The 139,010-nt window shown below is 44.9% G+C and overlaps 2 protein-coding genes and 1 long non-coding RNA gene across 3 annotated transcripts; all 3 read left to right on the top strand.

Moving 5' to 3' along the window:
- Nucleotides 1-6,699: 6,699 nt before the first annotated feature.
- FUT4 (fucosyltransferase 4) lies at nt 6,700-11,312 on the top strand. Its single transcript, XM_077173977.1, has one exon. It carries the CDS (start codon nt 6,734-6,736, stop codon nt 7,940-7,942), a length of 1,209 nt encoding a protein of 402 aa, XP_077030092.1. The 5' UTR covers nt 6,700-6,733; the 3' UTR covers nt 7,943-11,312.
- An 11,594-nt stretch (nt 11,313-22,906) lies between these two features.
- On the top strand, nt 22,907-28,470 carry LOC143693373 (uncharacterized). The gene is made up of 3 exons (XR_013180980.1): nt 22,907-23,298; nt 23,478-23,638; nt 24,862-28,470. It is a non-coding gene; the product is annotated as an uncharacterized LOC143693373 (long non-coding RNA).
- Nucleotides 28,471-73,823: 45,353 nt separating this feature from the next.
- On the top strand, nt 73,824-128,399 carry AMOTL1 (angiomotin like 1). The gene is made up of 13 exons (XM_077173976.1): nt 73,824-73,952; nt 84,906-85,052; nt 87,512-88,400; nt 98,615-98,891; nt 102,953-103,097; nt 104,189-104,278; nt 110,916-111,061; nt 116,880-117,029; nt 120,473-120,663; nt 121,971-122,096; nt 123,333-123,559; nt 124,256-124,525; nt 125,451-128,399. The coding sequence occupies exons 1-13, from the start codon at nt 73,910-73,912 to the stop codon at nt 125,552-125,554; spliced, it is 2,805 nt and encodes a 934-aa protein (XP_077030091.1). The 5' UTR covers nt 73,824-73,909; the 3' UTR covers nt 125,555-128,399.
- Nucleotides 128,400-139,010: the final 10,611 nt, after the last annotated feature.

Genomic DNA, 139,010 nt, shown 5'->3' with positions numbered 1-139,010 from the left:
CTGAATATTGTACCTGAGACACTAGAGGGGTAGTTCCTTTTGAAAATACTGTTCTCGATTTCTAGATGCAAATTTGATCATGAATCACATAATAATGTTTGAAAAGCACTGAATTTTCGGACAGAGACTTTGATTAGGCTTGTTGCATCTTGCTTCTGCTTTGTTTCATTTTTACCCTACTTTCCTCTCCTTGCCTTCCCATTCTGTTTCATAATCTTGTTTTAAAATTTTCCAAATGAGAAGACTTCCTGGCTCTATCCTGGATTCCTGCACTAACTCAGTTTTGGTGCAGCATTTGGTGCTCATCTTCTCCCTCTTCCTTTTTGTGTGACCTTCTACAACAGAGAAATCCCTGTTAGATCTTTTCTTCTGAATATATTACCTCACTTATGAGGCTGTGGTAATTCTTACCTAGTCTGATATATTCATGTTTGTGACCTTTTTATGTGTCTCCTCTTTTATTTGAATAAAACAAAGCAATTTGTTAAAATATAATATTGCATAATAATAATGCTATTAATATTACTGTGATTTTATAATATCTTTATAATATTTTATTAAATAGGTTGTTGGGTAATTTAAATTAACTGTGCTCATATTTTATCATAGTGACTTTTTACTGTCTAACTGTTTGGCTCTCCTTTTCTCTTTTTTTATTTTATTATTTCATTGCCAAATTCAACACTACTGTTTTGAAAGACAATTGTTATCATTGCTTATATCATTACATTATTGCCTGTATTAGTACCAGTGATTAAACACTTATATTTTTCCAAGGCTACATCTACATTATTAAGTAATGAAGCACAACAGGAGAGGGTCAAGTTATTAAAGCAGTTGGTATTGAGAGCCCCATAACTAGATTATGTATGGTTTAGAAGATTTGCTTCAAATTAGGGCTAGTTTTGTCTCCAGGACTGAGAAACGACCCCAACCCCTGATGTTCAAAGACGTCCAAAGAGAAATTTTGTCACAAATCCTTGCTCTCTGTCCTGGGAGATGCTCACTGGGTAAAATGAGAGCATCAGTGTGGTTGCACATCACTCTTGCCACTATGGCTGCATAAGGTGAAGGCCAGTGCTGAAAACACCCAAGGAAGATTGCAATTATTGATAACTGCTTACAAATATCCACAGAGTCAAATTCTGGCTTGCTGGCACCCACACATGTGTCAAAGTGTCTGAGGATCGTGTGGGACTGCTAGGAAAATTTTTCTGCTCTGATTTCTGCTCTGGTCTACACTGGTGAACAACAAAGCTGTGTGCTTTAGTGGAAAACTGAAGAGTGTCCTGGACAGGATCTTTCATTCACAGTGTGCACAGCACATTTGTTCATGCCTGTGCCTTGACCTGGAAATATTAACTTCTCATGGTTTTTAATCCAGCATTGCTCACAGTCACAAGTGAAACTTGTAGCCAGGCAGAATATGTAAACACTGCCTTTGCTGCATATGCAGAAACATGAGTTTGTCTGTCCAGAAACCGTTCAGGCATCAGCTTTCAACTGGATCTTCTCATCATATTTCCAAATTTTAAATTTCCAAACAGAAAGATGATAATCCTACATGTGAAACAGAAGGTAATCAAATAACAGGCATTTAAACTTCATGCTGAAATACAAAGTGTAACACTTATACAGAACAAAACTTTTATCACACCTTTTCATATAGAATTTAGGTTCTTACTTGGCAAAACTTGCATTGAAACCATGGGGACTATTTATGTAGAGACTGCAACATCATTCTTAGTGTCATTTTGGTACCAGACAGCATCCTCCTACACTTTGAAGTTGATCACATTTTCTTATGATGAAAAATTTCACAAGGTTTCCCCGCCTGACAGAATGTCTGGGTTGATAGCTGTGGCTGAAAACACAACCATGTCTTACAGTGCCTTTTAAACTGCCTTTGTAAAACAGTTGACAAATAGCTTCAAACACTTTTCTAGGCTTAAATATTTCTGAAGTATGACAAAACAGAGTGAGTCAGAGTAGAGGAGGAAGCCAGTTGGGAAGTTCCAGGCAGAAATATTTACTGTGTTAGTGATGTCATCTATTCAGCCTTCGAATAAGCAAAATATTTTTTATTTTGCAGCAGCTTCATTACTAACACACAGCATATTATTTTAAATTCCTGACTATCAGCAACATGAGAACTTGCTGTGATTTCCATGGAGCAGTTAAAGCACTCCCAAGCTGCATATACAGTGCCAAGAAGCCTGGGTGGTCCTCAGTCCATGGAGCTATCTCCTGGACTGGTTTATCTCCAAAGCACACAAAACCAGATGTGTTCCCTGTGGGAGGTCTTCAGGCATTTGGCAACACTACTCAGCCTTCATCATGTTGTATTTCTCAGTGATGTCCATGGAGTTTTTCCTGAGTCAGAGTGAATAAAACTGCTTGACAAAACCCACAAAGTAGCTGATGTGATTGTGTCATGGATGTGCTGTGTATGATGGCAGAAATGAGGCAAACGGAAGTTGACATGGATTTCCATGTTACATTGCTATGAAACATTTAATAAATGCTGAATTAAGGTAAACATTTTGTTGACTGCCAGGCTGGTATTTATTTCTATAGATAAGAAATGAGACATTAAGAAGGGGAGAGAAACATCTGACCTACACACAGAACCAAGGACACCTGACTTCCAGCCTTGGTCCTGACGGTGAGGACCTGCATCACTGTCAGCTGGGTCATCACTGTCACTGCCTGCATCCCTCACTCTACACAGCCCATCCCATCTGGCTGTTAAACTTACAAGATTTCTAGGAATCTGCTGGACTTCTAGATGAAGGCACAACTATCTTTACTTTCAGCAGTGACAATAATGAATACCCAATTAAAATGTATTTCTGCTATTACCCATACTGGGAGGGTTTGAAGACAGCAGCAACAAAACAGTCAGATCTGTGATTTGTAAAAATTCTAAAATATATCTCAAATATACATTTCATCTTACTATAGATATAAATTGTATAAAGATTTTTGAACTAGTGGACTACATACAACACGTAAATGTAAACATATATGTAGCTTCCACAGCAGCAGGTGTAACAGGAAAATTAATTTAAGGTGACAATAATACTCATAGAAATGATTTAGGCTACTGTTCTCTCATGTTGAAATGATTAAATTCTAATTTGCCACAATAAACCAAATATTATGATAGTTCTGAATATCTGTGTTTTATATACAACCACAACTTACTGTGGATTTCAGTAATAGCTTTTTTTAAGATACAGAGAGATGTAGAGCTTTAGCTGATGTTGTGTTGAGGAATACAAAAAGCCATGTTTTGATTTCATGCTAAATAATTCAACAGATTTGTCTCGGTATAACAATCATCTTAATACGGACGCCACTGAAGTTCAGATGAAAGTCACACTGAAGTTTCACTGTGAGACTGCAAAAAATCAAAAGTAACTAGGCAACTCTTGCTGTGAATCATCACAAGGGAATTTTTTTGGGGGGGGTGGTTTGTCTTTCAAATTTGTCACTATTTGGCTTATAAAGATTTCCATGTTACATTGCTATGAAACATTTCATAAATGCTGAATTAAGGTAAACATTTTTGTTGACTTACCATAGGCAGGATCAAGCCTTGCATCATGAATGTAACTGGTCAGGCTTTGAATTTGGAATGCTTAGCAGTGAATGCTTAGCAGCAATGGAAATGAAAGCATGACTAGAAAAAACTCCTCCAAAGTCACGTATCAATGCTGAAAGCTCCTGAAGAAAAATAGGAACTGTCATTGCAGTTGATATGATCAAATTTATTGAGTGAATCAGAATTCCAGAAGACAATTGAGTTCTCCCACTCACTTTCACAAGTCCCAGATTTCTCATATTATCGGAAAAATGTTTGAATAAACAAAATAACTAACAGCTGTGGGTTTCAACCATTTTGAATCCTTGATTAATGCAGACTAGGGATTGTGTTCATTTTATGTAGTGTTCATTGTATCAGATGGGCTCTGGATTGAATCTATGTACAGTTTAAGGCTTCACAGGATTCTGCTCTTCCTTAGAAGGATGAGCATTTCTGTATTTTTTTTTTTTTCAGTTTTCTTCTATAGCTTTCCCATAGTCCCATTTTGTGACTAAAATCAGTTATTTATCAGGACAATCAGACATTGCTAGTGCCGGCAATGATTCACCTCATCCACTAGGGAGGACTAGTGTTCCCTGGAGATCCCTTCCAGCCAACTCTGTATGTTGAAACAGGCAGCCAGCTACTAACTCCAACCACAGCTGTTGGCATTTCTTATATTTTATGAGTGCTTGCAGCATGGACTATGGACATACTGTGTACACAGTATGGAATGACTATGTGCAATAGGTTTATGGATGTACATGACTTAGTTTCTAACCTAACACCACCCTCATACACAACTGTGCTTTGTTTTTATGAGACCTGGATCACTTTTCTTACTTCTTACTTCTTGACTTACTAGAGTTAAGTCACAGGGCCTTGACATATGTATTATGTAAAATCTGAAATCCAAACAGTCAGTGAGAATTTATGCCTGATGTAACTCTGCTGCCTTCAGTAGATACAGATGAGAGGACCTTGGATTGACAGCTGTTGGATACAAGCTTGTGAAATGTCAGAGTTGGAAACTTGTTCAGTTCTGTACTAACACTGTCTGAACTGTGTGAGTCAACAACCTTGCAGTTCACTGAAGCAAATTGCTTAGGAAAAAAGTTTTGAGCCTATGTGAGGCAGTTTTTCACAGCAACTCTGTGAAGCAGAGCTGGAAAAAGTAATTTTCTGGTAATCATGAGGTTTTGTAGTTTTTAAATAACTGTGAGATTTTAAAGTAAGCATGTATGATTCTAAGAAAGGTGTAAAGGAGCAAAAAGAACCCTCTTTTAAAATTTATGTTCCTTTAGTTTTCCAAATTGTTACTCCTCATAGAGGTGCTTGAAACAGATTGAATTTAAAAGGAATTCAAAGCTATTGTGGCAGCTGCCACTTTTTTTTTTTCCTAAATAAGTGACTTATTCAAACTTGCTCTCAGCTTCGCTCTCTAAATTACACCTGTTCTTAAAAAAATTCCCTGCATCTTCCAAAGTACTTTCCTGTGAGGCCATATGATACAGCATGTAAATCATAGCTCAGCTGGTGTGGGAAAACCCTTTTGCCAGAGTTTAAAACCTCTGTCTGTTTCAGGTGTGGACTGGAAGAAATAAATGAGAATGCACATGGGAAGCAGCAGAGCAGTCCTGCTTTCTCATGGGCAGTAGGCAGGGGAGACCTGAGACTGTGCCAGCCTTTGTGATGTGAGTGGGCAGGGTTCTCCTCCCTGTGTGGCCCTCTGCCCCGTGCTCCTACATGTGCTCATGTATGGGGTTTGTGTGGCAAGGTTCTGCTAGTGATGGGGTGACAGGCCTGGCTTCTCTGAGAAGGTGTTAGAAACTTCCCCCCATGTCTGGTGGAGCCAATTCCAGCCAGCTCCAAAACAGACCCATGCTGGCCACGGCTGACCCCATCCATGATAGCAATAGCACCTTTGGGATAATGTATCTAGGAAGGAAAAAAGTTACTGCACAGAAGCAATTGCATCCGGAGAAGAGAGGAATGAAAATATGTGAGAGCAGACACCACAGTCAGTGCAGAAGAAAGGGATGGAGGTGCTGCAGGGGCTGGAGCAGAGATTCCCCTGCAGCCTGTGGTCCATGGTGAGGCAGGATGTTCCTGGATGGAGGACCTTATGCCAGAGCAGGTGGATGCCCATAGACCGCTCTGCTGCTGGGCAGGTTCCTGGCAGGATCTGTGGCCCCGTGGAGAAAGGAAGCCCACGCTGGGTTTGCTGGCAGGACTTGTGACCCCACTGGGGACTGGCGCTGGAGCAGCCTGTTCCTGAAGGGCTGCACCCTGTGGAAGGGACCCTCACTGGAGCAGTTCATGAAGAACTGCAGGCCCTGAGAGGGACTCACGTTGGAGAAGTTCAAAGGACTGTCTCCCGTGGGAGGACCCACACTGGAGCAGGGGAAGGGTGTGAGGAGTCCGTCCCCTGAGGAGGAAGGAGCAGGAGAGACACCATGTGATGAACTGACTGCAGCCTCCATTCCCCAACCTCCTGCGCTGCTGTTGGGGAGGAGGCAGAGTGATTGCGAGTAGCATTGAGCCTAGGAAGAAGGGAGGGGTGGGGAGAAGGTGTCTTTCAATTTTGGTTTCATTTCCCATTACCCTAGTCAGATTTTATTGGCAAGAAATTAAGTTAATTTCCCCAAATCGGTTTTGTTTTGGTCGTGACTGTAACTGCTGAGTGATCTCTCCCTGGCCTTAGGTCGATCAGAGAGCCTTTCGTTGTATTTTCTCTCCTTTGCCCTGCTGATGAAGGCGGAGACAAAGCGGCTGTGATTAACCCCCGGCACCAAGCCGGGGTCAACCCACCAGCGTGCCAGGCTGCGGGCACCCCGAGACCCCTTGTGAGCGTCCCTACAACCTTTCCCGTGCGTGCTGGGGCCTGGGCTCTCACCGGGGATGCCTCCTGAGTGCGGAGACACAGATTCCCTCTGCGGCCCCGACCGGGCATGAGCAGCCGAGCGGCCCGGGGCCGCAGCTCCCTGGCTGCCGCACGGGGGAGGCGGGGAGGCCGCGAAACCCCGCCAGGGGCCCGAGTACCGCTGTCCCCGAAGGCGGAGAGGCAGGGCCGCGGCGGGCGGGGCAAGGCGGCACCAGGGGCAGGGGGCGGCACCGGGGCCTGGAGGCGGAGGCCGGGCGGGCATGGCCGGGAGAGGCGGTGGCACCGACACCTCCCCGCTACCGGGGCCGGGGGTGGGAGCAGAGCGGCGGCGGCGGCAGCAGCCCCAGCCCCAGGATGCGCTGCCCGGCGCCGGTGCCCTGCGGGGGGCAGAGCTCGGGCAGCGGGCGGCGGGGATGGAGGCGGCCCTGCGGCGCTGCTGCTGCTGCTGGCGGCGGCGGCTGGGCGGGCGGCGGTGCGCGCTGGCGGCCGGGCTGCTGGGAGCCGCCGCCGCCGCGCTCGCCCTCTACTCGGCGCTGCCCGAGCCGGCCCGGGCGGAGGGCGAGGTGGTGACCGTGCTTCTGTGGTGGGAGCCCTTCGGCCGCCCGCGGCGCCTGCCCGACTGCCGGCGGCGCTACAACATCAGCGGCTGCCGCCTCAGCGCCGACCGCAGCCGGTTCGGCGAGGCGCAGGCGGTGCTGTTCCACCACCGCGACCTGGCGCGGCACGGCGCCGAGGGGCTGCCCCGAGGGTCCCCGCCGCGGCCCCCGCGCCAGCGCTGGGTGTGGATGAACTTCGAGTCGCCGTCTCACTCGCCCGGGCTGCGGGGGCTCGCCGGGGTCTTCAACTGGACCATGTCCTACCGCCGCGACTCCGACGTGTTCGTGCCCTACGGGTACCTCTACGTCCCGCCGGCGCCCCGAGCCTTCATCCTGCCCCGCAAGACGCGGCTGGTGGCCTGGGTCATCAGCAACTGGAACGAGGAGCACGCCCGGGTGCGCTACTACCGCCAGCTGAAGGAGCACCTGCCCATCGACGTGTACGGGGCGCGGGGGCTGGCGCTGGCCGAAGGCGGCCTGGTGGAGACCGTCTCAGCCTACAAGTTCTACCTGGCCTTCGAGAACTCCCAGCACACCGACTACATCACCGAGAAGCTCTGGAGGAACGCTTTCTCCGCCAGCGCCGTGCCCGTCGTCCTGGGACCCCGCAGGGCCAACTATGAGCGCTTCATTCCCCCCGATTCCTTCATCCACGTGGACGACTTCCCCAGCCCCCGGCTGCTCGCCACCTACCTGAAATTCCTCGATAAAAACAAACCCAACTACAGGCGGTACTTTGCCTGGAGGAAGAAGTACGAAGTCCACGTCACCTCGTTCTGGGATGAGCATTTCTGCAAGGTCTGCGAGGCTGTTAGGACAGCTGGGAATCAAATCAAGACTGTTCAGAATCTGGCCAGCTGGTTTGAAAGCTGATGCTCCGGGCCGGGTGAGGCTTGCCTGGACAGCCTGGGCCAAGTGTCAAGATGTCAGGAAGGATGATTCTCACAGGGATCATTAGCCCAGGTAGTCGGCATTAGCCACAGGAGACTGGCATCAGTTGGAGAAGCGTACAGATACAGGAAAACAAGCTGTGAAAAGCCTATGAAAGGAAGACTTTTATTAAAGAGAAAATGATGAAGGTACAAAGAGACATTATGCCAGATGATTTTCCTAAAGAGCAAAGTTAAATTTCCAGAAGTTGTACAGTTACAGAACTTTTAAATTTCTGCACAGCTCAACATAAATATCTGATGCCAAATTCCTCAGCTGTACAGCTGAAACCAATTTTCATGGCTATGACAACTTCCTGGACCGTGAAACTTTGCTCACAGAAGACACATGATCAGTGCTGGTTTTCTGTAATACTAAGACAAAAATGAATGTTTTAAACTGTTTTTTATGCGTGTAGAAGCTATTTACAGGCAAATTCTGAGCCGCAAGTGTTGAATGTAAGAATCTGATGATACAGTAACACCTTTTAGCTTGAAATTGCAGCAACTAGTTAATAATGCTTTGAACCAAATAATTGTTCTGTTTAGGAAACAGTGTATGGGGGGGACTGAATCTGAGTGGACAAACAGCTCAGATGATGTAAAGTATTTCTCCTACTACCTGCTGAAACCATAGGCATGTTTATCCTGTATGACAGTAGATTGGAACTTTAAGTACAGGAAAACAAAGACTGTAAGGAAGAAAGTTGGAACACTTCCACCCTCCCTTTATTCAGGAATTAGAAAATGTTTACAGATACCTGCATGTTTTTCTCTGCAAAATTATTGCCATACAGGAAAATTCAGGGAAAAGCTCAGAATTGCAGGGGTTTTATTGCTGTATTGAATATATATACAGAAAGGCTATCTTTTTTCTCAAGTATCAGTAGACAGTGCTGTTGTGTAGCAACTCTTTCAATTTTTGGCATGCATTTAAAAAAAATTCTGCTGGAGGGCAGACTAGTCAGAATGTTGTTTTGTTGTTTTTAAAATCATAATTACCAAAAAAATCCCCAAACTCCCAAATCGCTTCCATTCAGAAAGAAAATTACTGTAGAGAATAAGATCTACATTGTTGGTAAAGTACGGCTTGTGTGAGGAAAGAATACGAAAAGGGAAGGATTTATTGTTTTCCTTTGGTTTTGAGGTCTTTTTGTGGCTCAGTTTTTTAATCAATACATAGGTTCTTAAGGTAGAACTCCCTTTGCTCAGTGCCTGTCAAGCAATATTTACAGGAGTCATTCCCTTTTAGACTTCCACATTTTGCTGGAGCCATCCTAGCAGTGGATGTAACATGTAATCTTGCTCTGCCAAAGCCAGATCTTTTGGTTACATGTAATCTTGCTCTGCCAAAGCCGGAAAGAAACTTTAGTTACAATTGCACATCCTTGCCAAGCTCAGCCTCCCTGTCTTTTGCAGCTATGAAGTTTGGTGACAAAAAAAAATGGCAACCTACAGGAGAGAGACTTGCCCATGTGAATAAGATATTCATTCTGCTGCTTTTTAGTCCATGGAGTTACTCAGAGACTTAATTCAGAATGAAATCATGAGCACAGAACATGTGGGAAAAGAAGACAGTCAGTTGCAAATAAAAGATGGGCATCAGAACAGGCAACCTTGCTGGCATTTGTGAGTCATATTTAGGTTAGGAAAGGATTAGATTTGATTTAAGCTCTACGGGATGTTGGACGAATGCTTTTAAGATGTATGAACTGGCAGTCTACTGTAATTTATTTCTAGTTAGATGTTCCCCATGATTAGGTAAGCATGGAACCAAGGATTATTGGGAAAAAACTAATAATAATGAAGTTCATTAATAATTTGCACATTTTTACCAGTTCAGATCTTGCAGGCTTCTCCAATTATTCCCTTCTGCTTTTGTCAAGGAGGGGGTTGGCTGAAAGTACTTGATGAACCTTTCTGTTGTCAATGCCAGAGTTGCTGTAGAATATTTATTGGGAAGGGAGTGAAAACAATCTATGCAATGTGGGATGTAGTAGGGATGATTCCTAATGCTGCACTTTCACTCCAAGAAGTATAAAGTGATCGTTTAAAGTAAAAGAGTGTTCTTCATGACATGGTCATCTGTTTCTTTATCAGTAGTTACTACTGCCATAATACTGGGTTTGATATTTTTAAAACTCCAATATAGGTATAGTATTAACAGTAATACCCAAGTGTCAGGATGATAGGTTCCCTCTTTTCCTTTGAATGTATAGTATTTTTTTTCTGTTCAGTTTTTACCAGAGTTTGCAGAACTGTATACAAAAGCCTAATCTTAAAAGTAAAGAAATTATATTTAAGATTGCAATACTTTTTATCAGTCTGCTGAAACCAGTGCATTTTTTTCAGTCCTCCTAAATTTTGCATTTTGTGAAAGTTTCCAGGCACACAGTTCTTCTGTATAATCACTAGTAATGCCACATGCAGAAGATCAGGCTGCAGGAGCATGGGAATTTCCAGAGATTGCAAACATTAATTTTCTTCTCCACCTCTCTAAAAAAAGAGTTGAAATCTTTGAGGGAATATTTTTGTAAAATTCAGAAAAGAGCTACAAAGCAATTAAAGCATAGTTTAGGTAAAGTGGTCAAAATTGCACAGTATTTGTAAATTGTACATTGAGGGTTTTCAAGAACTGTATAGTGAAAACTGCAGATTTGTAGTAATTGCTGCAGAGCACTTGCATTGGGAGAAGAGAAGCCTTTTCTAATTTCATCATTCTTACACGGGTGTTGCAAATTTGTGGCATCCCATTTGGGAGGAAAGTCAGTCCAGGCCTATAGCTGCTGAAGTCAGTATTACAGAATTTCTCTGGTTTTTGGTCATCCACACCATGAGCTAAGAGTGTATTGTTACAGGCAAAGGACTGGCTTTTGTAATGCACTTTGTAGAGCTCTAGTTCAATGATAAATTTAAAGTTTGCCTGATTGAACTGGTTTGTACATTGAGTACCAAGGCATTGCAGATGATGTATACAATCCAGTTATAAAAATTGGGGAAAGCTATTTTCTTTTTTTAGTAGAAAAATTTCCTTGAATACATTTTGGAAATTTTTTTATTCCATGCCTTAAAATATTGGAGTGGAGGGAGAGAAAGGAAGATCATTATCTTCTGAGCTTTATAAGAAGACGAATTACCATTACTTTTTGGTTATGATGTAAATGGAATAGAGAATTATGTGATCCCTCAAATTGCATATTGTATCTCAGGGAATTTTATACTGTAAGGTGTCTTGATCTTCATAGAATGAAGTAACTTTATATTAATGATATATATTGACACTCAATAAAATTAAAAGAAGTAGTGCAAAATGACCCTATTTTTTATTCTGTTGTCTGTGTTATGAAAGCTGAAGAAAACTGCTTTTTAAAGAGAATGAATGTCTTCTCATGTTGGTTTAATAAATAAAAGTGGCTGATTGTTCTCAGAGCAGTCAGACTGTCTGAGGTTAGGCATGAAACCTGGTTCTGCCAGGAGAAAAATATTTTCATAGGAAACGCTGTGCTGAGTTATTTTCTATATGAAAAGGTGCATTTATTGAAGTTGGGTGTTGGAAAAACATCATTTCAAACAAAATAAAAAAAAAAAACAAACTTTCTCTTGACCTACAGAGAATTTGAATGTGGTTGGATTCTTTTTGCCCCCCCTAAATTTCAGAAAGAGACTATGTTTGTTTTGGTATTCAGCATGTAGTGCTTTATCTTCCTTTTTAGCTACAGCTTTTTTTCCACGGTTGTTCATGGTTGTTTTCAACTGAACAACAAAAGACCAAGAGCCAAAAGCTGTTTTCCCTAAGCTTCTGTTAACACTGATTGCTGCACAAGTGATGGCTTACCCCTCTCTTTACTCATCTTCTGTACAGCTTAGTGCACACTATTGAGAAAGCATTTCTGGAAATTCCTGCCCAGCCAGGAAGGGGGCAGAGCTACAGACATTGCTTTTCCTTGTATCTTTCTCACATTTAACTTTTCTAAGTAGAGCTTAAACTGACTGCTTGCTTAGTTCTGCCTGAGGGGGGAAACATTTTTTTAGCTCATTTTCCAGATGGCTCTGAACACTGGGTTTGGGAAACTGGTTAAATATTTTTCTGACAAATATTAGGTACCATTTGTTCAAGCTTGTTTGGTGAGTGAGTGAGTTATGCCTGATTAAACTCACACAGCTCTCTATCCAACAGCCATATAAAATGGTGTTTAAGAGAGTAAATAACTCTTTGTAGGGTGCACAGACCTGACTCAATCTAAAATCTGTTGACGAGAACACAGTGACTTAATGTGGATTTAAGTGGTGTTTAACTAAAGATAGCTCAGGATCCAAGTATAACAGCCCGTTTTTAATCAGTAAAAAAACCCCAAGTCATTATTTGAATAACTTGCCTGTAACCCGCTTGGTTTATGTAACCAACTCAGTTTAACAATTTGCATAATTATGTCTTTTCTTCTGTGTGGTCATTTAAAAAACAATACCCCAGGGCAGAATTTCTGTGTCTTCTTTGCATTCTGAAGATTTATGTTTTTTTAATGGCCTTGAGCTAAATACTTAAGCCTAATTTTCACACAATGGCAGCTGTTCCTGAGAGTCTCACCCTGAAATTATCTGAGTTAAAAAAGTTAAACCTGTTTTTGAGGAGTGCTTTGAGAGCTGCAGGGATTTCTCACTGCTGGCACTACAGGTGCTCAATGTGTTCAAGAAGCATCAAGAAGCTGTGACCCCCTTTTAATTGAAAAATTTTTCTTAAGGAGTATATACTTTTCTGAATTCCTTCAATGATTTTAGGTCCTTATAATTGCATGGGTTTAATTTTTGCAACAGATTTAAAACTGGATTTATTTCAGGAATACTCTATTTTAATAATATTCTTTTAATAACTATGAAAAATGGTCCCAAATTTGGAACTTGAATTTTTCTCTATTTATCAAAACATCTTTTGAAATTTATCAACCCATAGGTTGGCTGTACACATTATGGAAGAAAATTCTGCATTTGCATCCTTGAATTTGTCATTGATGTAAAAGATGCTGTAGATATTTTGGATTATGAGAAGCTCATAAAACAGGAAAACAGAGCATTAGGAATGCCCAAGCTGTGGCCTATGATGGCTCTGAGATCCTGATCACATGAATGCTTATGACTGGAAATTGGCCATCTTGCTTTTAAGCAGAAGGCAGAAAGATGATTGCAAATAAAAAGCATAGATTATCAGATTGTGAATATATTTTGGTGCATTTGTAATGCTGCCAAATATCTTTGTATAGTATAAACATGATTAATTTATTTGAAGCAAGCACAACATGACTACGTGAAATACAGCAAAATAATTGTCCTAAAGGCAAAGCTGGATTCAAAATGGAAAAATGATACTGGAAAAAAACCCAAACTCATGCAATTGTGGGAAAGCATGGGTGGACATTTTAAATTGTTAAGTGGAAACAAACAGAGAATGTCCTTGGAACTGCTGACTCTAGCCCAAACTGAAACCAGAAAACATAGGTTCAGAATCATGCTGGTACTCATGCTTACATCTACTTCTGAATAGGAATGGCCTCCTGAAATTAAGGCAGAGCTCTGAACATTTTTATTCCCCTTCCAGTCCCAAGTGTATGTTTTGTTTGCCTTATTGTTGGTTTCCCTTCTCTGTCATCCACGTTTTCTTCAAATGTGCACAGACCTGAGGATGTCTTCTTTAATGTCTTATTACTTTACAGAAGGAGAGCTAAGAGGAGATAAGTAATATATGGATGGTTGCTGAAAATTTTGGTTGTATTTTGCAAGAGTCCTGGGGTAAGATCAAGTAAGCAATACAAGCTGAATACAAAACAGAGAAGCATGTTTTAGGGCAGCATCTTGTTGGACACCCCAGCTTGGTCTGAAACATCTCATCAGGTTTTAAGACTGAGACTTTATGCTGTGAGTTTTCTATTTAGTGGTGAAAATTATTGTATCCCCAGATTGTCCCATTGATGTATTATCTCAGAATCAAAGAGTCAAAAGATGGACTATGAACAGAGATAGTAAGCGTGCTGTGAAAAAATTTGTCAGGTAAATTAGAGCAGAATTTGTCCTGAGTTCAGGCTCTGATAAAGCTTATTAATGAGAATCCTTAATGAAAAAACCCAGGTTCACCACGCTGTCTGTTATGGTGTCTGTGGTGAGGAATGTTTTCTGTACTGTCTTTACAGTTGAGTCATTTTTGTTGCTACTACTGAGGTATTTATTAAAGTGAGGATTAATCCAAAGGAATTACTGAGTTTTTAGTAAAGAATTTTTTATGGGACTGCTGATAGAGAGGAGATGAAATCTGGTCTCCTGCTCAGAGTCAAAGAGAGAAGCATTCTGGAGCAGCCCAGAAGCACCATCACTGCAGGTAGTATGAGTGAGTAGCAGACCTGGGCTTGCCTCCTTGTGGGAGATGGAGAAGATAAAGAAATGTCACCAAAATAGTGGTGGTATAGTGGTATAATAGTGGTATCTTTTTTTAAAGATACTGAAGTACTTTGAACCCCATTGCCTAAAGCATTTGAGAAATGCAAGGCACTTCAAAACAGAACACAAAAGGAGACTCTTTTGGTCACAGGCACGGACTTTGCCATAGTCTGAACATGTTCCCATGGCTAAAAGCTGCAGAAACAAGCCTGAAAGGCCCCATAAGCTTTTCCCAGGTAAGCAGCCAGAAAAGAGCAGAAGAAGAAAGCAAGGACATCACCAAGGAATGGTGATGTAAAAGAATTGTTAGTTGAAGTTTGCAGCAGTCTCACTGGCAGCCCCAGTGACCTAACACCAGGACAGGGGCTAAGGGAGGATTCCTCTTGGATTTCACATCTGGGAATAATTTTACCCTGAGCATAGAAGCAAGATACATGATCCTTTCAGCTGGGTTGAGTATCATCAACAGGGCACTGAGGAACAAGTTAAGGTATATCTCCAGTGTTTCAGAAGAAAGATGAATCTCACTCCTCCTCTTGTAGGTGTGTGAGGCAGAGCCATAAGCTGCATTCCTTGCACTGGTTAGTGGCTTGTGACATACTGTGGGAAAAATCTTTTCCGAACATTGCCTCAAGGGCAGAAGTGGTTTTAGCCAACCTTTTTTTAAAACCAATGGTCTTAGAACTTGACAAGCTCTCACAACCATCCAACCTCTCCAGCTGGCTGAACTATGAACTCTTTAAACAGTGTCTGCTGGTTGTGGACAGCTACCCATGCTATTTAGACATCTGAATAGGCTTTTTACAGTTTAAAATGCTCAATTTCTTCCTTTTGCTCTGGTGGTTGATGTGTCTACCTGTCACATTTCTGCTATGGATCAACCTCCACATCTTGCTCTCATTTCCCTCTCGATGGACTGCTGGCCAGCTCAGCTGCTTGGGCAGGTTAACCTGGACTGGTGGGTTTGGATACTTAACAGAAAAGTAGCATCATGAAACAAAAGGTATGTACGTGGTTTTCTCTTTTGCTGGCCTTTTGGGATTGTGGGTAGTCAGGCTGGAGTTGAGCAGAGAAGGAAATGAAATGTAGAACTGAATGATGTATCTTCTTGCTTTACCTAAAGCTAATTATACCCAAAGAATGTAAGAGCTTCTAGAGGATAAATGCCTCTAAAAGCCAAATTGAAGAAATTCTCTCTATTTGCCCTGTAATGTTCCCCATGACAATGGTAGAAACTGGGATGGAGAAATCTTCATTTCTAATTTTCTAAACAGCTGCTTCTCTGCAAATTCAGATTTGATCCTTGATGGGCTCAGAGCACTCCCTCATCTTGTGCCATGGCTTGTTCACCTGCTTGACCCTGCTGAGGTGCAAGGGGATCTGGACTGTTTTAACCTGCCCTTTAGGCCATCTGCTTTCCTCTGGCAGATGTGTAGGGCCTGGAGCGGACAGTGAGCTCTGTGTGTGAGGGCTGGCATCTCAGATCCCATGCTCATATCTACCTGGGGGATCCAGAGACAAACCTGACCATACTGTTCAGCTCCTCCCACGTCTCCCTATGCCCCTGCATCTTGTAAATTGTCTTAATACTTGAGCAGTGTTACTTGCAGGCTATGCTGGCTCTGCACAGAAAAGCCATGAGAGAACAGCAGATCATATCTTGGCCCCACATCCTCAATCCACAAGCCAAACCCACAAAGTAGCCCAAATATCTCTAAGTATGCCTTCTATGAGACATGGGATACTTCAGAAAGTCTGATATCTAGGCCACATCCTGTATGTTTTGTCATTAATAACTTCATTTATTTTGCAAGTGCTGCTTTAAAAAGACAGAGTGTTATACTGGCCAAAGAGAAAGTAGTCTGCTTTATTTTCCTCCCTGATGTTAACTACTGGACTATGTGCAGGCTGCCAAAAATTTCTGGTTGCTTGGGATATTGTTCAGCCACATGGTGCTTGTAATGTTCTGTCCACATCCATATATCCTGTGGATTTCACAAGTGGTTTTGGAGTATATAGTGTCATCAGCTCTTATGCAAATTTCTGCTTCTTATCAGTCTAGACCACAGTGTGTGCTATGAAGCCAGCAGCTGGAGCAAGACTTTTAAAAATAGATAACTTTATCTCTGTCATGTCCATCTCTCTTGCTCTAGATTGGGAATCTGTATTTTAAATCATGCTGGGACAGTACACTTCCTGCACTGGTGTACTATGCCCTACTGCTTTTGCAAATCTGGCACAGTCTAGCAGCTTTAATGCTGCCACAAAAATATATGCAAATGAGCAAAGAAATAGAATAGATTTCACAAGTTCAGATGAAACTGTCACTTTATGACCCTTAGGTTTAAACTTAAGAATGCAGGGGGTAATTTCAAATGGTTTATCTGAAGTTACATAAATAAAAGGCAACTTAGGGACTGGGAACCTGTTGTCTTGTGTTAGAGTGAGTCTACTGTCACTTCCACGTAACAGTCTGAATCTGGCCCTTTCAGCTTCAAGACAGACTGGATAAGAGCCCATATATTAAGTCAGGATTGGTTTGGCAGAACACAAATGAGACCTGGGCAACAGATTTTGTCACTTGCTCATTTTTGCATCTCTTCAGATGAAACCAGAGATCCTAACCAGTGCTTATTTATTTTCAGCTCTGATGTGTCATACTGATCCATTTGTGGATTCCTTATAGGTTAATTACAGACTTCAGTTTGAAGTGTGATATGAAAGAGTAACGGGGATATAATTTTTATGTTTTACAATGTGTGTGTGTGTTGCAAGATGCTTCACCAGCAGAGATCCTACAGGCAAAGCAGACTGCTGTACCATTAAGGTTTGGACCCAGAAGGACTCAGGCATTTCACTTGATACTGAAATGAAACCTGATTTGTGCATCTGTAGGATTCTGTGTTTAGAATAGAAGCATCCGCTTTGACTCCTGTTTCTGTCCATCCCTACTGCATTCAGCAGGGTGCTCTCAGGAATACTGAAGTATTCTCTTGGACTTGCAGTCGAGATTTACCTGTGCACACATAAATGATGAAGGAATGTGGCCTGGGTGACTGAAAGGTGTGTGAGAGAACAAAAAGATGCCACTGCAAGGGAATGCTGGCTTTGTTCTCACAATCTCATGATGTTTGCAGCACATTAAAGTCTTCTATATTGAGCCTTCTGAAATGCTGCTTCTGCATCAAAGAGAAAGTATCCATTTGTTTCTGTGACATAGCATCTGTCTGGTTTTACCAGAGGGTTGCCAATCATCTGATTTTACAGGTACTTCTCCATTGTTTTAAAATAAAGTGATTTCACTCACATCCCAGGTTACTTAGTTTATATGATGAAAACTCAGCATTCTAATTAAGCTAAATGCAAGTCTGGCTTCAGTGAAAATGTCACAACATTTTATCTTTGTTTCAGCCTCCACAAAGTCTGATATAAAACAAGAGAGAGGTATTTGAGGGGTCCTAAGTCCTGTGATCAGAATCTTTCCTGATCTTTGCTCGTAGGACAATATTCTATATATTTTATGATTCTATGTCCTCTGTAAGAGGTAGTCCAGGAGGCACAAGTAGATTTTATTCTTTTCTGAAGCCTTGCATATTCCTAATGCATTGGAAGTAATTTTAGCCTGACCTTCCTGGACATAGCAGTGCTGGTCTCTAGGATGATACATTCCCCAGCATTTACCTCCTCCTTCAGTAGGTGACTCAATGTGTGAGTTGTGAAGGTGAGAGTCCTCACTCACCTTAATATCTTCGGTCCATGTGTGTGCTTACAGCTGTCCTTCACACAAAACAGTGCTCAAAATAGGTAGATGTAGCTCATGATCAGTTCTTATCTGAGCCCAGGGATGGCAGTAATTAATGGTGGTGGGATGCTGACATGTTTGGTACAGCCTGATTCTTTGCCCTAGGAACACCTCAGTGGAGTAAGACAGGACCTGCCCAAACCATTCCTTGTTCTTATTTCTCTTTCACTTTGGTTACAGTAGGCAAAGAACCCCTCTGTTTGTAAATGCACCTAATATTATCCTTATTTCCTAGGGGATTGTGAGGTATTTTCCTCCCTCAATAAAGTACTTTGGGATCTATAAACACAAAAGCTGCTACAGTGGTATGAAGGAGCTGATGCTAGAGACTAAAGGAGTGCACGGCAGTCAATAAGATGAGAGGACTCTTGTATGAAAGCAGCCTGGATCTGTGACCTCTATGGGATAAGTCACTTTCATCTTTGCTAAGCTGAGTCTCTAATAGGAGTTGTCACTTTGGCTCTGAGAAGGCAGAGCAACCTCGATCCCATCCCCATTCCCACCCCATTCCCATCCCCATCCTCTGCACATTGTCTTTGAGAGGAGCACTGTAAACACGATGGAGTTTGAATGTCTCCTTCATGTCAGCACTCCCCTGAAAGTTTGCCCTGGTTCTGTGAAAAATGTTCACTCATGTCCCACCAAAGCATAAGGGAAATATCTCCAGTGGCTTTCTTGGTCTATCACCCTACGTGTCAGTGCTGTATTTGCCTACAGAAATATCGCAGGAGACACAACAAAAGGGCTGCTCCAACACCAACCAGAGTTACCATGCTGATGTGATGTTTATTCTGAAAGCAGAAGAAAGTGAAATAAGGTGAAACTGTTCTGTCCACGTGCACTGTTTGCATTGCATTAGTGTAGTAATATTTTTATATACCCCTGGTGTTTTGCGTCTCTTTGATCTTTGCAATCTCACGCACTGCAGCACAAACAGAACATGGTCTGCAGGAAGCAACAGTGCATTGTGTGCCTTTGTTTGCAGTGAGCATGACCTCATGGGTTGTGTTCAAAGTTCCAGAGAAGCCCATAGCCCAGAGCAAAAGAGATGTTTCTATTCTTCACCACTTGTATACACCTCTTTAATATAAAGGAGAGATGTCAGATGGTCATGGTCATGTCTTATTGTGTTTTGATTTTCAGGGGACACACCATGACTTTCAATAACCTGATACTCTACCCATCATGTGCTATGTTTGTTTGCCCCCCCTGGGCACGCACACAGGCAATGGGGGATGCATTTGTGTCTGCACACAGCAAAGCGTGTACAGTCTCGGGAGCCACGGGAAGAGGAGGTGCTGTATCAGAGCAATGGGCATTGCCTCTTGGAGCAAACAGCAACAGGGATGGTGGCAGGCACCAACATCCATCCTTGGCCAGGCTGCTACGTATTTTGGGTAAAATGAGGTGATTTTCCTTATCTTTGAAGGTGGCGTTCCCTATTCTCTTCAAAGGCTAATAGAAAATTAGTTTGCTCTTACATGCATGGTATCCAGAGCAGAACCTCTAAACAATGGGCTAAATTGAACAGAAGAAACATGACCTACCATGTAAAGAACAACTTTCCTTGATCCTCAGCCCAGCTTTGGAGATAAAAGTGCCCTGAAGGGTAATACATATACCAGCTAATGGTGCTCACTGCAGGCAAAGTCCTTTAATAGTGAAGGTGGGCTTCTAGTTCAAAAGCTGCTGCCAATTTAAAATAAAACTGCATTGAGCAAAAAGAATCACAGGCTCTTTGGTAGCCCACCAGGTCCCAAAGACCATTCCAGATGTTTTGAGTAAAAATTAGTGTCTTGGATTTTATCTGAGACTTGGAGTGTGTCCTAGGACAGAGGGGTGAAAGACACAGCTGTAATTCAATTCCAGAAGTGGAATTCAGGCCCGTGGGGTCACCTTGGGAAAAGTTTGGAGGCCAGCCTGGATTGCAGTTGAGCAGGTTCTCATACCACAGCCTGAGGGCAATTTTCTAGCCTTCCGTTACTGTGATCCAGTCCTAAAGTAAGATAAGCACACGTAACTGAGACAAAGCCTACATAGAAAAAGGCCTGGTTGGAAAAATGCCCAGGTACACAGAGAACTCCTCCTTCTCCAGGAGCAGGTCAGGCTACCACAGTGCTTCTGTTTTGTTCTGTACTTGTATTACAAGTGGCAGCTGATTCCCATCAGTCGGGTACATGGATATGATTGTCACTTCTGCTTCTGGTTCCTTTCCAGAAAAGAGTTAGGCTGTCTCAGTCCTTGCAGAAGCATTGCCAGGTGACTCTCACCTGAGGCCAGGACTCACCTGAACACTGAATCCTTTGTTACACTGCCCTTCCTTGGTCAGACAAGAAGCAAATAATCAGATTACTGTTTACTGGCAACCTGTTTTCCTTAGAACATAGGCAAAGAGAATGAGATCAAAAGGTTTATCACCTGGGACCTTTACTTTGTCAAATTTTCATCTAGTAACAAACATTTTGATATAATTAAAGTGCTAAATGGGGATAACTGTACATGCATGAGTGTTTAAATACAATGTGTGTGCATGGAGAAATATTCAGAAATATCAATTTTCTTTTTCTTTTCATTGTTACCAGTGAGGACAGCTGGAGTGTGCATGCTCCTGCAAAAAGAATGGTTTCTGTTAAAAGATACAGCTTCCCTCTGCTGTGTTATTGATAAATGCACTTCACTTACTTATCAGTTTTCTAGCAGTGTAGTTGTGCAGTGATTTAACTGGGCAGGCAGCTAAACACCTCCCAGCCTTTTGGAAAAAGGTAAAACTAGTGGGTTGAGATATAGTTTAAAAGGACAGAAAAGGAAGGGTAAAAAATGATGAAAGAACATGCAAAACAAGTGATGCTTACTGTAATTGCTCATCACTCACTGAATGCTGCCCAGCCACCTCTGAGCAGAGATTGGTCTCTCCTGGCCAGCTTCCCCAGTTTTATTATTCAGCATGATGCCATATGGTATGGAATATCCCTTTGGCCAGTTGGGGTCAGCTGTCCTGGCTGCATCCCCTCCCATCTTCTTGTACACCCCCAGCCTCCTCCCGCTGGCAGGGCAGAGCGAGCAGCTGGAAAGTCCTTGGCACAGAGTAAGCACTACTTAGCAACAACTAAAGCATCAGGGTGTTATCTCAGCATTATTCTCATCCTCAATCCAGAGCATAGCACTGTACCAGCTACTAGGAAGAAAATTAATTCTATCCCAGCTGAAACCAGGACAAGCTTTGTACTTTGTACTTCTTGTGCTTTGAAGCCCTCTGCTACCTGTGTGCATTAAGACTTATAAAAAGAGTGACGGATTCCTCTAGGACTGTCTCTGTTTGACCTCTGTTAACAACATAAGGATTGCATGTATCAAACAAGAAAACATACAGACTTCCTGAAACCTAAAATAAGAAAAAAGAAATCATAATTACAGCAGCCTTTCATTTATGAGCTCAGCTCAATGGAGATAAGCATGACAGCAGGCTCTGGATGTTACAAGATTCAAGTCAAGATTTTGAGAGGTGAGGAACGCTTCCAATGTTAGATTGCAAAATCCACTCCACTAGCACCTGCCAGAGCTGCTCCAGGAGCATGTTCTCTGCTGTAACTCTTCCAAGATGGCTCAGAGATCTCAGATTTCACGTATTTCAGATTCAGTAGAAAACAGCTCAAACTCCATCTCCTAATCTGCATGCCATTAGTACAGAGTATGGGATCTGGGGTTTCCTGCAGCACAATGATGCTACAAATTCCTGCGATCCAGCCTGGTGTCCTGTGTGCTTACAGATGTATCTATAGAACCCTGTAGAGTAACACCCTGCAGGTAGCAGGGTGTTAAAATTGCATCTCATAAAGGAGTAAGTGTTCTCCTGGGTACAAAGAGTGGGTGGGACTGGATCAGGGCATTGGGTTCAATAGGTTTTGCAAGTGCAGGAGGTAGAGTGCAACAGCTTGGCATCCTGCAAGTAGTAATTCATGTCTGCATGCAGCTGAGGACAGGCAGGAGAGGAGTTTTAAACCACTTTCCTCTTGCTATTGATTTCTCCTCTTTGGGCTTGCTGGTTTGGCTGAAGTGTGGTGTATTGAACGTCTGCTTTGTCATGCCTCTGTCATGATGCTGCTTTTAGACTGTCTTGCTTTTGGAGCCTTAAAGCTTTCAGTGAAGAGCCAGGTAAAGCTGGAGTTTGATGGTTTCCTTGCTCATTGCTTCTTTAGTGTCCCTTATCTCTAGCTAGAGTGTGGGAGTCTGGGTGGGAGCTGGAATCCATTGCTCATGTGTATTGGCAGAAGGTGACAGCAGAGCCAGCTCTGCTCCCCCAGTTCTCCCTGCTAAGCAGAAGCCAGATCCAGATAGATAAAGCAAGAACAATATGAATTAGGATGGTGTAAATACATAGAAATGATAGTCCTAATTAATTTAATCTTTTTACACTGACATTATGAAAATGTCCACTCTATATTCCTCTAACTGGAAAAAAAATGGGGAAGATTTGTTTTTCTTGTAACTCTTGAAAAACATTACTATACTGAATATACAATGAGCACTGTGTTTTTTCTGTGCTGCATAAAAATGTATATGAAGAATGGTTATTTTTCATCATTTAGCATCATTTATCCATGCCTCTCTAGCCAGTTATATTTAGGATGAGATGATTCATGGACTGTTGCTGCCCAGTGACTATAAAAGGAATCTTAAATGACCATCTCAGATGCAGATGTCTTTTGTAACAATTTTTGTTATACTACTCTTCCTTAATTTACTTTCACAGCTTGGATAGAAAAATCTGTTTGCAAACCAGACATCAGATCGCTTATGCCAAAGCTAAATGCAAAATTAATTGATTTTATATAATAGAATCTGATCTAGAGGTTATAAAAAATTGTAGGTGATGAAGTAACCCCCACAAATATCTCCAGAGTCACGGCTTGCTGAGGTGGGTGCTTTGGCATCTCTTGTGTGCAGTGGGTGGTGTGTACGTACCATGGCTCTACCTGCCCATCACCTTGCCAGCAGCAAGCCTTCCCATCCCCAGCAGAAGACACAGTGTTTTCCAAACTCTCTTCTTCTGGCCTGCTTTAGACATGTGTGCTGAGGTAAGCTGAAGTTGCTTGGAGGGTTTGTTTCCCTGCCTGGGCAGGGGTGAGGTGGGCTGGTCAGGGTGCTGTGATGCAGGGAAGGAGCTCAAAGGGGAACCATGAGGAGCAGCCTCTGGGGTGGTGCTGTGGGCATGGTACAGCATGGATGTGGCCAGTTGTTGTTTGTGGTTTCACAGATGGATTACCAGTGTCTGCAGACGTGCTGAACCTGTGACTGCTCGGGTCCTGAAGCCTGAGAAAGGAGCTTCCACCTGGTCTGGCCACAGGGGAGCATCAAACCTGCCTCCAGAATGGGAACGTGCAACCAGCTGCCCTGCTTTGCCTAAGCAAACGAATGGTAAACAAAATTAGAAACTCATTAGGGCAGGGAACATCTCTCTTTTTCTCTCTCTCATTCTTGGCTGTATTTCCTGTATTGTCATAGTAGAGATACTAATGCTGTTATTAAATATCTAACCGGATTGCTGAAACATAGCATTTTTTGACCAAAGGTATTGGTATCTATGAGCTTTAGGCAAAGAGTACCATAAATAAATTCATTTTAATGTTTTTGAAATTTCGCTTTTTGTTTTGTAAAATAATTTAACTTTGTTAATAAAATAATTTATTGTTGTTTATTATGCCAAAAAACTTCGCAGTGTTTTGCAAAGTATTCTGTCTTTTGCATTTTTGAAAAAAGAATTACTATATTTTAATGCCATATTAGTCATTAAACTGATTGGGACAAGTTTAGTAAAATTAATTTTGCATTCTGTTGCTGAGTAATAAAAACCAATTAACTACAACAAACCTTCAGACTTGCTATTCATTTTGCAAACCCAGGAGAAGCAGAAGACAGCAATGCTAGCTGTATCTAAACGTCATCAATCCCACTGCACCCATTAAAAGGAATAGTTTCAGGTTTTTCTCCATATTTCCATTTCCCCCATGCACTTTTTCCATGCTGCAGGAGGGAGGAGTTTCCCACTGGCAGAGAGAGGGGGAGGAAGGCTCACTGTAAGGGTCAGGTTTGAGCAATAAGTACTGGGAAGACAGTGTCAGATGACAGAGGTCATAAACCAGGTAAAATAAAGACGTTTTTATTAACCTTCCCTGCATTTGTGGGATGGGGTTTGGATAGTGGCTGAGCACTGGAAGGAGGTAACTTTGCTGTTTTGCTGTCAGTGACTCATAAGTGACTCAATCAGCTCTTGAAAACACAAAAGCACTCTTGTGCAAAGTTCTCATCTCCGGTTATAGGTAGTCATTACCTCTGAGAGGGTGCTGAGAACATGTGTAGGAGTTTCTCTCTGCCAAGAGAGTATTTTGAGGTGTCTGGTTTTTGACAACCCAATTTTCTTTCCACGCTTCAACTCCTTCCTGACAAGACAGTTGTATGGAGCATTTGCAATTTTTCTGGTTCAAGGTTTTTAGTAAGTCTAGCGAGAGCAAAATCCTTTTTAAAAAGTAGCAGAGAAAGCTTTCTATTTTTTTTCTGAGCAAACATTATTTGTATTTTTAAAATACAGATATTAAATACAAATTTAAATATATATTTTTTTTTTAAATTTACATTTACAGCTGCTTGTCATCTGGGCTGTCTGCTAGCATTGCTCAGAATCAGAGTGAAATACCAGGATTCCTCAGACACACAGCATCAAGGTGATGGATCCCCTGTGTGTAACCCACCTTTCAATGGCAAGCACCAAGCACGTCCCAAGTTGGCACCCTGATATGTTTGCCCATTAGCAGCCTCTCTGCTCCTCAAAAACAGATGCTTGTTGTGTTCTGTTCACTATGGACATCATTTTGTTTGTCTCTTGTAATGGGATTTAAATCTGCTCAAATTATGTGGTAATCTTTAGAAAGGCTATTGGTTGGCTTTTTTCACACTGGTATGGCACAGAGGGAAGATGCAGGGCCCATCAGCAGTCACCTGGAGGACATTTTGGGTTAGATCTTTGCAGGGAGATATGGCTGCAAATCACGGCGGGGTGCGATGGGATGCTGTAAGGGAGCTGGGCAGGCTGCCTTCTGTGCTGACTTTCCAGCGGGAGCTGTTTGGATGGGGCGGCCCCTCTGCGCCTCTCCTAATCCCTCCTGAAGGGATTAGGGCACTGTGCTTCCTGAGGGCCATCAGTGGATGTAATCTGCTGCCAGTGAGAGCTTTGAGGATGCTGCTGCAATGCAAAGCAGGATTTTTACTCGAGGATGCTGCTCTGCTGCAGCAAGCCCATTGTGCTGGAAGCTACGAGAGATCCATAGTGGTGTGGGCTTGTTACAATGCCTGTCAGTGGGAATCTGGGCTCTGTGCTGAGCTCTTCAGCCCAGCCCCAGTTCTCTGCTATATTCTCACAACATTGAAAATAAGTGTTTTACAGGCATCTGCCTTCTCTGAGTTTGCTTTCTTGTTTCCACAGTCGTTCAGAAGACCTCTGAATGCTAACTCAGTGTCAATTTACATATTTAATTGTGGGTTTACAGTTAATTTTTTATTATTTTCTCTTATTTTTACTGTCTTCATAATTTCCATAAAGTAGTACAAATTGATAGTGGAAAAATAATTTTTTTATTCTCACCGCAGGCTGAGAATAAAAATTAAATTTTAAATTTAATTAAATTTTCTTGTGTTTCACAGGGAAGATACTGTTATCATGAACCAACAAGAGCTAAGGTATTTCTACCAACAATGTCTTAAAACAATCTTTTTCATTTAAGACTGATTTCTGTAATGGAACTGAAGGGAAAGCAGACACAAGTCTCCACAGTGTAAGGTTTGGCAAGGAGGCTGCAATTGTATTAATACTACATAATGATAGACTCAAAACTGCCTTCAGAGTGCCTGCTACTTGCTTGGCTTTACAGCCTGAAAGGATTTCATAGGAAAGCAGGAACACCTGGTGGTGCTGTCACAAAACCTAGAAGCTTTTAACCCTGCTGAGACAGATCAATAGGCATGCAATTGTGCATGTGTGTATGGCAAGAGAAAAAATAAAAAATTATTACTGACTTGCTTTGTGAGCACCTTAAATGTTACACTTTCTGGGCCTGAGTGCCCCTTCCAAGAAAAACCATTCTATAATTCTACCTTTTTCAGAAAAAGTGGGACCCACAGCGCTCATGCATCTAAAACTGAGGACTCAGTAATGTCTAGGATGAACAGAAAGATCAGGGAGATGCACTGTACTCCTTGCTGCTAATTTTGATGTGAACAGAAGCAGAATGTTTAATTTTCAAAGTCACATTTGATTTGGCTTTTTCTTATTGTAGCAAATTCATAGGTTTACTGGCTTTTTAAAAATAATGTTTGTTTCAATCCTGTTTATCCTGTCTAATCCCTCATAAAGCATTTGATTTTGTAAAGCACATACTTAGGTTTATATATAATCAGTACTTATTGGGGGCAACAAGCAGGGAAAATAAAGGCTAGGGTAGCACAACGTGTGGGGAAACTAAATGAAAACTGAAAACAAAGAGTGGGACGTGGTGCATGTATAAGAGGGTTTAAGAGCTGTGTGACAAATGAGATCCATGGAAAAGGCGGGGGAAGTGGGGCTTTGGGGCTGGAACAGTGCTTTTTTATTCAAAAGCCGTGCCCTTCTCAGCTAGCCCTGGGCTGGCAGCTGGCTCTGCAGGAGCTGAGCCGAGGCTCAGTCCCTAGATGGGGTTAGAGCGCTGTGATTCTCAGCCACCTCCTGCCGCTCCATCTGCGCCCCGAAGGGACCAGCTGATAAAACAGGCAGGGCGCTGAGAGGGTCTTCGGAGAGGTCACATCACGTTGGCAGCTGCCACCCAATGTAATCAGCCAATATTGGGTTGCTGCTCTGAAGTAATTGTGTGAAATACAACCAGATCCTTTGAAAACTAAAGCTTGCTTATTTGATAGCTGTTTCTCAATTATGTTAGCGTGCCCTTAAGTTCCTGTCTTTTATATCAAATAAAATCCTTCGGCAGAAACAGAGGCTTCTCTGATGCTGCAGATTGTGTGCCAATTTTGTTTGAGTGAACAAGCTCTCACAGATGACAAATCTTGGAAGAGCAGGGAGTAAGTTCACAAACTTAATTTGCACCATAAATATTCTATTTCTGTCTCCACAGTCTGGAACTGCCCATCAAGTGTTCTTTATAATAACACACCTGGGCTTTCAAAACATGGGGAGAAAAGTCTGCTACTGGAGAAAGGACAGCTATGTGCTTGTATCAGTGATAAAGAACAATAAAGATGGTCTTTGATTTAATGTAGGGGGTTGCTATTCAGCGTTACACAGTTTATATCTGAGGTGTATGCTTCCAGAATAGAAGTTCCTTGGCTGCAGGGATTGCTTGAACCGCTGCTCTGTAGGGAATGACACTGAATTGCCTCTTTATCGAGGTGCAGGAGCTCTCAGGAATGGCAGCTCCTGTCTGCTGCTGGAGGAGGCTGTGCAGAGACCCTGTGCTCATTGTGGAAGGGTGGGGAGGCAAATGGGTTCAGCTCCTGCTAGAGCCAGCCTTACTTGGGGTAACTGCTTTGGACCACAGAATCACCAAGTGGTATGGATTGGTTAAAGACCATCTAGTTCCAACCCCCTCTACAGTGGGGAGGGACATCTTCCACTGGACCAGATTGCTCAAATCCCCATCCAGTCTGGCCTTGAAGACTTCCAGGAATGGGGCATCCACAACTTCTCTGGGTAGCTTGTGCCAGTGCCTCACTCCCCTCATGGTAAAGAAATTCTTTCTATTATCTGATCCAAACCTACACTGCCAGTTTAAAGCCATTCTGCCTTGCCCTATCACTTCACAGCCTTGCAAAAAATCTCTCTCCAGCTCTTCTGTAAGCCTCCTTATGGTACTGGGAGGTGCTGTAATATCTCATCAGAGCCTTCTCTACTCCAGAGTGAACAATCCTAGCTCTTCCAGCCTGTACTGATAGCAGAGGTGTGTCACTATCATATTTTCTGAAAAATCCCTTTGTCAAGATCTTTTCTCCTGGGAAGCTGAGAAGCTTCAGAGAATTATCTGAATGCTTCTCCTGTGTTTTTCTGCTTTGGAATGTGGTATGGAGATTGTTTATCCAACATGTGAATTGTTTTTACCTAATGACCAATCATTGTCCAGCTGTGCCAGGATGCTGGAAGCAGTCACAAGTTTTCACTATCATTCTTTGTAACCTTCTGTCTGTATCCTTTCTCTATTCTTTAGTATAGTTTTAGTATAGCATTCTTAAATGTAATATAAGTACATAAAATAATAAATTAGCCTTCTAAGAACATGTAGTCAGATTCTTAATTCCTCCTTTGTCCTGGGGAGCCCAGCAATACCCCAGACGTGTTCTCTCCTCTGCACTCACTTTGGCACGTACATGTTTGAACAAGGCATGTATGTATGCAGACAGTCATTTTCCAGGGTCACAGTGGCCAATGTGTCTGCTGCCACCTGAAGAAGCTGCTGCTGAGCATGCTACACTATGCAGAAATTATTGCAGCATCCTTTATAGACTCATTTTGGAAGTAATTGAACTAGTTATCCCAAAAATCCAGATTTTACAAGAAAAACCCCCAAAAAACAAAACAAAACAAAAAACCAACAACAACAACAACAAAACAAACAAACAAACAAAAAAACAACAAAAAAACAAACCAAAAAACCCAACCACAAAACAGGCTTTCTGAGAATTATATTTGGTAGATGTGGTATCACACTGGTGACTGGTCCTCATCTTGGAAGATGAGCAGCAGACTGGTATTTGCAAATTTAGGGCTTGCTGGATGTGTTCACTGCATGTGGTCCAAGTGTAGGGTGGCATTCCTGGGGCAAGGCAGAAACACTCAAATTTGAGGCACAGCTGGGACTACTGCCTTTTGTTTACTCAGGCACCAGTTTGTTTTGCACTTGAAGAAAATGCATCCTGACTTCTTGCCCTTAGGGAGGAGAGTCAGAGGAGGAAGCGAGTGTTGAGAGTGCAGAGATCAGAAAACTTAGAGCAGTTATTTTGGATACTGGTAACAGCATGACTGCAAGGGAGAGGGGCTACGTGCTGCCCTGCAACCTGCTCTGGAGCTTTGCTGGGCTGGGATTGGTTTTAGAGTGGCTGATTGAAAGCTGTATAAGGCATATTTGTGCACAGGACAGTCACTTTGTTTTTTAGGACAGATGTGAAGAGGCTGAGGAGGGAGCAGGATGGAAGTGTGGTAGGTGCAGGGTCAGCAGCTACAGGGACACTCTGTCCTGCTGCACCCCTAATGAAGTACATTTCCTTTATTTCCCCCCCAGAAAAGGGCAAGAGTGAGCATGCTGCATTTTCTCTCTGGTCTGGAAGCATTGTCACCACAGAGGTCTCCCTTCCAGTGCTTTCAGCTTGTTTGGTCCTGACAGGATTCTGTGTGGAGCTGTCACCGGTTTGTTCAGCACAGTCCATTAGGGCAGATATCTTCAGCTCTGCTACATGGATCTTATTTTCCAGCTGTCATCTGGTATGAAAATGAAATTTCTGTGGTAACCAGATCAGTCAGAATTGATAAATTCTTCCTACTTCATGAGAAAACCTGTATGTATTTAAAACAGTGGAAAAACCTTTCCATAGGGAGGTGTGTGGAAGCAGAGCCCTGCATCACCTCCTCCATGTCTCCTGGGAAGGGGACCCATGTCTCCATGGGTTCTGTGAAATTTACATCAAGATCTAATTATAATAAATAATAAACACAAAGGCATCTGCCTGTGTGGGGTCTTTCAGCCAGATTATGTAGCTGACACGAGGGAATACTGTAAAACTATTTAGCTCTTTCTGTTCACCAATAGATCATAAGTTAATTCCATCTCCTTTTCTAATTGGTCACTTGAGGTAAGATTAGGCCTATACTAAAATGTTTCTTGATCTTCAAAAGTAAGTAGGTGGTTTAGTTATATAATTAGACAGTTATTTAGACAATATTATACTTTTTATCAGTGTATCAGTAACAGAAAAAGTTTGCCCCTATGTTGTTGACACATCAGCAGGAAAACTGTCTTTCTTTACTGTTTTTCTCCCCCATATTAATTATTTCAGAAAGGTTTGTCAGCACTTTAGAAGTCCAACCACCAGTATAACTGGGTCACACACTTTGATTTGAAGTGACCCCTCACTATGAGTATTGGCCTTATTATTGAAATCTGCCCATTTGGTTTGACTTCTGTGCATAACATGTCAGGGGCCAACTCCAGTACTGGCAAGATTCCCACCTCAGTTACAGACATAAACCAAATTATTTCCTTCAGAGCCTGTATCAGCACTCAGGGGCTGTACAAGGTGCAGGAAGTGGCACGAGGCATTATAAAAATTGTAATGTAGAAAATGTAATAATGCATTAGCAGCTCATCAAAATCAGTTTATCACTAAGTCACTCCAAATTTAAAAATGTTGTTTCACAGTTCACATCACTCCTAGTGATGGATGCTGGTAAAGATCCCACCAGTGCAGAAGGCTGGGTAATGGGCTTGGTGACCCACCCTAATTCCAGCATTGTGAGGTAAGGCTTTGCTAACACTGCTGCTATTATTGCTGTGTCTGCCTTCCTTATTAAGGAAGTCTGAGGTTTAATTTCTCCTTGGACTGCCTCACACAGATCAGATCATCACTGAACTGGAAGATGGCAAAATAACCATAACACTTGCAGCTAACCATAACAACCTTATGCCTTGCAACCTTCCATAACACTTGCAGCTGACCCAAACTTCAGGAAACGGGTAAAAGAAGAGGGAGCATAACCTGCAGATGCCAAAATTACCTCCAGCCACAGCTGAATTCTTGCAGAATAGCAGGAGCTATTCTGGTCAGCCTGATTATACAGCATGGGGCTTTGGTCCTGCCCAAAGATGGGATGGAGCCAAGGGTTTTGGGATGGAGCCAAGGGCACCTCCAGAGCTGGCAGGGAGGAGATAGAGAAGCTTAATTCAAGCTCTGCATGGTGGTGAAAGGCAAGAGGATGAGAGGCAATGGGTAAAAGCTAAAATGTGAGAGGTTTGGATGAGCATAAAGAGAAATCCTTTCTCTATGAGCACACCCACCCCACCAACCAGAAAGGCTCTGCAGCCTCCCTCCTTGGAGGCTGTCAAGACCCAAGTGAAGTACTGAGCCCCTGAGGCAGATCTTGGAGTTGACCTCCCAAGGTCCCTTTTAGCCTGATTTTTTCTCTCAAATTATGGAAAAACCCAGTGCTACCAAGGGAGATGTGGGCAGACATTTATATGTGCAGGAAAATATCCAGTAGATGAGCTAATGCACCTTCTCATTTGGCAGTCTTGAGGTGTCATCTAACACTGGGACAGTTTAGGGGTGAGTCACAGATTTAATGAAGTATTGGGAAAACTGCCTTTGTTGTGAGACTCTTAATGAGCTCATCTACTTAGCTTAATGAAGTGAGGATTGAGAGTCAGCTTTGATCCCTGTAACTGTTTATTTGAGGAACAAATTGGATTGTGGAGTTTGCAGTGTATCAGATAAAGTCACAGCAAAATCCAATGGCTGAAATCAAATTTAGATGGATTCAGGAGAGAGGTCAATAATAATCACTAATAAATCTTTTTAATAAGATTTCTAAGTTTTGGAAAAAAATGTTGCCAGTGTTTATGATCAGTCCTCTGCTGTATTTAAATCAAATACATTTATTTGACAGATCTGATCCACCTTAAAGGAGAGTGCATTCAGGTGAGTCCCTTGCCCCTCCTGGTGCCAGCTGTGGTAGCTGAGTGGGTGACCCTGAGCAGTGGTGCTGGCCTCATTCCCTGGTCTAGTACAGGCCAGGGAAGGCAGACAGAGCTGCATTCAAGAGCCTGGCACAAAACCACAGCTTTGTTTCCAATTATCTATTTCATTACTTGGACAGATATTCAGCAAAATACTTAGTCTTGTCGTAAAATACTTCCATCCTCAAGAAGCAGCTTAAATTACACTTAGTTCCCGTGTCTTGGTCATATGGACAGTCACACTGCACTTTTTGCAACTGTCAGATACAGACAATGATTCACTAAAATTTCATTTCATTACTTATTAAATTAATATTACTTATAAAATTCATTTCATTACTTATCTCTCTGTAATTCACAAAATGTGAAGCACTTTTGATGAAAGCCACATACAAGCATTGCAGTGTTGCAACTAATTGACAGTCAGAGGCTTAACCTTTATTTCAAATAACGCAAAATTAATGTGAGCTCACAGTAGAAAATACACATCCTTGGTCCTCAGCATGTTTAGCCAGCACTTGAGATGTACTCCACTCTAGAGCAGTTTTCATCAAGAGGTTTAAATACATTTAAATGTTAAGTCATTGACTGTCCAGCATTTTTATGAGAAAAAAGGATGAAGTAATGGTTTGATTATAAGATCATATGCTGAGGACCAGCAGTACACTGAGCATAATTCCTCATGGTAACACTGGTCTTTGCAGCCCTAGGCACGATTTTTCCAGAATTTTTTTATTTAGAAAAGTGTATTTACATTTTAATCTGCTCAGTGTGATGGTCCTCTTGCAATCCACCAATTTTTACAATCCAGCTATTGGAATTAATCTTGCATTGTTGAAGAATTTACTGCCACACCATGACCTGCATCAACTACTAGAACACATTCCTGTGTAAATCATTCTAGATTGATTCTTAACTGATTATTCTTTGTGTGCTTCACCTGTACAGCAAGTAATACAGTGAATCTTGCCCCTGAACTTTGTTCCACTTTCACAAATTTATATTAAAATTCTTGTGCTAATACCTTTGGCAGTGACTGAGTGGTTGTAAATCTTTGTGACTTTGGTCAGAGCAGGGTGCTGATAATGGCAATGTCATGGGTTAAATCCCTGTATGGCCCATTCACTTCAGAGCGGGACTTGATGGCCCTTGTGGGTCCCTTTCAACTCAGAGTGTTCTGTGGTTCTGTGATTCTGTGAATACAGTCAGTTGTCAGAGTGCTGCCAGCTGAGGTGCGAATGGTATTGAGAAGCACAGATGGATAAGCAGAATCACAAGAAATGACTCATCTAGAAGTGGTGGGATGCAGAAATACAGCCCTAACCGGAATCAGACATCCCAGGCCACTCAGGACTTCTAATAAATGGAGAGCATGCCATCATCTTCAACGATGAGAATATCTTAAATAGCATGTATAACAGTGAATAAATTCACATACCTTACACACCCATTCTATTCTTTATCCTGCTAGTAAATCAGACAGAGATGGCCATAGGTGTTGAAGTTCCCCTGCTGCTAAACATCACCACAGGATACATGAGATTTCTTGGGGTTTTTTTCACACCCTAGGAGCCTGAGCAGGTTCAACATTTACCTGCTGTGTGAGAGTTTGGGGTTTTTTCCCAAAAAACATACATACAAATATTTTTAAATCTTAATGTTTCTTACCTCTCTAAGGAAATCAGATGTAGAGGGACACTGCCTAGTTTTATATCACCACGTCTTTCCTCTTCCATGCCCAGCAAATTTCTGGATTAACAGTGAAGATGTGTGGTTGCTGTAGGGTACACTGCTAGACAGTGAAGAAGGCCAGGAAGCTCCTGGAAGGAAACCAGACCTTACAAGGACTGAGCCCATCCTCAGTGGTGATCAGCACATCAGGGATCTTAGGCCAGGGCAGGATCCTGGGACTTAGCTGCTTCAAGTGCATTTGAGATAAACCTGAGCTTAAATTCACTTATAATTAGAAAATATATATATGTGAGTGCCTGGATATGAGGCCTTTGATTTCTCTGTTGTTTCAAGACCCAAATTGTCACAGCTGTGGTCTGGGACAAATGCATGCCTTGGTTCCTTGCATGCACCCTGAATGCCAAGGACACATTTACCCTGCTGAGCAAATGTTTGGCATCTGCATACAGATGCCAAACAGTAGAGAGAGCCAAGCCAAGTAGGTCCACAGTAGAGAGAGCCAAGCTAAGGGGGAACATGTGGCTCAGAGGGTATCTGCCATCACTCCTTCTGAGAAAATATTAAATTCCAAACCAGACCATGAACCTGAACTGAATAAAGCTGTATATGGCTATTTTCAGCATTTCTTCATCTGATAAACCTTGCCTTCTCTTTTATTATTTATATATTATTTTACAGAAATTCTCATATTTTTAAAACTACAGGTATAAATTAAAATTCCAGTATGAACTTGCTGATGGAGTCATTAGTTGCATTGCAAAGGGTGCGTAGCAATCCATATTAACTTTTTTTTATTGCTTTAGGATATCACAGCTCATTAAAATAGAATAAATTCCATATAGAACAAATTTACACGTGTAGTCTTAGGTTTTAAAGGTAATTCCTAATATATGTTCCTCCTGGAAGAGAAAAACACAACTGCAGAATTTCTCTTTAACTGATTCACATAAATCTGATTCCACAGTTTCTCACAGCAGTTCTGCATTGCTGCCAGTGCAATTTTAGAGTGAAGTGTAATAATAACCTTAATGGCCAAGAAACTGTATTAAATTGCTATGGTAACAGGCAATATATTGTGAAACCATGCAAGGAAGAAGCATGCATTTGAGTATTTCATAATACCCAAATGCTCCTCCACCTCCTGCAGCACAGGTTCTGTGGGCACAAGCAGTGCTGCTGCTGCTGCTGAAGCTCCTTTCAGGTGTCCAAGGGCGTGGCATTTGCTGGGTCCCCAGGACAAAGGAGGAATTGAGAATCTGACTCCATGTTCTTAGAAGGCGAATTTATTATTTTATGGTATTATATATTATATTATATTATATTATATTATATTATATTATATTATATTATATTATATTATATTATATTATATTATATTATATACTAAAACTTTACTAAAGAATAGAGAAAGGATGCAGACAGAAGGTTACAAAGAGTGATAATGACAACTCGTGACTGCTTCCAGAGCCCCGACACAGCTGGACAGTGATTGGTCACTAAGTCAAAACAATTCACATGAAACCAATCAAACAACCACCTGTTGGATAAACAATCTCCAACCACATTCCAAAGCAACAAAACACAGGAGAAGCAAGCAGATCATTATTATTCTCATTTTTCTCTGAGGGTTCTCAGCTTCCCAGGAGAAGGATCCTGGGCAAGGGGATTTTTCCAGAAAATATGACAGTGACACAAGGGGAGCCTGGGGGGAGCTGAGCAAGACAGCTTTCTCCATGAGGTCCTGGTGAATCACCTGGGGTATGGGACAGGCTGCTCTGTCCAGGCTGGCAGTGGGCATGGGGAAGACTGCAAAGTCTTCCCAGAAAGTCTGCAACTGCTGAAAAATTGTGGAATGTGCCTCTCTCTGAACCTGTTCTTAGTGTCCCTATGAAGGGCTGCTGGCTGTGAAGAGCATCACTGGTAGTTGCAGGGAAGAATCTAAGATATCTAATCTAATCTAAGAAAATCTATGTGGCTTTTCTTTCTCTGCTAATGTTCAGGGGAGACTAAGGGCCATGGAGAGGGCTGGCTGGGAGCATGGCTGTGGAGCCTGAACCATTTGGGACCATTCCTTCCAGAACAAGACAGAGCCTGTAAACACAAAAATTTAAATGCTTTTGCTTATCTACACAGAGCACACACTCTGTGCACTGTGGTGAAGGAAAAAAATTTACAACTATTTAGATATTTGGTCTCACTTATCTTGAAAGATGGCTAAATGTAGAAGGCATCCCAGCAGGCATCCCACCAAGGTGCCTCAGTGTGCATCAGAGCTGACATCCCACCAGGCACCACCCCAGTGGCACTGCAGGCATCACTGCAGGCATCCCAGCAGTCCATGCCAGCAGGCAGGAGAGCAGGAGATTCAGCAGACATCTCTGCACAGCATCTCATCAGGACATTGCAGGAGGAACCACACAGGGTGGTGCTTTGCTGCCAGCCCTGCTTTTGAGCCTGATGGGGGCCGTGGCTGAGGAAGGCAGGGCTGTTCTGTGGGCAGACACAGCCAGTGCAGGTGAATGACCACCACAGGCTAGCCCAGGTGGGGTAAGGAAGAGCTCAGGAATGGAGAAGCAGCAGCCTCAGAGAGCATCCAACAATTGTTGGTGGGAAGAGGAATCCTGAAGTTGTTGTGATGGCTCCTCAGCCAAGTTTTAAGGAGCTTTTAGGCATGTTTAGTCCAAAAATAGTAAAAACCAGCTTTCCTTCCACCTATATATATATATATATATATATATATATAGCAGCTATATATATATATGTAATGTCCAAAAATACAGTTTTCAATGTGAAATTGAGCCTCTGGCTGAACATGCAGAATGTGACCTTGGGTGGTCTATGGCCACCACTGATGGGGAGAGCAATTCCATAGCAGCCCTGTGTACAGGGAAAAAATAAAAGGAAGAAGCACTGGTGCAGATAAGAAATGATCATTTACTTTCTCAAATACTTTTTTCACAGGGTTTGGTTGGCCTGTGAGCACCCCATGCACACGAACAGGGAGACAGAGCAGCCACGGGGAGCCAAGCCTAGCACTGCCTGACTGGCTTCTCTGCCCAGTGAAGTGGATAACATCATACTGTAAAAGTGATTTTCTGAAATCTCACTGGAATCTCAAGGCTGCTAGTAAAGTCTTGTTCCACATCTCTCACTTCCCCTCTCATTAGTGAGGGAAAAACCTCTGGGTTTATGTTTAAAATGAGGAATAATATGTTCTCTAAATTAGGACAGCTGAGGACTTTGTGTGCCCAGGGTAGCAGAGCATCAGGAATGATGACATTTAAATACACATTCTGGTGTCCAGGGCAAACCCCCTACTAGTGCCCCGAGATGTGGGGCATAAATAGACCACATCTTACTCTGCAGGCACATACATTTGACTTCTGTGTTTCTTTTCAAGGTCACTTTTCCATTTACAGAATTTATTTACGGTCTGCTTACATGAAATTTCAAACAGTTCTTAAGAAATAAAGTTTCATTGCATCATAAGAATATTTTTGATGCACATGAACATTGGATTACAAAAATATATTATGTCGAAACTTTTGCTGAACTCATTCTGTTTTTAATCTGAATACCAAGGTAAGGAAACAGGCCCTGGCACAGATATTTTGGGAAATGAACCCTGATTCAATGCCGTGTGGTGCAGGAACAGATGAACACATAAAACCCACTGACATGTGGGCTGGAAATGGAGGAAGTGCTCCAGGTCTTGCTCTGGTCTCAGTCTGTGAAACTCAAATGTTGTTTCTATTCTTGCTGTGCCCCCACCAGTGACTTGAAGGAGGGCTGTGCTCAGCAGGCCTGCAGTGCAGTTTTGGCTCCCAAAACACGTGGCTTGCAAAGACAGACTCAGACTAAGCCTTTTCTGCAGTAAGTTTACATATTTTCCATCCAGCCTTGATGGACACAACTGAGTGTCTGTCCAAAATGTTTCCCCATCTGAAGCACAGCCTTTGGCCATACAAATGTGGCACTGAAGAACGCTCCTACTGTGGTTTGGATTTTCTGTACTATCAGCATTGATGTTCAGAATGATGAAGCCAAGGGGATGAAAAGATGATGTCACACATTTCAAATGGAAGTATTTTGTGTATTTCCGGCTTATATTTCAAATATTAAGAAGGTAACAAATTGGTAATTTCATTTAGAGGTGGTTTGGTGATAGTGGCATCCACATTTGCCCACCTCTGCTGTTCCCTGTGTTTGTCAACCTCCCTGTGTTTTGTCCACATGCTGGTCCAAGGTCTTTCCCCAGTTACTTTCCACAAGGTGGAAGGTTACAGGATACCTGAGCCATATATGACTATGAGTTTAAATACTGGCACATGAACAGCTGATACACTCTTAAATGGTAAGACAACTTTCTGGAAATTATTTTCAAGAAGGAGTGGAGGGGAAGGGATTGCATGAGTTTACTGAGAACTGTCAAGGCCAAGGGGTACCTGTCCTTAGTAATATATCAGTAAAAGATCTCTCAAAATCCAAGTTTAGTTAAGTCCTTGCTATCTTGCCATACCCAGTTGGATTAGACTTTCTTTAAATCAGTGGTGCTATTTAACACGTACGAGTATATTACACTTCCTGCCAAGGCAGTATGTGCACTTGTGTACTTCCTTTTAAAATTCTTTTCAAGTAAGTCCATTAATTTCAAAATAGGAGTGGGAGTTTTAACATCATAAAAGTGGTTTTGAGTCAATGTTTTATTGCCTGATAACATTGCAGCAGAGTAATTTGTGGGTCAAGGAAAACTATGGGAACTTCATGCATCAGTATCCAATTTACATTTTTTTTCTACTTTATGTTTTTATTGAAATAGCTTAACTTTTCAGCAAACAGCTAACTAGCAGAGGTGGTGAGGACCAGGAAATGAACATCACCTTGCACTATCTCACCTTGCATTTTATCCATGACCTGATCCAGACTTTGTCCTGGCAGTCCCAGGACAAGAGCTGGGTCTAGAAGGATCTGATTCTGGGGAACCCTACTCCTGCCAGGATCAAGCCCTTGAGCACTTTGGCTATTGGAGCTGCATATGGGCATGGGAACAGCAGCCACTTGGCTTCTGACAGCTGGTTTCCCCATGCACTAAACTGGCTAACAACAGAAAAATTTCAGAAGTCTTTCAGTTAACCATAGGGAATAAAAAAAGCCAAGAAATGAATGTGAGAATGGTTTTATTCAGGACAGGTTTGAATCCAGCATCTAATTTAGTTGATATGCTTTGAATTATATATAGATTTAGCATTTACTCTTCAGAAGTTTAAGGGTTCTTAAAAGGTCATACTTCATTTTGTATTAGAACATGGCGTGTTGGCTTTCTGCACATATGAGTGCTTAAGGTAAAATGCTTTTTATTTCCAAAAGCAGCAAGTGTGCAGACACTTAATAAAAATATAATTTCTTCATGCCCATTTCTAGTCAGTAGGAATTTTTCCTCTATCACACAGCAAAATAGAGGAATTCAGGCTGATTTCTTCAGGTTTCTATCTCAGATCTTCCAGAAAGTGATGAATATTATAGTGATACAAAATTGCTCTTCACATTCAGCACCATTCCCAGATGTTTTGTTTTTCAAACTCATCATAGAATCACAGAATCACTGGGTTGGAAGAGACCTTCAAGATCATTGAGTCCAACCCATGCCCTAACACCTCAACTAAATCATGGCACATGAGTGCCACATCCGGTCTTTTATTAAACACATCCAGGGATGGTGACTCTACCACCTCCCTGAGCAAACCATTCCAATACTTTATCACTCTTTCAATAAAAAAACTTTTTCCTAATATCCAACCTACATATCCCTTGGCCCAGCTTGAGGTTGTATCTTCTCATTCTGTCATTTGCTGCCTGGTGAAAGAGACCAACCCCACCTGGCTACAGCCTCCTTTCAGGCAGTTGTAGAGAGTGACAAGGTCACTCCTGAGCCTCCTTTTCTCCAGGCTAAACACCCCCAGCTCCCTCAGTCGTTCCTCACAGGGTTTGTGTTCCCAGCCCCTCCCCAGCCTCGTTGCCTCCTCTGGATGTGCTCGAGTGTCTCAAGGTCCTTCCCAAACTGAGGGCCCAGAACTGGACGCAGCACTCAAGGTGCTGGGTACAGGGGAAGGGTGCCCTCCCTGCTCCTGCTGGCCACACTGTTCCTGACACAGGCCAGGATGCCCTTGGCCTTCTTGGCCACCAGGGCACTCTGCTGGCTCATGTTCAGCCGGCTGTCACCAGTGCCCCCAGGTCCCTTTCTGCCTGGGCACTGTCCAGCCACACTGTCCCCAGCCTGTAACGCTGGAGGGGGTTATTGTGGCCAAAATGCAGGACTCAGTACTTGGATTTATTAAACTTCATCCTATTGGACAGACCCATTCCAGTTCTGTCTGCAGAGCCCTCCTACCTTCCAACAGATTGACACACGCTCCCAGCTTAGTGTTGTCTGCAAATTTACTGATGAAAGACTCAATACCTTCATCTATGTCATTAACAAAAATATTGACCAGAACTGACCCCAGCACAGACCCCTGAGGGGCACCACTGGTGACTGGATCACGCTAATATCATCTGCCTGGTTTGTTTTTATGTGTTCTGGGAGATCAAAACGGAAACCAATTTTGCTTTAGCAATTGTAACTTCAACCAGACAAGATACAAAGCATGTGTGAGCCCTCCTCCCTCCCTCCGCAGGCTTAGAAGCACAGCTGAAGTTAATGGTGTAACTACTGTGATATGAATAACAGAATAAAACAGAGGCGAACAAGGCCCATGGTATTTACTCTAAATATTACAAGAGTTTGGTCTTTGGAAGCCTGTTTTTGACTCCATTAAACTGAGTGTGGAGCCTGCTGTGTCATGCCAAATGTCCTGTGCTAAATTGAAAGGTGTATCTGCTTAAACATGCAGAATTACACTGGTTTAATTACAGCAGCACCACCCTAGGTGTGCCCACCACTGACAAGAGTGGCTGTCATAGAATTTGTGAGTCAAATAGTAAAACTTTGACAATCTGACCTGGTTTGGTTCAAGTGGCCAAGGGCATCTGCCTCCTGTCTGCAGATGCAGAAGGCTGAGGTCAAAGCGGGGAATTCACCCATGTTGTTCCTCCAGAGGAGGTAATCTTTTGCAGATGAGCTACAAAACTGCAGCTCCTGTGTTTGAAGCAACCCTCTATGAAGCTTCATAGTAAAGTGTCAGGGAAAACTGGTATGGTCCCTGCAGTCACGGAACTGTAAAGCAAAAATAACTTTGAAGCAGAGAAAGTGTGAATTGTCTTTGAACTGAAGCCACTGGCATAGTGTGAAAACAAGAATTGGAGAACAGAGAAAGATAAGAAAATGCATGTGTGTGAGAGAGAGACAGATACAGAGACACATCCATGCTATGGAAAGAAATTGTGTTTTCCACCTAATCCATCAGCACGAGATCACTTTTTACATGGGCAGATACTGATAGGACAAAGGGGCATGGCTTTAAACTGACTGAGAGCAGGTTTAGATTAAATGTAAGGAAGAAATTTTTTATGTTGTGTTTGGTGAGGCACTGGCACAGGTTTCCCAGAGAAACTGAGGATTGCTCATCTCTGGAAGTGTTCAAGGCCAGGTTGGATGGGGCCCTGAGAAGTCTGGTCTAGTGGAAGGTGTCCCTGCCCGTGGTGTGGTGGGTTGTAACTAGATGGTATTTAAGGTTTCTTTAAATCCAAAATATTCTGTGATTCTATGCTTCAGTGACTTCAGGTTCATTAAAATCACCTGCTAATTGCAGCCCAGAGAATAGTCACAGTGTCCTGCTTGTTTCTCTAGAGTTTTGTGAATGACTCACTGTGATATTTTTGTTAAACAGCAGGCAGAGGAACATTTTTCTATCACACCAGTCTGTAGGGAAGCGTTTCTCTCTAGAGCTGGCTGTTGCTTTGTGCAGATGCAGCTCCGCATGCAGCATCCCTCTGCCATGCTCACTGACACTTCAGTCTGCTTGAGCATGCCAGCAGCACAAACAGATGAGAAAATGCCCAAAGGGAAACCACAGAGCATCTAAAAATGCCAGGAGAAAACACAGTTGGCAGAACACCATCTCTTCCTGAGCAAACCTTCCTAGCCCATCAGCACGCCTCACCTAGCACGCACAGGAGGGACGTGAGCCTGCCTAATTTAGCTTTGCAACTCTGTCACTGGGCACTGCCATGGAAATCTGCCTGAAGTTTAAGACATCATAAGACTTTAAAAGATCACAGCCTTTGAACACAAGAAAGACAAACCAAAGCTGACCAAGGTGCCCCAGCTCCAGCTCTCTTGGGGCACAGGGACTGCAGGTGGTGGCCAGCTTCTCCCAGCTCTGGCTCATCTTGACTGTCCATCTCCTGGTGTCAGTGAGATGAGAGAGGGATGCAGCTTTTGAGGGTGAATCAAATCATCCCAAGTCAGGAATTTTGTGTCATTAATTTCATCCTGAAAGTACACTCCTCCATTCTCCTGGGATGAATTTTAGAGCTTTAAACAGGTAAAGCTAACCCCATTTGTGGACCCTTTCCTGGTTAGAAAATTTTGAAAGTAGCCTGCTGTTGTAAATCCATTTTTGGGGGGGAAAGAAACAATTTTTGTCCCTGCTTTAGGACATTCAGAAATAATGTATTCAAGTCTAAAGTACTTGCTTTAGGCTCTCTTTTTAATCAGTGGAGGAGAATGGGCACCTCTGGCAGGATAGTCATCTGTTTTGGGAGAGCTGGTGGGCTGCTTGGCTGAATCATCCTTAGGAAATGCTCATGCCTTCTGATAAGGCAGGTCACTGTTCACAAAAACTGCTTGAACATAAGAAAAAAGTCTTTTTGGGAATATGGAGACTGTTTTATGAGCTAGAAATGCAGGGGTTTGCTAGCAGGGGGAGTCTGGGGCTTGGTAGTTGCACTGCTGAAAGCGCTGGACAGAAGTGCAGGAGAAGTGAGCCCTAAGCTGACTTACACATGTGCCAGACAAATAAAATCCCATAAGTTCTCTGATCTGGGATAAAATAAGGAGTGTGACTCCCAGAGAAGCCCTTGAGGATGGGACTTCAAACACTGTTTGATCAGGGTATTCATGCAGCAGTGGACATTGGATGCAGCTTCACAGGGCTGACACCTGAGCCGAGGTGTTTACCTGTGAGCCAGCTGTCTAACCCTGGGCCAGGGGAAAGAGAGAATGGGACAATGAGAAAAGATTTCTGTCTATCCCTACACACAGGGAGAAATCAAATGAACTGACATGGAAGGAGCTGCTGAAGCTCACTTTATGCTCCAGCACACAGGTTAGAAGAGGAAAGAGCTTGATATGGTTGCACAAGACAAACTGATTTTCTGCACTGAAACATCATATTGCCAGTTACTACGAGCTGAGGTTGTGCTTGTGCACTCAGAGTTAGGAATTCATCTTGGTAAAAACAGCACAGCAGTTTTATCTGAAATAGGTATTTCTGTATCAGAAGTTCACTATAATGCAGAATAATAATTCAGTTTTGTGCCCAGGTACTGTGTAGGTGCAGCTGGTGGGAGATTTTTGTTGCTCTATCACTCAATAAGTACATTTTTGTTAGCTACAGGCTAACCCATATGTAGGTAAAACCAACACATATTCTTCTTTTATGGGTGGTGTGGTGTTGACTTGGCCACAGTTTTCTTAGCTTTTCATTATTAAATTGCATACAAAATCCATATTTAGCCATCAGAAATGACAGAGGGCTGCACACTGAGCAAGAAGGAACTTTTATCATTAAAGATGCAGATTCTTTTCTGTCTTGGCATCTTGCTGGATGAAGGGTTTTTCTGGATAAAGGGGTTTGGTTTTGCTTTTGTATAACTTAACACAATATTAGTGTAAAAGCACTTCAGCTTCAGATATGCTTGTGACATCTTTTAAACCTTAGTAATTGTATTAATTTGTTGTAGTGCTCTGTAATTTCATAATGAAAGAAGTGAAATCAAAGGATATTCATTTCTCTTAACAGAAAATACATGTTATGATACTTTTGAAAAGAAGAGCATACTTTTTATATGCAGAATACACATAGATGCAGCTAATTACACAACCAATTTTCTTGCAAAGTTATGTTTCATTGGTTTCCAAGTAGTCTCTTTAATTTTGATAGACCTACATGCTAGAATAGAATTAAGCAGATGAATGTTTACATGTCAGAGCCTTAGGGCATACCAGCCAAAATGAATAAAACAGTTTAGTGCTGTATGTACTGGTTGCAATTGCTCTTTCAAAAATAGATTCCTGGGTTAGAAAAGGGAATGGGACCAAACTATTTAAACTAGAAGAGAACATAGGTTTTAGAACAAATGGATATAAACTGCCCATGAATGTATTTAGAGTGGAAATGAGAAAAATGTCCTTAACCATCAGAAGATGAAAACGTCCTTCTGCGAGTAAAAATGGATATAGAGGATTAAACTAGCTGTGAGATCTACCTCAGCTGGTTCAGCACAATCCCCTGATGTGATTCCTTGTGGCAGACAGCTGTGGACTATGATGGCACAGAAGCTCTGCTCTGGCATTATCTGGTTCTAGTGTAATGTAATGGGTACCTTTTATGTTAATAACCACCATGGCTCTTCACAAGGCGTGCTTGGATCTACACTAATCACCATCAAGTTCATTATGTTCAAAGGTTTGGACATGAAAGCTGTGAGGTAGAACCAGGTGTCCTTTGGCAGAGGTAATTGCCCTGGTGGAAATGGCTGGTGAGCTCAGGGGCTGCAGGGGGAGGTGGGAAGATGAAGGTGCTTGTAACGTGTCCCTGAGCAGCATCAAAGAGAGCACATTAATCAAAGTGGGAACAACAAAGGGCAGGGGGATGACTGATCTGAGAACAACGCCGTGTCTTGTTAGCTGGAGAGTCAAATTGCAGCATATGTCCTCAGTGGTCACAGACTTTGAAGGCCTAATGATGCACAATGAAGTGGTTATGAAACCGTAAATTAATGTCTGGATGCACAAGAGCAATGCTGGAAAGAAAATGAAAGTGATGGTACCTGATCCTTGAAGATGTCAGGTGTTTGTATCCCAAGAGTGAAACTTTTGGACTTTACTCTGAAAAGTATTCGATTTTTGCAACTATTTGAGAATTACTAGAATCACCTAATCTCTGATGCAGTGGGCATATTATTCCACTGCACAGTGCTGATAAGGGCCTGTTTGCTCTCTGCTGTGGAGGGAATACCTTGGACTTGAACCTTCCATATCCCATAGGCATGGCACAGTTTTACAGGCTGAAGATATGGGGATGATTTTCCTCAAGACAGAGAAATTTGGAAACACTCTCAGCAGCCCTCCCACATATCCAATAAATCTGATTAAGATCTGAAAAAGGTTTCCCTACAGTAACAGTAAGCTCTACAGATTGTATTAACATATTCTTAGGCAGCATTAATGCCAAAACCAGGAGGCTGGACTTGAGGGCCATCAGCCTGCTTGGCTCCACTGCCTTTTGCAATTAGCACAGGCTAGCGATGCGTACTGAGAAAGCTGTTAAGGGTTCTCTTGTTTCTCACAGCCTGCCTTGGAATCAGGCGCTTCCTTGGCTGCAGTTTCACCGTCTGTTTGGTGGCTGCAGAGCTTCTCCTTCGGGAAAACAAACAGATGTTCTTTCCTCACACCCAAAATACTCCAGTCTCCATTGCTCAGGTGCCACAAGACTTCAGCAAAGCAGGGCAGCTGCTGGTGCAAGATGGTACGCTCAGAAAGAGAGAGCTGCTGCTTCTGGTCTTGTTGAATTGGGTGTCTCACAACCTCCACGCAGAAGGCATGTGAAAATTCAAAGCTATTATTGCAATAGTTTTCTGGGATGTGCTTCACACAGAGATTAGAGAGGCCTTTGCAAGAATCAGCAAAGAATCAAGAGAAAAGTAGATGTATATGGAAGACACCACAAACTGCAGAAGCCATCTTCTGGCAGGACTGAGCTTGCCGAAACCAACCTGAACTGCAATTACATAGTTACAGCTTCAACCCAGCTCTACAAACATCAGACAGATTTGGGGTTCAGAGACTCCTCTTGGGTTTTAGAATTTCCTCTTCATCTTTTGGGGGAGGCTGCCTCTCTTGTGACTTTTTCCCATTCCTTTTCTTTGGAGGTCCTCTTCTGTTGTGGCTGCTCTAGTTAGAGAGAGCTGCAGCATCCTCTGGGGCAGGGATTCCCAGCTGCACGAGGTGATGGGGGAGTCCATGGGCTGGGACTTTCCCAGCTTTACCTCCCCTGCCATATCCCCACCATGTGAGGACACCTCTGTCACTCCACAACCATCCATTCTGACCAGCAGAGCAAGGACCAGCAGCTCCATGGGGCTGTGGGATTTCAGGAGGAGTCCCTTTGTCCATGTCCTGGGCAAGCCTGAGGAGGCTGTCTGCTTTTGTGCTGCAGCAGAGCTGAGTGCACCTTGATGGGGGGTTATTTTTGAATGGATGATACAGCATGGCAGTGGGGCTGGCATAGAAATTCCTGGCTCCATCCCCTGCCCTGTGCTTGGGTGGCAGGTGGTTGCAGGGTGCAACCTTGTCAGCCTGGCTGTAGCTTCCCTCCGGAGCATTTCAGGACTGTGCTAATTCCCTAAATTTAACCAGTGATGTCAAAGGCTCATGTTAGCTCCCTGCACGGAGTCCTGTGCCCACACACACTGATGTAAACCAGGAATAACTCCACCACCACATAAATTTGAATCCTGTCCCAAGCAGTGGCACCCAATGCCCAGTTTTGTAACAGAGACCCCTAAACCTTCTCTGTGCAGGTGGGTCAGCCACACAGCTGGGTGGAAGGAGACTCTGGGGCTGGGAAAACTCACAACAGGAGAGCTGGATACAGCTGGCACTGCAAGGAGAGACCTCTCAAGGTAAGCTGGAAATGGAGCACTGTTATTTACTGGGGCAGTGATGGCCAGAGAGCAGGCAGAGGGATGGCTGTGTTTGGTTTGGCTGCTGAACTGACAAATTGGAAGAGGAAAGGAAACACACTCGGGTGTGTATCCAAATCAATGTTACTTTCTGTTGTTGGTTTTGTCAGTAAAACGGCAAAGTAAAGAAGATAAAGTTCTCTTCAAAACAAAATGTTGGATGGTGCTGGAGATACCTGTCTGACTTTGGGTGCTGGCTAAAGGAAAACAAAGAAAACAAAGGGCTCATTTTACAAAAATCCTGGATAGGTGGCAGCTCCCCACCAGCTTCCCATCCACTTCACTCCTTCCCTTCCTGAACCCAAGAGGCAGTGGTGCAGCACCCCACCAGTGTTCAGGAGATGGACTAGCTCCCACTCAGATCCTCCCTGAGAAGTGAGGGCCAGAAAGACTTTCTTAGGAAAAAGTGTCTGTTTTCAGACAGAATTAGGCAGCCACAGAATTTCTCATCCCATTGCCTGGTGCAAATCTCTCTCTCCATTTGCCTGCTTTTTCAGAGGAGTGCAATGCTTACAGCTGGGCAGATGTTTGGCAGATGTTTAGCACAAGACCTTTCCCCCACCAGTTCAGAAGAACTGGTGATCAGGATGAGATGTGAGGAACAGGAGTTTTGCCATGCAGATGTTTTGGTGGGGCATGGTTTTTTATGAGGATGGACTCATTTGGTGCTGGTAGGGAAAAGCAGTCCCAGCCATATGTGATGTTTTGCTGCCTGGGCAGGACACGGATGGGTGGAAGGGCTGAGCCAAGTTAGCACAGAACATCCATCACCTCTGCATTTCAGTCTGGCTGCAGGCTGCTAAATGCCCCCTGGAGCCTGGAGCCCTTCTCATCCAGAGCTGCAGAGGGTGCAAATAGTGGGATCTTGGCTTGGGACAGGCAGCATCACAGGAAACATGTGGAGAACTCTACCCTGAGAGTAAAATAGGCTGAGCTAAGGCTAGGAAGAAACACTTTTGAGCTTTATATAGCTTCCCCCCCTGCCCCTCCCCCCCCCCCCCCCCCAGCTTAACAGGAGGATCAGATCTCATCTACATATTGTTTGATTTATTAGTTTTGTTGGAAAAAGATTTAGAGCCCAAGATTGTAACCAAGGGGTTAAGGATGTAGGAAGCCCAGGTCAGAGACCTGCATTGAAACAGGCCAGCTGAGGTCCCACCATCGTCCTGCCATGACTGCTGATTGCTGCTGCCTCCCAGGTGGTTTTTCCACACATGGACTAAAAGTTCCAACCTAAGAAACTTTTCCTGGCAGAAGTTTTGTTGAAAGTGGTACATTCCTGAAATGAAGGGAGAAAAAGAAAAAAAAAAGCATTAGTTAATATTTTCCAGGGAAATATTGATTTCTCTGGCAATTGGGAGGCAGTGGGGTGAGCACAGGGGCCACAGGAGCTGCTGCTTTTGCTCATGAGTCCAAGTGTTGAGGGGACAAGGCTCTTCCACAGGTAAGGAGCATCCCTGAGGTCTCTGTGCATCCTGGCCACTGCAGACACAAATGGCAGTCCTTTGGAAAACTCCAGAGACTGGTGGGCAAGCTCCAGTGCCTGGGACAAAAACCAGCAATGGAAAACCCACTGGCACAGCCCAAGGCACAGACAGCCAAGAACGGGATGTTACAGCTTGCTCATGGGGGGAAAAGGGGGAGATTTGGTCTCCTTTGGGCCCCATCCATGGAACATATGCAATGTTTCATCCATCATGAAAAAATCTTGAAGGAAAAGCCTAAATCTCGGTGTTGCAGATAATCCATTCTTACATTCAATGTGGTTCAGTGTTCCCATAGGGGAGTTCAAGAAGATGGGTTTGCAAGGGACCATGTCTGTTTTTGTGGAGAGACACGACTCAGATATGGAGGCAATCAAAGACTGCCATATTTTTTGGAGGAAGCCTAAATGTAGTGGCTTACACGTATGGAATGTAGTGGAAGGAAAGAAAAGGGAAAGTGCAGCCTCTGTCCTGCCATCTTTTTGGGAAGAGACATGGAATTGCTCCACATCCTACAAGAAGGTGCCCACAATTTGCTCAGATCTACTAAGAATGCTTCCATCATAAGAACAGAAAAAGGCCTGAGAGCAGTTGCTTTTTGGGGGAGAAGGAGTCTATTAATATATTTAATAGAATTGAAAGCTTATTCTTTGTTTATTCATGGTAGGAAAAACCTCCTAAGCAACCCCTAAAAGAGTTCATAGCCATGATACTTCTGATTAGAGAATCAAAATGGCCAACGGGGTAGGACTGACTGTTACAATGAAGTGAGTGGTAAAGCCACAGGAAGGTTTTTTAGTTTATTTGCACCATCACAAACATATCAGTATTACTGGAGGTATCTTCCTGGCTATTAGGAAGTGTAGGACAGTTATTTGGTAACATAATAAAAAAAAAGAGCTATCACCATCCATTTACTTTGCTGCAAATGGGGGGTCAGCTCCATCATTCCTTGAAGTCAGGGAAAATATTATTGACTGGATTAGGTTTCTCTTTGCCCCACACCTGGAGCTGTTTCCATTTGAGAAGTGCTACCACCAATGTTGGATTGCTGATGAATTTTTCAGTAATGTGCATATGAAAGTAATACCACCTCAAGGGATGATTAAATCACCAGTGTCTCAGTCTGCAGGATGCAGCTGGACACATCCTGTCAGACGCTGCTCTTCCATAATTGACCTGAGCAGACACTTTTTTTATGGCTGTTCCTCACCGATAGCTCATGCTGGCTGCATGGCATCAGCGTTCGTCAGAGTCTCTTGTGAATCAGCAAACCAGGGGGTGGATAATTGTTACTTTGGTTCCTTGCTGAGAGTTTAAATAACATGCACAAATTGAAACCCCCTTATTGATACAAAATAAAAGTCTAACAAATACTTAGGAGTATTGAAAGGAGTTACTGAAAGAAAAGGAGATGACCTGCTTCAAATTCCAGCTGGAACAAATGCCCCTGCAATGCTGATGTTTTTTTGGTGGAGTCAGGTTTTTTTCTTAAGTAGCAAATAGACCTGGCTGGAAAATGGCATTTCTCTTTACTGAGATATTTAGAAGTTTCAGCTTTTGGGTTTGTTCTCATGCGAATCATCAGGTCCTCTCTAGTTTTTCATGAGAACCAAAGAGAAAGAGGCAGGGGCTTGTTGACAGGGACTCACCCACCACCATGCCTTAGATAAGACTGGTGGCCAAAATCTTGCTCCGTGTCATTAATGGTGGGGTTATAATTGCACCATCCTCATACCCTGGGAGCAGCCCTGGCTCCCCTGTGCCAGTGGGTAGATGGAGTCCAGGGCTCCAGGGCTGTGTCAGGCGGGGCTCTGCCCTGGATGCATCCAGATCCTCCTGCAACTAGAGAAGAGAACTGCAGAGAAAGTGAAGTAGGAAGTGACCACAGCATGCGACCACACAGTTCACAGGGAAGAGCAGGCAGCCAGGAGAAGGTCAGCAGAAAGCAGCTGTTGGCTGCACTTCTGTGATCCCAGTGGCAAGACTTGTGTGTTATGGTGTCTGTGTTATGGCTAACTCCAGAGGCAGAGATCACCACACCCTCATAAACTGGCACCAGACTGCTGGATGTAAGGAGACATCCTTACACCCAACAGGAATTTGCCATCAATTCCTTCCGTAGCCACCGACATCACCACCACCTTACCAACCTCTTTTCTGCTCTTGTTTGATCCTGAGGAAAGTAATTCAGTGAGAGGCTGGTTGGATTCCCTCTGTTTTCAGAGTTCCGATTTTGTTCAGCACAGAAAGATTGTCCCAAAAGCAGATTTCTCTGAAGAGGGAGCTGTAAATATTTCATGTCTAAGTCAATCCTATGGAAAATAGTACCAAAAAAGTGTTTCCTACCTGCCAGTAGAGATCCTGCCTGAGCCTCAATTGCATTGAAAGATGTATGTGAATACTTGAGCAAAGAAGATTCCTCAGCCTGTCCCATCCTTCACCAGGGAGAAAATTATGGTGATTATGGCTGTGCTGTCCGTCAGGGTCTCAGTGAGACAGAACTCTTCTTCTCTGACTCCCATCACTGAATAACCCAGGCACTGCTGCCCATCTCTGCCTGCCCCACAAGTAACCTGAGACTCCCCACTGCCTGCACCTGCCCTGAGACTTATCTCCTTCCCATCACCAGTCCCACTTTCCTCCTCTCCCTGGAAAAGGCAACCCAGCACTATCTGTGTATAAAACGGCGTTACAGGCATGGCATGGTCTAGGTGTGGGGACTGGGACCAACCAGCCCTCAGCCAGGAAACTCCACTGCTTCTCATGAGTGGCTGTGCAGGACCCCACCAGTGTTCATGATAGGGACAATCTCCCCCCAGCCTCACTCATGCCTGAGCTGCCCTGCAAGGTGAGGCCCAGAAAGGCTTTCCTGGGAAAGAATGTCTGTCTTCAGACAATTTTCCAACAACAGTGAGATGACCCCTCTCATCCTGTTGACTGGTATGATCTTCTGTCTCTATTTCCTCCACTCTTTTGGGGGAATGCAGTGTTTACATCTGGGCAGATGTGTAGCAGACAACAGGCCCCATTGTGAAGACTTCTCCCAGCAGTTCAGAAGAACTGGTGAGCAGGATAAGGAGCAAGGGAGGGAGTTTTTGCATGGGCACCCAGGGGCACGCCTCAGGTGATGTGGCTGGGGAAAGGGCAGGAGGCTGGTGATATCCAGCACCATCCCGTGTCCTCAGTACAGGGTAGGAAGAGAGGAAAGAGTGGATGCAGCAGATGCACTGCAGTGCAATGACTGCTCATCTCTGCCTCGCCCAGACTCACCTGGGAGCTTGGCTTGGACTGAAACCATCCATTCCATTTGATTCAAGGCAGATGGGTGCCTCTGGCTGTAAATCTGCTGGGAAGCTCATGACTCACAGCACAAGAGCGGTGGGGCACCGTGAATTACGCAGCACCGGATTCTCATCCTCCTGAAGGCGGTTTGGCTCCCCAGGATGTTTGTGCAGCAGTGGATGAGCCTGTGCCACGGTGGGGCGACCACAGCCCTGCACAGACATGTCGGTAAGAGCGTGCCCCAAGCCAACAGGCCTGGAAAAGCCATCAGGACTTGCTATCCCTGCAATTATAAGCCTACTATGTAGTATTTTTTTTAAAAAATAAGCTTAACCCAAAGACTCCATCACACAAATGGCCATTAGTTGACTTCTATCCAACCTGTGATTTCTCCAAGTTTTTCTCACTACAGAGTTGAAGCCTGGTGGCATCCCCATCCTCCAGGATGGATTCTGGTGCATCAGCACATTGGGGGTGTGGTATTTTCAGGGGCTTCTGTGGTAGGAAGGAAATGATGAATCTGACTCCATGTTCTTAGAAGGCGAATTTATTATTTTATTATATATATTACATTAAAGAATGTTATACTAAACTATACTAAAGAATAGAGAAAGGATACTTACAGAAGGCTTAACAAGATACTAATGAAAAACCCATGACTCTCTCTAGAGTCCCGACACAGCTGGACCATGATTGGTCATTAAGTAAAAACAATTCACATGTTGGATAAACAGTCTACAAACAACATTCCAAAGCAGCAAAACACAGGAGAAGCAAATGAGATAGTACTGTTTTCTTTTTTCTCTGAGGCTTCTCAGCTTCCCCAGAGAAGAATCCTGGGCAAGGGGATTTTTCCAGAAAATATGACAGTGACACAGAGTCTTGGTGGGAGAGCTTTGACACTGCTGGTTCTGCTCTTGCTGCTCTACAGCTGTGGTGAGTGAGCCTGGGTGTGAGGAGGGCCTTGGAACTTACCAGCACAGCCAGGGCTCTCTCAGCTCCTCCCCTGTGCATAGGTGGTGGCACAGCCAGAATCTTTCACTGCTCCAGACAATGGCTGCAAGACAGCCAGCACCAGTTGGCACCATGCTGGCAGTCACCAAAATGTCTCTTGGTAAGAGTTTGAATGCCCTTTCCTTTGTGGCCAGAGCTATGCCATTGGAGAAAGAATGGGAGGGCAAGGTATCTGAGAGTCTTTTTTCCCTGGCTGACATCTGCTGCTCCTGGACCTGTCGCAGACATCTTTTTATGAAAAATCCTTTCCTTAGGATTTTTCCTCCTGGGGGGCTGGGAGGCCTCAGGAACAAAGTGTGGACAGTGATTGTCTGCTGCTGTAGAGTGCAGCAGGTGGATCTGTGATTGGTCTCATGTGCTTGTTTGTAATTGATGGCCAATCACAGCATGGCTGGCTCAGGCAGAGAGCTGTGACACAAACCTTTGTTATCATTCTTTCCTATTCTATTCTTAGCTTAGCTAGCCTTCTGATGAAACCTTTTCTTCTATTCTTTTAGTATAGTTTTAATGTAATATATATCATAAAATAATAAATCAAGCCTTCTGTAACATGGAGTCAGATCCTTGTCTCTTCCCTCAACATAAGACCCCTGTGAACACCATCACACTGGACCTGCTGGCTTCCTGAATACACAGGCAACAACCCACCTCGTGCCTGGCAACAGTCTGCAACCAACCTTGTGCTGGCAGCATCCCAGCCTGCTTGCACTGCAGGGAGGTGCCAAGCACAGCCAAATACTGACAGATGTCTTAGGCAATGCTAGCCAATGGAATGGGGTGAGGAAGCCAAGCCTCAGAGTTGGCTCGAATGCTGCAAGGCACATTTCTCTTTGTCATCCAGACCACAGGGGTGCTTGAAGCCCTCTTGGTCCTAGGAATGGGGGCTGTTTCCCTCCCAGGTGTGAGGTTTTTCTGTCCAATCTGGGAGCTGGAAGCACTTAACAACCAAGCTCAAAATTTTATATAATCTCCTGAGTACCATAAGCTGTCAAGAGACATGATGGATGGTGATGATCTTTCAGGAGATGGAGCAGAAACCAAGATCTGTTCACATCTGCTGCAGTTGTGTGGGCTGCCTATGCTCAAATGAGCTTTTGGATGTCATGTAGGATTTGGAGATTCACTTCTGGGATGTCCTTGTTGGAAATCATATGGGAAAACTCTGGAAAAAGATTGCAGAGTGTGAGCATCTCCTGGAGCCATTCTCACCATGCTAGGACCATATTTTTCCTTGCAAGAAGGTAGAGTATTTTCCTTCACTCTTTGCTCTTCATTGTCACCCTTATTTTCTCCCATCTGCTTGGTACAAGTGGCTTCTCTGGAAAGTTAACTTACAAGGTAACATTCTCTCATGTTATTTATTCCTCTTCTGAGGCTGCCTGAGGTGGCATTTGATCATGGCAGATATCTCTTTCCAGGTATCACTTTCCCCAGGTGCTTCTGACTCAAGGGAAAACCCAGGAAGACATCCACCTTCCTTATCAAGATGTAACTAGCCCAGACACCGCTGCATCACACCATTTTTTCATTTCGTGTCACTGATGACTCAGCCTTCATTAGCAGCAGTCATCAGGGACTATTTCACCCTACATTTCCTCCTGGCTAGAGGCCATCCCATAACCTGTGCAACCCAATGAGCTTCAGATTGTCTCTTACAGTGCTGTGGTTGCTTTTGAGGCTGGGTTGCTCCTTCTGCTTGGCACTTCCCACGTGTGGTGCCACAGACTGCTGAGGAAGGTGGCAAGCAGACAGCTCAACATCTCTGCTAGCTTTGGCATTCTGGATGTGGGAATTAGCAAAGCCTCTTTGGGAAGATCTCCTTTCAGGGCTACTTCTGGCTGTTGAGGGATTTAGGCAGTCACTTGGGGTGTTTTTTCCCCCTTCTGCTGGGTTTCTACGGGTTACTTTCCCATAGATAATTGCGTGACTCAGGAAGACAGACACATACCTGGCATTCTTGTGGGAACCATAATGCGAGAGGTGGTGTAGAGCAGTTCGAAGCTCTTTGAACACACAAGAGCAGCTGAATTCCCCCGACTCACCTACCCAAACTAAAGCAAGTCCAGGCAATGGCTACATAGTTTTTGTGGAGCTCTTACCCAACAGAGGACAAACATTTCCCAGGAAAGCTTTGGTCTTGCACCACCTAGGCACAGAGGCTTTTTGTCACCAGAGAAATCACAGGTGTTTTTTCAGGTAAGATTTACCATTTCTATGTTACCATTTTTTTTAGGATGTTGTCTGAACTGGGGCTGGAACAGGAACATTTCCTCCTATGACTGCAAAAAAAAAAAAAAAAAAAGAAAAAAAAAGGCAGTAGTGTGTTTTCTGAGAGGTCAGGGAAACAGCACAGAGAAATTATCATCTCTTAAGTAGATAAGTGATTATTATGGCTAAAATATCCTGTATCCTGGCAGCTGATTGCCTCTGAAGATAACTGGCAGAGCTGAGGTGTGGTGGAATTTGGTGCTGCTAGTTTAATACAGACAGCTCTGCGACAGACACAAAAAGAGACGAGAGCTTTGCTTCAAGGAGTTGCAATTCAATTTTCTGACTTTGGAAGAGAACCAGAGAAGTAAGAAAGAGAAATTGTATTCCACATGGTGACTTGGAGGACCTTACAGATCTTAAATTCACCCCAAATCTATATTGATATGCACACCCAGCATCTCTTGTACAGTGTCACCAGAGCAGTGGTCCTGGAGCACTGCGAAGTGGATCTTGATGTCCTGCCATACCTGTGAGATGGCTGGGACAGGTTTGTGAGCAGCTCCTTTGGGACCATTTTGGGGGGTACCCTTGCTCAAGAGCGAGAGTAAGAGTTTGGCTGAAACTAAGGATATTATTCTCAAAGGTTTCCAAGATTTTCTCTGGTTATCTGTGTAGATGGTTGTCCCCAGTTAGAGGTGAGCAATTTAAATGAAGTAATGACATGTCAATAGGAATTTATTTATTGGTTTGCCTCCTACCTTTACATCTAAAGGGATGTAGAGGATAGATAGGAGCTTCTAGTGCCAGTTATCTTCACAGGCAATTGGCTTCCAGGACATTTTAGCTATAACAATCACTTCTAGTGCCCATCCCTATTAGTGCAGGTGACCTGAAACCACCTGTCCCCTGAGACCAGACTGGGATAGATCCTCCAAAAGGGTTTTGTCCTACAGAAAGCTTATCAAAAATGCCTTAGGGTTCCTGAGCAATGCTGGGATCCTGACCCTGAGCCTCTTCCCTCTCTGATTATCTTTGCAGCCCTGAGTTGAGTCAGGGGGATGGTGGCTGTGTTTCAGGGAAGGTTCCCTTTGGAGGAGATGGTGTGTTTCCTGACTTGCGAATGTTTTTGTTTGTCAGGCTAAGGGAGCAATACAACTTGCAGCTTGCCCTGACATGTGCCTGCTGTGTGTAAACCTGCAGCTTTTATAAAAAGGGCTCCTGTCTTGAGTGTTCAAGTGCTTCTTGGCTCTGGGCTTCTCCTTTAGCTGTCATAAGATCAGATTAATGATGTATTAGTTTGAGATAACTGCCATGAGATCATGTAATTAGTTTGTGATCATGCTCCGTGCCAGTTGGCTGAAACTCGACGCTTTTTAAAAAAGCCTCTTTCAGACCAGCTACAAAAAGAGCTTTTTGATTGATGACATTAACAAATAGCTCATTAGTCACCTTTTGGGCTAATTAAAGGAGAGCACATCCAAGGCAGTAAAGAACAGCTGTGGGTGATTAAAGGCAGCCGTCAGGCTGAGCTCTGGGGTACAGTGGAAGTACTTTATCACCTTGTGCCTTTCACTGTGCCCATGCTGCTCCAGGTTAAACAAATTTGTAATGTCCCCCTCAAAGTCCTGATCATGCCCTTCTCAGCTCTGTAAGGCTCACTCAGACCTTCCCATTCCCACTCAGATTGCCTTTGGGCAGATGGACAGCAGCAGGAAGGCAGTGCCCTCACAGAGCAGTGATCCCTGCCCAAGAGCAGCTGCTGCTTGCCCAAGTGACAAGACTTTCCCTTGGCACTGCCCTCACATTCTGAGTACATGGCCTTTTTGACACAGAAGTTGTCAAAAGTTACTCAGTTTTTACTCTGGGCAAAACTATGGGTCAAGGGATACTTTAACTTCTCTGGACTCATTGGGATTGGGAAGGGTCTGTGTTATTGTGTAGGCACCATGAGGCCCCTTTGGTGAGCATGGGGAGGGAGGTTCCCAGCGCATGCCTGATGGAAAGAAGGCTATCCCTGTATTATTGCAGGGCTCTGGAAAACATCACAGGTAGAAGGATCTGTCTCAAAGCATTTAATCCCATCTGTGATTGCGGCAAGGCTGCTGCCTGAGACCTTCTCCCACAGCCTGGCCAAGCTCTCTTCCTCATCTCCAGCTGAACCAACCTCTTTTCTTCACTCCCTGCATCTGGCCTCAGCCTCAGTTCTGCCTTGGCTGCAAATATCATCCCTTTAATGTGGTGAATATCGATCCCAAACCCCAAAAGTTCCCTGGAAGCATGTGTTAGGATCAGTGCCCTCTCTTTGCTGGAGGACACACTAGCAGTGCCCAGCCACCCCTGCAGGGTTTGCAACATGAACAGAAATGGATTTTTCTCTCTTGTCCCAGCCTCTCTCTCCACAGGGATACCGAACCCCACTCTCCTTGGTGCTCCCTGCTGCCCCATCTAGCAGACCTCGTATGCCTTGTGACCACCTCAGCTGCTGTGTGGCCTCTCTCCGGCTGCAATCCCCGCCCAAGCTCACACTTACACCAGGCTGCTACATACTGGTGGTGGCTCTGCAGTCACCAGAGCCCTGGCCTGGCCACCAAGCAACGGTTTGGTGTGGCTTGGGGCTGCTCTGATCCCAGGAACCAGTGGTGTGCACCCCACACTGCCTGGCTCCCCCAGGACAGATGCTATCCAGAAGGGATCACACATGAACTCTTCTTAGGTGCTACAAGGTGTTGGAAAGGTTGTTCATCTAAATCAAGAAATCATTAAATGCAAAGGGCTCCAGTGTGCTATTCTGGGGGCTCAGAGCAGCAAGGTGGTGTGTGAGTATCACCAGCCTCAGGTGGTCACCAGTCCTGGTTTGATCTAGGTGGATCAGATTGAATTGAGTATCTCATGACACTGTGCCTTTGTTTGTTCCTCATGGAGAAGAGGAGAAGTAGCTGAGTCTGTGTCTTCTGGAAGAGCCACTGAATTTTACTCCCAGTCTAGTTGGTGGATGCAGTTAGAGCTCTAAAGCTGAACCATATGTGAGGAGACACAATAGTTCAGAGAAATGGGAGATCCTTTGCACAGCATCTGCATCTCCACTGAGCAGCACCTGAGCCACGTGGCTGGAGCCAATTTTAAGGGCAGTGTTTGGGCAAACACTTCCAGCCTATACTTGTCTAGCAGATCAAGCTCTTGCATGCTGTAGCATTTAGGGTTTGATGCTTTAATCTCTTTTCTGTCTGAGTTAATCTCAGGTCATTAACTTTTATTTTCCTGCTGTTCTGGCCATGTGAATTCTACAGTTTATGGTACTAAAAAAAAAAAATCCCCATGCAGTTGTGAGTGCTCTGAGAGGCTGTGTGGCAGATTGTCTTGAACTGGAAATGCTCCAGAAGAGGAGCTTAACTGGGGCTTGTGCTCCAGCAGCCACTCCTGACAGATAGAGGGATTGTAAAACATTGGTGAAATTGTCATTCCAATATGATGCTATTTTTTCCTGCTGTTTGGATGAAATTTGCAGGTTAGATTGAAAATGGACCGTCCTTGTGATCTGCATTGCTGTTTTTTGGTACAGTAAAAGCTGCAGAGTGAAATGTGTCTTAATGTATTTAGCCCCTATTATTTTTTTAATATTGTATCAAGTTATAGGAGGAATGTGGGTCTTTTCTCACCATGTTTTTCCTCAGAGGAATGGTGGAAGCTATAGGTGTGTAAAATGAGCACCCCTTGCCCTAGGTGAAGACTGCACACAGAACCTGAGTACAGGCCCTTTGGAAAAATCTCACATTTGATTTGTCTTCTTGAAAGATGGAGTTAATGGGTGTTGATTTTTGACTGTAGCAAGGCTGAGCCCTTCAAGCAGCTGGAGCTGTGATCCCAGCCTGGTGAGACCCCAGCCTGAGCAGCAATGTCTCCTTCTCCGGCTCTGTATTTTAGCAAGCGTGAATATAAATGCAGCTAGTGGGCCTTGTCCTGTGTTTCCAGCCATCCCTTTCCCTCCCATCCCATCCTGTTGGGCAGCCACAGCAGACAGTGGGCACAGTGCGTGCTCTGTGGTGAGACACAAACCCACAAACCCATCTCTGATGCCGGCGCTGAACACCTGACAGCAGCAGCCTCTGCTGACATCAGGTTCTGCTGTGAAGGGAAGAGATGGATGCCCCAAAGCTACAGCAAGGACTGAGGTTTATGATCTTCTGGGTGTTTGTCACTGCTGGGGTTATTGACCCAAATAAATTTTGACCTTTGCTTTCTCCAATGTTGGTTAGGCCTTACATGTCAGTGAAGTCAGAAGGTTTCACATCTGCAATTAATCTTCTGTGTGATGAGGGCTCAGGACTTGTGTCTGTAAGATTTCATGTCTATATCATTTTGAGCAGAGTGGGGCAGCCAGCAAAGAGCTGAGGGTCCTTCTTTCAGAGAAACAAGTAAATATAGAAAAGCCATTTTATCTCCTACTCTACATTGATAAATTGCCTTTTTGCTCTTTCTCTCTTATACTTTTATTGAACTTGAAGACAAACCCCTCCCTTGGCAGGTAGAAAGAAGAAATTGCCAGCAGTACACATTGAAGTGATGCCTTTCAGTAGTGTAGCTGTACAAATAATAGGTTTTTCATTTCAGTGGCTGAAGGGAAAAATTGAAAATACTTTTCGGTTTGGATCACCCCCTAAAGGAGAATGTTTCTTTTCTTCTTTGATTTCTTTTCATAAGCATAGCATGAGACATTCTGGTTTGAGATTATTTACTGCTTTTCATGACTTAAAAAAATTAGAAAAAAGAAAAGAAAAGAAAAGAAAAAGCAAACTAGGTCACTTTCAAGCCAAAACCAGCACTTGAAAGAACAAGGGGAAAAAAATCAGTTTTTAAAATGTCAAGATGGAGCCTTGCTGCTCTTCTCAGGACTCTTTTTCTTCTCTTTCAGCTTAAACTAATTACTTAGTCCACCCAAATTTGCCTGAAGTCTCAGCACCTCTTAATTGCAATTCAGGTGAATTTGCTACATCAAAAAACTCCAGCCCGGCTCTGCCTGCGCATGCAATGACCTGTCCTGCTCGCTGCTCACCAAACACATACAGACAAGTATTTCATTCTACTCAATTAAGGTGTTGAGCAAGAGAATCTGTGAAATGAATTCTTGCAGGTCTGGCCAGTCAAGGAAGCACCAGCACATTCCTGGTTCATGCTGGTGAGAGCTGGTGCTGGTGTGATGGTGTCTCTCCATTGCTATCTGCCTATTCCTCCCAGGAGTGTCCTGCATCAGGGTCATGACAGCATTAATTACAAAAGATTCCTACAAATAATGACAAAGGAAATCAGAGGCTGAGTAGTGATGACCAGCTGCCAGTGTGGTGGGTCTCATGGGACTCATCTCACTATGAAATCAGCTCCATTGCTGCCATTTGGGGTCTGGGTTTGCTTCAGACAGTGCTAGGGAAAATCTTTGTCACCTCCTTTTCAGCATCTTCCAACGGAGGCAAAAAACTGTTGTTGCATCACAACACTGTTGTATGCTTCCTTAATAAATTAGAGGTTGCTGATACCACAAGGACTCTGCTCCCTTTCAAATCCATGTAATCCTGAAGGCCTAGGGATGCATTAAATGCCTGTATGTGCTACCCCACCAGGGATCATAGAACCATATAATCACAGAATTGCTTGGTTTCAAAGGGACCTTAAAGATAATCTAGTTCCAACACCCCTGCTCTGGGCACTACCCACTAGACCAGGTCCTCAAAGCTGCATCCAGTCTGGTCTTGAGGACTTCCAGCTGGGCAGCCTGTTCCAATGCCTCACCACCCTCACAGGAAAGAATTTCTTCCTAATATCTAATCTAAACCTTTTTATAAGCTACCTTTAGGCATTGGAAGGTGTTATATGGTCTTCTTGGAGCCTTCTCTTCTTCAGGCTGAACAACCCCAGCTTTCTCAGCCTGTCTTCACAGGAGAGATGCTCCAGTCCTCTGATCATCTTCATGGCCCTCCTTTTGACTCATTCCAACAGGTCTGTGTCCTTCTTTTGCTGAGGACTCCAGAGCTGGACACAGCCCTGCAGCTGAGGTCTCTCCAGAGCAGAGCAGAGGGGCAGCATCCCCTTCCTCACCCTGCTGCCCACGCTGCTTTGGATGCAGCCCAGGCTGAGGTTGGCTTTCTGGGCTGGGAGCACACACTGTTGGCTCGTGTCCAGCTGTCCATCCATGAGACCCTCAAGTCCTCTGCAGGGATGCTCTCCATGAGTTATTCTCAGAGTCTTTGCTCACATCTGGGATTGCCCAGATGCACAGGTCCAAGGAGTCAAGGGAAGGAAAATGTCTCCATGAGGATTCCCAGGTGCAACAAACCTGTGGGTTGCACTGAATAACTGATAGTCAGGAAAATAATTTAGTGTCGACACCAAAAAGGAACTTTTTAGGGTGGAGAGCTCCTATGTTAACAGCTCCATAATCCCTATCCTTCCGTGGTGGCTCAGAGCCATTGCTCTGGGGCTGGGCAGCTGTGAGAACCGAGTGGCCAGTGGTAGCATTGCCTTGGAATGTATGTCTGACTGAGACTTCCAGCCTACAATTCCTGTCCATGGAGGAGCTGGGATGTGGGAACAAGAGCCAGAAAGCCTGCCCACTCCCCTCACTTGCCAGGACCTGACGGTTAGGCCTGTAAAGCCAAGACACACATCCCTGATGGATGTCCTTGTGAAACATCATCCCTGCAGAGGTAAAAACTCAGAGGTAAAACACCATCCCTGCAAGTATCATGATGGATTAGGAATTTCTAAGTGTAGGTCAGACTGCTAACAGAAATTTAGGAGGTCCAAGTGTTGGTGGCCTTTTGATGCAGTGGAGAGGCTTGATAAGTTGAGTGGAGTCAGCAGCTCTATGGTCCAAGAGTTCCCTGTGAGCCATGTGGGTTTTTCCCCAGTTTTTAAAAATAATTTCCTTTTTTTTCCTGAAACATTGACAAGATTTTCCTCTGCTGAGGTGAGCTTCTCAGCAGCTGGCTATGGTCTAGCAACATGACAGATGCTCAGAGTATCTTTTGGTTATTCCCCAGAGAGAGCAGCAGGAGGCATTGCAAGCAGATCTTTGATGCTGCGGATCAGAGATGGACCCTGGTGAAAACTGGAAGCTGGATGAAACAAACTGGTTGTCTCATGGTGGGATCCACCCCTTTTCCAATGTGAAAGGAGGTAGGATATGATTGCTGGCTCTTAATCCACCCAGTGAAAGTGCTGAGAGCCTTCCCAATGTGCTGCTGTCATTCACTGTGCTTGCAGTGGTCCCAGGGGTTTTGCTGGGCTATGTCCAAACCCAGGCAGTACTTGGGATGAAGGTGGGAAAGGTCAGATCCAAACTGTCACACTGACACAGCAACTTGGTCTGCAGCTTGTTAGCTTGTTTTCCTGCTTTGGAGTGGAATTTAAAAAACCAAATATATATATATATATATATATATATATATATATATATATGTATAAAAGAAAAATAAAAAAGGCCCCAACACCCATCTTTTGGCCAGTTAATGTTCCACTTGTGCTAGATATAACCACCCTCACTGTCCACAAGTAGGACTCTGCAGATGACCATGGTTGGGAAGGAGTGACAGGAGACCTGATAAAATATTCTCTTCAATCATATTTTTGTGGGACAGTTTAGGTTGGCTGCAGGGATACATGCTGTCCTGCCAATGACAAGGCGGCTGCCCTAACTGGGCTCTCTGTGCAAGGGCTGTTCAAGGCTTCAGCCCACCTTAGCCAGACACAAGATGTCCCATCTCAAGGCTGGGGTTCATTGCTCTCTAGAAATTCCCTGTTTCAGGAAAGCATTTGGTGCAGATGCAATGAGAGTAGCCAGCAGTCCTATTTCCTCGATCAATTCATCTCTACCTAATTCCCAGTCAGCTGCTCTTACTTTCTTTTTAATCCCCATTTGAACATTTGGCACGAGCAGCTGCAAGTGCTCCTTGCTTAGGCCCAGGTCACCTTTTTTACTGGAGGTCCCTGTCCCCAGGGCCAGCAGAAGCTGTCCCTCCCTGAGCAAAGTTCCTTCTTTGTCTGGGATGTGCTGTGCCCCAGACTAAAACCAAAATAAACCCGCAGCCTTCCAGATGGCAGCACCTTGGGAACGGAAACACTTTGCTTTGGTAAAGCGCTCACTTATCTCCATCTGTTTCCCTTGGCTTCCCGCTGATAGCACAGATGCTGGGGGAAGGGAGAGGGACAAACCAAGATGTGGCATTGCCTCCTTTTCTGTGAGAGCTGAATTACATAAGTAGCTTTATGCTTTTCAACCCATAAGTAGATTTATGCTTTTGAGTCCTGGGTTCAATATCCCCAGCAAAGCACCACTGGGCAACATCCTTATGATAGAACATCTGCTGCTTCTGCAGGTACCCAGCCCAGGGTGGCTCCAGGGCAACAGCACAGGGAAGCTTGCTGCAGTCCACTCTTCTTCCCCATTAGAACAATCTCTGCTTCTATTGTTTCTTAAAAGTCTTTGCTATGTGCATGGTCTGTGTTACTGTTTATACCTGTATTGGTTAAATGCCTGTAGACTTCAGGATTGCACTGTGCTCGTGTCTCTAAAGCAGGGTCACTGCCATCAGGGGTTCATAGAAACCCAAACCAGTTGAACAATTGAATGTGTTTATACATTGGCTTTTGGTTTTGTATGCAGCCCATTGCTATCCTAAACTCGTGGCTCACAACATTTTCTAATCATTTGGCCTAAGAGCATTTTATTACAGGGGGCGAGATCGCTTTGAAAGGGCACAGGTATGGGATTGCTGTAGGGTACCATGCACCTGCCCTTCTCTAATGTCCTCCTGGAACCCCTGGGAATACAGGGATCCACAGACTCCAGATCAAAAGATTTTTAAGTCAAGCCCATTCATTGAATAAAATGCCATGAATCATAAAGGAATAAAAAACCAAAACCAAACACTGCAAAAACCCCCACCCTCTGCAATTTAATTTTTTTTTAAATTTTCATTGGGTTTTTCAATTTAACAGCATTTTTGACATTGCAAGAAATGTTTGAAAATAGCAAAATGCCCATTAACTACAAGGCACAAATGGAATTCAATGCTTGGTCACATGCTCCCGTGTGGTTGTGGATCTTACTGGTAGTGAGGGATCTGTGTGTGTTGTGCACACAGGGAGCAGACAAGATTGGGTGGGCTCATTTATGGGATGCAAAGTAAACCCCTACAAATTGTTGGTGAGAGATGGCACCAGCTCAGGGATTTCCAGAGCCCGTGGTCTCACCTGTCACAGGCACTGGGTTACTGCAGAGCTGCTATCAGATAACTCATAGGTTTGGTCAGACTCTGAATAATTCTTGCTCCTGGTTACATCTTCTCCAGCTGCTGTTGTTGGAGGAGACTGTAGCATGCAGGAAAGCTTTGCTGCAGGCAGGGTGCTCCTGGCCCTGCCCTGAGCACCGGCTAAATTGAAGAAAGGGAGTGAAGAGCTGTGGTATGGACAAACAGGGGAGCACTACTGGGGATCCCAGGGAGGGTACAGATGGAGCAGTGGAGCTTCTGCTCTTTAGGGCTCATCCTGACAAGTCTCTGTCTTGAGCTGGTTCTGAGGTTTTTCGATAATATCTGAATGAAAAGAAAACCCCCAACAGGCACATGAAAGCTGTCAGGGTGAACTGGAAGCAAGCTGAGCAGGGGCTTATCTGCAGTGTGATTAAAACAGCGTTGTCACCCCATCTGTCCTCATCTATCTCCCCAGCTGACTTCCCTAGTGTTTGTTCTTCTTCCCTCAGACAATGAGCTCTCCGAAGGTGCCCCAGCCCTCTTTGCTCTGGATCAGCTGGGTAAGTCCATGCACGACACATTTTCCTCTGCCTGTTTGTTTTTTTTTAATGTTGAGTAATTAGGAGATGACTTAAACAACAGGGCAACTGGTAAATGCTTTTAAATCTATCAGCACCAGTCCTTCCTTTCAGTGGTGTTTTTGAATGCCATCCATCAGAGGGATGGACTAACTTGACACTAGATGTGTTTGATAGCTTTCTGTGTTAAATTGATGCAGGGTTTTTTCCCCTGGGCAAAAAGCTGTTGCCTTTCTGGTGCAGAGCACTAAAGGATGCTGTTGTTTCTTGGCTGGGAGTTTGAGGCTTAGCCAGTGGCTGGTACTGGAGTTTCTGTGACTTTCTGGCACTTTGAAAAATGATGAGGGATTTTTCTTCACCTGGGAGGCAGAAGTAGAGATGTGTAAAGCAAGAGAGAAGAGTAAGACAGTCAGAGAGAAAACAATCTCCAATAAGCAATGGCAGCTGAAGGCTTCAGAGGCTGAATCCATGGGGAAACCTTATCTGGCAGTGATCTCCCCTTAATCCCAGGGCCAAGGTCGAAAGAGGTGTGATTCTCAGGGTGAGTTAGAGGTGTTCTAGATAAGGTGTGGTGAAGATTGGAGCTGCAAGATGGAAAGCTTCTGAAGGAGGGCTTCTGGCCACTCAGCACTGGAGGTCTGATGTGCATGGAAAGGGGAAAATCACAGAATCACAAAATGGGTAAAGCTGGAAGGGACCACAGTAGGGTCATCTGGTCCAACCTTCCTGCTTAAGTGCCATCAATTGCACAGTTGAATCCAGATAGTTCCAAAATATCTCCAGTGAGGGGGAACCCCCAATCTCTCTGGGCAGTCTGTTCCAGTGCTTGGTCACCCACACAGTAAAGAAACTTTTGCATCAGTTTCTGCCTGTTGCATCTTGTCCTATTGCTTGGCTCCACTGAGAAGGACCCAGCTCCATCCTCTTGACACCTCCCTTCAGGTACTCACAGACATTGATAAGATCACCTCTCAGTCATCTCTTCATGATGCTGAGCAGGCCCTCAGGCAATTCTTGTAAGAGAGATGCTCCAGTCCCTTAATCCTCTTTGTAACCCTCTGCTGTATCTGCTCCAGGAGCTCCACATCTGTCTGGTACTGAGGAGCCCAGAGCTGACCAGCTCCCAACCCCTCCTGAGAAGAGCATGCTGGAAAGATGCATGCTGTGCAATAAAATACACTGGGACATATGCCAGCCTCAGGACTAGGTACCCTGCCTTGCTCTTTGGCAGCATGGTGGGACTGCTACAGCACACTGCAATGTGCATCACCTTGGCATGACTGAGCACTGGCCCTTCCTCACAAGGAAAAGGCACCCTCCTCTTCATTTTCAGGGCAAGAAATCCTCACACTTGGAGGTATTCAAAAGCTCTCTAGACATGGACCTGGGAAATGGGCTGTTGGTGGCCCTGCTTGAGCAGGCGATTGGACCCTATGAACTCCAAATGTCCCTGCTAAACTCAACCTTTCTGTGATTCTGTGACTACCCTGCCACTCTTGAAACCCACCTTGACCCCAGTAAAGATGATCCACATGCATCCACTGGGTACTCACCACGTATGGTGCTGGTGGAAACTTGGGATAGGAGGGTAAAACTGCAGGAGTCCAGAGAGCAGTTTTTATCAAGTATAACTATCTCCAATTTATATTTCAGCTGCTAAGAGACAGGTTCTTAAAAAAAAATTCCTAGAAATACAAAAATGCTTAGAAACTGTATGCCTCACTGGCTCTAGAATGGGTGGCACGTGGAGTGATTGTCCTGGCTGGCAGTGAGGATCACATTTTAAAGTAGTTCGTGTGAGTTCTCTCCACTTGGTGTCAGGATAGAGACTGCTCTGACATGCATTCACCCAGAGGAGTGTCTTAACAGGGAGTGGGCATAAAGCCAAGAGCCTTCCTTTGGCTGCCTCATTCATTACCTGATTGTGTGATGTTAAAACATGTCAAATAACTTTAAAATGCATTTTCTGTGACAGAACTTACACCAGCTCCTTTTATCCTCTTGGTCTTCCTTCTCTTATTCCTTGAACAGAGTCTTTCCTCAATGGCATGTGCCCACTTCTTCTAACTTTGGCAAACCCTCTAGATCTTAGTATTTAGTGATAAAGATAAAAGCTCCCTTTCCCAAATAACAAGTTGTAGTCAATTTTAGGAGGAACTGCTCAGACACCACTTTCCTCTGCCCAAATGTTTAGACATCCCTCAGTCTGGAAAAGATTATCCAAACCAGTGCTTATATCACCTTACAATTCCACTCTGCTTTCCAAACATAGCACAAGACATGATTACTCTATCCAAGGTAGACTAGACAGACAAAGGATATGAGATAGCAGAACAAGTAATGGAAATATGATTTCTTCTCTTGCCTTGCTCCCAGCTGGTGAGTTTTCACTTGGATCAGTCCCCTGGCCTAAGTCAGCTGTCTGGTTTGCAGTGCCAGGTAAGGCAGGTGGTAAGACCAAGCACAGGTTGGAGAGGTGGAGGACAAGGCCATCCCAGTAGCACCTTGGATTTATGCTGTGAAGTGATTGTTAACCAAAGAATACCAGGTCAAAAATACAAAGCCCTGGTCAAACCAGCCACCTGCACAGCAGGAGTTATTAGTAGAGGAGCAACAGATAAAGGAATATTATAATAAGAACATGCTGTGACAAAACATCAATATTGTAATAAAGCATCATAAGGATAAAAATCACAGAAAGGCAGGTCTGAGCAGGACTTCAGGAAGACAGATACATCTCACTTCTGCCTGGAGGCAGGGACAGTGGCTCCTGTTCACACATCACCCTGTGTGCAGGACCAACTCACCCTTGCAGCCTTCCCAGGCAACTCACCCCAGTGCTCTGCTGCCCTGGAGGGGTTTCCACAGTGTCTAATTAGATTTCCATCATTTAAGCCAAAGGCAGGCATAAGCAGAAAAAGGGCCTTCCAAGGGTCAGACTGAGAGTTTCTTGCCCACTCTGCAGGGGCTGAAGGGGGCATCCAATGGAGGATCAGTGGAGTTTATCTCTTTTTTCCTGCTCATCATGTCTTCCTTGACCTCTAGTCCTGTGTTCAGCTTTCTGCCAGCTTGCCCCAGCTTGCTGTCCACTGCAAATGTAAAAAATTGTCCTTGGACTTTGCATTATTTGTGGAAATGCTGTTTGGGACAGATTCATGAGAGGTTTTTTGCATCACATCATACCGTGAGTAACTAAGAAAAGTTTTGAGCAGACACACATCCATCTTTTCATATTTTATTGTAGCCCAGGTGTTCCTATCTTGTGTATAGTGACACCACGTGACACAGTACCCGAAGTCACACTTATACACCAACACATACAGCATCTGCACCTTCTCTCTTGTTCATCTACCAGGTTTATCACCTCATTGCAGCAGGTCAGATGAGTCTGACAGCTCTGTTCTTTGCTGAGTCTATGCTGGATGTTTCTCATACTCCTTCTCTACATGTTTGCAAAAATTTTGGTGATTCCAAAGCTTCCAATGATAGAATTAACAATGAATGGAAAATTTCTTCCTAGCTCTTCTTTCTCTCTTTGTCTTAAAGATTTGTGCTCTGCTTTGCCATGCCTAACCTTTGAAAACCTCTCTGTGGTCTGCTGCTGTGTAAATCAGTGACTCACCTGTACCTTGTGCATTTCTGATGTTCCTTGGTGAAGTACCCAGCAAGGGAGGCAAAAGTGACTGAGGGAGAGAGCAGCTTCCATGAAAGCAGGCTCTGAGTAAATTACAGCTGAATTAGGTGGAAAAGAGATGCTTGAAGTAAGGTACAGTAATAGTACAAGAATTATGAATGGCATAGAAATAAATAAGTGCAAGAGAGACATGGGCATAGTGGATGTAGTCCAGCAAAGAGCAACAAGGGTGATGAAGGAACTGTGGCACTTCTATGAGCAAAGACTGAGAGAGCTGGGTCTCATCAATGTGTAAAAATACCCATAGGAATGTTGTAAAGAGGTTATAATCAGACTTTTTTAGTGGTGCCGAGTGCCAGGACCAGGGGCAATGGGCACAAACAGAAACACAGGAGGTTCCCTCTGAATATCAGGAAACAGTTTTTTTCTCAGGGAGGTTGTGGACTTTCCATCCTTGGAGTAATTCCAAAGCCATCTAGACATGGTCCTGGGAAACAGGGTCTAGGTGGTCCTGCCTGAGCAGGGTGGTTAGAGCAGATGACCTGCAGAGCCCCTTCTGGCCTCAACCAGTCTGAGATTCTGTGAAAGAGGGAAAGGCTTAAAACAGCCCAAAGGAAGTATGTCTTCACTCAGCATACAATCCATTGTGCAGCTTGCTGCCACAGAATGTCCAGGGTGCCAAAAGTATGAATGGCTCAAAAAGTGATTAGAAAACATCATGGGAGAAAGGTCTATGAAGGCCTCTCAAACTTGATGATGCAGCTAAACCTTCTGGCTAACAAAGGGAAATGGGATCATGTACTAGAGGAAACAGCAGTTGTAATTGTCTATGTATTTTCTTTGCAGTCATCTACTGGAGAGGACACTAGGAGCTCTTAAACTTTGCAATAATCCAATGTGGTCCTCCTTGTCTTAGGTCAACAGTGACTAACCAGAAGAAAAAAAAAAAAAAACAAACCACCCTTTCCTTTCTTTTTCCTTTCTTCATCTCCTCTCCCACAGCTTTAGCTGCTGGATTTCAGCAGATATGAATCAGATGGTGACTGTTGTGTTCCTTTTGTTCTGTAAATGATTAAAACAGAACATTTCACACTTGCTTTGTGGCCCAGCAGAGAAATGCTACATTTTCCCCTTGGCAAATCCTAAGGTGGAATTTCTGGCTATGGAGAAAGTGAGATCAGGGAGAGAAAAACTATCCCAACAGAGGAACATATGCAGACGACTTTTCTGTCTCTCCCGTGCTTGGCATATCTTCTCCCCATTTTCCATTTCCTCATCTTTCCTCTCTTTTCCACCTCCTCCCCACCCCACTGGCATTTTTTTCTGCCTGCTGCTTAAAGATGATTTAATTGAATATCAGAAAAAAAGGAAGCAGACAGAATAAAAAATGCGAGGTGAAAGCCCCCAGCACAGAAAGCCCTGGGCAGAGTAATGAGAATGTGATGAAATGGAAAAATAACGTGGGAGTGGGGGGTATGAACCTCACTCTGCCAAAACTGAGATGAATATGTACAGGAGATGCAATGGATCAGTGGAAACCCCTAGGACCTGCACCTCACATTCCCTGACAGCTGACCAGAGGAGGAATTAGCTGGCTGTGCTATTTATAAGTGCACCCTGGGCATGGTCAGCTGCTGGAGGAGGTTCCCCACAACAGCAGCTTGCAGGAAATACTGCTTTGGTGAAACTGTCTGCCTGGGGAATAAACACGCCCAGAAATGAAATCCCATTGGATATAAAAGGGAAGGAAAGAAAAAGCCCTGGTCCCTGCCCTGTTTCTTCCCACTGCTTCATAACCATCCAGCTGTTTTTTCTTTCTTGTCCTGACCTCATCTCATATTGGAGCAAATCCAGGGAGCGAGTACTCTGCTTAGCTGTCTTCTGCCAGAAACCAAAGAGGTCAAGTTATTAGAGAAAAATGAAAGCTCTTTGGCAGAACTGGAAAAACAGATGTGCAGAGATATTTCTGCTGCCTCCAAATACAATGCTGCCTATGAAATGTGTATCAGAGGCGATCTGATAAATGTGCGCAGTTGTCGGGGTAGAAATCTTAACCAGTGGCTAATTATTTAGCAGGATGGGTTCCTTTGGGGCTCCAAGTTTACTGGAGCTGAATTTGCTGGCTGCCAGGTTACAAGATTACTTGAAAACTTCCTGCAGATGTGATTTAGAAAGTGGTGCTCCAATGCTACAAGAGGTTCTACCTCTGCCTAGTAGCTAGAAGTCTCTGCAAGGCAGGTAAAGCCTGTAGCTATCGAGAGAGAGGGTATTCTCCACCTGAGATATGATAAGAACATCTTTTATGTGAAAGGCTTTGTGGCTTTTATTTAATAAATTTGCCTGGGTGGAAGTTTCTATGCAGTATATTCATATTTCTTGATTCAGCTCTTCCTGTGGTCTCCGCATTGCAGGTCAGCTATTTGTGCCATCCCCAGAGGTGGTGTTAAAGGGGCTGGACCCCTCAGTCTGCCCATCAGCCACTGTTAAAAGCAGCAGAGGCAGCAAGAAGTGGAATTGTGTGCAGGCATTTGGGGTTGCCGCAGTGTCAGGCAGAGCGGGACAATTATTTGTTTGCTTGCAGCATTTGGAATCTGTGGGATTACACGCATGGATGGCTGCAAATGTAATGGGCATCAATGCCCGTGTGCGCTCGGGGTTTGGGATGGCTGCATCCCTGCTGCAGGGCCTCAGGGGTCCAGCCCCAGGTCTGTCAGTAGCAATTGCTCACAGCTCCCCAGCCAGCAGGTGTTTGGGATGCAGCAGGGATGCTGAGCGACGCAGGGGGCTGCTAAGGACCAAGCTATGGTGGCACCTGGAAATGCTTCTCCCTTCCCATGTAGCTCACCAAAATGCTTGGGATATCCATGAGAGGTGTTTGTTTTCCCTAGCAGGGTATAAGAGACATGAGATGTGGATAATGCACGTGTCCTGGGTCCATGGCGACCAGGGAGAAGCAGGAGGGAGGCAGTAAAAAGAGATGGTACTGTCATATCCTGAAAAGAGATATCACTGTCATATCATATCTGCTGACCTTACAACTGGAGATCTGAAGGCACTTGGACCTGGAGCAGGTTAGAACCAAAAGGGGTGAAAAATCGAACTTCTTTCCTGCCCCAAATTCCTTAGAATGACATAAAGCAAACAAACAAACACACAAAGTATTAAAATACTGGAGCTATTCCCAAATTGGCCAAACAATAAATTTTAATAAAATGTATAAACAAATTACTAAGTACATATGAAAGTTATTAAAATATTGGAGCTGCAAAGAGAGAAGCTTGGGTGGCAGTTGCCTTGCCCTCCTGGGCAGACACAGCTCACCAGAGGTTATCAGATGTATGAAATCACAAGGGGTTAGAGAACTCCCTCTCCAATCGGCCATCCTTTGTGGCCACTTACCAGTTTATCAAATCAAAATGGAATTGAACAGGAAAAAGGATTTTGAAAATCATGTGGAAATACACACCAGAAAATGAATAACATGAGAGAAAATTGAAACCATACTTTTACTTCAGGAGAAAAAAGGAGTCTTTTCCTTGGGAATCTAACAGCATGGTTCAGCAGGTCTTTGCAAGTCTACTGAAAGACAGGCTGGCAGATAATTTTTTTTCTTGATATATTTGTTCTTCTAGCACCAAAATCACCACTGATCACTTTCACTGGGTGAAAGGGGAGCACAAACCCTGGGGCCAGAATGAGAAACAAAAATAAGCCCTTGAAGAGGCTGGATCTGCTGGGCCAAGGGCAGTACAGCCAGATTGCACCCAGGCCCCCATGACACAGACTGGGAAGCAGAATAACCAAAATAATGTGTCCCATTTTGCCCAACCATATGATCCAGTTGGAACATGAAAAAATGTAGTGCTTGAATTGCCACTTTGAAGTGGACTCAGTGGGCTCACTGGACAGCAGTGCCCTCATCCCACTTCATGTGGCACAGCGAACAGGCACTGAACAAGCAAGGGCAAAATTTCACCTTCATTTTAAAATTGAACTGGTTTGTGCTTCACCTGTGCTCATAAGCAAAGCTAACCTCTCTGTGGGAGGTAGGAAAATCTGAAAAATCCAAGGCAAATTCCTCTTGGGGACCGAGGTGTCTAACTCTATTGTCAAGATTCTCCATGACTTTGCAGAGGATTTAGACACTCAAAAACCTGAATTTGGGCTTAATCTTCTCCCACACACTCAGGGCATCTGCAGATGACAAAGGAACAGAAAATCTATGTCTAATCCAAGTCTGGTACCCTAAGCCTGTAGTTTTCCTCCTGAAGTGGTCAATAATGTGATGGTTCCCCTTGCCCCCACCTCAAAAAGCAGCATATTTGCAATTCAGTGCTCCCCTGTTTGAGCATAACCCCAGCCTGTATTAGGTGACTTCATGGAGACAGGTAAAAGATGTTTAGTTTCAAAGCTTCAGAGAGACATTGCAGCATCTGACTGGCACCTCGCTTTGCACACAGGCATGGAGGGAAGGGCACCTCTGAGGATGCCCAGCTCACATGGCAAACATCATTCTGGGGTAACTTCTGTCATGGGAGATCCTCAGATGCAGGAAATGCTCAGATGCAAGAACTGAGGAACCTGATTTCACCACCGAATATTTTATCCTTCTTTGCCTGTTCCCATATCCTATAGCTTCCCTCTGTCTTGCATCTGAGCAAAACTCAAACTCTGAGCAAAGCTGTGTTTTGTGATGCAAAAAAGTAATGCCTGCTGTGAACCCCAGCACTCTCCCGGTGCCTGGAGCTGCTGAGAGCCCTCTCTGCATCCATCCAGTCCTGTGGCCGTGGCACTGGGCCAGGTCCTCTCTTGCTGTGCCCCTTTATGGGTCTGTGGTGACAGTGAGTGGTTTCTTCAGCCTGTTGCTGCATTTCTTCCTACCTGTCTTTATCCATTTGGCACAGTATTGAGGAGGAAGAAGTCACCTATCAGTCCCTGGGAGAAAGAAGTACAAATACAATAGACAATTCTGGCATCACTGGGCAGCTTGCTGGACTGAAAGAGATTGAAGCACTGAGATGGGGAAACCCAAGCAGTGTCCTGGCAGTGCCACTCATCCCAAAAGATGCTTACCCTATGGGGCAGTGCTGGGAATAGAGTGTGCTGGGACTGCCCAACCCAGCCTGTGCCTACATCATGGCTGCAGGGATGTGAATGAACTGCTGTGCAAACACCAGAGCAGCTCTTCTGCCATGTCCCCTCTGCCAAACCTTTGGCAGGAGGGCTGGAGAGGTCTGGGGAGATGGAGCAGTGGGTCACTCCAGCCCTAATGAACGCTCATCCCGTGGAGCTGGTGTGCCAAACCACAAAGACGTGTGATGGAGCAGGTGGGCAGCAGTGCAAGGGTCCGCGCTCAGGAATGTGGCGCTGAGTTTAGGAACGAAATGATATCCCTAGTCAGTCCCCGACAGCCATCGACTCCTCCATGCTCAAGGAGAAGCTAGAGCTCTGGGAGACGAGGAGGATGCCCAGGGTCAATTCACGGGTTTGGGTCGCGGCGTAACCCCCACCAACTGTCCCGCAAGGGACCAGGGAGTCTGTGGCGGTCTCTAGGTCGGGATTTAGATGCCGAGCATCCCCAGACATGAGGCGGGGCAGCCGTGCTGCCACACAGGCTCACCCCGGGCGTACCCTGGTGCCTTCAGTGGCTCCAACCTGGGTTGCGAGCCTCCAACCTGGGGAGCGAGGCTCCCCAGAACGTGCCTCCCCCCATCCCGGCAGGAGGGGCGAGAGGGGCGGGCAGCGGCCGCCCCACGCCGGGAGGTGCCTGGACCGCCCCGGCCCCGCCCCGTCGGCTGCCCCCGCCCCCGGCTGTGCCCGCCCCGGCCCGGCCCGCGGCGGCCGGCGGAGCGCGCCCGGCGGCGGCGGGGAGCGGCGCGGATGGCAGCCGTGCTGCCGGGGACGGCGGGGCGCGGAGCCGGAGGTAATGGCGGGGGAGGGAGACGGTGGCCGTGTGTCCCCGCTCGGCTGCGTGTCCGTGCGTACATGTTCGCGCACACGTGTGTCTGTCTGTCTGTGCGTGCATGGGGGTGCGGGTGCCCGTGTCCACGTGTGTGCGGGGGACCGCGCCGGGGTGTGCGGGGGTGCCGCGGCGGGATGTCGCTTCTCACGCCCACCCGTGAGTGCTGCCGTGTCCCGCCGTCTTCCCGGCAGGATGCGGGGAGGCCTGGGCAGCCTTCCGCCGGCTCCCGGACCCGGCGCGCCCCGCTGCTGCCCCGGGCTGCCCCGCAGGCGGTGCGGGAGCGGGGCCGGGGCCGTGCTGAGCCGCCCGACGCCCCGGCAGACCCGAGCCGCCGGCCCGGCGGGCGCCGCTGCTCCCGCTCCTCCGCTCCCGGAGTCCTCCCCGGGAATCTTCCCCGCTCCGGGAGGGCAGAGCAGCGCGGGGCGCGCCCCGAAACAGCCCCGGTGGGAGTGGGGTGTCCGCAGTATATTCTGACGGAGGAACACGCCGGGGTCCGCCGCCCCGGCGCTCCCGGGAAGAGCGAAGCGCCGGCCGGGAGCGCGGGCAATGTTTCCAGCGGCGCTCGGAGCGGCCGCTGCCGTTTCCGCAGCAGCGATCGCAGCGTCCCCGCGGTCCCCAGCGCCGGGCTGTCACTCGGAGCGGCCCCGGAGCACCCACCGGGGACGCCGGCCCCGTCCCGTCCCGTCCCGCGGGTGCGTGGGGCGGCAGCGCCGGCCGCAGGGGACACGCAGGAGGGGCCTCCCACGCCGGGAGAGCGCTTTCTCACGTTGTTGTTGCAGGAGGATGGTGAGAGGGAACTTTTTTTATATTTAACCTTCCTACCCATGCAGGGAACAAAGATAAACTCTGGTTTAAAAAAAAAAAAAAGTCAGCATTGAAAGCAAAAAAAAAAACCCAAAACCCACGACGTGAATTTAACCCGAATCCTTCTGCCAGGTTTTGTGATTCATAGCTTTAAGTACAGGAAGGTCGCTGGTTGGGCTTTTTCCTCTTTCGATGGAAAGAGTTTTTTTTTCTCTTTCCTGGTGCTGTGCGAGCATCCCGGGAGCTGTGGGCAGCTGCCGCCAGAGACAAGGATCTGGTGGCTGAGGGTCTGCAAGGCCCTTCTTGTGCATCCACTGAGTTCAGGTTATGCCTTTTTATGTATAGAAATAAGCCTAAAAGCTCCCTGAGAGAAGAGTGGCAGTGAGCATGAGTGCTGTGAATTTTCCTGAGCACAGCTAGCTGGCAGCGCCATTCCTGCTAACAGGTGTGCATGTATATAGCTATATATATAGATACTAAATATATGTGCAGGTGTGTTTATGTATTTTTATGTATTTACATAGCTATAGACATATATGGCTGCATATATTGTATATAAATAAAATACAGACCATGTGTTTATATTTACTTCTATACATATATATGTGTATATATATGTAGTCATTTCTAATGGCCAGAAAAGCTTTTCCAAGGATTCTATAAATACCTTATGAAAAATGTCCAAGTGGTGAGGGCAGGGAATATTGGGTTGGCAAGAGCCTATAGTAAAACCCCCTCTGAGGCTGTGCTGAGTGCATGGCATGGCCCTGCATGGAGGGTCTGGGACCTGCCCAGCCTTCCTCATCCCCAGCCACAACTGGAGCAGTGGTGTGAGGGAATGAATTCAGGGAGGCTGTTTTTGGGTTGTTAAATGGGGGAGGTATGTGCCCCACAGTGCTGCTGGGGCTGGCCTTCCTAGTTTCCCCAGGCTGTGTGGGGCCACTGGGACACCGCTGTCACCTGCATGTCCGTTCTCATTTGTCCTGATGTCCTTTTCTCCCTGTCAATGTTTGGCAGGGGAAACTTTGCTTTCCCTCTTCTTTTGGAAAGCAGTCAGCTGCTGGAGGAGGGCAGCTTCAATCCAAAGAGGCATGTGTGGCCTCTCCTAAGTCCAGATATCTGCAGGATTGGTGACAGGCCTGAGGGCAATTTCCAAGTCCTGGCCTCCCACAGCGATCTGGACCAAGCCCTCTGCGCATCAGTGCCTGGATGGAGGGATGGATGCGTGCATACAACTCTGGTGCTCCTTGCAAGAGCTCCTCTATGAAGAAACGCCAGCACAGAGCCAAAGGCTTTGCATTTCTCCTGCAGAGACACACCTAAGGGGGTTGGAAGGGGTCCCAGCAGCAGCCTGGGGAGGGTCAGGCGCAACCAGACTCTTCTGGTTTCAGGATTATGCGGAGATGTTACTGCTGACCATTGCAGCTTTCCTTCAGGAAAGAGTCCACGGTGCCTTTTTTTCTCACTGATAGGCATGTAACTTGCTTTGAAGGCCAGGTCTGGTATAAATGTTATTTGGTGCTAAGGCAGGAGTGTGTGCCCTGTGCAGCCTTCTTGTCCTGGAAACCATTAGGAGGACAGCTGCATACTTGGATTTTCACACACAGACTATCTGCTAATGTAATAGTCCCAGTGGAAAGTTTAGTGCTCGGGAATATTTTGTGGATTTGAGAAAAATCCCAGGAGGATTTTTGGCTTCATATAGCAATTGCTTTTTGGCAGCTTTGGGATAGATGTAATCTGGTCCTCATTTGTGTCCTGAATTTTTAAATGGAACGGCCTGCCTTCCATTCAGGGCAGAAGTAGAAATGGATGGAAGTAGAAAATAATAGTAACAAGAACAGCATTACCTCTAAAAAAAAAATTCTTCGGGCAAGTTTTCTGTCCAAATGCTGCATTTAGGAAATGTATGTGTCCATTTTTGGTCATTTTAGTTACTCTTTGAGTAGGTGAGATGCTACTGTGGATGTAAATTTCAGGTGGATCTGTAGAAGCGAGTGAAACTGCCCCAGGTTTGGATTGGTGCATGCGAGAGCAGAGTTTGGCCACACAGTCAGGTGTATCCCATTAGCAGCAGGAGGTCTTGAAGCATTTGCTGGCTTCCAGTGGCCTTGTCCAGGTCAGATGTGTCCCACCACGGTGTGTGGCTGTGGTTTTCCTGCTGCATGTCTGTCCCATATCTTGAAGTTGTAGCATGTCATGTTTGTGCAAAGCAGGCAATGGCAGCCAGCATGTGTCAAGGCAGCACCAGCTGAGGAGAGGGGTCATCTACAGGGGTATGCCCCATCTCAAGGACACGTAGCATGGGGTTAAATAATTGAGCAGGACTTGGGATTATCTTCTCTGACCATGTTGGTTAGCACAAATATAAATGTGCTTCAGACAACAGTAACTCCAATGATCAAGTCTCAGGCTGGAAAATAATGACATTGTTAATTTCATTTAATGAATGATTTAAGGATTTTAAATGCTTTTAGTGAAATTCCTCCCTGTGACGGCTACCTGGGACAGACAGAAGGTCCCTGCTAGTGACATGTCCCATTCTCTGGGATGTGTCCTGCTTGTGACCAGCAACATTTTGAAGCTGGCTTTGGTATGATGATGGCTCCACACCAGTGGCTGTTGCTGTGATTTTCCCTGTTTTAAATCTGAGCTGAGCCATCTGGGAGCAAGAACTACAGGCAATTATCTTGTTAGCACTTTTACGTATAATACCTTTATTAAATTTCTGCATTTTAAAAGTGGCTGAATATAAATTGCATGTAATGTTTTAATAATGGAAGAATCATAATTGTAATATAAATTCTGGTGGGAAGAAGGTTTAATTTCTTTTTGCTTTAAGTTATGACACTTCAGAGTTGTGCAAAGACTGCTTAGTGTAGGGTTATCTTAGTGAAGAACGAGCAGTTCTTCACACAGATCAAGTGAAGAACTGTAGATCCGTAGGATTGTTTGTTGCTTGTGTTAAAAAAATGGAAACACTAGAAATCCATACGATAGAGTTCAATGCCCGCCTTTTCAGTTAGAGAGTACTGTACAGCCTTTGTACTATTTTTGTTCTGTCCTTATCCCAGGCTCCTTTGTACACTGCAAGCTTGTGGGAATGACTCAGGGAGAAAGCTATTTAACCTAAAGGACACCACTGGCAAAAAAAACCAACATAGATGGATAAAGAGCAATGTCTGTGACTGTGAGTGGGAACCAAGAGGAATATTTGTGTGTGTCTGAGGAAGAGAGATCCCAAAACCTCCTCCAAATGGGATGAAAAAAAATTCCTCTTCTTCAGGATGCTGTTTATTCAGTTCAAGAGGGGAATTTTATAACTTAGTTGCTTGAAGTAACAAGGAACTACAACTGAATGATCCACAGACCTAGGTCCTATTTCACTTCTGGTTAATTAATGGAAGGGCTTAAATATCGGAGTGACACGGATCATGCCAGTGCTTTTCTGTAATGTGATCATTTTTAAAGGCAGTAAGTACAGCAAAATTTATCATGGCTTAAACTCCTGCTCTACAAGTGTCTTGTCTGTAAGTTGTAGCTGATTGATGATTTTGCTTTTTTCCCCCAGTGGGAAAAGATTTCCTTACCTAAGAATTTATGTGATGCATTTTTATCTTGGAGGGTTTTTTATTGCTTGGAAATCAGAATTTATAGTGTAGTGAAAATGTCTGCAGACAGTTGCTGGGCTGACAAGTTGTGTGGCTGTAGCAGAAGTGTTGTCTCACTTGCAAGCTCCATGTCAGCCTTTGTATTTCATTCTTTTACTGGGAGTTTCTTCCTCTACTTTCAGCTCTGAATAATACTTACCCTTTCATCTCAGAGCAGCGATGCTGACATGAGCTGTCATTGTGCCACTGGCACTTTGATCAAAGCAAGAGTTTCAATTATTGATTCAATTCTTCGAATAAATTTGGGCTGGATGTATTTGTAGACTCAGTGTTATAGCTGCAAAGGCAAATGTGTCACTTATATATGGAGAGACCTTAAAAATGCACATATTTTTGCAAAGCCTAGCACAGCTTCCTAAGGAATATGCATCTTTTCCTTCATCAGGTTAATGCCCAGGTAATGTTTGGCACCTGGAGGTGTGATGAGAATACTCTGCCTGTATTCTGCCTGTCTTCTGGGGTGTGCCTGGGTCAGGGAGGAAAAACTAGCGTGTTATTCTAGCATTATAAAACCTGTTACCATCTGAGATGAAAGAGTGGTGATGGGCACTGTTTGCCCCTACATGCCACACACCTGATTTCCATCGGGAAGGCGGGGAAGTGCGGGCATCCGAGGGGATCTCCCGGGGAGGCAGGCTTGGCTCCACTCTTGCCTGTATCCATCTGATCTCATGCCAGGTTTGGGAGCTGCTTTCCAAGCACATTTGCTTTGCTTCTCTCATAGGCTTTATTCTCCCCTGCTTTGGTTTTTGCTGAAGGGAAGCATATATGAAAATAAGCATGTGAGGCTGAAGTTTCATGGAGAATGTTCATCCTTGTAGGCAGTTAAATTTGGACGTGTTAGCACAATTCTTTGGGAGAGACGGGGTTTGGCTGGCTTCATTGTCTAGTCCCATTAGTCTTGCTTGTGCTTTCTTGGACAATGTACTTTCTGGAGAGTGAAATGACAGTACCAAGAATGGGTGACTCCAGAAACTCTTCTTGAGCAGGGGAATAGCACAGCGTGGGTCCTGGAGCTGATACTGGGATGAGGATCTCTTTCCCCAGAGCGGTGAGTTGCGGAGGCGTAGCTCGGTCTGATAATCCTGCCAGGCACAGGGGTGCAGCTTCTCTTGCTTTTATGTGGGAAATGAGAGGTGCTGCTCACTCACATCTGGTGTGCATTATGCATGTTGGATTTTTGTCCTGCAAGATATTGCTCTGCTCCCGTGGAAATGATACTAGTGATGCTTGTTCAGTCCGTGCAGGGCTCAGGAGCCCTGGCAGTGGATGCGAGGTTCCCAGGCAGAATTATGGGGTGTGAGGATGAGTCAGCCACCCCCGAAGTGACCTAGAAAACTTGTGCATTGACTGGGGAGCTGCTGATGGGAAACAATCACCAGTGGCTGCCTGAGACCCTGCACTTCCTTGGAGCTGTGGCTGCAAAAGAATCCCAGTGCTGTTGGAGGTACCAAAATCATCCCTTGTGACATTGTTAGGAGTCCAATTTTTACACTTAAACCAATAAGCGAGACACGCGAGTTATTTTTTTCTGTGCCAAAGGAAACTCAAATCTTCCTCCCAGCTTTGGGAGAGTGGCATGGCTGTGTGGCTGGGGTATGGCAATCCCTGCTCTCAAGACTGGGCTAATGCTTAGGGGAGAAGTAGGGTTCACGGGTCACGGGCCAGGATGCACATGGAGGGGTGTCCAGCCTTGCAGAGGGTCCCTGTGACCCACTGTGGGGACTGATTGGTGCACCCTGGGCAATTCATGGCACAGCCTTTGTGCAGCCTCCTGGACCATGGAGTGCTTTACTGTTCTATTGTTATTTCCCTTAAATTATTCTCTACCTTTTTGACCTGAAATTTTTATGCAGCGGCAGGGCAGGGAAAATATTTTAAATGTCGAATAAGGTATTTATCCTCCTTTTTGGCACAGCTGTGATACAGAAGGACAGATGTGGTCTTGGAAATGATGTAATTTTTCTCCTGTCATTTCTTGACTTCCCTTACATACTGTTGCAGGTTTATAGGAGAGTGTAAAGCCTCCTTACTTTTTAATTTCAGATGATTGCTTAGGATCATATTTGAAACACTTCAGTCTCCTTTGAACCATTCGGTCAGTAGAGTACAGATTGAAAGAGAAATTTTTGAAAGTCAGCTCTGTGGTTTTGTTTGGCTGGGTGGCTTTTGGGTGGTAGAAGAGGAGTCATACATGCCAGCAGCATGGGCTGTGCTGCAGGCAGCCACATTATGTTACCTGGGTGGCCAGTGGGTGTGATGCAGAAACTCATTACCTGGGCTCTGCCTTGAGGCTCTGCCTCTAAATAACAGCAAGCTGTGTTTTCACAACTGGCATCTTCCGGTGTTTTGCTGAAGACGAGAGTAGTAGTACAGTTTGGCTGTAAGAAAACCATCTTCTCTGACTGTTTTTGTAAATTTGTTTCTTGGGGATGCTCTTACTGCTTTAAAAACATGGCTTTCCTCTCATGTCCCAGCAATGAGCTTCCTATGTGGTTTGCTTTAGATCCTTTTCAAAACCAGACTGAAGCCACATCAGAAACAGGAAATATTTAAGTGTTGCTCCACTGTCTCTGGGTCCTGGCTGACTGTCTGGTGTTAATCTTAGCAACTGATTCATTTGAATAGTTCTGAATCTACAAATGAATTGCACTGCTGTGCAGTAACCTCCAGGATAATACATCTGCTTCTGTACAGTGGAATGCATGCTTATCTAAAAATAAAGGAAAACAAATGAATTGGTGTCAGGCAGTCCCTTAGATGTAGGAGAGTTGGTAGAGATGCAGAAATGAAGGTCTGGAGCAGCTGCCCAATTTTGCAAGGACTGAACTGGGCCAGAAATATGCTCTTGTCTTATAGAGATGGCTGTAAGAGACACTAGATACATGGCAATTGAAGGCATGATGTCTGTGGACTGGGTTGCATCCTGGCATCCTGGGGCTGAGGGGACTGGCCTGGCTTTGAGAGGGTGAGAGCAGAGGGCACAGCACAGCTGGCAGCTGCCTGCAGGCACCTACAGGCATGATGAGGTCAGTTCTTCTTGGCAGTGGCTGTCACAAAACATGGGGCAGCAGCTGCAGCAGCTGTGGTTTGTGGCTTGTTTGGGCTAGATATGGGTAAAAAGCCATTCCCCAGGGACGTGCCCCTGGCAGGGTGATGATCTCCATTCTATGTTGCTCTCAACTGGCTTCTTAACTCCTGGCTGCTGGGCACCACTGCTCTGGCACTAGGAATCATCATTGGGATGAAAATTGCTCTTTTGGTGACCACTGTAGAGGAATGAAGAGGTCTAGGAAAGGAGCAAGTCCCTAACCATTGGATGGGTGCCTTGCACCATGTCAGAGCTGGATGTAATAAAGCCTTTCCCTGCAGAGAGGAGAGCTGGGATTTGGAAGGGTCCCGTGACAGCAAGTGGAGAAAGAAATGCGACTTGTGCCTTGCTCCAAATGGCTTGTGAGGTTCCACTAAGCTTTCAAGTAGTGCCTTATTGCCCATGATCTGGATTGTGGCTGTGTGCCAAGCACTGATCTATTGGCAGCTGTTTTCTGTGTTACACAGAAACTGATTTTCTGTGTCAGTTACAGCTGACATTTTATTAAAACCTACTGTGAATGAACATTAAATATTGTTACATCATTTTTAATATCATAAAACATCATGACATCATTTTATGATGATAAAACATCAACATGGCTACAGCACAGTCCAGTAGTTTCTGCCTGGATTGGGGCTACTTGATTTTGACTGTGATTAACGGAGATCAGAAACTGAGCAGTTTGGCAGATGCTGGCATTTACCAGTCCTGATTTTAGTAGAGTATTGCTCTGCCACAACAACCAGGGACAAGTTGTTAGGTGAGAATTTCTGCTCCTGTTAAAGAAAAAAACATGTCTTTGTTCTCCATCTTGTAAAATTTGAAACCATGACCCAAGGGTGCCTACAGACTCGAAATGCAATTTTACTAACAGTTTATTTCTTTTGAATTCTCTTTGGTGAGTGGTGGGGCCAAGCCAGTATCTGCTGGCTGCCCATGTTGCCTGTAATGCTTGAAGCTGCTTGTCTTCTTCTTTGGGTGTGCAGGTTTTCTTTGCTTCACCCCAATCTACTTTTTATTCATAGAACAAGCTTGGGTTTGAAGTGCACTGGTTGCATACAGGATTCCAAATTCCAAGGCAGGACTGTGTGTGTGGAGGAGCAACGAAGGGTGTTTTTAATCCTATTCTCTACCAGAATAGGCCAATAATTTTGGAAATTAGTGTACTTGAGATTTTTCTTGGGTCTGTGTCAGCATCAGCACAATTTACAGACCAGTCTCCTATGCTTGTTTTCACGTGCATATATGGCTTAGATCTACTCAAGCAAGCAATCTTTCCCTCTTGCTTTCTAAATATAGATAACTGCCATACACATTCATGCATAATATGAATGGTAAAGTGATGAATTCATTAACATTTTGCAGAAATGCCTATTTCCTCTCCTCTTGGCACAGAAGAAAATAGTATCTTCGTGCCTGTAGAAATGACAGGCTGGATCCTACCCCCCCCCTTGTCATCCCCCTGCTGCCTTGCTCCATGCAGTTGCATGGGGCTGGTGATGACCTGTGTAATATATGCAGGAAGCATGCAGTTAGCTGAGCACAAACCAAGGAGTCAGGATTAATAAATCCAGGTCATTCATGGATGGCTGTTTTTCCTGCAGAGTGGGGTGCTGTGGATCCCTGTTCTTGTGGGCTTCCTGCCCCACAGGGATGGCCAGATGCATCACCAATGCCATTTTGAGCAGTCTGCCTCCTGCTCAAGCAAGTCCTGGGCAGTGGCTGGAGGTTGATGACCATTCCCTTAGCCTAAAACCTGTGACAGCTAGTGGGGTGAGTGGAGAGTGAGCCTGCTGTGTGCCTGTTGTGCCAGGGTACTTGCAGCCAGAAGATGCTCATTTCCAAAGTTTGAATCTCAAGAAGCCTCTCTTTACAAAATTAGTAAATTCTCAGAAAAATGAGAAAGTAAAAATCACAAAGGCATAGAACAATCCAGGTTGGAAGGGATCTCACAGATCATCTGGTCTAACCTTTTGAGGGAAGGAGACAATGTAGATGAGATTATCTAGGACAGTGTCTAATCGCATACTGAAAACCTCCAGTGATGGGGAGGATGCCACATCCCTGGGGAGGTTGTTCAGTGAGTGATTGTTTGCACTGTAAAAAGTTTCATCCTTATGTCAAGATGAAACATCTCTTAGTGCAACTTGTGCTTGCTGCCCCTTCTCACTGTAGCTCCTTGTGAAAAGAGACCCTTTTTCCTCTCTGTAGCCCCCCTTTAAAAGCTGCAAGACTGTACTGAGAGGTCCCTCACAGCCTTCTCTTCTCTGGGGAAAAAGGACCAAATTCCTTCAGCCTTTCCTCTCAGAACAAGTTCTACAGCCCACTAATAATTTTGCAGCCCTCCATTGTACCCTGTACAGTCTGTGTCTTCCTTGAATTGTAGGATTATGCCAATGTCATTTGTGGCTTGAAATATAGGGTCAAGCCAATGTCGTTCCTGGCTTAACACTGCTGTGATGCGTTTTGTATCAGTTTGTTAGAACAAGCACCCCTGAGAACAGATTTAGGATGAGCCTTGTTTGCCAAGTTGCAAGCAGAAAAGGCCTTAATGCCCTGTAAGTGCTGCTCGGCAGAGACTAAAACATCCCTGTATTATCAACAATGTTTCCAGCACAAATCCAAAACATAACCCCGCAGTAGCTACTGAGAAGAAAATTAACTCTGTCCTAGCCAAAACCAGTGCAGTGCAGCCATCAGTGTCTGTGGGATGCTGGGGGATGCAGCTCCTGTGCAGTTGGTCTGCAGCACAAATTCCCATGGCCCTCCAGCTACATCCGCTCCTTGCCGTATTAAGAACATCTGGACAAAGTGATTTATAAACTCTCTCCCTTGATAGCACTGGTTGTATTTTCTGTCTCAGCAATTTTCTGTATTGCTGAACTATTACTCATGAGCAGATTTTGTGGTAAGACCTTTTCCAGACTATAGTCCTATTTAATGTGTGGCCGTGTCCTCACCTTTCCTTCTTTTTACCCACTCCCTTGTTCAGTTTTACTATGGCTCTGTTGATTTCATGTCTTGGGGCTATGCCTTGATTTGTGAGCTTGTGACTTTTCACTGTTAGCTCCTACAAAACTTTCTTTGTACCTGGACTGAGCATCTTGTAGGCCAGGCTGGGTCAATGCATGAAACAACACTGGTGACTTGGTGTTTTGCCTCTTGTTCCCTTGTATTATTTGGGAAGTGCAGACTGAAGAGTTGGTTTGCTCACTGGCCTCAGAAGGGCTTCTCAGCACCTAGCCATGCTCAAGACTTTTTTTTGGACTACTGTTATAAGTCATGGCTTCACATTTTGTCATTCATGCCGTTTCTTTACTGGTATTCCGTTCTTCTTTCTTACAGGCTCCACATCTGTTTGTTACAAGCCTACCAGCCCAGTCCAGGTACTGGAAGACTCTGGCTTTCTCTACCAGGATCACCAGTTGTTTGCTGGCAGGCATGAAGTGTCCCCACTAACAGCTGAAGTGATCAGTGCCAAAGAAAAAGCTGGTAAGTGCATGGCCACACTTCTGTATGAAAGCGCTGCCTTTTCTTCCAGGTTTTTCCCGAAGTATAAATTGAGCAGTTTAAACCATTTACAAGTAATATTTAGAGAGTTGAGGGCCAGCTTTTCATTCTTCATAGAGTCAAAGTTACCTTTGACTTGTGTATTATGACCCACCATCACTTGTCACCTGTATTTGTGGAGGGTGCATCATTTCTGCTAGTGTTTTCAGGACATGGTTGCTTTTCAGTGCACAGCTGGACCAATTTCCATGGCTCTTTTGCTGATGGAGCAAGACCATAGACACTGTGGAAAGTTCACTGTGGTCAATCCTTCTGGACTTCAATAATAGGCAGTTTAAAGAACACCTCCCAGATAAAAGGATGATAACATGACTAGCATGGAAGTGGAAATCCTGATGTATTATAAAGAACTGCCTGGACTGTGTGATGTTGGCTTTATCCCCTTTCCTCAGGCTTTTCTCAGGCATTGTCTAACAACCTAGACTGTATGCTTTCTGGTGTGTTAGGGAGACATTATTGCTTGTCTGTGAAAATGTCCAGTGTGATGAGGCTTCTGTGTGCTGTGATAACATGAACAAGGCAGCAAGAGTTTGCTGTAACTGCAGGGACATTTAAAGCAGCTGGATACTTGGCTGTTGAGCACACAGGTAGATGGAAATGCACTGTGTGTCTGTGCATCTTCCTGCCTCAAACACCATCCCCAGGAGCTGACAGACTCTCTGAGAGCTGGTGGGCAGACTGCAACCCCAGTGAGTGAGGCTGGCAGGCAGATAACATTGTTTCAGGGAAAGCAGGAGAGGTGTATCTGCTAGGGCAGGTGTGGAATGAAACAGCCTGGGAATCTTCTCTCTCTCTTGAGCCACACCATCATCTTTAAGGCTTTGCCACAGAAATGCTAGCGGAAATGACCTCTTATCATTGTTAAGAGTCAAAAGCTTTTCTTTCCCTCTGGCATCTGGGTTGTATATAAGTTATCCCACAGCATGTGTAGTAACTGGTGAAACCTCAGGGAAATGACCAGACCTCAAGAGAAAGCTTGCTTTTAAACTGCTTTCAAATGTCAGGAAACATATGTAAGTCCTGACAAACTCCTCTGAACATTGGGAAAAGCCGGAGAGAGAAAGTTGCCAAGAGTGACCTCAAGAAACCAAACTGCAGAAAGCACCTCCTTCTTGCCTAGGGACAATTGGAAGACTCTTCTCACTTTTGTCTGCACTGGAGTCTTTCAGAAACATTCCTCTGAGTTCAGACAGTGTTCAGATACACATCTTACAGCACTTTTGGGATGGAAGGAGGGCTCCAGGGGTCTCAGCCATGGTTAAATCGCAGAATATGCTGAGTTGAAAGAGACCCTTTGAGATTATGAAGTCCAACTCCTGGCCCTGTGCAGGACAGCCCAAGAATCACACCATGTGCCTGAGAGCTTTGTCCAAATGCTTCTAGATGCTTAGCTCCAAGCAAGCTCCACTGCATATATAGTGCAAACATGGTGCCATTGACTCTAAATAACTTCGGTAGCCTGTGTTAGGGTTGTGTAGCTAATCTGTCTGTGCTTTTTTTTTAAATGCTGGCATTACATCTATAACCATAATATCTTCCTTGTAAAATCACAACAGCTATTATTGACTCCCTTAGAAATAGTGTTTTCATCCAGAAGGGAAATTGCCGTTTTAGAGGAAGATGCCAGAGCACAGATTATTCCCTGACCTTTAGGACCATTTCATTTTCAGTTCCATTTCACAGTTTTTCTGTGACACATCTTATATTTTATTTTGTCATGGCACACATTTCCCTTACACCTTTGGCCATCAAAAATGCAGCAGTTAGTGTTGCCCTGCAGGCTGCCTCTGTAAGTTGTGCAAGCCATCTCCAGGGAGAGGTCAAACACTGAACCAGGCTTCCTAGAGAGGTGGTCAATGCTCCAAGCCTGTCAGTGTTTAAAGAGGCATTTGGACAAGGCCCTTAATAAAATGCTTTATCTTATTGTGATGCTCTGAATTGGCCAAGCAGTGGGATGAGATAGCCATTGTAGGATCCTATCCTATCCTATCCTATCCTAACCTAACCATGTTAGAAAATACCAAATTTCCCTGTGACATGGAATGTCCCTTTTTGACTTAGAGGCAGGTTCAGAGCTGTGGGCACTGGACGCATGGAATATTATGGAGGGGAAGGCCAGGGAGGGGACTGGAATGTGTTCCTAGGGGTCACTGCCAGACAGAATAAGGGTGCAGGGGTGGAGGATGAGCAGGGAGCAGTGTTCTACCTCCTTCGTGAGCTTCCAGCCTGTACTGCCAGGGGAATCCTGGCAGAACACTGCCCATGGGCGTGCATCCTGGGCACGGGGTCACTGTTGTGGGATGTAGGAAGGGAAGAAACAGCAGGGGGAATTCGAGCTCCTGGACAGCTGAGCTAATGGGTGCCTTTCTCTCCCTGGCCAGCTGAGGAGACCCTCTGCACCCTGCGCCCGCCCAGCTTCCGCCGTGTGCCAGAGGCGGAGATGCGAGGGGCGGAGGAGGTGGCAGCCGGCACCGTCCTGCAGCGCCTGATCCAGGAGCGGCTGAGGTATGGCAACCCCAGCGAGAACATGAACCTGCTGGCCATCCAGCACCAGGCGACGGGCAGCGCCGGCCCCTCCAACAGCACTGCCAGCACTCTCTCTTCCGCAGAAAACCTTGCTCCCGAAGACCTGCCAATGGTCCAGCCGTCAGGGCGGCAGGAACCACAGGGGCAGGAGCACCAGGGGGACGGTGCTGCCATGGAGAAGCAGCCTCGGGCCCCGCAGCCCCCGCACAGCACCGAGGAGCTCCCCACCTACGAGGAGGCCAAGGCTCAGTCCCAGTTTTTCCGTGGCCAGCCCGCACCACCAGCCACTGCCGCCACGCCGGGTTTTTATGGCTCCTCCAGCCAAAAGTCCAGGACGGAGGGGAGGCCTACGGTGAACCGGGCCAACAGCGGGCAGGCGCATAAGGATGAGGCGCTGAAGGAGCTGAAGCAGGGCCACGTCCGGTCGCTGAGCGAGAGGATCATGCAGCTCTCGCTGGAGAGGAACGGGGCCAAGCAGCACCCCCCAGCCCCAGGAGGTGGGAAGGGTTTCAAGGCAGCCCCACAACCCAGCAAGGCCGCAGACCCACGGGGCCCGCCTCCCGAGTACCCCTACAAAGGCAAGGCAGCAGCCCCAGGCAGCAAGGCGCAGGAGCACGGGCTCTTCTACGGCGAGCAATCCTCACAAGATGTCCTCAAGGCTGCCTACGCTGCCGCCCCCCAGCCTGCCCGGGCAGAGCTGGCCCTCGTGCGCTACCAGCCGCCGCCAGAGTATGGGCTCAGCAGGTAATGGCCATTGGGGGGGTCTGCGGGGTCACCAGGTCCTGCCCGGGTGTCAGGGGGGCTTGGGCCTCGTGTACACACAGCCAGAGTGAGCTGTAGCCCCAGGCACACGGTGGGGACATCGCACCCTGCAGTGGGGACATAACATCCTGTGGCCGGGATGGCAGGCCCGGCTGGTGGAGGCACCTGCATCTCCCACGGACTCTATAAAGCTTATATTCCACTATGTGCTACTTACATCTCCCCACAGAACTCACGTGGGGCTTTCACGGTACTGGGCCCCTCATGCCAGGCCCCCCTGTGAGCACAAGTTTATTCCAAGCGCATTAAAAATAATCCAGTGTTTTCTGGCTGTGCGCTGAGCCCTGCGAGTGGTGCAGGTCCTGCCTTCAGAGATGAGGTTGTGTGTTAAGGGCTCTTTTTCCATGTTGTACCTCAATGCAAGTGTTTGTCTGTGTCATCCCTGTCTCTTTGACCCCTCAGACAGTTATTTTGTTGGGTTTGGAAGTCTGACGTTGTTTGGTGTGAATGTGAGCAGTTTCCATGTTGCAAGCTGCCTCATTGGGTCTTTACTGATCTCAGAATCCCCAGAGGTTTTGTTGGCGTCACTTTAAGTTGCACAGTTATTTTACCATAGCACAGGCACAAAGAAAAGGTGGTGCAACCGACCTGGCTCTTTCTGTCCAAAATGTGTAAGGCATGAAATGCAGGAGGGAATGCTCTGCTTTTCCATGTTTGCAGCAAAGATGGGTTTTGTGTTAAGACAGGTAGAAACTCAAAGTGTAGTTTCAGTGGCAGAGGCGAGGTGGCTGTGACAAGTGGCAGGCCTGCGCTGAGTCCTTCTACAGCTACATGTATGGCCATTGTGCAGAATTTATGCAATTTTTTCAGAGCAAGATGGTATTTTTAAGACCTCAGCAAAAATGCCTGTTTATGCAAAGAAAGACCTATGGAGATGTGAGGGCAACTGGGGCCATGCTTTCCTGCAGTTGTTTGTGATGCTAACAAGCATCTCCAGCGCCGAGCAGATTCATCCCCACAGAAAAGGAGCTGGTTTGGGTATTTTTATCACTCTTGGAAAATGCTGGTTCAATAGCCACAGAGTGTTCTGAGTCTGTGCAAGTGAGTGGAGCCGGGTGCTTCAGCTAACTGGGAACATCAGTGGAGTCAAGTAGAAAACTCTTGGGGCCCACTTCCAAAGCTTTTCCCTGATCAGCAAGGTTAATGCTGGGAAACCTCCTTGATCCAGTGCAGATTTCCATACCAGTCCTCAGCAAAGGCTGGATCACCCCAGCAGCTGTGGGGAGAAATCCACTGGCTCGTGATGGTGGTCACTGCTTGTTCCTGGTAAGGCAGCATCGTTTACCCCCAAATCACACTGCAGAGAGGATATCTACTACCCCTGTGTGCTTTCTTTGCATGGTGCTGGAGAAATCTCCCTCTTGTCAGGTCCTGGGGCACCAGGGGAAGGGATATGCTGTGCAGCAGAGGACTGGCAGCGTGACAGAGCAGAGCAGAGCCAAGTTTTGCACACTTACTAAAAAAATCTTCAGTGGTATCTTTCTTGCAACTCAGCAAGGGCCTTAATACTTGTCAGTCTGCTATCCCTGGCTATGCCAGCAAACTTGTACAGATGTAGGTTAGGGGGTTGGCGTGGCTGGGCTTGTTTCACCAAATCAGGGTTTGCTCTAAGGTGTGTGGTGTTTCTTGAGCTTTATTTAAGGCAGTTCTGGATCCTTATGTACAGATGATCATTTGCAGGTCCTTCTTGGCTTCCTTCATATGCTGCCTGGATTTTGGGGCGGTTTTCTGTCAGTGAATGGGGGAATATCTGACTGTTTTCAGATGTCAGACAGTGAGCCTCTGGGTCTCAGCAAAGTGGTGGTCTTCATCCTCATCTCAGGCTTCTCTGTATTTTTTAACACAAGGATGTCAACTTTTCACTTTCCTTCGGCACACTGAAATATTCATTACCTTTTCTCAATTATTATGAACCGCTGTCACTAAAAACCAGGAAATAAACTCACTTAGTTTATTCTGTGCTTATCCCAGTTTATAACTGGTCCCAGGTCCTGTATGGTCCTGTCACCCAGGAAGATTTGGTTTACAAAAGCATTTTGGAGGTGACTTTAGTTCCTGTGTGGTTATTCATCACTTGTCATTTCTCTATCTCAGCAGCTGTGCTCCAGTGCATCCTTGCCTGCATCTTGGGCTGCATGACAGGATGGGCTTGCCCATGCCTGCGCTGCTTAAAATGCAATTTCATAAAGTGGTCTCTATGCCAAGTATTTCAGTCTTTGGAGAGGATAAAGACAGGTTACCTGTTCAGGAATGTCAGTCAGCCCTGTCTTTACTAGAGGATTTGCCTGGGCAGCAGTCACTGTCTGAGCCCTGCTGGAGGAGTTGGGTGCAGGGGGAGCGCTGTGTTGCACTCCTGGGTTGTTCCCAAGCATAAACCTTCCTGTGAACCCTGCACTTGATCACTGCTTCTCCTCTTACCTGGGCTCTGGGGATGCTCACTGCCAGGCATCTGGCTGGCATGTTGGACTGTGACAAAAGAAGTTGAGATAGGGGACTGCCTGGTTTCATAAGGTTAACTAACAGTAGGGGTAGGGTTTGGAGAGGCTGGTTTTTCTGTTAGAGAAACAAGTGAGGTAAGGAATTTCAGCTTTTGTCTCATCAGGAGTGTCTTGGAAAGAAGCTGATGGAAACAGAACTTTGCTCATGGTCAGATGGGGATCTCATGTACCCCAGCATCTCCTTCCCTCTGTCTTGGTCATATCAGTTCCCCAGCCCATCCATCAGTGCAGGTTCATCCTCTGGACAGGGACCATGCGAGAGTCTTCTGTGTTCCACAAAAGAGGAGAAACACAGAGAGCATCGATCCAGAAAAAGCACTCACAGGTACCAGGGATGGAAAAGACTTAAAGGGTCACTGAACCCCCACTTCCCCACTGTCCTTCTTTGACAAGGGTAATTTGGCTGGAAATGGACTAATGCTGGCCAGGAGCTGTTGAAGGATAATGGAATAACTGTAGCTGCTGCTTAATTTCCTTTTTTGGTTTGACTTTTTGTTTTGCACATGACTGGTTTTAAAGGAGACATTGCCTTTATCATCATTGGGGTGAAATCTTGAAATTTATTGTAAATTTCAAGATTATTAATTGGTGTTGTACTGAAGAAATCATAGAGTCATATGATGTTGTAATTTCAGCATTTTTATAAATTAGATTAGTGACTTCTGTTTTATGGACATCACAGTTGCAGACCAGAATTTGAACCTTGAAGCTTAAAAGGACAAAACAACTAGAAGGCAAATAAAAATGAACCAGTATTTTTGTCTTTTAAAATGTCAGTATTTTTAAGCCAGTTGCTTGATGCTTGGGGCCCTGACTCACAACTTCTGAATGCTTTAAGTTAGCCAAGTATAATAATCTTTAGAAAACGTTTCCTTTCCTAGATGTGCAGCCATTATTGAATGGTGTCTTTGCTAACTTTCCTTAGGTGTAGGTTCAGAAAGTCACAGCTTGTAAGGTAAAAGGGCTTGGAACTAATCTAATTTAGTTTTTTGCACAATGCCATGAATTAATTCCAGTTTGTAAAACATTCAGTCCTGGTGAGTATAACAATCTCCATCTGGAGAATCCATCACGGATTTTATAGCCTTGTTCCTCTAGCTAATTGCCATCTCTGGCAAAGATCTCCATTTTAGTTTCAGCCTGTGTTTTCTAGTTACCAGGGATTTTGCAAAATCTTTGTCAAATACAGTGAAGAGACCTGTGCTATCAGTTCTTTAATACATTTAACAGATGGAGCCTGGAGCCCTGTACTTATTTCACTATTGTCAAAATTCCTTTTTTTCACTGTGGAAAGCCAACCAGAATACTGGTTCAGTACCAGCTGGACCAGAGGCTAATCAGGTGTAGTAACACCTCTGATTTGACTCGTGTTCCTTGTTTACATAGCTCATTAACACTTGCAGTTGGCACCCTGGGATCTCCCCATACAGCTTGTTACCCAGTCAGGCATCTGAGAGTTGTCACAGCCCAGGATAGTATTTTCCACCCTTTCACTTTAGCTTGCTGTATTTATTCCTGGATGGATGAACTTGGACCAGCTCAAGTCGATATTGTATCTCCATGTCATGCTTAAGCTGTGATCCAGATCACTCAGTGCAATGAATCCACTTCATTGATCCCAGTGGCTCTTGTCAGATCCTGGTGTCTTTTATTCAGAATGATTTCTTTATCTGCACTATTAATAAAAAGTGTGTATAATGCAAATGAAGCCTTGAACTGGAAACTCTGCTTCTTACTGAGGGGAATTAATTTGTGGTACGTGCAGAAGACAATAATTTTCATTCTGATTTAATCCATGCATTTTCAAAATCAGCATGCAGAATCAATGAAAAGAATAAATCTGGGCTGTTTTTAAATACATCCCATTTTTTATGTGCCTCATAAAATTCCACCCTGCCAGGATGTAGAAGTCTATCATTAACTGCTGAAATAGTCTGCTACTTTTCCAGTATTTGTATATTTATTCCCTCACACACATTACTGCTGTTTTCAGACAACCTGTTGATAGTTACCAATTCAGCCATGTCCGTGGCTGCTGTCAGGACACAAGGAGCTCGTTTTCTTCCCTGAGACAGCCCAGGCAGGCGGATTTGCTGGCACTGTGGACAAGCTGAAGGATGTTACACCCAAACTGACTTGTCCTGGCTTTTCTCTGGCAAGGATAGCCCAAGCATGAGCGTGGGTTGTAGGCTACACTTCCATCTGACAGCCCTGCAGGAGAGCTTTGCTTTGTATCCCTTCCTTCTGGTCTAACATGCCTTACATTAAAATAAATGAAAGTGAAATTAGGCTGTTTCCACAGCTTGGATGATGCCCTGTCATTTCTCCTTACCTTTCTCTATTATTATCCCAGCTGGTTCCTCTAGAAGTGAAGAGGTTCAGGAAGGCACCTTTTCTTTATGCTGAGAATCTGTTCTGAGTGTGGATCTCTGTGAGGAAATATAATATCCTGTCCCTCTCTACTATCAAGGGTATGTTTGACACAGTATATGTCTTTTTAGATTATCATTTTGCCCTGGGAATCTTCACATAAAAGACTTGGCTGGGCCAAGTCTTTCCAGAACTAACAAATGTCACCAACAAAACAGTGAATTCAAGAGATGTGAGTCCAAGTCCGCAGAGTGTTTTTTGAAACAAACACTGCAACTATTGCTGCAACTATTGCTGATTCCATCCATGAGGGCCATGTCTGGGCTTTGGCAAACGTTCTCCCATTTCTTTCTGTATCACCATTTAGTGATGGATCTATAACTGTGTTTCCTTGCACCATGACCATCAGACTGGGCTTCCTGACTTTGCCATGATCCTGTTTTCTTCTTGCATGGTCATAATACTGTTTCTTCCATGTTATTCCCAGTGAGAGAGAATAGTGTTTGAAGTCTACTTCATGACTGCAGAAATCATAATGAAGTCAAGTAGACACCTGGTCTGAGGTGTATCCTGACTGAAGGCTCCCAGTCAATGGGCAGGAATAAGCACATTTGACACACTTTTTTACTCTCATTGTAAGGTAGAAGCCTAAGGCAACTTCAAAGAACTGCACCCCGGAAATGCCTTATTCTCATCGCTGACTCATCCAGAGCATCCACAGAAGATGCATGAAGTTGTGAGATAAAGTTCCTTGGGAGAGTCTTTGAAAAATGAAATAGGTCAGTCTGCCCTAGAGGCAAAGGAAGGCAGATCATTCAGAGAAAGATGAGCTAAATAGGTTAGAGGAGGGCATTTTAATTATGAATGTAAATGCCAGGGTGTGTTGGAAACAAAGTCCTTCCTCTACTGGCCCCTTTCCATCCCTGAAGAGAAGACAGCTTCACTGTACCTGTAGCAAGGCTGAGGTGGAATTTCCTTTCCAGAACATTTACAGGCATTTTCATTTACTAATACTGCACTGCTTTATCCAACAACAACTCTGTTGTATTTATGATTTCCTGGTCATCAACAGCAAGTGGACTTTATAATTAATTTTCCTTTCCAGGTTTTTTTTATTTCTACATAAAGTTACAAATTCTCCCCAAATTTCTCTGTCTTGGTAATTCTTGCTCCCAGGTGGTCCGGTATCAGAGGACTATTAAGACCATGCCTAAATTTGGGGGCTTGGGCAGCCCCAACATCTTGAGGAGTTTCTTATGAAAGTGAGGTCCATTGTCAAGTATTTTGCTGAAGACATTGTATTGCAAGCTATAGGTAGTAAGCTATTATGCATGCTATATCTCTAAAAAGAAAGAGAGTGCTTGGTGACCTCAGCACAGTAGCCCTTGAAAGCCTCATGGCCTGCTGGTGCTCTTTATTCAAAAAGCTGTTTTCCTCAATTTTTTTTTCTCTTTTCCCTTCTTTAGAATACATTGCAGAAGCTTATGGGGGCCCTACATCCACAATAATGCCAACAAAAAATATGTTTTCAATAGAAATGTAGCTGAAATATTGCAGCGATAGCCAAAACTCATAATGTTCCACTGTTGCATGCTTTTAAGAAGGATGATTGTTGACTAGAATGTTTGGCTGAAAGATTTTAACCTGCTCTAATGCAGAGTAAGAGCAACATTTAGAATACAGTAAAAGCATTGTGAGAATGTCATTCTTTACTAAGCCCAAAGGACCTCAGGATAATCCTGATTGCTGCGTTTCTTTGGAGCTTTACATGAGAATTTGGATAGGAGCTAAGCTGCTGTTATAACATTCCTATTTTTGCAAATGCTGATTTGTTAATGTGAATTGCTGTGTTTATTTTATTACGTATGTACTCGGAGATTTTGCAGTTGGCTAAGTCAGAACTAAATTGGGACAGATTAAACAAGTGAAAAGAAAGTTAGAAACATTAATTTTATTGAATAGTTGTGCTTCAAGAGATATAAAGTCAGTTGTACCTGTTCAGTTTCTGAGCTGGAAAATGCTGGAGAATCTCTCCTGTGACCATGGCTGCTGAGACTCTGGTGGCTCGCAGCTGCTATAGGGTATAAATCTTTAGGACCTCAGAAAATAATTTGCAGTTCAAGAAAATAGAGATCTCTGTGGTCTTTCCTTCCTCTGTAGTGTAAAGCTAGACAGACTAAAGTGATAAGAAAAGATGAAATTGAGGAAAGGCTGAGATTTCCCAAAAGTACTGTGTCAAAAGTTCATGCAAGGGTCTAAAGGGTGTATCTATGGACAAAGATTGCTGTGCTTCATCATGAAAAAGAAAGATTGCTGTATCTCCACTGGTTTAGATTCAGAGATCAATTTAATTCTATTGCTCTACCCTATTCCCATAAAGAAGTGAGAAAATCTGTATCTGCAGCAAATCTTCCAAATTTTCTGCTTTCTACTAAGTATCTTTGTAGGAGTGTAACTGTATCCAGACAGTTGGGCTTTTACTTTCACAAAACCAGTGGTGCCTTTTCTTTTGGTAAAGACAAACAAGCTCACATTTAACTGAATTAACTGCTGTGGTAATATGTGTGAGCACGGACTGGCTGTCAGCAGCATTGAGGAGGTGTGGCGTGCTTGTCTGAGTTCACATTCACTTGTGGAGCATCTTTTGCACTGTGAGTGACATGCCTCACTCATGATGTTATTTATTGTTCAGATTTTTGAGCAAAAGAATATTCAAGTCCCATGATGGGCATCAGGTCCCTTGCCAGGTTTGCACACTGGAGCACCAGAAGGAAAGGGGGATTGTGGGGATGGTGAGAACTATGTGATGGTGGGGATGGTGAGAACTATGCCCATGATCAGAGGGCTGGAGCACCTCTTCTGTGAAGACAGACTGAGAGTTGGAGTTGTTCAGCCTGGAGAAGAGAAGGCTCCAGAGAGATCTTACTGTAGCCTTCTAAAACTTAATGGGGACTTAAAGAAAGCTGGAGCAGGGCAGTTCTACCAAGGCCTTTAGAGATGGGATAAAAGGAGATAGCTTTGAACTGGAAGAGGGTAGATTTAGATTAGACATAAGGAAGAAAGTTTTTATGCTGAGGGTGGTGAGGCACTGCAAGAGGTTGCCCAGAGAAGTTCTGGATGCTCTGTCATGGGAAGTGTTCAAGGCCAGGTTGTTTGGAGCCCCGAGAAGTCTCATGTAGTGGAAGGTGTCTGAGCCTGTGGCAGGGTGGTTGGACTAGATGATTTTTAAAGATCATTTCCAACCCAAGCCATTCTGTGATTCTATTCATTCCTGTGTGTTTTGTTGTGAAGTGTCATACAGCATCTCCCTGGCCTCCTGTCTTTTATCCTCTTTCAGTAGACATTTAGCTCCTTAGTTATTAGCCTGCACCTCTGCCAGAGAACTAATATGCCTGGGACTGAGAGCAAACCCTTCTGGCCCTGGGAGCTGCCAGGGGGAATGGCCCCTCTCCTGTGCTCGTGAGCCACACCCGTGGATGTTTAATTTCCAGGAGAGACACAGCCTTAGAGCATGTCTATGGTAGGCAGGTCAAAGCCATCTCAGTGTCAGACTGAGCTCAGCACAGCTTTCCTCACTGCTGGCTGCATGAAGCTCTGCTGGGATCTTCTTCCCAGGGACGCTGGTCTGTACTTCTGACCAAGTTAGCAGAGTACTTGTGTTCGGTTTTTCCTCCATTTCAGTACCTTTCTGTGCCAGAGTGGATGCATTGAGCAAAGCTGGGATAAGAGTGTGGGACGGTGTGTGTGCTGTGTTGGGAGCCTGGAGATTTGCTTTCACTCTAGTTTGGACAGAAGATTAAGGCTGAATCGCTGGCTTTCTTTGCTGTCGTGTGGCTTGGCAGGGACAAGTTTGTTAGAGCAGTGCTGTTCATTTTCTAGGGCAGGATTTTAAAATTACCTTCACTTTTCAGCTTTGTTCTGCTGCAGTCAAACAAAGTGGTGGGTTATTGTCAGTAGAATTAGGCCAACACTGAAGGCTTTTGAAAGTCCTATTTTGAGAAGCTGTGTAGGTGCTGAAGACAACAGTAACCATAATTATTGTGTATTTATATAGCACAAAATTGTCTGTCTAAGAAAAAGCATTCATGGTTCTTTGAGGCCCAGTGGGGTATATATGTGCATTCATTATGCCTTGTGCTGTGTGCAGGGTACAGAAATAAAGGTAATGGTATCCACAGCAAGCCTAATAGCTTGTGGTTACATTAAAATACAAATCCAGAAGGTGCTTGATTGCAGACTTCAGGTGGGGTCCAGCAGCCAACTTATTTTCCAGCCAAAGTGGGCCCTGACACTGAGGTACCACATGGTGTGGGTTGAATCTCTTTAGCAAGATCAGTGTAGAAATTTCAGAACTTTGGCATCAGGGCTGAGAAGTGGCTCAGCCTGTGCACAGTGAGATTTTGCCCGGGACTGCTTCCCCTGGCCGAGGCTTTGAGGGCTGCCTGTGCAGTGGAGGGAGGGATGGAGATGGGTTGGGTGAGGGACTCTGATCCCAGCTGGCTGTCAGCTCCAGCCTTTCCCTCACTGCTGAGACATCCTCCTGGATTATCTTCCAGCCACTGCAAATTATGATTTGAGTGTATTAAAAGGCTGCCTGCTGACAGCAAGCCTAGCTCACAAACAGATCCACTACCAGCTCACTGCTTATTCTTCCGTGATACGAGTCCGGTGAGTGATAGATGCCCTTAACTGGGGAGTGACACAATGAGGTCTGCCACTGGAGGATGGCTTTCATGGCTCACTGTGATTGAATGGGGCTGTGCCTCCAGCAGTTCTGCAGCAGCACTTCCTCTTCTACTTGCTTCGGCCACTCAGGGATGCTGCTTTGCTCACATCACTTCCTCTTGCCTCCCAACTCAGCTGATCCACTGATCTTACTCTGGGCAGGGAGTGGTGTTCGAAGGGTGAGTAATGCATCCCTTGTGTTTTCTTCAAGCCTGCCAGCTTATGCTTCTCAGCCATGGTGTTTGTGGGAAGGGGAGGCAGGAAGAGGCTGGTGGCTGCTGCAGTATTAGCTGCACACCTAGGCAAAAATGCTGGTTTTGAGTCAGTGCTTCCTTTATGCGCTCATAGCAGACATGTACGCCACTGTCAAGAGCAGGCAAGGAGACAATTTACCCAGCGTCTGCTGCAATTGTTGGCATTTAGGAGTCGTGACTGTCCAGTTAGAACACTGTTAATGAACCATGCAGTCACTAGGTGAAAGCCCCCGTACACATTTCGAGGGCGTGCGGCTCTAACGCTACCCCCATGTGTGTTTTCCCACAGCCGACAATGCCAGCCGCCCTTCCCGCCGCCGCCAGCCCAGCAGCACAGCCCCATGTCCTCGCAGGCCACTGCTGGCCCTCTGCTCCCAGGCTCCTTGCCCCCACTGCCGGCCCCCGTGGCTGCCCAGACCCCGACGCTGCCGGGCCAGCAGCTGACACCCGACGCCTTTGCCATCGTGGAGCGGGCGCAGCAGATGGTGGAGATGCTCTCCGAGGAGAACCACGTGCTGCGGCAGGAGCTGGAGGGCCACTACGAGAAGGCAGACAAGCTGCAGAAGGTAGGTGTAGAGATTGGGATGGTTATCCCTGGCCAGGATAACCATCTTGGTGCGTCTGTCTTTGGGCAGCTGTTTTTCATAGTTGCGTCACTGCAGTGGGGATGCACCACTGGCCACTTCTAACCACTGCCTCTCCATGGTGGTTTCACAGTAGAGCCTTGTGGGCTCTACTGCCTTTAGGATGAAACAGAGCAGTCCATCAGATATCTCTCAACTGGGTGTTTTCCCCTTCCATCTTCCATGCTGGCCTCACTGGAGCTTTCCCTGCAAGTCTCCCATGGGCAGTATGTTCGTGGTGCAGCAGGGTCCTGCACCATCTGCACAGGGGTTAGAGATGCAGGTGAGAACCATATGAAGAGCACGTTCTTATTTGTCCCAGGCAGTCTCGTCCACCACAATAAGCTCATGTGGTGCTCCACACTCTTTGGAAGTGTAACAGCCCAGTGGGGTTGTCCATTGTTATGAAATTCATGAACTGGGTTGTCTTAAAAGCTTTCAGTTACTGCTCCTTGACTTTCTAAAAACTGATGTTAGACATCCATTTGAACATGTTGGTTCTAAAAGCACTGTCCCCTTATCTGAAAGAGCCATTTAATAAAGATTTTGCTGAAACCCATTTTTCTAAGAGATCCTGCATGCTCTTTTCTATGAAAAATCCAGGTTTTTCCAGCGGAGAAGGGTGATGTCTTGCACACTGCCTGGGGTGAGAAGATGAAGAGTTGTATCTAATGAAGTAGAAGTTGCTTAAAACTGAGGCTCACTGAAGGCAAATCAGAGATGCTCCCCAGATCTGCTGGCTTTGGGTCCTAAGAGCTCAGACCAAATAACTTACTTAGGACCCTGTACTACTATTTCATTTATGTCTTCCTACCACTTATACACAAATGAGCTTAGACTGCAGGTCTTTTCTCTCTGAATTTAGGACTCTATATAGGAGCTCAATTTTTTTTGTATGCTGTGTGGATCAGGGAGACACCCTTCAGAGAAGAAGAAGCAGCTCTCAGAGACATGTCCCAGCTTAGGGAGAAGCTTCTCCTTAGCTTTGGGAGAAATTTGTGACAATCTGTTCCAACAGATTAGGAAAAAGAAACAGATTAGGAAAAAGACCAAGTGTTTTGTGGCTGCTGTCCTTTCTGCCTTCTCTGCAACAAGATGAGTTGAGTTTATTCCCAGAATTTCCTAAACTTAGTTAAAAAAATTTCGCAGCAACATTAACTGTTCATGAAGAAATCTGCAATAACTTTATTACTGACTTCCTGTGGCCTTTGTGGGCAAAAAGAAATATTCCAGCTATTAATTTTACAAAAGCTGCATTGTTCAGTAAAAGGTATTTAAGTGTAATGCCCTATAAATATTCTGGTTTCTTTCACCCTTGGAAATGGTTCTCTCTTTATCTTGGATGCCCTGCAAGTCTATTGCATCAGGCACCCACAGAAAGGTATTCAAGCATGGACTGAAGTCTTACTTCAGTCAATAAAGTGTGGACTTGAGTCCCATTGACTTTGGGGGAATGTAAGCGGAGTATTAAAGTGAAACACATACTCAAGTGCATTCTTTCTTCAGGAAACCAAATCTCTAACACATGGTATCTCTCCCATGCTGCTTTTGCTGTGTTTGAACACAAGGTCAGGGCAGGTCTTCCTCAGTTCCCACAAACATTGCCTCTGAAAATGTGATTGAGTTAAATTATGTACTTTGGATGTGAAAACTCTTCCCTCTTGTTGCAAGTGGAAAGGTCAGGAATGAGTACTTCTTGTTTGTGGATAACAATTTTATTCTAGGTAGGACGACCTTCCCATCACTTTTATTCATTACAGAATAGGGGAAGAAGTTAGAGAAAGTCAGCCTGACTTGTAGGACTCCCTGGGCATTTGTACAAACAGCTCAGTTCTGAGGGTTGTCACATTCTCAGTTGTGTATGAACAAACTTTTTTCTAGAGAGGTACAAGGTGCTGATGAGTCTCTCTGCTGTTTGATGAGTTGCCTTTTTTTCTTACCTAAAAAAATTGGAAGAGGAATTGTGTGCATTTAATTTTGAGCTTTTTGGATGATTTTCCCTTTTCTGAGTAGTGTTACTTGCTGAAGTTTAATTGCTAGGCTGGGCTGGCTCTTCCCCATGCCACATGTGTGGGTTGTTTGAGTGGGTTGGCTCCAGGAGCTACCAGGCAGAGAAAAGGCTGAATTGTTTTTTTTTTCCTCCATGGAAGAAGGAGAAGGAAATCCCAGAGCTGTTGAGAAACGCCAACACAATTTATGGCTGTTCTTCTGCTCTCCTTTAATTTTGTTCAGTGCTGATGGAGCACTTGCTACAGGAAGTTTTTGCCTCCAGGGCTGCAGGCGGTGTGGTGATGTGTTTTGGGAAATACCAGCATACAGAGGGCCAAGCAGAGTCCTTGTGGTAACCAGCTGCATTGGGCCAGACTGTTAGGCTGTGGAAAGCCACTTTTGTGCTGGCAAATCTGCTCTGCTGCGGTAGGAGCTGTCTGGAGAAAGCATCTTCACCTGCAGATAGTGGCTCACCAGCTCCCTGAACAATTCAGAGAGAACCAAATTAAAGCATCTTGCTCAGGGCATTGTTCATATGCCTCTAAAGCACTGAAAGGCTGGAGGCATCGACCACCTCTCTAGGGAAACCTGTTCCAGGGTTTGACCACCCACTCAGTAAAGAAAGGCTTTCTCATGGCTAGTCTGAATCTCCCCACTTGTTTCAGCTTTTGTGCTTGTGAACAAGCTGGAAGCAGAAATTGGGGAAGGTAATCAGGTTTCCCCTTCATGGCTCTGCTAGGCTTTCTCGGTGCGTCGTTTGGAGGTGCTGCCTGCCCACGGGCTGTATCTTGACAGAGTGGCTCCAGCATTGTAGGAGGTGCAGGTCCAGGCTGCTGGAGCCTCACTGTGGGTTCCTACACACCCAGTGGGGTGACAGCTCCAGTGTCCCTGGAGCTTTCATTCTGCAAGTGCTGCAGCTGGAAAATCATGCCTGAAGCTTACTGAGAGGAACCTAGCTCTTTGGCAAGTGGAGGTGAGCTTGCACCCTGGCTTCAAAAATCATGAATCTGTCCCACCCATGACTCAAGAGGCCAAAAAAGCACCAGATTTAGAAAGGTACGTGGGAGGCCATGTGTGTCTTTTGGTTTTCCAGCCTGTACACATTATCAAGCCTTTCTCCACAAACACAAGGGCCAGGCATGCAGGAACAGATTCCCACATCAGCATTGATCATCTCTGCAGCAATAATTTAACCAAAGCTGTATCACTTAACATGATATTATCTTATTAAAAGAGTTGGATGGATTGAGCTGAACAGCAAAACTCTACTCAGGACTGTTCTTCTGTCAGTCTTTTGGGCTCAGGTCTTAAAATGCAAGTTCACCACTAAGGGATTCCTCTGCATACCTTGCCTGCAGTTTGCCAGATTTCAAGAAGGTGAAGTTAAGAAGATTAAAAACCCAAAACAATTCGTTCTGTTTGTTACAGAGAGTTCCTCTTGTATAAAGCAGTCTTCAGTCAAGGATGGAAAGGAATGGATCAGAGTAGTTTAAAAGTGACTGGAGGCCAGAGCTGAGTCTAAAATACTTTTAGTGGCATTCAAAGCTCAGAGATAAGTTCTGGATCGGGGATCTGTTGAACAATAAATGTTGCCTCCTACACCCTTTCTAGGAGAGAATACAGCCCACACAAGTACACCATTTCTTGTTTTTTCTGCTCTTGGGTGGCATTAAAGCAGTCACCTTGGTCATAGACCAAAGGCAACCAAGCAGTTCCATCAAGTGTAGCCCACCTCAGGCTTTTCTTGGGAGCTGCCGGTGGGGTGTCCTGGGGTGTTGTGACATGGTGAGCTGCCCCACAGGGTGTTTATGGGGGTCCCCAGTGCAGGAGCCACCAGCATTGCTGGGGTTTCATGCCATTGTCTGCCAGGGAGATCGATCATTGCAGAGTTGGTGGCAGGCGTGACACTGGACATGAGCATTGCCTGACCCCTTGTGTTATTGGAATGTGCTGGGCAAACACTGGAACGGGACACATTCCTGCAGGGCTTTAACAGGAACTCTCTCTCCTTTCAGTTTGAGATTGAGATTCAGAGGATTTCAGAGGCTTATGAAGGTTTGGTGAAGACCACCACTAAGAGGGAGTCCCTGGACAAAGCGATGAGAAACAAACTCGAAGGAGAAATTAGGAGACTGCACGACTTCAACAGGGATCTCCGTGGTACGTTACAGTTGCTTGTGGTTTTTTTTCCCCCTTTGGTTGACATGGTGTTTCACTTACAAGCTCCAGAGCAGCAGGCTTTAGAGGAGTGGCTTCACACAATATGTAGATACACATCATGAGAAATAAGGCCCTGCTCATTGGCATTAGACAAAACTGCTGTCACCCTCCTGGTGGCAAAAATACCTTCTGGGAAAGTGTAAGAATCGGCTCCAGATGGTGCCTTTGTGTTTAACACTTGAAAATATGGATTTGACTGTGAGGCCACCAGTCACAGTATCCTGTTGTCTCAAACTGAGACACCTGCCCACTCCTAAAGAGCTAAAGAGCAAATTGTAATGTAGAACAGTGCTGTGTTACCCATAAATCTCCAAGATCAATGCCTTCACAGGTCAGTAGCCAGTATCAAAGGTTATTTCTTTTTTTAAAAACTTAAATTTGAGGGTGTATCCTTTTGAGAAATTTACCCAACATATCCTCCATTTCCTATCACCCATCCAGGTTCCTTATGGGGGGTACTTGGGTACTCACTGCTCCTCTAGTGAGGTGCCTTTTTCAAGCTGACTTATATTTTTTGCAATGGTGTAAGTGGGACACATTGTCTTTTTGAAGGGGGGAAGTTTCTGAAGGCAGGACCTTCCCAGGGGAAGCTGTCCTTGGCTGCAGAAAATGCCTTCTTTCCCAGGGCATCCCTAAGGAGTGGTGTCACTGGGCTGGGGGCTCCTGTTCCCCAAGATGTCTTGCTGCACCAGGGGCAGCTCTTCACTGCAGGAAAGCAGCCATCTCCTTACACAGTTGGGTAATTCAGATTGCTAATGCCTTGTGCATTTTGAGTAGTGTGAGACATGATTGCCTGGGCATGTCAGCTGTGAATGGCAGAAACTTTCTTCCAGTTTCTGTGAATCTGAATAACACAGCTTCATGGAAGAGGTCAAAGGCCTCATCTTTTATGTATGTGTCAGCCTCCATTTTAATATCCTCCTTCAGAGAGTCTATTTATACTTCTCTGCTGGCATGCATCTTATTTTCTTGGTTGGCCTACAATTTCATATACATATATTTATACTTGAAGTATTTCCTGTTTTTTGCAGAACGACTGGAGACAGCCAATAGGCAGCTGGCCAGCCGAGACTTCGATGGGCACGAGGATAAGGCAACAGAGGGCCTTTATGCCACTCAGAGTGAGTACTGTGCTGATCTGTTTGGAAGATGCAGATGTATATATATATATATATGCATATATACATGCACACATGTATACATAGTGGAGTGGAGGTGAAGACTTTGCTATTAATTGTTATTCTGCTTGTGGCTTGGTTTTACTCAGCTTATTCATCACACAGTCTTGTTTAAGCTGCAGACTGGATTGTTTGGGGTAGGGTTTTTTCCCTCTAAGCACCAGAACCAAGCAGTGGGAGTTCATGGTAACACAACTTAGCTTATTTTTGATAAATATTTATCTGAAATTGTGAAGTGTTGCTTGCAGAGATAATCTCTAAAGAGGCATGCTTTTTAGAGAAGCCAGATTCTTCTCTTGGCTGGGAGAAGCTCAGAACGAGCTCTGCTGACTAGTTATCAGTGCCACAGTTTGACTAACAGCAGAAAGAGCTGAGCTCAACCATGCTTTTTACCAAGGACTGAAGTGACAAAGATTTGACAAAGTGACAAAGAGCTTCTATTGCTATGGAAGCATGCATTCCCAATGCATTGTAGGCTTCCATAATGACTGGCCTTAGTGCTGCTGATTTCCTTGCCATGCACTGATGTGTGTGTGACCATCCAACCTGAGCAGCTGGACGATGTGTGTGGCTTCTTTTGTATCCTGAGCATCTTCAGCATGCTTCCAGAAGGGCTTGGCCCTTCTGGCCAAGCTGTTCAGTATCTTGTGAGCTGAAATCCCAGTGAAGCTCATTGCTGCGTACAGCTCATCCTTCTGTTTTATCACATCAAGAGCTTCCTTGGAAGACGAACTGCAACTGCAGTGCAGAACCATCCACTTCCATTAGCATTGCAGAGTTTGGTACTATTCCACATGCCTTACCACCAGCCCTGCAATGTCCAGCAGCTGCTCCAAATGCTGGAGAGCCTTCTCCTGGCTCCCACCAGCAGCAATGATGCCAGCACAGCTGATTGTTTGGTACAATTGTGCACAAACCAGAAGAGAATCTAGTGATCTTTTCCATGACCTGTTAGCTTTGTTGTATTAGCAAATGGCATAAAGGTGTGCAGATACTGCTGCAAATGCAATGGGATGATCTCTTAAGGAAATGGCATTGCTGTATAAATCTTGTCATCCTCGGGAAGAGTTCAGATGGGATAAGCTGCTCAGTAGAAATTAGAGACTGGGATCTGCTCTCTTCACGTAGAGACAGCCTGGCAGCGTTGCCATATGCTATTAGCTACAAGGAGGAGTTAAATCCCCAGGATGGACTCAGTTTGAGTTCTTTTCCAATACATAAACATGCTCTGTGCTTCTGCTGATAAATATCTAGCAGTGAAACTTTGTGCTGTGCACTCAGCATATTGCTGCAATCAATTCACAGCTTACAAACAAATATAGCTTTTTGGATCCTGTCACGTAAGAAGGTCTGGATGCTTGGAGTGTCTCCTGGCTAGGCCAGCGAGCTAAATGTTACTAATGCAATGCAGAGTGCTTCCAAGAATAGAAAAATGGGCACATGTAAAGCAGGTCCTCTTCAGTCATGTTCTTTGGGCTGCTGGGACATGCACAGTACTGACCTCGATATCAGGGTGTCTGCCTAACAAACACCCCTCTCAGAGTCCATAAAAGGTTCTGCTTGGAAATCCTCTGTTGCTGACTGCATTTATACTCTGATGTTTGTGTGTGTCTGAGTCTTCCACTGGGACAGACTGTGACTGGGGTTCGGCTGTACCTCACTGCTGACCTGAGGGTTTTTGCAAGCACAGTTTGTATCTTCCTCATGTATTTTAATAGGATGCACAGGCAGAAAACTGAGAAGAAGGAAACTGAGTTTTAGCTGCTTTAAATACACTGAGATTGAAGTAGTCATTTTAGAAGAAGAGAAGAAGGTTAGTTGTGAAGGTGATGTTTTGGTTTTATTCTGAAGAGTAGCAGGTTATTAAGTAAATGCAGGTTAGTGAATGCAAATCTAAATTTTCATTAGGAAAGCAAAAGCAGATTTCTAGTCCCTATGTTTTTGGAAGACAGTTGGGAAATGTGACCCAAGTTATATAAGAAGATTCCAACATCCATAGTTTCCTAAAAGTTGTCATTTTTAAGCCACTCTGGTGATGAGCTGAAGAAAGATAAGATTATTGAGGCTGGTAATACTGCATAGCAATTTTTTTATGGTAAAACTCCAGTATTGGGAAAGACTCCCAGAAAAAGAAATCTGGCAAGGAAGGATGTTCAAGGTTCCTCGCAGAGCTTTCCATTAGCAGTGCAGCAGTGCAGAGCAGTCATGCGTTCTGAGATGGAGACTGCAGGTGACAAAAAATCTTATTCTTTGCAATTATAATAGACAAAGCCAGGCCACATGCCTCTAAGTATTGAGTGCTAGGCAGGGCTGGAAAATACTCACACCATATTAGTTAAAAGATAATTATGTGATGTTTTGTCAGAGAAAAGGGTTTTTTTAAGGAAAGCCATGAAGCAGCAACTGATGGGAGACATATAGGCCCATACAGGCAAGAGAAGAGACACTTAGGAGGAGGCTGAGAGATGCTGTGGAAAGGAAGAGGCAGGAAGATTGAGGATGGTTTCAAGGACATAGGGCTGAGAGAAAGCTTACAATGCAGCTTATTATCCTGGTATCTTGGAAAAAATATGTTTTGGTGGAGTGTGAGAATTCTGTCTGGTTTTTTTGGGATTTCTGAATTATGGGAGCACTGTTTTTTCAGGTGTCTGAGAAAGATTGAGGTCTGTTCCCATCCACATGGCTCCACATCTGTTAGTGGGGATACATGGACAGTTTTAGCAGTGTGTTGATAAAGCCTTTTGCTTTGTGGGAATGTTCAGTTCATGTGCCATGAATCTGTGCATATAGCTCTGTCCCAAATATCCCAGGCAAAGAAATGTTCCCATTTCCAGACCGGAAATAATCAGGAAATAATCAGCATTGCTGCTCCAGGCCTCCTTTGGCCCAGCTTTGTCAGCATCAAACCAGAGCTGCAGAGGACTGAGTGAGGCTTGGGCAGATGGACAGATGGACAGTAGTTCTGCTGCTCTTCTGCAGGGACATGTCTGGGCCTGGCAACCTGAGTCTATTTAATTTGTAGAGAATGTAGTAAAGCTGTGGAAAACCTTCTCCTGTTTGGCTGCTTGGTATAAATACTGATTGATTTCTTTTACTTATTATTATGGGGTGGATACCAGCTGCTGAGAGGTCTTTGGAGAGGCAACAAAGTCCTGTCCTCATTTCAGGTTCCTTCTGACAGTCAGTCTGGGGAGGCTGTTGGAGCATGAGGGCCCATCCTGCTCTTGATCCCCTGTCTCACAGCCATGGCTGTTTGGGAAGGTTGGGCCACTGGAGTTGGCTGGGACACAGCTTGATCTAGGTGAGCAGGAGAGGTGACTCTTGTGCCCCATCCTGGTACATCAGCTGGTCCAAGGGTGACTGGCAGCAGCTGCCATGGTGTACACCTGTGACCAGGGATGGCAGATGACAGAGCTCCTCCACACACTTGCCATGTCAGGAGCTGCAAGAGTGACGAGAGGCTAAAGAAATCCCTCAGGTTTCACTGAGGAAAGGCATGGTCACTGGAAGGCATCTGTGGAATTAACAGCTGTGAGTGAAGAGCCACCACTGGGAAATGAAAACCTGCATAAGAGAAATTATTGGGAGCGCTGCAAGGGTTGTGCTATGGGAACCACTTTTGTTTGCAGGAAGTCCTCTGCAGCCAAATTAGTCTCCAGCTGCTGTAACTTGATATATTTTCTTCTGCCAGCAGTGGTCATTTTGTAGTAGCAAGGACTGTTGCCACTCTGCAGCATCAGAGCAAGGCAAAAATCAGCTTGGGATGTATTGAGATGGTCAAATATGTAGATACTCGGATGTAATGTGTGCTAAGGTGGGAGTCACATCTGAGTTACACTGAGTCTGTGTCATCTTATGCCTGTATCTTTTTGTCTAAAGTTTCCATTTCAAAGCAGATTCAAGACTTGTCTACTTTTGATGCACTTGCCCAGCCTGACAAGTGAGAAAGCCTGTTTGAGAAGTACTGAAGCAGCCTTCTTGCTTCATCCTCTTTCCTCTACCCAGCTGAAATACAAGTGTAATATATCCATGGTGTGTGGAGGTACAACAGTCAGAGGCAGTCTGTAGAAAACTGTGAGATTACAACTGTGAGCTGCAACAGTGAAGCCTTTTGGGAGCTGTTCTGTAATGGGGTATGGCAGTGACCCAGCAGAACACAGAAATAGTTATTAATTAGAGTCCTTTAGTTGAAAAGGTGTATGCAAGGGTAGTGTAGTAAAACAGTGTTTTTAGACCTTAAGGATACTTTGTTTGCACTTGAAGAGAATTTAAGGTATGTTCAACTAAGTCCTTCATCACTAAAAATTAATGCAAGTAAAGAACTTATAAAATGTGTGTCTAGAATTTTACAGGATGAAGCTGACACGGAGAAATGTTGAGAGCTGTTCAGAAAATTGTTCTTGCCAGCTTTCTAGTGGTGATTATTTTGTGTATTTGTGTATAATTAGTCCTCTTGGCAGTATAGAAAGCACAATGCAACAGGGTAGGCTGAGGACTTCAACTTCCATGAATGGAAATTGAAAATGAAGATCCCAAGTCGTGTTTTGCTATGTTATCCCCACGTGTAATGTGAAACACGGGTTTCAAATCCAGAGCAGAGCATGTGTGGTCCCAGCATGAGGTGGTGGAGTGCAGGGCTGAAATAGCATTCGTCTTCCAGCTTCCTCACCCTCTAATGACATTAGCTCACTGATAATTTGCCCAGATTTACACTTTTCTACAATAGATACTAATGTTCCTACTGGCTAATCTGATTGAAGTAAATATTTTTGCATTGAAGGAAGAGATCTGCATGTCTGATATAAAATCCCATACCAACAAGGGAAGAGGAAGGCCACCATCATCCCAAGATGGCTCATGGTGGCAGTCAGTGGTGCAGTGTCCACAGCACTCACTGGGCTTTGCCTGTGGGCTTTGCAGTGACCAGCATGATGCTATTGCTGCCAGCAGTTTTTATGAGGTGCTGAGTTCCTCCTGGTAGGATAAATGAGAAGACAGGTGGGTGGGTTTGGGCTCACCTCGTCCACTTTTGCCTTGTACACATGGCTCAGCTTGTGTCCATCTCACCTCACTGCAGGCACCTGCTGATGGTGTGTGAATTAAACCTGTTCTCATCCCACCTCACACTAAGGAAGAATGTGGCCCTGCTGGGGCTAGTTCAGGTCTAAAATGGAATGGCTTTGGCATGAGAAGTTTTCTGACCCTGCTTGGGGGAAGGTGGATGGTTGAGTTCCAGCTTGAGTGGCCACATTTGGGTGGGGTGGGCTGGGTGTTTGGGGCAGGTTTCCCACGTTTCAGTGTTTTTGAAACAACTTTTCACTTCAGTTAAAAAATAATAAATTATGTAATGCTATGTTTTAAAAATCAAAAATCAAAACATTTATTTGATGCCAAATAAATTTTTGGAGGAAATTTTCCTTCCTGAAGGTTTTCCAAGTATCTATTTTTGTTGTCATTCAGAACAAAGGCCAAATTTTGAAATTTCAGATGTCACTGAAAGAAACCTCGATCCCCTGTTCACTTCAGTCATTAACTGTTTGTGCTCTGACATCAGGATCCAGTGATAGGCCTGTGACTCTTGTGTTCCCAGAAATGGCTTCTCAGCACTGTCAGGGCAGAAGCAGATGGAGCCAAGCATTTCCCCACACAGCTTGCCAGCAAAGTCAACGGTGGGCCTGCAATTTGTTGCTGAAGACAAAGACGTGAGCAGAGCAGACTGAATTTAGCCAGTTGTTTATTTTTTTAATGTTGTTTTAAATCTTACCCAAAAAGGGATGATTTTTCAGCAGAGAGGTTATCTACATGCTTTAGTCTCATAATGCTTAACAGAAGGGGAGCACTGGTCACTGGATCCTTAAATCCTACAGGTCTGGAAGGTCACCCAGGGCCCCCATAGGCCTGAAATGGCTCCCACAGCCTCTCTTTTCTTTGCATGGGCAGAGGAAGTGGGTACAGAGGCCTCCTATCATATTCTTTGTTACTTTTTCCCCTCTTTCAATTTTCAGGCTGTCCAGCACAGATTTGTGTTTACTATTTGGCTTCTTCAATTTTCTGTGTGTCATGATCTCCATCTTTGCAAATAAAAAGCTTGAGGCACAGCACAGCCCACATCCATGGAGCTGAGGTTTCTTGCCCATTACAGAAGGCAGCAGAATTGAAGCTGGCAGCTCTCAGCAGCTCTTGATGTAGGGTGTTGTGTAAAAAAGGGGTACCTGGTGCAAGCCAACATGTTTCTGGGGGATGTTCTAGCAGTTCAGCAGAATGGAATGTTCTGGGGGATGTTCTAGCAGTTCAGCAGAATGTGAGGCAGTGCTGGGGGCCACAAGCTCTGCTGGTGCAGATGCAGCCCAAGCTGCCCCTGGTCTCTGCTGCTGGTGTAAGGCTGGGCACTGAGGGGCTGAGCCCTGGCAGTAGAAGCTCCTTGCCCGCTGTGTCTCAGCACTGTGTTGTAAATGCCCTGCTCGCTGCTGCTTTTCATAGTTTCTGTTCTTCTAGGGAGGTGACAGCTTTCCTCTAGTGTGTGGTCTGGGGCCTGTGAGCTGTCCTCATGGCGTGGCTCTTGTTCTTGTCTTTCTTTCAGACAAAGAGAACTTGAAGGAGAAGGAAAAGTTGGAGATGGAGCTGGCAGCTGTGCGTTCAGCCAATGAGGACCAGCGGAGGCACATTGAAATCCTTGACCAGGCCCTAAACAATGCACAAGCCAAGGTTATTAAGCTGGAAGAGGAGGTGAGGCATGGACAATATTTCTGTGCTCTGAGGATACACATGGCTCATGGTTAGACCTTCTCCACCAAGTCCTGATTCTCTTCTACCCACAGAGTGCTAGGTCTTCCTGTTTCCCTTGCACTTGCCCTTTTATAGAGAAAATGTGTAGTTACACAATAGTGAGCCAAACAAGCAAGCAAAGGAGACCATAGTTGTGTCTAGAGCAAAGCCTTCAACATCCAACCAGGAACAAGATTAACTTCAACTAGCTGGTGGCTGAGGTAATGGTAGGATTTAACAGAAAAATTGAATAAAAAACTGACTACTCACTGGCCTGGGACTGTGATAGAGACATGTGGTGTTAGTGCATCCCATTTCTCATCAAAGAGTACCAGGAAGCTTTTGAGATGCACACAGCAGTGTAGGACTTGGTTACTTCACATCTTAAAATATCTGGCTGATCTGGCTGGAAGCAGACTGACTGACCAGGATTTAGAGCTGCAGGTTTTATTTGAGAGCTGAAGAGAACCTATCATACTGTGAGACCCAAGAAGTGCAAAAATCCCAATAAGTAATCATATAAGCCTGATAGTGAAAATAGGTATTCAGAGAGGAAGCGAAATCCTAGGCACAGGCGCTCTTTAAACTGACAGACAGAGCAATACCTAGTAGTTGGAAGCTGAAACTAGACAAATTCATAGTGGAAATAATGTTCAGTTTTAACTATATCTAAGAATGACATTGTCAGTTCTCCATTACTGGTGAAGAAAATCTCAATTTATTGAATTCCTTAAGGACCTTCAAATCAGGAGGTGTGGATCTAGTAACTGGTTGAAAGTCAATGCATGATAGCAGATTGGGTAAAACTGTCAAAACAGGCCCTTTTGACCTTTCAGACCCCTAAAATCTCTGTCCCTGGGACCAACAGAGGGGAGAATGTTTTATGGGAAGTAAAAGGAACCTGATCTTTACTGCCTAAGTGGCCAGGTCATTGGTGACAGGAAGGCTGTTGATGACCCTCTGCCCTAGCAGATTAGGTAGAGGTTCAGACTCTGGCACAGACTGTTGGCAGGATCTTGGGCAGCTCTGCTCCACTTCACAGCCTCATTTTCCACCTCCTCCCTCCCCAGGGCTGGCCAGGGGAGCGGGGATGCAAGGGGTCTTGTGGGGAGCAGAGAAAGCCTTTCTCAAATGCTTGCAATTAACTTAAGTGCCATTCATTGTCTTGGAAAGATGAAGGGAGAATTGACCTCTGTGATTTTTGAATGTTTTTTATTGACAGTAAAATGACAATGACAGACTCCCTGTCAGGCTAAACCAATGGTTACTTTGAGTCTGGAAGATTTGAAGTGCTATATGTGAGTGCTGAAGACATTTCTGGTTTGTACCTGACCAAAATAGCCTATTCAGACTCCCTGTTTAGAAATACTTTAAAAACTCCATTTCCTTGGATGGATGCACTCAGCAGCAAGAAGAGGATCACATTAAGTTAACTGCTCCTTTGTTAGTTAGACTAAAGCCTGCTCACCATCTGGGTGTATTTGGGGCAGTCCCTTTGGGGTAGCTGCAGGAGCCAGCATATCTTTAATCTGTACATAATTCACTTGACACTCTTTGGCTGAAAGGCAACCTGAGGTTTTCTATTTGCATTTCATTACAAAGGGCTGAATAAAGGAATGGTTTAGGTGCCTGCTTCTACACTCATGGCATCATGCAGGGCATGGGAAGAAGTAGTGTTTACCTTGTGTCTGGTCCACAGACTGTCAATGTGGTACTGGCAGGTAACATTGACTTGCTGAGTAGAGACTAGTGAAGGCAGAAGCATTTATACAGTGATCTCCAGGCAGGTGGTTCAAGAACCTACCTTGTGCCTGCTGTGTTGTATGTTTGCAGCCTTAGGGCTCTAAGAGCTTGGCAGTAGTCAGGTTTTAGTCTAGTCATTCAACAGAAATGTAAATGTGCCTCTGCTGGATCCTGGATTGTGGACTGGTAGAGCTGAGCAGAGGTTAGATATTCCCTTCTAGGGAGCTCCTAACCTGCCTAGGGCATGGCAGGAGTTATGGGGGTGGTAAATTCCTGCCTGGGGCACAGTAGGTGTTACAGAGGTGGTAAACTCCTGCCCTGGGCATGGTAGGTCTTAGAGGTGACATATGAAAGTGATGCCTTGGTATTTGCCAGAGTATATCAGAGTCCTTAGCCTGACAAACCCATGTTGATCTGGTACCTTTTAACTTCTTTGTTCTGTCTAAGGGCAGTTCAAATGAATTTTAGTCCAGCTGTGTGTTTTAATTGTTCAAGACAGTGTCAGGCAGCTTGGGTGAAGTGCAGTTAATCTGAGGCTGCCAGCACGTGCCCAAGCTCCAGCACTCACTTTCCCTTTTGTCCTCTTTTCATGGCTGAATCCGAGCACCTTTTCAACAGTCTCCAGTGTTTCTGGATCTTATTTAGACACATGCAGAAGATAAGCTGCCATGTTAAACCTTCATTTTAAGCCAGGGATTTTTACTATAGTTTGGAATATATTGAGGAAAACACAAATTCAGTCAAATCAAAATGACTGTTATTATTGTTAACAGAGCTCTAGCTCATACACTGCTTTGTAAATCTGCCCAGATTTCTTCTACCAGCAGCATGTAATTAACAGCATTTTAAATCAAGCCTTGAGAAATAAGCAGTAGCGAGTAAGTTGAATTAACATAAGATAGTGTTCTATATAAATCTGCATTATCCTTGAGTGCCTGCTAGTAGAAGGATTTAATTCAAAATGTGTAGGTGGTATTATTACCACATGTCATTTAGCAGACTGCTACTGGAATCATGTGTCTGTTCCATGCTTTGAATAGAAAACTGAATAATTGGAGAGGGCTCAGAAAGCAGCTGTACAATTTATTTGGGGTCCAGAAGCTGTTCTTTGCTAGGAAGAATTAAAGGGAAAAGTTGTTTGAGCTTCAGTCTGTGCACATGAACATGAATCACTGAATGGTTATGATTAGAAGGGACTACAGTGGGTCTTCTGGTCCACCCTCCCTGCTCAAGCAGTGTCATCCTAGAGCACATGGCACAGGATTGTGTCCAGATGGTTCTTGATTATCTGCAGTGAGGGAGGTTCCACAGCCTCTCTGGTCAATCTGTTCCAGTGCTCGGTCACCCACATAGTAAAGAACCCTCAGGTCCTTCTCTGCAGAGCTGGTTTCCAGCAGGTCAGCCCCCATCCTGTACTGGAGTATGGGCTTATTTCTCCCCAGGTGCAGGGCTCTGCATTTTCCCTTGTTGAATTTCAGAAGGTTCCTCTGTGCCCATCTCTCCAGCCTGTTGAGGTCCTTCTGGAGGGCTGCACAGCCCTCTGGGCTATCAGCAGCTCCTCCCAGCTTTGTGTCTGCAGGCAACTTGCTGAGGAGGCACCTGTGCCTTCACTCAAATCATTGATTCATAGGTCTACAAAGCTGGGCCCAGTACTGAACCTTGGGGGACACCACTAGTGCCAAACCTCCAACCAGACTGTGTGCCACCTGGGATCTGCTGTTCAGCCAGTTCTTAATCCTCCTCACTGTCCACTCATCCATGGTTCCTGAGTTTACCCCTGAGGATGTTGTGAGAGACAGTATGGAGAGCCCTGCTGAAGTCAAAGTAGACAATATCCACTGCTCTCCCTTTATCCATCCAGGGATGGATGAAGAAGGGATTGCTGAAGAGAGATTAAACATTTCTATTTAACATAAGAGGAAATAATGAGATGCAGTGTTTGGAGGCTGAAGCTGAGCAAATCAGGCTGAATATAAAGAGTTAAGAGTAATTAACACTGAAACAATCTACTTAGAGTGATAGTGGATTCTCCATCCCTTACAGTCTTTCATTCAAATCTCATATCTGTAGAATGCAATTGTTCAAACTGGAGTTACATTTCTAGCACAGATATTTTTCCAAGACCCACTCATCTTTACTCAGATTTATTTGCTTGGATGATCTCCTTTTAGCCTTAGCTCTTCTTCATCTTTATTTTCCTAATCCCCGGGACAAGGGCAATGTTCAGGCAAGTTTGCTGATCTGGTGAAGAAGTGAATTGTTTAATTAAATGCTTATTGCTCTGGTAGATCACAGTTTGGAAACAGAACAAGAAGTAATTTGCTTAAATTGCATAAGAGAAAGCCAGATTAGGCATTAGGGTAAAAGTTTTCTGGCAGTAAAGGAAAATAAACTGTGAAGTAGTTTGCAGGGATAGGTCGTGTAATTCCTACCCCTGAGTGATTTTGTAAACAGCTTATAGAGATATGTGCCAGGTTTTATGTACAGTTGATCCTACCATGTAGCAGGAGGATGGATTGGTACCTCTCCAGTTGCCATCCAGTTTTGGGGTTTTTTTGAGTCTGTGTGTCTGTAAGGTGTTGGAACTTAGCATCACATGTCTCTGATTTTAGCCATCCTTCCATTATGGATCCATGCTTCACTGGCAACCCAAATTAACTTGGATTACAACATTTTATACTTTGTGTTTTAAATGCATTGGTGATTTTTTTTTTTTTTTTTGTTTATCAATCTACATGCAGACTAGAAAAGTCAGAATTGGCTTGAGAACCTCCCTATAAACTTATGAATGTTTATGAGAACTGTCTTGTTGCATATCTCATGCAAAACTGTTTTTGAAGGCAGTGGTGGGCACGTGAGCATTGCCTCAGCCACAAGGGCAGAGGTGTGTGAGTGTGAACCCTGGGGTCTAGAGGGTGCTCCAAAGCCAAGTTGTGGCTGCTGTGATACAGATGGACCCTGCAGCATTTGGCAGGACATGGGAGAGCAAAGGAGGTCTGCTGCCAAAGAGAGACCCTGGGGGAGCTCCCTATCCCTCTCTGGGATGCTGGTGTGGCTGGAGGTGACACAAACACCTTCCTACTGCCAAAGTAGCACTTTCAGCAAGAAGCCTCTGCTGTGTGGATCTTGCCAAGTTGTGAGCTCCTAAGGAATGCAGTCTTCATACTGCTGCCAGAGACTAGTGGGGTTTATAATCTCATTAATTTTCAGGGAAAGCCCAGGGAGCTGTAAGCATTACCCTAGATTGCAGCAGGGCTAAGGAGGTCACTCTGCCAGTTGTTGGTGCCAGGCATAAGGGAGGTTTGTTTAGACCAAACTATGCTTTTACTGTGAGCAAGCCTTTATTTCACTTCCCCTGTGACATGGATGGATTTAGGGTGACAGAAGAGGAATTTGTACCCCTTTTGGGGTATGCTGCTTGAGCAATCTCTGGCCATAAAACTCTGCATTGCAAAACCCTTGTGTCATGTTTAGCCCTTCAGTAATTGCATTATAAATGTAAAGAGGGCCTGGCTTTAGCTGCCAGGACATCCCATCTACAGATCACCATGGACAAGCCTGTGAGCACAATAGAGTAGGTGGGAGTGCTTCTGGCTGCTGGCACGCTACTTGTTCCACCTGTGCTGAGCAAATATGCAGGAGTGAAGAAAGAACCTCTCTGTCTGGGTGCGGGCAGTGTGCTGAGTGTCAGCAGTCAATAAAACCCACGGGGACTCCTCTTATCTGGGTTTGTCCTGCGTATTTGCCCAAAGAGTGCCCACCAACATCAGAGCTCTTGCTTAGAAATGCCTGGGGGGTTCATGGTTAGCAGATCCCCAGTGGGTGGAAGATCTGGGGCAGCATTCCTTCCAAAAAGGGTAGCTGTGTCCCAGCAATGCCTGCTGTGCATATTCCCTGCCCATCAAAGACACCATCCTTTCCCTAGAGGAACTCTTGGAAGCAAATGACCAAAGCCATGCTCAAGCTGAGTGTGTGCCTGAAGAGGCCCGGGGTGGGGTACAGTGCCCTGCAGCCTGCTGACCCCTGTGCCCCACAGCTGCGCAGGAAGCAGGCCTACGTGGAGAAGGTGGAGAAGCTGCAGCAGGCGCTGACACAGCTGCAGGCAGCCTGTGAGAAGAGGGAGCAGATGGAGCGGCGGCTGCGCACACGCCTGGAGAGAGAGCTGGACTCGCTGAGGATGCAGCAGGTGAGCACAGGGTGATATGGGCAGGACCTCAGCGCTTTGGTGTTGATTTGAACTGAGGTGGTCACTTGCAGCCCTGCCAGGTGATACCTTGTCTTTGGATTGGGTTGTTGGGCTTTCCTCCTAAACCACTCCTTTGGATCATTGATCACTGGAAGCGTTAAAGATAATGTTGGATGGGCCTTTGAACTCATGAAGTTTTCCCTGCCCATGACAGGAGGGATGGATTTAGATGATATCTGAAGGTCCCTTGCAACCCAAATCATTCTATGATTCTTATTCCTGATCTTCAGCAGAGGGTGGGGCCATTCTGCTATGGGGCTCTGGATACAGTTGAACCCTGCCTGCTGCTGAGCTGAGATGTCCTGGCTCCCTTCCCCAAGGGCAGGCAGGGGAAAATGTCCTTCCATATTTCTCTCTCTAGAAATTGTGCAAAAACCGGCTCCACACAGAAGGAGGAGAGGAAAGGTGCGGTACATGTGAGATTCACCCCAAAAATTTTAGCTGATGTTTCATTGAAAAGGCCAAGTGGGATGATGTGGGATCTGGTAGGAGCAAGATTTAGGCCCATATTTGTTCTGTGCAAAGCTTGATGTGTGTGGTTCACAGAAACTTCAACCCATGACAGATCTGGAGCCAAGTGATATCATCTTCAGACAATAAATTATTTATATATCAGTCCAGTCCAGAATGGGCTAGGAGTATAGTTTTGAATTTCTGTATGTGTCCCCTTGTTTTTTGGCAGTCTTGTGTCTTTAGAGGGGTATTGCTATGCTTGTATTTTATGCAGTTATAACACCTTTGTTATAACACCTTCATCCCTACGTCACAAACGCCAGTCATCTTGGAAAGGAAAAAAAAAGAGGAGGTTGCAGGGAGAATTTCCAGGCTGCAGCCTGCACCAAATGCCAAATACATGGGCATTGGCCCTGGAGGAGAGTGAGCAGATATGCTAAATGTATCAAACTGTGGCCTGGGGAAAAAGCAGCAACATAAGCAAAGCATGATGCTCCTGGAACTCTTGAAACTCTTGAAGCACTCACCCATATCTGTCATCGCACGCATCTGCTACTATAACCTTTCCTTGTTTATAAGCCATTAGTGGACACCAAAGCAGCTGTTACACAGAGCTTGTGCTGCCAGAAAGCAGAGGGGCTGATCCTGCTGGCAGGATGCCATTGGGAAATAGCTCTACGGTCAGGGTCAGTGTCAGGAGTTTGCAGAGTCATGAAGCAGCCAGACCTGAGAGCATCCCTTTCCTTCTGGCAGTCCCAGGGCAGGGCAGGTCCCCCAGCACCCTGCCCAAGGTATCACTCTGCTGCTGCTCCTTGCAGACCCTTCTCATTCATCTCTACTCTTTCTTGCTGCCATAGAAGTGTTTTAAGTCTTTCTTGCCCAGTCCACCACGGGCTTGGTGTTCAAATCTTCTCAGTTCCCCCTCAGCCAGCTCTCTTCCAGTTTAACAAAGGAATTACATAGAACATAATATACTAATGCCATTTGAGAAAAGAACATCTGAGAAAAATTAAAATTCAAGTGAATGTAAAACTAGAACCAAGGCTGAGACAGATTGATATATTAAGTAACAGGGATGGACTATTGCTGAAATCCTTGTCTTGAGAGTTCAGGCTATGTCTGTTCGTTTTGGCAGAAAATTCTTCTGTAATTTGCAGATTGTTTATTTTTAAATTTTTTTTTTGGTACTGTAATTAGCAATTGGTTGTTGGGTTGGCATAATTTTCGAATGCCTGCACCCATTCCATCTAGTCAGTTTTAAGAGGAAAAATACTCTTAACTTCTTGTCTCACCTACAAGCTTTGCGAGAAAGCTTTGGGGTATTTTTACTATTTTTATCTATACTATTTGTTTATGAGCCACAATGTTGCAGAGACTCACTTTACTTCAAAATACCCCAGCTTTTTGCTTCAGAGCTGTTTTCTCTGAGTAATCAAAGTTATAGCTATTGAAACATTTTCTCATTGCAGAGAAAAAAAGGTGATTTTCTTTTCTCATTTTTACCAGAGTGAGCAGAAGGGACCCAGCACACAAAGAGACAGTGAGCCAGAATCTCTTCTGTCCCTGGCTTGCTGGTAGCTGAGTCCAAATGGCAAATCTTCCTTATCATTGACACACTAATTGGGAACAAAAAACAAGCCCTTCCAGTCAGCACTGCAGGCTCAGTGTGCAGGGCTGGCAGATGTTTTGACTCAGAAGATTACAAGCTCCTGTGATGTCCCAGGATACCATTTGTAAATCAGGACCACACTTCCAAAATACTACCTTCCTGACAGAGGTATGACAATATTTTTGCAGGAGCAGAGTCACAGCCATTGTTCCCAAGGGCTGCTCCATACTGCATTTCCAGAAAGCATCTCCCAAACATGTTGTTACTGCACCAGAGGCAAAGGCTGCAGCCCTTTCCTGGTATCTCTAGTTTCAGTGGTACAGCTGTGCCAGTGGAACCTCAAGGTGCAGCATGAATGAGAAGCCAGTGCTCCTGAGACATAGTTTCCTCTTTAGCACAATACCATTCACCATGGAGTATAACAAATCTCTTGCATTTTTTAAATTAATTTATTTCTACTGTGTTCTCCCAGAGCTTCATGCCTCTCCCCTCATTGTGCACTCATCCCTCTGCTGAGCCAAGGACTGGATCTCCCTCTGCCTCCCTATCAGCAGTGAGAGGAGCTCAGGGTAGCTACCCATGCTGCTTAGGTGACTTAAATTAAAGTGCTGTAACTGGGTGTAATAAATCCTGCCTGGACAAGCACTTTTCTTGCAGCATAGATGGAAAGAGTTGTGCACCCATTGCTGCTTGTCAGCATCCCATGGGAGCCACCCCACAGGTGCCTGGGAATCTTCTGCCCCTCTAGTTAGAACGTTAGCTGTTACACCATGAAAAGCATCCCCTGAGGGCACAAGAGAACTAATGTGCCAGAAGGAACAAGCTTAAATGCATGGCTGGGATATTTTCCCAGCTGCTGTTTTAAACAGGGTACATGTAACTAGGTCACAAGGTGCTTTTTTTCAGCTTTAATATATAAACCCTCTGGTAATAACTGCCTGTTCATACTTAGCACTGCCCAGCCATGGGCATGAAGTCCCAGCGAGAAGAATGTATTTTAAAGCTTCATTGCTTCTTTTCCTATCAACTTTTTTTTCTACTTTTTCCCTTGGCTTGGGTTATCCCAGGAAATCTCTACACATCCAGGGTAGCTGCAATATCCCTGCTTCTGTCAGCATGGTCTGGGGAAGCCTGTGCTAGGGTTGCACATATGGTCAATGTGCCAGTTCTCCTGCAAGCTAAGGGATTTAGCCTGGGATTTCCACCTGCCCCTGTCAAAAGACATGGAGGTGTCTTTGAATGTGCCAGAAAACTGAGGAAAAAAGGGTCAGCATGCCATGCTTGGTGGGGCATGAATATCTGTCACTGTTTCCACTGGCAGAGGCAGGGCAGCTACCAGGCAAGCAGCCTTCCAGAGCATAATGCCCCGGCCCTCATGGAGCTGGTGCGGGAGAAGGAGGAGAGGATCCTGGCCTTGGAAGCTGACATGACCAAGTGGGAGCAGAAGTACCTGGAGGAGAGTACGATCCGGCACTTTGCCATGAACGCTGCAGCCACAGCTGCCACAGAGAGGTAAGATGGCCTTGCTGCAAGCAGGCAGCTCTGTTCACATGGACAGCATGGCAAAATAGTACAGAATGGGTGCTCTCTTAAGGCTGGATGTTGCTTGCCTTGCCCTGCTGAGTCACACTGCCTGGGTTAATGCACTTCTCCTGGGTGTCATGCCAGTGAGATAGAATAGTTGCTTGAGACAGGATTTGTCCTTCTGACTGGGTCCAAAGGCTTATCAAATCTAGGCATCAGATGGAAGCAATGGCCTCTGGGAGTCTGAAGGTGCCAAATTACACAGCACAGGTAAGGCAGCTCCTCCCAGTACCCTGGCGGAGGGAGCAGGGACGTGGTATATAGCTGCACCCATCCCATGTCCTGCAACAAGATTGTTTAACCTCGTTTTAAAAACATGTAGTAAGGGAAATTTTATTGCCTAAATAACCCTTTTCACCACTTCACTAATCTTCCAACTAAAATGTTTTTCCTGATAGCTAAGCTAAACTTCTTCACTGCCAATTATCTACATTGATTCTTGTCCTTCCCAGGCATACAGGATGAACAAATGACCACTGTTGATGTTTAAACAGCCTTGTAAATATCGGAAGACAGATATTCCCTGTTCTATTTTCCCTGCTCTGAACTAGCTTCTTCCCCTCAGCCATTCCTGACATGCCCTCCTGTAAACCCTTTCCCTTTCACATTGTGTATGTCTGGATATCTGTCTCCAGTTTGTCTGTGTCAAAGCGTGGTGGCCAAAAGTACAAAAGGCAGTGACACTTCCCAGTGATCAGGAGGATGGGATACTTAACTTCTCAACCCAGTTTCTTAGGAACCAAATCCCCAGGAAACATCCTAAAGTGAGTTTTCCCTTTGAAATGTGTTTAGATATGTGAGTCAGGATGGACGTTCCTTTTGCACTCCAGTCTAGGCAGCAATTACTGCACTGTTTTTCAACTTCCAAAGCGTAGAGCTTTGTTACTGGTTCATGATGTAGTCTTGTTGACTGGGAATCTTGGTGCGTGGGTCCCTCTGATGTCTGACCCTGTCCTTCTGGGTGGCTGTTATCCCTGTGTGGGTCACCCATGATTCCAGCATGCTCTCTGTTCCTTTAACCCAGTTAAATAAATGGCATTAATGACCCAGCCCAAGCTGAGAGTAGCCTGCTCCAGGATGTCCCGATGCCAGGTAGCCATCTGCTTTATGGACAGCATTCCTGGCTTGCTCTTTGAACATGGGTTTGGGGTTTTCTTTGCAAGTTTCAATGTCACTTGCAAAAGGCAGCTTCACAGTCTCAGGAGCCTGACTGACCGTGGTGAACCCTTTGCCAGGGATGCCTCGGCCCCGAGCCACTCGCACAACGGCAGCTACGGCGAGACAACGCTGGAAGTGCGGGGCTGGCAGGAGGAGGAGGAGATCGTGCAAGCCAACCGCCGCTGCCAGGACATGGAGTACACGTAAGGGATATGCCTTGCCATTCCTGCTTCTTGGGGGGTTGGGGCTGGGTGCAGATAAACCAGGATGCCCTTCTGTTCCTTCCGACATGCCTGGAAAGGATGGGCTTGGCTTCACTTTGACTTAGTTTTGCTCTTCAGCATTCAAACAGGGATTAAAGAATTGTTGTCATAACTTCCTCCCTACCTTCCTGTTAAGCCTTCTGTGGCAAACCCAACATTTTTACAAAGCAGAGGCTGTTCCACTATTAAAAGTAGTCTGGCATGCAAGGACACAAATTTGCAGACACTTCTATAAAAAAGGTGTATTTGTTGCTGTGGAAAATACCAGTGATTGTTTTTACTGGGTTTGGGTTTTGTTTTTCAGTCACGGATGCAAGGTAATCCTGCTTCCAAGGAAGTAGTGGAGTTTTGCCACTGCCTTCATTAATATAGATTAACATCTTGTGTTTAAATTGCTCATTAAATGTGTCATGATGAAAACTAATGCTTTCACTGCTTCACAAAATGCACCTGCATTGTATTATATATTGTATGGCACGGTCAGGCTAGTAGTTTGACTGTCAAAGTGTACAGATTTTTGAAAAACATAGTTTTGTAGTTGTGCAGTATGATTTGGTGCTAATCATTCCTGGAGAAGAGTTTGGATAATCTCATTTTTTTAGTGATTTGAGAGTCTTTAGGGTCTGTAGCAAGCTTTACCCACCTCTGAACACCATTGTGCTGATTGTTTTTGCAGCAGTGAGGGAGAAGGAAGAGCCCAGACCACCTCTTAGAGAAACCAAAAGGAACTCACTTCAGCAGGTCTTTTTACCCCAGCTGACAACAGACCTGAATCCTGCGGTTAACTCAGTCTGCCAAAGCATAGTTTCCAGATTTGGCCCCAGTGCATTACAGGCGTGAAAATTGCCATGTGTTTGTATTGTTAATGTAGCAATGTGCAGCCTGGTCAGGATACTGCCCACTGCTCCTGCTGGGTTAGTCAAACCATAGCATAGATGGGTGCAGTTAACCTTGCAGAAAGGTTTTGGCTTAATAGCTAGAAATGCTGTCTGTTTTGAAGTGCATGGTTGTTCTTGGAGGAACTGCTGGGAGCTGTCTTGCCCAAGTATCCAAAAGCAGAGAGGACAGAGCAGCAGGGCATCTGCCTGGGGACCTTCCTGCTGCCTCTAGGTGTGGAGACCTGCCCATATGAATGTTTTTTCCATTCCTGTAAGCAGAGCATTCATATTTTGGCAGAATAAAGAATCTCCACGCCAAAATAATTGAGAAGGATGCCATGATCAAGGTCCTTCAGCAGCGGTCGCGGAAGGACCCTGGCAAAGCTGACAGCGCCAGCCTGCGGCCGGCTCGCTCCGTGCCCTCCATCGCCGCCGCTGCCGGCGCGCACTCGCGCCAGACCTCGCTCACCAGCAACCAGATAGCTGAGGAGAGGAAGGAGGAAAAGCTCTGGAAGGGAAGCATAGGTGAGTTCTGCTTTTGCTTTAGTTCATCCATCACTTCATGCTAATCCTTCTGCTTGAGCTTAGCCAAAGTGCCTTGGCACACATTGCCCTGACAGCTCATTTCCAGAGCACTTTCTGTGGGCAGGATGTGTGTCATTGTGCTTGAGTAAAAAAAAACAGTAATTCTTTAACCTTGCACTGTATCTTAATTACATTTTAAATCATTAAATCATTCTGCACTGATTATAGAAAGCCATAGTTGAGGGAAGGCCTCCTAGATACAAGCACAAATGTTTGTAACTTTATGGGAGTAAATAACAAATTTGGGCTAGAAATAAAGCCTGAATAAAGTTAATCAAGAGGGTGAGAATCCCTTTGGATAGGACAGCATGATGTGATGTGGCAGATAAATGGGAAAATCAAGGCCAGACTGCCTGTTGTTTGGGACCACATAGGATGGGGGTGTGGAGGTGTGCAAGGCAGTGTTGGGAGTAAGTGCCACTGGGATGGGTGTGGACGAGGCAGGGAGGGGAAGCTGCTTTCAAAAAGCTGATTTAGGAAAGTACCATGTGGATGCCAGAAAAAGCAGCATCAAGGGGAAAAGCTAAGCCAAACGAAATGACTGGAGCCATACCCAGCATCTTGTAGCTCCGGGGTGGGATGGGGGACAGCACATGCATTTGAGCCAGGATGTGACTGACCTCTCTGTGTTTTCAGGGCTGCTCTTGGGAAAGGAGCACCATGACCACCCATCAGGCCCCTCTCTGCCTCCTCCTTTGCCCTCCTTGTCCTGCATGCCCGTCCCAGTGCCGGCAGCCTCCCACGCAAAGACGGGCAGCAAAGACAGCAGCACCCAGACGGACAAAACCGCGGAGCTCTTCTGGCCCGCCACTGCCTCCTTCCCCGGCCGGGGACGCCTGGGTGCCACCCCGTCACACAGCCCAGCCCCACGGCCCCTGGGGACACGAGTGGCCAGCGAGAAACTGGGTGAGCTCTGCCAGATCCCTGTCAGTGCAAAATGTCAGCATCCCCCCCCCGGGAGTATCAGCAATCCCCAGAGACACATCAGTATTAATGGGGGCAAGGTGTGGGTATGTAATGCTGCCACAGTTCATAAGGTATGGTGGAGGTTTCTTCAGGGAAACTAAAATTGTAGAGAGAGAACTTTCTAGGGCTGCTAGGGTGGCTTTGCAGAGCTTTGTGCTCAGCAGCTTCTGTAAAGCTCCGTTCGTCTGTGGCAGGCTAGATATTTATGCTGCTAGATATAAAATTTAGAATTTCACACCTTGAAAACTCTCCCCACCTGCTCAAAATCTCCTCTTTTTTTTCAACTGAAACCATGGTTGGTTAAACCACCATTTTCTCCCTAATTTTTAAAGAAAAGCTGGGGGCAATAGTAAGGAGAAAGTGGAGATCTTTTTTATTTAGGAGGGGTGAAGAAGTACAATTTTAGTTATTTTTGAAGGGTGGAAACTGCTGGTTTGCAGTCCTAGCAGAGGAGACATTTATTTTATGCATGTTATTTTGAAAGAGCCTGTTTCTTACACATTCATCTCCTCTCAAAAGCATCTCCTCTCAGAAACATGCTATGTATCATTAAAAGGGCTGACTATCACAGACCTATATGGTCTTTAGCATCCCTTCCAACCCAGACTATTCTATGGTTTTAGCTAAAGAGATTCTTTGATGTGTATCTCTTAAATACCACCTCAGGGTCTGTGCACACCGACACACTTGGTGTCGTTGTGTGGGGAATTCAGCATCACACGTTCTTAGTGTCCTAAACAAATATGGCTTTCAGTATGTAGGGTGTACAGGTAATACATGCCCCACCCTCAAGGAATGGGTTGGTATTTGCTTTGAACAACGTGAATTTGGACTGAAGACCAACTTCCCCTTCTTTCCATTGCAGAGAACTCCAGCCATGGGAAGCTGCCTGACAGCAAAGGCAGAGTGAGCAGCCTGCTCCACAAGCCTGAGTTTCCAGACACAGACATGATGGAAGTCCTCATCTGAGCAGAGGACAGCATCTCTGGGGTTTTGTGTGTGTACAGCCAGGCCCAAGATGGTCCTCGGTGTGCCAACCTTGAAAACTAACCCTGAGAGTGTGAAAAAAGACAAAGTTTATTCCCAAATTGAAGCTAGAGTCTGACACGTTGAGACTTTTCACCAGGCGAGAAGTCAAGAGCACTGAAGAGGAGTGATGAAATGAACGTCTGACGTTTTCTGAACAGAAGGGGTCATTGAAAATGGAAAGTGGTGTGAGAAGGGGAGTGTTGAGGAAAAAGTAAACTGTGTTTTCTGGCATAAAGAGAAAGTAGTGAAGTTACAGACTGGTTGCACGCTGCTGCTCTGTTTTCCTGCCTCACCAACCAGGACAGGGAGTGAAATCCTGTCTCTTTGGAGGCCAGAGAAAGTTTCTGAATAATCCAGGAAAAACTTGCATCTTCTCCATATCAATGCATTTCTCAAAGGTTTCAGTCTCAAAAATTTCACTTCTTAATTTTTGTGAATAATTGGTCTGTAGATGTACACGGCAGGTTCTTGTAAGTATTTGTTTGAAGTAGCATTGGTGTGGCTTTCCTGGGCAGGCAGGTCAGGTGCCTCTTTCCTGGCTGGACAAGTGTTTCTCTTGGAGCTGAATTTACAGTACAAATATTCATGTCTTGCAACCTCAGAGCTTGCTGAGACTTCTTTTTTTGATAGGAGCAGTTGTTGGCTGGAATTCTCCTGGTGGATGAATGCAGAAGGGGGAGGGGGGACCCTGCTGAAGCAAACCCTGTTGTAACCATAGGAAAGTTTCAGGAGGGAAAGTTAGGGGAGGATCCCAGCAGCTCCCTAAAGGCCTGTGAGTTATAGAGTTCCCTCAGAGGGGAGCTGCATGGGTTTGTTTTTAGAGGAGTTAAGCTGGGTTGCCATGTGAGATCAGAAGATACCTTTTTCTGGGCACTGGTTCATCGTATTTGAAGAATCAGTGTATTTGTGGTAAGAACAAGATTTTTCCTTACTTTCAATTCTTATAGCCAAATCCTAGCTTCTTTGAGCATACCAACCTGCTGTTTAAGCTGTTGTGGGACTAGACATTAAGGAGTACAGGAGCAGGCGGGGAAGGGTTTAACTGCAAAGCAGTACGTGAGCATCATGGGCTTTCTGTGCTGAGCTGCGGTTTCTTTTCACCTTATTTTACCCAGGGTGGAACATTTCTTATTTTCAGCCTTGAATTCAGTCCCTGAATTCAGTAGGAGGCAGCCAGCTCACCCACTGTGTTACTCGTGGCTTCGTGCACTGCACATGCCGATGGGGAAATTTTCCTCTGCGAGGCATTTCTGTATTGGCTTTGCAGTTCCTGCTTGTGGTGCACTTTAAGGAGAGCTTGACTTTGGGAAAAGGAGCAATGGGATTTAATGTGAAGCTACCCAGAGTGGAAAAGTGATGGGTGCTAGAAGTAATCGTGCACTCAGGGCTGGCTCGAGGTCACCTCTTCCCATAGGCGACAAATCAGAGCCCTTGACTGTTGAGAACACCAGACATTTTAAACTCTGCTTTTGCCAAAAACTGAAGCCCTTGTGAACTCAAAGCCTTCACAGGCCAGAGCCTTGTGCTCAGTACTGCCTGGCTGATACCTATTGTTTTTAAAAAGAACAAAATTGCTATGGTAAAGCTATGCACTTATTTTTGCGTGTACTTAGAATTAGACGTATGTTGTTGTCACCCTCTTTCTGAGTTTCACACTTGTTAAACAAAGTAGTGGTAGGTAGGTTGTGCAGGAAGCAAACTGTGTGTTTCAAGTATTAGCAGCTTTGCATTGTGAAACCAAAGGTGTAAAACCCTTGGAAGATGTTATGCAGCTTAATATATGCCTTGTAAGATAATTTTTTCCCCTCTAAAGTTAATTTAAACGTTGTAATTGTTTGCATAAAAGCCGGGACCGTGTGTGACATCACCACTGACCCACTTTCGTGGCTCTTCCTCAAGCATCTGGAGTAGGAATGGGGCAAGAGAAAGACAAATCAAGGGAATACAAGTAAAATGTTGGTGCATTTTTAATGGCATCACTTTTTATCCAAGAAATAAGGATACCCAGGTGCTTGGAAGTCCCTAAACATTTTGTTACCAGCTGTAATATTTCTTTTGCTGAAACTCTTCAGTAAATTGTGTGCAGGCAGACAGTGAGGTGTCCAGGAGAAACAGTGCTGGATCAGCATGGATCAGCTCTCAGTTATGTTTGGTAGTGGTTCAGCTCGATTTCTCCAAGTCAGCTAGAGTACAGCACTCCTCCTTGGGGAGACCACAGTCTCTCCAGGTGCTGCTATCCAAAGCTGGCTTTACACTTGATGCTGCCCCAGATATAGGAAACTGTTAGAGACAGTGTGTATGCAACAGCTGAAATAAACCAAATTCTCACCAATTCTGTTGAGCTCAAGAGATGTTAGTTTTCCTGGAGGGAAGGTCTGGAGGAGTGGTGTGTCTCCCTCCAGCCCAAGCACTAGCAGGACTTGGATGGAGTACTACTGCCATATGTCAGCCCCGCTGAGCAGAGCGGCCCAGCTCCATTTGTGCTGGCTTTCCCAGCTCTTTGAACTGTTTTGTGTTTTTGGGAAACTGTGCTGTAGCCATTCCAGGTGATGTCAGTGGTAACTAGTTGTAAAATACCGTCATTTTTTATTGCTGTTGGTTGTATAGAGAAGTTTGTGTACAGTGTTTTACAGCTGGAGGGTTATTTGTACATAGGGGGGGAAATGAAGGATGTTATGTGTCACCCCCAGCAAATGTTGATATTGTTGGTCAGCCAAAGATTTCTTATTCTTTGCTGTTTAAATTTGTGCCTTACTATTGTAGATAATAAATGTATAAACATGTTTATTTTCTCACTTTTCCAGTGTGAATACATTCAGTCCTCCAGAAGAAAGAACTTTAAAAAAATTCTTGAGGCTTTGCAAACAATGTGTTAGGACTAAGAGGGGATGCCTCAGGGACTTTTAAGGTTGCATCTTCTCCATTTTTCATAGGTGTTAATGAAAGGCCCCACAGCAGCTGACACCAGTAGGTGTATGTGGGCATGAAATCTGTGGGTCTCCAAGGCAGAGGATCAAACTGGGAGCTTGCCCAAGCAAGAAGAGCATGATTTTAGAGATGATCAAGAAGAGATATGATTTTAGTGAGATTGTCTTCACTGGAAGGAAATGAGAGGGGAAACTTAATGAGATACTTTGATGAAGATATTAATATTTTTTAGGCCTATGTTCCTGCTAAGCATAGAACTCACACTGATTTTTTTTAAATTTTATTTTTTCTTGAGGATCTGGGGCTTCTTTATTTGACAGATGTTGGATCAGTGTGAGTGAGGTACCTAAATATTTTTTATATCTAGATGTTCTTGAATTATACACTGTGCTCAGTAAGGAATAAGGATCAGATCCCATTTCATGCTGTAGTGCTGGCAAGGGGAATGCTCCAGCCTGATGGAAATATTGTTCCTATGTTTGTTTATGCAACTGAAATAAATGGGGGGAAGGGAGCAAAAGTGAGCCAAGTGTCTGGCTCTGAGTTAGGGAGGTTTGCTCAGCAGGCTCTCACATGCTCTTGAAAGTGTCTGTTAAAAAATTCCTGAATCAGGTCCCAGCGAGCTGCAGGCATGAAAGGCATGAATGCCACTAAGGGCCTCTCTCTCCTATGAGTTCTCTGCCTGTCCCAACCTTCTCTCCCCAGATCCTTGCACAATTGAAAAGAAACAACCTGTCCAGAGCAGGAGTGTGTTAGCAAAGATCCAGGAGGGTTGCAGAAGCTTGAGGAGAAGTTTGCTTGACCCAGATCCCAGCACCCTGTGCTCCTCATGCAAGCACAGGTCGGCCTGACCCATCTGATCACTCCATCTTCAAGATATGGCAGCTGGCAGTATTTTTTGTGCCAAGAACAAAAGTTTGGTGATTGCTGAGATTGTGGCTTTTTGACTTCCTTCAAGTCAAGATTTGACAGTTAAATTTGCATTGTATCTTGTTTTTCAAGATACATGCCAAAAAGATGGAAGAAAAGGAAACTAACAGAGGCCAAACCAATATAAGGATGGGAAAAGCCTCATGGCCAGCTGTGTTCAGGTACAACAAGGAGGGGGCTTATTCCATTTTTGGGTTGTGTCTTCACCAGAGATGCTCTGGCCAAAAACCAGAATGTCAGTGTAACACTGCAAGTTAAATATATTTTGCATATTAATGTCAGGAATAAACATGCAAAGAAGCAAACTTCCAGAGTCAGTTTGATTAAACATTAAAGTTCATTATTCCAAAAGTAAGTAACAGACCTGCATTGTGTAAAGAAGGAGCTCAGAAGAGCTAAAAATATTAGCAAGATTGCCATTAAGAAGCATTCAAAAATCTAGTCCCATCCAAAATGACAGGACCTTTACAGGATTCACTTGGATTCCGTGCACTGTGCAGCTGTGTCATCTCTTCTGTGCTTGTTTGTTACCATTTTCAGGGCTTTTCTCCTCCCAAAGTTTGAGAGGGGCAAACATACAAACAGCAGCGAGGTGCATTCTTGGGAAAAAGCTGTGATTTCACACATCTTTAAATACCCTCTGGGTCTGGACTTAAAGTACATTGCAGTGAAACATAAAAAGTTCAGATCTCACTCCCTGGCAGGAAGGATGCTGCCACGATCCTGCTTGTCATCAGGATCCCATCTGGGGCCTGGATGCAGTCCAACAAACCAGGCTGGTCTTGAGCACCCCGCTGTGTTCCTCGACCACTGTGGGTCAGGTAAGTCAGCCTGAAGGTGGTGACCCCCCCTCTCTGCAAACCAAAGCAAGTGGGGAAAGCAGGGCACAGTGTCCACAGCGCAGTCCCACCTGAGGGAGGGGCAAAAACACGAGCAGCTGCCGTCGTGCCGCTGTGATTAATGTTCATCCAGACCTTAAGCTGCAGCCTCGAAGCCTCGTAAAACCAAACACGAGTGCCCAGCATTCCTGAGCTATAAAAGGCCCAGGAATTCATTGACTCGAGGTATGAAGACCACAAGCTATTTTCTTTCATACCGACCACTTCAGCTTTAGATGAACCAAGTATCAGTGTGCATATTTTCCAGAGTAACCCTGCATGGCCCTGCTGCAGTCCAGAACCCAGTCCTGTGCCAGTACCCTCCAGTCTGACACAAAGCAGGGCAGCAACTAAGAGATGAACCCCAGGTCTGTGTTGGCCCCCATCCTGTGAGAGACTGAAGACCTGCAGCAAAGTTTAGTGCTGAAAGGGAACTTTTTTCCTCAGTACCACATGATGAGGCAGCGATGGAGCTTTTGGCAAGCTAAACAGGAGGATGACAGTGCTACAACCTTTGAGGAAGTCATACTCACACCTGACCTGACCATTGTGGTGGCTTCTCCAGCTGCTTGGTGGACTCTTTGACTCCTTGTTCATGGCTCCCCTGTGTCTGTGGAGAGCCCGTGACTCTCCAGGCATGTGAAGCTTCCTCCAGGACAGCTGGGCTCAGAATGAGAAGAGGGGACTGTGATGGCAGCTGCCATCCCTCTGCTGGTCCCTGGTTTGGGCCTTGTGCAGCCCAGGTAGGGAAATACTACTGGGAGGAAGCTCCAGAAGGAAGAAAGATATTGTAAGGTGTGAAGAGGTGGAGGCCCTCTTGCTTGGCCAGTTACTTGGAGCATTTTTAAGATGACCCTTTCTGGTAGGCTTGCTATTAAAACTGCAATGCAATTTGGTGTGCAAAAAAATTGCTTCTTGGTGTAAATCCCATCTGAATTCATAGAAGGAACCTTAAAAACCACATGTAGTTCCAACACCCCTGCCCTGGGCAGTGACACCTTCTGTGAGACCGAGTTGCTCAAAGCCCCATCCAACCTGGCCTTGAAGGTTTCCAGGAATAGGGCATCCACAACTTCTCTGGGCAACCTGTGCCACTGTCTCACCATCCTCACAATGCAGAATTTCTTCCTTATGTCCAATCTAAACTTTTCTTCTCTAAAGCCATTATCCCTTGTCCCATCACTACATGCCCTTGTAAAAGCTCCCTTTCTGGCTTTCTTGTAGCATCCCTCTTGCAGCTCTGGCTCTCATCCTCTCAGTGCACATCCTTCCCTGCTCTGCTGCACCCTTTCACCCTGCTGCCTCCCACATCTTTTTCCAGCTCAACCCTGCCAGAAACAGGCAGTGAAAGCCCAGGCAGTCAGGTTCTCATGTGCCACCAGTTTTACTGTTCAGTTTTAAGACTGAACAGCTTAAGAGGTATGAGCTACCCTCATCTAGGTGCTTGCACAGTGCCTTGCACAGTGGGGCCATGTGTGGTAGCCCCAAATCATACTCTCAAGCTGTAAATAAGGATATTTGTTGATCATTATTATCTGCGTGCCAGCTCTGTGCACCTCTGCTTTTAAAATGAAATCATTGTACACATTCCTCAAGCCTAAATCTGGTGCACAGGTCAGAGCCCTTTCAGTTAAGGTGTTAAATAATGCCTTATCCCCACCACAGGGCTTTTTTTAGATGGCTGAGCCTTTCTTTTCAGATGCCATGAGTGCCTTATCGTGTTACCCAGATGGCTGTGTGTGCCGGCTCTTCTGCCTGCAGGGCTCTGAAGCCTCACCCGACCCCGAACAGGACTGCAGCACCAGCCTTCATTATCCCTGTCCCCATCCACCACTCCTGTGCCATTCCCCGGAGCCATGGGCCAACTCCTGGGCAAAGCCAGCTGGCACACGGCGTCTGCGTGGGAACCACTCCCTCTGCTGGCTCATCCCGCCTGCTCTTACCCTGGCACTTAAACTGGGAGGGCTCTGGGATGGGGGTTTTGGTCTGCAGGGTGAGTCCAGCATGTGATGATGATGCTAATACCAGTAGTACAATAGTTACAGCAATTATAGTAGCAGCAGTAGTAGATGAAGAGAGAGCAAGAGGGATAAAACTAAGCCAGACTAGGAGGAACCTGATCTAGTTGAAGATGTCCACTGTCATTGCATGGGGGTTGGACTAGATGGCCTTCAAAAATCCATTGCAATCCAAACCATCCTATGATAAAGCTACAAATAAAAAATAAGAATAGGAATCAGAAAAACAAAATAAGAAAAACAGGAATAGGAATAAGCACAATAAAAAATTTGGTTCATTATAGGGAGCAATAAAATTAAGAAGAGAAGAAGGAGAAGAAGGAGAAAAATAAATCTGGTCACCTCTAGTGGCAGAAGAAAGTTTGAATACAGAGAATTTGATTCTAGAATGAGCTAGACTTTCATGTTAAGGGAAATTTTTCTGTTATCCCCCAGTGACCCCTGGCTGTGACCAGGTCTGTTCAAATGTAGAACTTTCCAGGTAAAAAAGCTTGACCTAAGCACGGTGCTTTGAGCTTGCAGCAAGAAAATGGGATTGTGTGATCGTGGGAACTGGGTCTGCATTTGAACACTAATTTATTTCACAGCCCCTGGGTGTGACAGTTCTCATCCAGTTGAACTGTTCAGACCCAAAACAGCTACCACAGACCAGGTTCATTTCCGTTTTAGAGAGGAATTTCATACACCCCTTTAGAGCAAACATTTCCTAGCACTCCACAGCCTGCACCCCACCCATGTCAGCTTTCTCCTTGGATCTTTCACCAGCAGCAAGATTTTTCCCATGTGAAAAACATGCTTGAAGTTGGGCTTGAAGTAGAAGAGACTTTTCTCTCAACCCTGTCCCTAACCCTAGGCCTAAGCTTAAGCCTAAGCCTAACCCTAATGGCAGCTTGGCACTGAGGCAGAGGTTCTCACTGCCACAGGTGTACAGATTAAAAAGTGTTGAGCTGGCAGTGCAGCACACTGCCCTGATGCCCTTGCACTGCTTTTCCCAGTGCCAGTGTCCCTGGAGCTGCAGGCTCTGCAGCAATCTGAACCCTAACCCAAGCCCTAATGGCAGCAAGATTTCAATGAAAATTATTTCATTATTTTAGCTTCACTTTGATGCACTTCCTTTCTTCCAATCCCATTCCATTGTTTTCACTTCATTCCTTCATGAAAATTCTTCATTTATTGAAATTATTTATTTGAAATGTCAAGATTTCATTTCATGAAATAAGTGAAAGGAGGAATCAAGAAATGACATGAAATAAAAAGATAGCAAAGGAAATAAAATGCCACAAAATGAAATTGAAAAAAATGTGTTCTGGCCTACTGAATGCTGGATGAAAAAACCTCAAAAAGACCAAGCCCTGGACTCACTCCCCCATTTCCAGAAGCTGGTTTTGCTGAAGACCCAGTGCTTGTCCCACTGTGTCCTTCATGCTCCCACTCCACTGTCCCCAGAGTGTCTCCAATCTGTTTCTGCTGCATTGGCCAAGAAAACTTGTGGGGAGTTTTCAGCTTCCTGACAAATCTCTTTTCTTAGGAAGAGCAGTTTCTGGGTTTGTCTGTAATTATGCCATTCAGCATCAAACCACCCCTCCTATGCCCAGCCAACACCTTGGGTTTGGAGATGATTTCTCAGACACTCAGTTATTCACTGTCCCTGCAGCTGCCAGGGGCAGCTTATCCTACCAGACTCCCTGCACTTGGCAGGAAAATACATAGCTGACTCTTAGGATGTCCAGGACATAAAAAAAAACTCTTTGGTTTATTGATATTTTCACTCTAGAGATTGTATTTCACTTAAAAAAAAAAACAAACCCAAAAAAGAATTCCAGGTATTTAGAAACATCTTGGTCTTGCTCTCCCATTTACAACAGCAAGGACCAAGACTAACTCCACCACAGGCAGCAGTAAAACACTGGGATAAAACCAGAGCCATGCCAGTCATAGGACTGACATCTCAGAGCACTGGTTTTTTGAGCATTCTAGGACAGAAATTAGAGCTTTAAAATCTTCCAGCTCCCTGTCAGATGGCTCTTAACTGACCACAATCTCAGATGTTGCTCAGCATTTCCCACAGACACCGAGTCCTTTGGAAAGCCTGGCTGAAAGACAGGCCCCTGAACTGGTTCTCTAAGGAGCACCTGTCTGTGCTGACTCTGGAACTCATTCTTTGGGGCAGCTGAAACAAGTGCTGCTGAGCCCTGGAGAGCACACAAAGAGTCCACCTGGGCCCACTTAGTGAGCTATCACCTCTTTGCCTAAAGCACATTGCAGGAGTGGGAAGAGTTTCTTTCTGTCCTTGTTACTCCCCTCATCTTTCCTGCTTACCCCTCACACTCATTCTGATCTATTCCCTTTACTTAATTTCACCATTTTATTATCTTTTTTTCTGCATCTGCCAGTTCTGCACTGTGTTTCCCTCCAGCTGAGTGCAGTCCAAACACCCTCCAGGTCTTCTGTGAAATCCTGCCTCACATTCCCTTGTACCAAGGCACTTTGTGGCATCTCTCCATTTTCTTGCAACACACTCACTCCAGTTCTCAGATTTGATACTCTTGGCAAGGAGTAATTACTGGGGGGAAAAAAAGGGATGAAATTAAGTAACAAATCCACTCCAAACCAACAACTGCTGAAGAGGAGCCAGCAAGGCTACAGCGGTAAGGAATGGAGAAACTTTATCCATGCATGCTCCCATTTGCAATCAGCAATTGCCAGTAGCTTTCTATTAAAAGGAAGAGTAAAATCAAAAATATTTCTGATACATATCACCGCTAATTGATGAAAAATACTGACTTTGAAAATGTGGAATTTTAATGAAATCTTCATGCCAAAGGCATTCTCCCTCTGGATCCAGACATGCTCTCATGCTCTGAAGCTACAGCTGAGCTAAGAGACACCTCAGCAGCCAAAGCAATGTCCCAAGCTCCATCCTCCTGCAGGAGTCTGACCTGGCAAGTGTCAACTTCCCCAAGTGACCAATGCTGACCTGCTATCCCCTGCCTTGAGCAACATTAACTCTGAGCTTCTGCATCTCTTGTGACCACCTTATGCTCTAAGGAGGGTCCTTGTCTTGCTCCAAGTGGTTCAGCACCACAAGGGTAAACTACACCCACTTCCACCAGGATCAGAGCTGGGATGCCAGCACCCTGTTCTCTCCTAAGATCCAGGATTGAGACTGGAAGAGTTACATGCCTAGGCCACTCCTGTAAATTCACAAAAGCTGAAGTAGAGCCAAAACCTGAACCCTGCTTCCCTCCCATCTCAGAGCAGGGCTAAAATCATTGCCTCATCCCTTTGCTTCATGCCCAACTCCATGAATATAACAAGTTTTGCAACACAAGTCCATCAAGAGCAATAAAATCCAGGCCCACCATCTTGGCTGCAAAGAGACTCCAGAGCCCTGGTTACAATCCCCTGCTCTAAAGCCCACATAACACCAATCTGGCTTTTATTCTATATTGGAACAAATGGTAGAAAGATATATTACATAAAGAAGGAGTTTTATTTGCTTTTTTTTTTTTTTAATTATTTGGCCCCAGAATTTTCTAAAATTATTCATTCTCTCACCTGAAAAGAGGACGCATTGAAAGAGAGAATATACATTTTTAAAAGCATGCAAAAATTAAAATATGAGGTGGGCATAAAACAGCTAGAGATTTCAACATCTATGAATAATTTCTATAGTTCTCAGAAAACATGATTTATTGTTGTTACCATGAGCTTACCTATGCTCCAAATGAAATGAATTCAGCAAAGTTTCAAACTGCAAAGAAGTTCCAATGAAGTATTACCTTCTAAAATAAATCATAATGCTGCACTACCCAAAAAAATGTTGCAGTGAGAAATGTGATGAATCCATCTATTGCTAGAAGGAGTAATTGGGGAAGTTGGTTTAAGACAGTCCTTTCAGGGGTGCAAGTGATAGTTCTTATCACCAGAAGAAAGAAACCCAATTTCTTGCCAAAGAAACCCAACTTATTCCCAAAAGACTCCAATTTCTTCCACTCTGTGTTTGATGTTGACAACCTTTGCTGCTGCCTGGTTTCACCACCAATCCCAATCACCCATGTGCCACCAACTTCAATTTGGCAGCCCCAAAAAAGATACCAGCCACAAGGGACCCCATCTGAAAGTAAGCAGAATAACTGGCAGATGTATCCTTCACCCTCATCCAACTCAAACTCAGCTTGTTCTCCCAGTGCAGGAAAACATAACCATTTTTCACTGGAGAAAGCCCAACTGCTTGAAATCCCATCCACTAAAACAACTCAGAAAAAACCAGAAATAGCCCAATTTCTTAACAGGAGTATTTCTGAGACAAGAGCTGGTTGAAGTAGCAGATTTGTAAGTAACGCAGCACCAAAGGGATAAGAGCTCAATACTCAGCATCCAAATACAGCTTTTTGTGGGACTGAACACCCTGTTTTCATTCTGCCCTTCACCCTGAGTGCTGAGCATTTAAGCTCTTCAGAATACAGCCTGCTTTACAGCCTCCATTTCTACAAAAATTATCATAACAGATACCCATTGTGGTCTTTCAAATGATACTCTTGTATGCAATTTAGAAATAATCTTTTCCTATGCAGCTGATACTGATTTCAACAGAGAGCAATCAGATTTCTCTGTTCCATTCTTTCACTGTTTCATTCTGTACAGCAGTTCTTATCTCTACTTCAGAATGTGTTTCTTAGGCTTGGTGGCAAACTGGGATTTGGATTAGGAGACATAATTTTAGATATATATGACCCTTTCTTCTCTCATTAGAGCTGGACTAGGCACATTAGAATTCCAAGCAATTTTGTGCTTGTTTTTTTTGTCTGGTTTTGTTTTATAATGAAAGTTCCTCACTTGAAATTACAAGTTTTGGTAAAATCAGTGACTTAAAGGTTCTGGTCCTGAGCTACTGGTCAGATGCTACAAAGGGGAAAGAAAACTACTACACAACCTTTGGTATATTCCAACTCTGAACTAAAGCAATTTAAAACTAGACAGTCACTATTTAATTTTTCCCCACCAGACACAGTATTATTGTCATTCTTGAGCTGCATCCCATGATACACCCATCTATGCCAAGAAAACAAAGTCAAGTCTGAGATACAGAAAAGCCAACCTGTCTGACCTCAGTCCAAGGAGGAAAGCAGCACAAAGGTAATATCTATCTGTGATTGAACAACATAAGAATTCAATGTGTTGGGTTTTTTTGTTTGCTTTTTTTTTTAATTTACTTCAAATGAGTGACTGGGGCATGTACAGAAGTATTACTTTTTTTCTGCTTATCCACAATTCAAACAGAGAGCTCAGAGAAGCCTTTCTTAGGGAATGTGAATTTTCCAGATGTGTCCATTTATGCTCTGCTTGCACTGTATCTTGGGACATACAGTGTGGTAGCAAGGCTGTATTTGCTTCTATCACTAGATATGATGTTTCAGTCTGCCTTGGTAAGGAAGATACAGCTGAACTCACAACGAAACTCACAACAAGACTTTGTTTCCTTGGAAGAAGCTTACCAAAATTTTTCTTCCAAACAGGCATGACAAAATCAGACAGGGAGTTTTGGTTTTGAATAACAACTAATTAAACTCCCTTCTAGAAGCTGACAGGAGATGGAATGAGGATGGAATGAAAACATGGATGAAAACATTTCTGTGGGTACTTCCTTTCTCTCCTCCTGAATCTGTATCGAAGAGCACTATGCCATGAGAAAGAAAGAAAATAAAAGAAGCACCTACATGTGATTCTGACTTTCCTTACAAAAACAAAAGAGCTTCACACTCCAACTAGCCCTGGCTGCAGATATGAATAAACACTTGAGTCTGAAGCACTTTCTGAGCATCAGCACATCTCTTCAAGGCTTGAATCCTAGATTTCTTTGAAGTGAAACACTTGAGGGCAACAACCCCCATGCATTTGATGCTTTGACCTTGTGTTCAGATCTCTCCTCCAGCATGAAAGACTTTCAGGTATTTGTATTGTAGAGAGCAATTTCAGCACCTCAGTGGGAATTGACACCTGCCTGGCTGAAAAGAGACACTGGGCTGTCACCACAGCAGGCACCAGCTGGGCTGCCCATGAGACACTCCAAGGGAAACAGAGCAAGTACCAGATCACCCCTGCCCCAGGATTTTACTTCAAACAAAATACAAGTGAACAGAGAAACTGGAACTCACCAAAAAAGGTTTGGATGTTTTTTTTTAGAAAAGAACTCCTTCCAAGCATTCATAGGATGCTTACCTGGTACCTGTAACAGTGAGAAATCCTGAAAAATGCAGATGGCAATCCTGCTGGTTGTAGTGGGAAGCTGTAATATTCAGCCATGAACTTGAGGAAGACAAATAGACAATAAATGTTTTAGAACCCTGTGTACACACAGCACAATTATTTCCAGCTGCAGGACTACCATTAAGCTTTATTCCACATACTATTAATCCCTTCAGAATTATAAAACATACTCCAAGAAAAATTTGAAAGACAAGGCTTTGTAAAAAACCTTAGAAGTTTAACTGTTAGCCCCCATGGAAAACAGATCCTAGTTTTCAGTTGCAATGCTATTCCAAAGGTAGCCATAAACAATAGGGAAACTGTTTATAAAGCAGACAGGCTTTGTCTATACATACCAGTCACATAAATTCAGGTGTTTCTTACAAAAACACA

Source organism: Agelaius phoeniceus, chromosome 2 (genome assembly GCF_051311805.1).
Source record: "Agelaius phoeniceus isolate bAgePho1 chromosome 2, bAgePho1.hap1, whole genome shotgun sequence".
Classification (NCBI taxonomy): domain Eukaryota; kingdom Metazoa; phylum Chordata; class Aves; order Passeriformes; family Icteridae; genus Agelaius; species Agelaius phoeniceus.
The sequence above is the reverse complement of the archived record's forward strand: the minus strand, read 5'-3'. Positions and strand labels throughout refer to the sequence as shown.

Bases quoted from the DNA above. Each gene is read 5' to 3' on its own strand.
- FUT4 (XM_077173977.1), top strand. From the start codon at position 6,734: ATGGCCGGGAGAGGCGGTGGCACCGACACCTCCCCGCTACCGGGGCCG.
- AMOTL1 (XM_077173976.1), top strand. From the start codon at position 73,910: ATGGCAGCCGTGCTGCCGGGGACGGCGGGGCGCGGAGCCGGAG. The intron at 104,279-110,915 runs GTGAGTACTGTG...TCTTTCTTTCAG, and splicing joins GGGCCTTTATGCCACTCAGA to ACAAAGAGAACTTGAAGGAG. The intron at 117,030-120,472 runs GTGAGCACAGGG...TTCCACTGGCAG, and splicing joins ACTCGCTGAGGATGCAGCAG to AGGCAGGGCAGCTACCAGGC.